We start from the raw sequence: 115,787 nt of genomic DNA on the forward strand, positions 1-115,787 counted from the left end.
TCACAATGAGGGCAGAACTTTCTGCTCCGTGGATTTTCACTCTGTCCCCCTTATGTGGTGAAAAACATGTAAATACACTTTTAATCATGTGGTGCAGGTATGGCTCGTCTGTTAAATAAAGTGGACACTTCATTTGCAGCTCTTCAGTTAGTGTTTGTGTAAGGGCTAAGAGCCTGGGATTAACCATACAAAGCTATGGCTAGAAAACCTGTTTCTCATGCTAGGTTTGCTATTCCCACTGAATGAGTAGATTCAGTTCTCTAAAGCAGTTTGAGACCTTCACAAACGCTGAATGAGAATATTTTGTTCAAATGAAGTCATCCCCGTCTCTTTCCCTAATGGGTTACCCTATTGTTCAGCCTTTCAGGATTTGTCAGACCTCCAGGAGAGAAGCCTGCCAAACAGAGGCTGGAACATTGTTATTCCAGAGGGGGCTTGAAAAACAGCTATTCTGGTTGGGTGTGGTGGCACACAAGCTTGCCTTACCTGCACTCTGGGAGGAGGCAGAGATGTGAGGTCGGCCTGAGCTACCCAGTGAGTTCTGGGCCAGCCAGAGCTACTGGTGAGACTCTATCTCAGAAAGGGTGAAAGGACTGGAAAAAGGAAAGAAGGAAGGAGCCTGCTGTGCTCAGCTATAGCACTCCACTCAGCATCCGCCATCTCTCTGCAGCACAGGATTCGATTACCCTCATTGGAGCAGCCTGGCTATTCCAGCAATCAGATCTTTCTGTCTCCTTCCTGTTTCTTGACCTTGACACTACCTATTCACACGCCTTGACTCCAGGCATACAATCCTTTCGTTTTCTTTAAACTCAAATGTATTAGAATTTTCCAAACCTTGGTCTGTCTCAGGACAACAGTGAAAAAGCACGTCTGCCATTGGGCGTGCCCTGTAAAACGTAGCATAGGTGGTCTCTCTAACATTTGGACACTTGATCTTCGAACAGGAGATAGGGCTCTGGGAGTTTGAACCCCCTTCTCACTGTGCTTTTAGTTTTTGCTTGCAATTAACTTGGGCAGATGGCTGAATATTTGTCCTGCATCAGTTTCCTTTCCCTTTTATTTGAAGAACCAGTGACAAGAATGACAAGAAAAATGAACTAGTTTCCAACTTATTTTGGCTAGAAGACTAGCCAAATACAATTTCTTTTTTTTTTTTTTTTTTTTTGGTTTTTCGAGACAGGGTTTCTCTCCAAATACAATTTCTTAGGTAGAAATACAACCTAAGAATCTTAAGGTTTTGATAGAGCACACTGTGTTTCTATGGCCCTTTACCACAAACTGGGAGAAAGGTTGTGTAAGAGAAAGGACTTGAAGATTTTCCCATTTGAAACTGAAGTCCTTGATTTTCGTTTCTGTGTGGTTTTGTTGTAGTGGTTGTTTTGTTTCATTTTGGCAACGTGGAGATGGAATCCAGGGCCTCATTCATACATGATAGGCAAGTAAGCTTTATGCTCAACTGAATTCTTCCTCTGTGTGTGTGTGTATGTGTGTGTGTGCAGGAGCACATTGGTGCACACCATTGGTGCACACATGAAGGCCAAGGTCAAGCTCATCAGCTGTCTACCTTGTTTTTTTAAACAGGGTCTTTCATTGACCTGGGGCTTGCTAATTAGGCTGACTGATTGGCCAGGGAGCCCTAGGGATCCTGTCTCTGCTTCTCCAGAGCTGGGATTCCAAGAACAAACCACCACACCAGGCTTTATTGGGTGCTGGGGTTAGAATCAGGCCAGCTAACTCCATAGTCCCGAACTTTTTGTTTTTAAAGATCAAAGGTTTTTTTCTTTGTTCTTTTTTTAAAAGACATGTGGAGGCTAGAAGAGCAAGTCAAATCCTGGAGCTGGAGTAACAGGTGGGTTTGAGTTGCCTGATGTTGGTCCTAGGAACTGAACTTAGGTCCTTGGCAAGAGCAGGAAGCCATCTCTCCAGTGTGCCCCACCCCTTGTTCCAATTCCTTTTTTAGGAAAAAGGATGAAACACGTCTGCTTTTACAAGACATAGTTCCAGGACAGGCTCCAAAGCTACAGAGAAACCCTGTCTCGGTGCAGACAGTCATGCTAGCATTTTCTGTCAAACTTTGTTATCTTTCCTGCATCTACTGAGCTTTTGTTACTTTACTCTGTGTGTGTGTGTGTGTGTGTGTGTATGTGTATAAAACCAAACAACAAAAGTACACAGGGTTCAAGAGAGACAACATATTTTGGCATCTCTTGGAACATATACACCAGGTCAGCACACCCAAGAGTTCAGTGTGTTTGCTCATGCAGACTAGATAACATTGTGGCTTCCAATTCTGAGTGAACACAGGTGTGGGGTAATAAGAACACAAATCTCTCCTGAATGGTTTAAATTGTGTCTTTTGTCTTTTGACTGAGGATTTATTTTCTTGACCTGCCCTAATTTCTGATGTCAGGTCCCTATGGCATTTGTGCCATGTCTCTCAGTTCTCAGTAAATGTGTATTTTTATACAGTGTGATCGCACTTTGAACTAAAATAGACCATAGCCAGAACTGGCTTGGGCAGGCTTCTCGGGGCTAATAAGCAGGCTCAGTCGCTTTTTTGTCGCTTTAGTTCCTTCGAGTTGGTTAGGAATACAGAGATGCTGCATTTACATCTTAGATTATATGTATAATTTTTAAAAAGATTCTTAAAAGCTGGCTCCATAGTTGGGTGTGGTTGCACATGCCTTTGATCCCAGCACTCAGGAGGCAGGGGCAAGCAGGTATCTCTGTGAGTTTGAGGCCAGCCTGGTCTATAAGGCAGACAGCTAGGGCTGTTACCCAGAGAAATCCTTTCTTGAAAAAATCTGAACATGGAAGTGCCCCAGATGGTGGCAGATAGTAGTAGCATACACTTTTAATCCCAACACTTGCGAAGCAGAGGCAGATGGATTTCAGTGAGTCTAAGGCCTGGTCTACAAAACGAGTTCAGGACAGCCAGGGCTCTTACACAGAGAAACCCTGTCTCAGAAAAACAAAAACGATCTTTCTTCATTTACCTCTAGTATTGCTTTTTTTTTTTTCCCTTAGGGACAAGACAATGTCCAGTTGAGTCACAAGCCAATTCCCAGCTCTCCCTCCACTTTGTTTTGTTTTGAGACAAGGTCTCATGTAACCTTGATTGTCCCCAAATTTACTGTGTAGCTGAAGATGATCTTGAACTCTGTTTTTTTTTTTTTTGTTTTTGTTTTTGTTTTGTTTTGTTTTTCGAGACAGGGTTTCTCTGTGGCGTGGCTTTGGAGCCTGTCCTGGAACTAGCTCTGTAGACCAGGCTGGTCTCGAATTCACAGAGATCTGCCTGCCTCTGCCTCCCAATGCTGGGATTAAAGGCCTGCACCACCATCGCCCTGCTGACCTTGACCTCTTAATTCTACACTGTCTCTCTAGTGCTGTGATTACAGGCATTCACCACCATACTTGGTCTCTTAGATTTTGAAGCGCCTTGACTCCAACAGTGACTCTATGGCAGGAGAGAACTGTCATCTTCAGTTATTTCCGTGCCTAAGACTCCAAGGCAAATTGCTGTTATAAAGTCACACCCCGTGAGATGAGATTCTCCCAGGTGTTGGCAGACCTTTGTGTCTTGGATCTCTTTTCTTCACCACACCCTTAACCTGGGGTTGGAAAAGGGCTGGGCTATTCTCTCTGCTAGGCGTGGGATCAGATACTGAGGGAGGCCTAATTCTGAAGTCAATTCTTCCCGTCAAGGACTTAAAAGACAGAAAAAAAGCCAAGGGTGGAGAAATTGAGGCCTTATGAGTTATTGTCATGGTGTTGAGGCTTCTAATCCTCTTGGTTACACCAATGCTCTGGTTCAAGTTGAGTCTACAATGATTTTCTTTTTACTTTTTTTCCTGCTCCCCCCGATTTTCTTTTAAAAAGTTATTTGTGTATATGGGTGTTTGGATTGTATGTATGTCTGTGTACCACATGTAGTGAGAACTGGAGTTACAGATGGTTGTTAGGCACCATGTGGTTTCTGGGAACCAGATCTGGGTCCTCTGAAAGACCAACAAGTGCTCTTAACCTTCCAGCCATCTCTCTGGCTCCTATTTATTATTTATGCATGTGTGAGTCTATGTGCATGAATGATGCATGTGTGTGAGTGCAGGTGCCAAGTCAAGCATGTGATCAGAGGAGGGTATCGTGGGTTTGCTCTCTCCCACTTTTACATAGAATACAGGGGTGTGGAACTCAGGTTGCCGGGCCTGAGTGACAAGGGCCTCCACCCACTGAGCCATCTCCTGGCTGGATTTTTTTTTAAGTCAATGCAAATGTGGTTGAAACCCAATGCCAGCATGCCAGCACTAGAACACTGTAACCTTTAAAGACTTGGGATTCCACGAGAATCATTGCAACAGCATTCCAGAAACCCACACTCCAGACACAGACATCTGCTTTCTTGCCTGCAGCTGTTGGCTTCACTCCTTAACACACATTCTGCAAAGTCCTGGTGTCTCACACTTCCCCAGAGAACAGAGGTGAACAGGCCCAACTCTATCTCAAGATTGCCAGTGAATGGGCTGGGTCTGCTGTGTAGCTGCCAGTCATTTGGGACTGACAAACTTTAGTAGCGATTATGAGAAGGGTGATGGGTGTTCAAAAGGAAATAAGGCAGGTGGAAATGTATGACTCAATTTCCTGATGGAAAGATACCAAGAGAAACAGAAATCTTTTCGAGAAAATAGGACTAATCTTTGGCTTCAGCTGGATCTACACAATACCATTGCCATTGTCCAATACATAAATCTGGGCTGGGGTAGAACAGCTCAGTAGTAGAATGCTTATCTACCATGAACAAGTCCTTGGGTTAGAATCTTCAGCACCACAGGACAAAGAAAAAAAGAACCTGGAAAAAAAAATCTCTATCAATCAGGCAGTGGTGGTGGTGTAGACCTTTAATCCCAGCACTCAAGAGGCAGAGGCAGTCAGATTTCTGAGTTTGAGGCCAGCCTGGTCTATAAAGCAAGTTCCAGCACAGCCAGGGCTACACAGAGAAACCCTGTCTCAAGAAAACAAAACACAAAAACAAACAAAAAAACCCCTCTAACATATAACATAATATGATACATACTATACATTATACAATATGCATACATTATATATTATATTATATACAAATATATGATATATATTATGGCCCAGAACTCATTATATAGGCCAGCCAGGCTGGTCTCAAACTCAAAAAGATCTGTTAGCCTCTGCCTCCTGAGTACTGAGATTAAAAGCACAAATAATACACTGTTCTGTACTGTTCTACAATATGCCTTTTTTTCTTTTCTTTTTTTTTTAAATATTTATTTATTATGTATACAATATTCTGTCCGTGTGTATGCCTGCAGGCCAGAAGAGGGCACCAGATCTCATTACAGATGGTTGTGAGCCACCATGTGGTTGCCGGGAATTGAACTCAGGACCTTTGGAAGAGCAGGCAATGCTCTTAACCACTGAGCCATCTCTCCAGCCCCCTTTCTTTTCTTTTTTAGTTTCTCAAGACAGGGTTTCTCTGTGTAACCGCCATGGCTGTCCTGGAACTCACTTTGTAGACCAGTCTGGCCTCAAATTTACAGAGATCCGCTCGCCTCTGCCTCCCAAGAGCTGGGATTAAAGGTGTGCGCCATCACCGCCTGGTAATATGCTTATTAATAGATACTGAATGGCCTACTTCTGTTTCATGAAGAACACAGGAGAGCGGCGACATACTGTTTATTTAAATTCCAACTGTCATTACAACAGCCATTTTAACTTTCAGAAGGGAGCCAAGGCTGGTGTTGGGTCTAGACAGAGTGCTCCCACTCTCTGTGTCCCTGGCTTTCAGAACCCCTCATCATATTCTGCAGGTGAGACTCATGTTAGTAGAAGTAGAGCTATAATTTCTACCCTGGAAATTGGTGTTGAGGCCATAATTTCCAAGTCAGGAATAGCTATGTCTTGTTTTGATCTAACATAGTAGGTTTTATGCTATCCCATATTTTTTACATCTTTCTCTTCTCTTTCCATGTTCCACAGCCAGGGTTTCTTTTCTGACTGGATATTTTCTCTCCCTACTCTAACTCCTTTATATTATCTTTGCTTTCAGTGATCTACATTTTCTCCATGTATCCTTTATGCTATCCTTTACCCATTATATATTACAAAATTGACAAGACTTGTTCACAGAAAACTTCAAGTCACAAGTGAAAAGCACAGCTCTCATTTATGGATGTTGAAACCAAGACAGGGAATGTATATGACTTGTTCTTGGTCAGAGATGACACTGAAATTATCTTTGTGTCCTCAGAGTCTTGCGCTCAGGGAAAGCAAGCACTGCATCACTGACTATGTCCCTAGCCTATTTTCTTAGCCTTTGAAATTTTATGTATGGTTTTATTATTTTGTTTTTGTTTTTTGAGACAGGATTTCTTTCCATAGCCTGGCTATGCTGGAATCCACTAGGTAGACCAGGATGGCCTTGAACTTCCAGAGATACCATTTGCATCTTAAGCTAGGATTAAAGGTATAGGACATTATACCAGTCTATTCTTTTTTTTGTTTTCCTTGAGATAGGGTTTCACGTAGCCCAGGCTGGTCTCAAACTCTCTATGTAAGGAGAAGAACCATGAACTTCCGCTGGTAATGTTTTCACTTCTAATTACAAATTTCTCCATCACATCACACCTGCCTAAGGCAGGCAAGATGGGTTTTTGATTGTTTGTTGTTTTTGTTGTTGTTTTGGAAGATAGCTCAGGCCTTGCCTGGAACTCACTATGTAGCCCAGGTTAGCTTCAAACTTGTGGCAGTCTTAACTCAGCTCTCTAAATATTTTTCTTTCTCATATGCCCTCCCGACCTCCTAGCCCCATGTGTTTGTAGGCTGTGTGTGTGTATGTATGTGTGTGTGTGTGTATGTGTGTGTGTGTGTGTGTGTGTGTATGTGTGTGTCACAGAGCAAATGGAGATCAGAGGACAATTTACAGGAGTTGTTTCTTTTTCCCAGTATGTGAGTTTGGGGGATGGAACTCAGATTGTGAGGTTTGGAGGCAAGTGCCTTTATTCACTGAGCCATCTTGCTTGCCCCCTTTCAAATTGTTATTGAAACTTATGAATTAGAACAGGATTTATCATTTTTTTTCATATTTGTATCTTTTCAAGGGCTTGGTAAAGATGCCTAAAAATCTGTTAAAAGTAAGGCTGACTGATGATCTCATGATAACACTGAGGTTCCTAGTCTGTGAGAAGCACTAAGGAGATTTTCCAAGCACCCTGGAATTCTCCATTTCAGTTCTAGAGAAGCCTTAGAAGGATGGATGTTAGGGGCGTATCCAGTCCCAGGTAGGAAATGACTCGATACACAGAAATCTCCTGTGTTACATAAATCAGGGATGGGGCTGAATAAGGTTGTTTTCTTCCTTCCCAGCAGGCTCAAGTGATTGCTCGTGTGATTGTGGCGGGCTCGGAATTGAACCCAGGATTTTCTGGACATGTCTGGCAAGCACTCTAACACTAAGCCTACACCTCTAGCCCATGCACATTTTCATTTTCAATCCTGTGACTTTAAAAAAAGAAGACTGTCTATAGTCTTAGGTTCAGTTTCTCTGTGGGGCCCAGATCTTGACTGGAAAGACAACACAGACTGAATGGGATATCTCTCCTGGCTAATTGTTAGTCAGCTCAATAACTGAAGTGTAGTGTACTTTGTTCAGGGTCTACTCCTGAAAGCAATAAAAGAATTAGAGAGTGAGCTCTTAAAGGAGTAAATGAAGCAGAAAGAAAATGGAGAGCTCGGTGTGGTGGCTCAAACCTGCAATCCCAGCACCCAGGAGGCCGCGGCAGGTTACTATGTGTTTAAGTCCATGGAGGGCTTCAGTGTGAGACTCTTTCTCAAAAAGAAGAAACAGCATGGCATGGTGGTTACTGTCTTTAATCCTAGTACTTGGAAAGCAGAGGCAGGCAGATGTTTGAGTTAGGAGCCAGCCTGTTCTACATAGTTAATTCCTTTCTAGTCAGGATCACACAGTGGAACCCCATCTTAAGGGGGGCAGGGAAGAGGAAAGAAAGAAGAAAAGAGGAGGAGAAAAGGTAAATAAAATAAGAAAACAAACTGGTAGTGGTGCATGCCTGTAACCACCTGGGGGAGGCTGAGGCAGGAGAATTACCGAAACTTTCATGCCAGCCTTGTCTATACATTGAGTCTGAGGACAGCATGGGCTATAGGGTGAGACCCTGTCTCAGGACAAGACAAAACAAAAAACAAAAACAAAGCAAGCCAACTCTTGCTAGTATTTATCCTACGAACAAAATCAAACCCAAACTCTAAATATCCAATTGCAAAAAACATAAGAACAAGTCCAAAGGAGTCATCAGAGTCAGTACCGGAGCTAAGGGGGGGATGGGTTAGAGCTGGGTGGAGTTAGTCAATGAGGACTGTTCCAGGCAAGGTGAGGAAAGGGGCGGGCAGGAGATTGAAGATGAAGAGGCCTTTCCAGCACTGATTTTTGAGCAATGGTAGAAGGCGAATGAATGAGCAAGCTGTAAGGGCCAAACAGTAAACGGGTTATACTGGAGAATTTATGTTAAAAGATAAGGAAAAAAAAAAAAAACAAGTCAAAAGAGCAGCAGTAGAGCAGGCCTTTAATTCCAGCACTAGGGAGGCAGAGGCAGATCTCGGAGTTCGAGGACAAAGGAGCTCAGAGACAGCCTTAGATGGTTAGAAATCAATTTTGCTTTGACACAAGGAAGCCTTTTGGGTATTTTTAAAGATGAAAATATTTTGAGTCGATGTACAGTTGGATTTAGAATAGAAGAAAATGGCCGAATTATGAAGAAGGGCGCTGTCGTAAAGTTCTCAAGGATTCAGAAGACACGACTGGGTCTCAATTCCAGCTCTGCGCGTTATTAGCTGTAGATAGGTCATGGGCAAGTCACGAACTTTGCTTTTTCTATTTATTTGCCAAAACAGGGTTTCCCTGGTCATCCTAGAACTTGCTCTGTAGACCAGGCTGTCCCTGAACTCACAGAGATCCACCTGCCTCTGCCTTCTGCGATTAAAAGCCCGCATCACCACTGCTCAGCTATTTTCCTTGTTTTAATTCTACCCAGTGGCTCGCAGTGTGATGTTGTGTTGTCTATGGGACAGTGCTTGTCCAGTGTAGCATTCTCCACTGAGTGTTGGAAATGAAGTGTTGGCCCTACCTTAGAAGTTTCTTATATATGCTTTTAGGAATGTCTTTCCCCTTGATCTAACTTAGATATAGGTCTGAATTAGAGAGATAACTACAGAATGGAGAAAGCCATAGTTAGGACAGTTTTATGAAAGTCACAATTGGCAAAGAGTCTTTTCATTTAAAAAAAGCAGAAAAAAAAAAAAGAGGAGCAGCTTGGGTATGGCTCAGTGGCAAAGGGCTTGCCTAGCCTGAGTGGAAGCTATGAGTTGAATGCCTAGCACAAGAAGATAAGATCCTGGAGACATATTTATTTGATTAATTATTATCATCTATGTTTTTTGAGTCAAAATCTTACTCTCTGCCCAGACTATGCAGGAACTTACTCTGGAGACCAGGCTGGCCCATGATGTGATCCCCCTGCCTCGATCTCCATGCCTGCCCAACTCTGAAGCATCTTGTTTTTTTTTTTTTTTTTTTTTTTTTGGTTTTTCGAGACAGGGTTTCTCTGTGGTTTTGGAGCCTGTCCTGGAACTAGCTCTTGTAGACCAGGCTGGCCTCGAACTCACAGAGATCCGCCTGCCTCTGCCTCCCGAGTGCTGGGATTAAAGGCGTGCGCCACCACCGCCCGGCTTGAAGCATCTTGTTTTAAACATTAAATCATGGGATCCAATCTTTCTAATGTTTGAAATTACTCTCCCAAAGGTCCAGATTTCATGTGCTGGAGCGACCTGGAGAACTAAAGGTGTTCTGGTAAAAAATGTTTCCAGGTCATTCCTTCAACCAGCTACTGAAACAGAAAAGAGCCTCAGGTCAGGACTGTTCCGCTGAGGCACAATGGCTGTTTCCACACGTCACCCCGGCTGAACTGACCGCTGCGGAGGCTTCCATTTCCCACAGCACCTCAGGAGCTCCTCCACGCCCTTCACGGCTCGCTCCTGCAACTGGCCGAGCGGCGCCGACAGGTGCAGCGAGCCGAGCCGCCTCGCGCCTTCCCGTCAGTCGGCCGCGCCCTCGCTGCCCCGCCCCGCCCCCGGCGCGCGCCCTCGGCGGGGGCGCGCCCGCCCCGCGGGGCCGCGCACGCCGCCGCCTCCCTCCCTGCCCTCCTCCCCTGCCCTCCCCTCCGCCCCCTTCCCCGTAGGCAGGCAGCCCGCCCGCCCGCCCGCCAGCCCTCCCGCCCGCACCGCCGCCCGCCCGGCCCAGGAGCCCGCTGGGTCTGTCCCCCGCCCCAGCCTTCCCGGCGGCTCTCGGCAGGCGGTCGCCCGCGCCCCGGTGGATGTGGCTGGCAGCCGCCGCCCCCTCCCTCGCTCGCCGCCTGCTCCTCCTCGGCCCTCCGCCTCTTCCCCTCCTTCTCCTCAGCCGCTCCTCTCGCCGCCGCCGCCTCCACAGCCTGGGCCTCGCCGCGATGCCGGAGAAGCGGCCCTTCGAGCGGCTGCCCGCCGAGGTGTCGCCCATCAACTACAGCCTCTGCCTCAAGCCCGACTTGCTTGACTTCACCTTCGAGGGCAAGCTGGAGGCCGCCGCCCAGGTACGGAGACCCCCGGGCGCCGGCGGCGATCAGCGGGCGAGCAGTTAGGCCGCGCCCGCGGGCTGGGCTGGAAGCCGGGGCGGACTGGGCGCGTGGGCCGCGGGACCGGGCGGGAGGCGGCTGCGGCGCGCCCCTCGAGGCCGGCGTGCTGGGCCTGGCCGGGCGGGGACCGCAACGCGGGAGCCTGCGGGCGGAGGGCGCTGCGCCCCTCGGGGGCCCGCACACCTGTGTGCGGCGCCCTGAGTCCCCGCCTTCCGGGCCCCGAGCTCTGCGAGAGGCTGGGTGGGGGGTGGGGAACTGGTAGGGGGCTCAGAGTGCCTGCTCGGTCCCAGCCTGGCGGACTTGGTTCTGGTCCGATTGTCCTTTCGCCCCTTCGGGGTTAGATTGGAAGGGGCGGTCATCAAGCGAGGAGGGGAGCGTGGCGGGGGGGGAGTGGAACGAGAATGTTAATCCCAGGCAGCCTCCCCGAGTTCTCTGGGCCTGACCCTGCCCAGGGGCCGGGTTTCCAGGATGATCCGCCCCCCTCCCCCTTCCCCTCAAATGACAGTGCAGCGGTGACTTTGTTCTCCCCTAACCTCCGGAGAAGCTGCCGGGGGACCCTGGCTCCGCGTTTCCAATCTGTTTTGCTCGCGAAACCTTTGAAGCTGGTGGATTTACGGTTGCAGTGCTGGTGGTTTAGCAGTCCCTTCCTCTCAAAGAAAGCGCTCAGTCTTAGCCTGCCTCTGGTGAAAATATTCCATTACTCTTCTTGGCAGTTTTTGGTGAATCATACTCTCCTCCCTCCTCCCCGAAGCATTATCTGGCAGTATTGTTTGATTTTGGAGACCATTAGTGTACATCGCCCATAAAGGTCCCAGATGGACATTTATGATAGATACCATGGTGCATGATGTGGTCGATGAAATCGGAGCTGAAAATTACTAGCGGTTTAATAACTATCTGCGAAAGCAATGGTGGTAAATAGAGTTGGTTCCGTTTTATTTTCCTACCCCAGCCGGGGGGGGGGGGGGGAGCAGCAGGAGTGCTGGAGGAAGCTAGGCCAGTAGGCCTCAACCTGAAGGATGAGGGTGTGTGTTGCAATGAAGTGAGAGAAATGCAGACTAGTGCTCGTGCATTGAGAGCCAGGAAAGCATGATACTCAGTTTGAAAATTGGTGTAAAAGTGCAGGGCTTACAAGTATACTGTTAGGGGCTGGAGAGATGGCTCTTCCAGAGGACTCGGGTTCAATTCCCAGCACCCACAACTCACAGTTGTTCACAACAGTCGGTAACTCCAGGATCCAACCGCCTCACACAGACAAAACACCAATGCACATAGAATAAAGTAAATAAATAAATAAATTGTAAAAAATATATACTGTTAGATTTGGGGCATTGGTTTGAAAGCTTGAAGGCTGTAGGCAGCATCAAAAGGCAGAACTTTTGCGAAAATGGGATGATTTACAATTTTCCTATCAAGACTATAAATCACGATGAATGCATGTTAGGTCTAAATGACTTGAAAGCGGTGTTTTAGGAAGCTCGGATTTATGCCAAGTGACTTCAGTTTGATGAATACTGGCAGGGGGCAGATAGAAGTAGAGTGTCCTGTGGCTTGGCAAACCTTTGGAAGAAGGACCTAGCTTTGGATGAGTTCGAATTTCGTGAAAAGACTAACATTTAAAAAGTTGACAGGAGGGCTGGAGAGATGGCCCAGCGGTTAAGAGCACTGACTGCTCTTCCAGAGGACCCGGGTTCGATTCCCAGCACCCACATGGCAGCTCACAACTGTCTGAAAATGCAGTTCCATGAGATCTGACACCTTCACACCGACAAACATAATAAAGTTAAATAAATAAATAAAGTTTTTTTTTAAAAAAAAAAGTTGACAGGAACCAAAAGCTACAGAGAAACCCTGTCTCGAAAATCCAAAAAAAAAAAAAAAAAAAGTTGACTTGAGCAGTGATGGCGCACACCTTTAATCCCAGCCCTGGAAGGCAGAGGCAGGTGGATCTCTGAGTTCGAGGTCAGCCTGATCTACCGAGCGAGTTCCAGGACAGGACTGTTATATTGAGAGACTTATCTCAGAGCCCCCCACCCCCGAAAAAGTTACCCTGAGTTCATAGTTCTGGAGGGTGTACGTATTGAGTGAAGAAGTTTGAGAGAGAAAAATAGTACAGGTTTGTGTGCTTGTTATTGTTTTATTGATGTGTTAGAATAGCAAGCAGCGACATGCTGCTCCCCCCCCTTTAAAAATGTGTTTGTGAGTAGGTGGGGATGTGTGGGAGCTGAAATGGCATGTATGGTTGGAGGACAACTTTTGGCGTCTTTATCCTTTCACTGTGGGATCTTGGGCTCTTAACTCAGGTTGTTTTGCTTCCATAGCAATCTCTTTTACCCCATTCTACTTCTCTAAAGAGATGACAATGTGTGGATGATTGATTTTTGCCATTGGGAGACCCAAGGTTGTCTGTTAGCCATCAGTAGGACTTAGTAATTTCTTTGAGTTGGAGATCTAGTTGTCCAGCCTGGCCTTGAACTCAACTATCCCATACCTCAGCCTCCAGAGTAGATTCTAGGTGAACACCATTGTGTCTGCCTTTTGGTGATTTGCTACAAGGAAATAAGTGGATCTTTTTAATAGAAGAGACTTCATAAAGAATTAGCAAAACATTTCCCTCGTTTATTTATCTTGTGTGTTTACCTGTGAATGTGTATGTCTGTGTGCACACTTGGGTGACATGGTGTGCCTGTACAGGTCATCGGACAACTTTTGGGAGTTCTGTCTTTTCACAGTGTGTGCTTTGGGATCAAACTCAAGTAAAAGAGTCTTGGCAGTAAATGCCGTTACCCATTGAGCCATCTTCTTGGCCTTCAGTCCTCTCCCTCCACTCCTGACCCCAGGTAATTCATTTCAGGGTAGGTGGCAACACAAAGATGGGGTGATGGTGAATCTTAGCAAGTTGAATAGGGATGAATGGACTTTTTTTCTTTTTTCTTTTTCTTTTTTCTTTTTGGTTTTTTGAGACAGGGTTTCTCTGTGGCTTTGGAGCCTGTCCTGGAACTAGCTCTTGTAGACCAGGCTGGTCTCGAACTCACAGAGATCCGCCTGCCTCTGCCTCCCAAGTGCTGGGATTAAAGGCTTGAGTGGACTTTTTAATTGTCCTTTTGGAAGTGTAAGTGACATTAATAGTAGTTAAAGCAACTAGATCCACAAAATTGAAGCTGTATGTTTTTTTTTTTAATATTTATTTATTTATTATGTATACAATATTCTGTCTGTATGCCTGAAGGCCAGTTGAGGGCGCCAGACGTCTTTACAGATGGTTGTGAGCCACCATGTGGTTGCTGGGAATTGAACTCAGGACCTTTGGAAGAGCAGGCAATGCTCTTAACCACTGAGCCATCTCTCCAGCCCCGAAGCTGTATGTTTAAGATGTAGCATTAGGTGATCCATTGTGGAAATTTAAAATATTCTAAACTTTAGGTTGATTAATGACATGAGGTCATTTTCTTAACAGTTGATATCATATTGCAGAGTGTGGCAAGTTGCTTGGTTGTCCTAGTTGTTTAGAGTTGCAAAATTTTGTGGCAGAGTATTTGTACAGGTTACATATTAGAAACTTGGTGGATTTTTTTTTTTTATTTTTATTTTTTTTTTTATGTTTATTTATTTATTTATTATATATACAATATTCTGTCTGTGTGTATGCCTGATGTCCAGAAGAGGGCACCAGACCCCATTACAGATGGTTGTGAGCCACCATGTGGTTGCTGGGAATTGAACTCAGGACCTTTGGAAGAGCAGGCAATGCTCTTAACCTCTGAGCCATCTCTCCAGCCCCAACTTGGTGGATTTTTAACCTGACTTCAGGTGTTGAACTCCTGTGAAAGTGAAAAGAATTAGACTGCGTAATGCTGACAATTGTCTTTTACAATTTTTGTTTAGTCCTAGGACTAAGGAGGAAGAGGCAGTCAGATTTCTATGAGTTTAAAGACAGCATGGTCTACAGAGCTAATTTCTAAAACAGGAAATACTGACTTGAAAAACAAAACAATAATAACAACAACAACAAAATTTTCTTTTACATAGATGACTTTTCTTCCCCCTTCCCCATGAGGTTTCTCTGTGTAACTAGCTGTGACCAGGTTGGCTTTGAACTCACAGAGATCCTCCTGCCTCTTTGTTTTTTTCAAGACGGGTTCTCTGTAGCACTGGCTGTCCTGGAACTTGCTATGTAGACTAGGGTGGCCTAGAATTTAAAGATCCACCTGCCTCTGCCCCCCTACTGCTGTGATTAAAAGTGTGCACCACCACTGCCTGGCTCATGACACCTTTGCTGATTGTTGTGTTTTTGGAACGAGGCTTCACTCTGTGTGTGGCTCAGCCTGACTTGGAACTCAACTGTGCATTCCTGGCCCCCCTCAAAAGCTCATGAGTCCTTCTGCCTTTTGGAGCACTAGGATTATAAGCATGAGCCACTGTGCTCAACTTCAGCAGGCTCTGAAAACGTTTTATGGGCTAGAGCAATTTTTAGGTCTTATAAGTTAATTTCATTTTATTTTATTTTATTATTTTTTTTAATTTATTTATTTATTAAGGATTTCTGCCTCCTCCCCGCAACCGCTTCCCATTTCCCTCCCCCTCCCCCGATCAAGTCCCCCTCCCTCATCTGCGTGCGCCCTTGGGCTTCCCACAGGTCAGGGAACCCTAATTTCATTTTATTTTTCACTTTTATAGGTAACTGTTTTTGTTTTTTAAGTATGCATTGGTGTTTTGCTTGTATGTGTGTCTATATGAGGGTAGTTGTGACCTACCATGTGGGTGCTGGGAATTGAACATGGGTCCCCCGGAAGAGCAGCCAGTGCTTCTAACTGCTGAGCCATCTTTCCAGTCCCTCATTTCACTTTTACATTGGATATCTTGGATCAATAGATGTATGCAGAAATTTCAAAATCTAATCTGCCTTTATTGGTGATTAATTAAATTGTATTCTAGGCTTATGTGAGTGTGACTGCAGTCCTTGGTTGAGTGGCTAGAACAAGAGTTGGACACTCTCCTGTGGAAATACTTTATCTGTATCAGCCCAGAAATCGGAATATACTCATAAAGTCTCTGGGCTCTACCAACAAAACGACTACATTGGCAGTAAGAGGAGAGTTACAGATACGGGTTTGGTTTGGCAGGCCTAAAAGCTTGCCATCTAAGTGAATGTTATTGTTAGCCCTGTGTTCTGAAAATTTGTGCCCAAATTTTTCATACTTTTTTCTGTAATCATGGATGACAGTTTTTTAAAATTATTTTTAAAAACCAGCAAAACTAATAATTACTATTATGCTAACTCATTAATTGATCTTAAATTTGTGATAAGAATGTATGCTTCAAGGGCCTGTGTTCAATACCCAGCAAGTAAACAAAGTTTAGAAGATGGTGTTTTAGAGTTCCTATTGCTGTGATGAGACATCATGATCCCAGTGAATTTTTTTTTTTTTTTTTTTTGGTTTTTCGAGACAGGGTTTCTCTGTGTCGCTTTGGAGCCTGTCCTGGAACTCGCTCTGTAGATCAGACTGGGTTCCAACTCACAGGGATCCACCTGCCTCTGCCTCCTGAGTGCTGGGATTAAAGTGCATCACCACCACCCGGCAAAGGAGGTTTAATCCATTGTTATGGCTGGTAGCATGGTGGCATTCTTTAAGCGGCCATGGTGCTGGAGAAGGGGCTGAGAGTTCTTTATCTTGATCCTAAAGCAGCAGGAAGAGAATGCTACTCTAGGCCAGGCTTGAGCTTCTGAGACCTCAAAGCCCTCTACCAGTGACACACCTCCTCCAACAAAACCACACCCTCTCCAACAAGGCCATAGCCCTTAGTAGTGCCTATTCCTTATGGGCCAAGCATTCAAACACAAGTCTAGGGGGCCATTCTTATTCAAACCATCACAGAGGGTAATAAATTTGCTCACATTTTATGTTTAGCTTTTAAAAAATGTATCTATGCCGGGCGGTGGTGGCGCACGCCTTTAATCCCAGCACTCGGGAGGCAGAGGCAGGCGGATCTCTGTGAGTTCGAGACTAGCCTGGTCTACAAGAGCTAGTTCCAGGACAGGCTCCAAAACCACAGAGAAACCCTGTCTCGAAAAACCAAAAAAAAAAAAATGTATCTATAAAATTAGAAATATAAGACTCTAAAGTAGGCCTTACAATTTTAACCCTTAGGGGGCAGGAGGGCTAATTACTACAGGTTCAAGACCAGTTTCAAGTCAGCCAGGAATGCATAGTGACACCCTGTCTAGAAAGACAGAGACAGACAGACTGACTGACACACAAAAGAAAGAAAAAGAAAGAGATAAAGAAAAAAAGCAACCCCCCCCCCCCCAAAACTGGGTGGTGGTGGAGCACGCCTTTAATCCCAGCACTCGGGAGGCAGAAGTAGGTGAATCTCTGTGAGTTCGAGGCCAGCCTGGTCTACAAGAGCTAGTTCCAGGACAGGCTCCAAAGCCACAGAGAAACCCTGTCTCGAAAAACCAAAAAAAAAAAAAAAAAAAGGAAGAAAGCAAAGAAGGGGGCTGGAGAGATGGCTCAGAGATTAAGAGCACTGGCTGCTCTTCCAGATGACCTGAGTTCAATTCCCAGCACCCACATGGTGGCTCACAACCATTTGTAATGAGATCTGGTGCCCTCTTCTGGCATGTAGGTATACATGCCAGCAGCACATTATATGCATAATAAATAAATAAATCTCTTAAAAAAAAAAAGCAAAGAAACCACAGCTGGGTAGTAGAGGAGGATTTAGTCTGTGTAGGAACTTAATGCATAGTCCCCAGCTACATGACTCCTCAAAATACAACTTTTATGTATTAAGCTTTTGTCTGAAGTTGAAGTTAGTATTGAATTCTGTAGTGAATTTTCCATATAAATCAAATTTATATTTGAAACATTTAAACTTTATTCACTGAATTGGATGGAAATGTTCAAGCTTTTTAATTCAAACTATTTTTTTCCCTTTTTGAAATACTGAATCATTCTGAGCATCTTTCATTGTTGCTAGAATACTTACAGAAGTTATCTCTGACTGTGCACTATATAATTCATTAATTTAGTACCTGTCCTTTAAAGTTGCTTTGTGTGTTCCCTGCTCTTGGCATATTGCTCACTGTGGATTGTGTCTTGTTACAATGCTTATTGTGTACTTTGTCCTCTCTTCTGTTTTATTGAACTTGAGCTGGAGACGTCTTATGTAGTGAGTCAGGCCAGCTTGTTTGAGCCTAAACATGAGTTTCTAAGTAAGAGTTTGATGGATTCTCTTGTAAGTAAACGGTATGAGCTTTAGTGTATGGACTTTGTATTATCTGTTCTGGCATTGTGTACACACCTTTTTTGTTTTGTTTTAACTTCCTGGTTCTAGATTATCAATGTCTAATATAGCCTGGGTAAATGTGGTCTTGAGTAGCAAGTTATCTATGAAGCTTCTTTGAACTTTGCTACATAAATGAGCCTGTTTTGTTGTACAGTAAATCTGTTCTAATCTGTGTGAGTCAGTGTCAAAGAACTGAGCCTTCTGATAACTGTTGTTAGAAATTTCTTCGGAACAATGTATGAATCTGTGGTTTTTTTTTATTTTTGTTTTGTTTGTTTATTCCTTTTGGTAATTTGTAATCTCTTGAGTTTTTATTTTAAATTATGAAATGTTTTAGAAATATAGAAATAACATACTTAGATTCAGTATTTTGCCTCATTGCTTCAGACTGTTCATACTACTTTTTGGAAAAGATTAGAGATAGGACTGGGGTTGCAACTCAGTAAATAAGAGTACTTTTCTAGCATACATAGGCTCCCTAGCACCACCAGGAAAGCTTGGTACTTTGAAGGTAAAGACAGGAGGATCAGAAGTTTAAGGCCATCCTCGTCTGCACAGTGAGTTCAAGACTAGTCCGGGCTACATGAGATCCTACCCTCCTGGACACCCCCCCCCCCAAATAAAAATCTGGATAGTGGCACATATCTTTAATCCTGGCATTTGGGGGGCAGGGGCAGGCAGATCTCTGAGCTCAAGGCTAACCTGATCTACATAGAAAGTTCCAGGAGACAGAGCTACGTAGACTGTCTCAAAGGGTGGGGATAGTCATGAATACCCCTACAATTCATTTCCTTGTCTCACCATGCTCAAAGGTAATTTCTGTTGTCTACTTAGAGATACTTAATGTGTCTCTATACAGTTTTAACTTTATCGTTTATAGTCACAAGGGCTGGAGAGATGCTCTGGCTGCTCTTCCACATTACCTGAGTTCGATTACCAGAAACCGCATGGTGCTCACAACTATCAGTGGTGTGATCTGATACCCTCTTCTGGCATAAAGTTGTACATTCAGGTAGAGCACTTGTACACATTAAATAAATAAAGTCTTTAAAAAAGTAGTAATGTAGCCGGGCGGTGGTGGCGCACGCCTTTAATCCCAGCACTCGGGAGGCAGAGGCAGGCGGATCTCTGTGAGTTCGAGACCAGCCTGGTCTACAAGAGCTAGTTCCAGGACAGGCTCCAAAACCACAGAGAAACCCTGTCTCGAAAAACCAAAAAAAAAAAAAAAAAAAAAAAAAAAAAAAAAAGTAGTAATGTTAATATTCTGTGTATTTAAACACATACATATTAATGATGTTTATTGATGACTAGGAGTGGTGGTACATGCTTGTAATCATAAATTTTGGAGGTAGAGACAGTGAGTTGGAGGTCATCCTGAGGTACAAAACAATCATACCAAAAAAAAAAGCAAAAAACTAAAACAACAAACCACACACACACACTGAAAAAGTACTTACTTGATTTCCTTTGACTTGCTCTTTTCAAATTTACTGATAATTTGCTTCTCATTGACTTGAGAAATTATAGTTCTGTTCCACCAAAGCAAAAATTATTGCAAAGTTTTAACAGTGGAGTCACTTATTAGGGAAAGTGTTTCAGACTTCCAAATGATTGTGTTTGTGATTATAGCATTGGACATTTTCCTTTATTAGTTAATCTGGATTTGGCAGCTAGGAAAAAAAAAACTATTGAGTCTTACTATAGTAAATGCAAAATGTATTTACTATGCATCTGATGATAGCACAATACAAATCTATCTTCCCAACCAACAGCAAGGACCTGGTGGATGTAGCTTATAACTTCATCGCAGAGAAGGCTGTCAGGAAAAATTGTGTACACTTGCTACCTGTGTAGCGCCTGGGAATCTCCCACTGTATGATTGTTACCAAGGACCATGCTGCTTTAGTACAGCCATTTATGTTCGTCTTAAGAACAGTCTGTATTAAAAACAAAGAAATGATATTCTACTCTTTTATGGCATTAAATAGAAGAATTGAAAGTGAGTTTATTAGCACAATTTGTAGGCCAACTTAAGCATTTCCCTTTTTAAAGTTAGAAATTGGTAGTTTTAGTGCTGAAATTCATTTAAATTATACCTGTTGCTCTTTTTTATTTGTGTGCGTGTGTGTGCATCGCATGTGTGCTTCGTGCCCATGGAGGTCAAGAGGGCATCAGGATGGCTGGAGAAGAGATGGCTCATCAGTAAAGAGCACTGGCTGCTCTTCCAGAGGTCCTCAGTTCAATTCCCAGCACCCACATGATGACTTACAGCCATCTGTGATGGGGTCTGGTATCATCTTCTGTCTGATTCTCTCTTCTGTCATGCAGGCACACATGCCAACTAGAACACCATACATAAAATACATAAATAAAATTTTTAAAATCAATCTTTTTTTTTCATAAAACAAATTTATCTAACTGAAGGATCCTTGCTAGGTCTAGTTAATTGCCTTTATAAAAGATAAAGAAAAAAAGGGGGAGAAAGAAAACAAAACAGAAGCCAACCCAAAGAGGACAAAATTACAGCGTTCTAATCAACTTATGAACCTGTCATCACGGACATAAAATTAATCTTAAAAAAAAAAGAGAGAGAGAGGTGGCTGGGTGGTGGTGTTGCATGCTTTGATTCTAGCACTTGGGAGGCAGAGGCAGGTAGATCTTAGTGAGTTTGAGGCCAGCCTGCTGTACAAAGCAAGTTCCAGGACAGTCAGGACTGTTACACAGAGAAACCCAGTCTTGAAACACACACACACAGACAAAAAGAGAGCAAAAAGGGACATCAGACTCCTTGAAACAAGAATTATGAATGGAAGTCAAGAGAGGGTATCAGATCCTCTGGAAGAGTTAGGAATGGTTGTGGGTACTGGGAACCACATTCAGGTCCTCTGCAAGATCAGTAATGCTCTTTACTGCAAAGTCATCTCTCTATTGCTCTTGTTTTTCTGCTTCAGTTTTTAGTCTTTTTCTTTTCTAAATGGGTTTCTCTGTGTCTCCCTAGCTGTCCTGGAACTCACTCTGTAGACCAGGCTGACTCTCAGAGATCCTCCTGCCTTTGCTTCCCAAGTGCTGGGATAAAAAGTGTGTGCCACCATCACCAGGCAGCATTTTTGTTTTTAATAGTAGAACACAGATAATATTTACTAACATGATGGTATCAATATATGAGAAGTAACATGCTATTATTATCATCCGGTTCTTGCTGTTGGAAAGATGACTTTGTATTGTCTTAAAATTAGTACATATGCCTGTGTCTACATGCATATTTTAAATTATCTCTGTTGAGTAGAACATTTGTGCTGGCACCCCTAAAACTATATGATACAGCACAGAGTTCTTAAAGTTTAAATCAGGTACCGACTGGGTACTTTATATACTGTTGGGTGAATGCTGCTTTTTAAATTATATGAGAATACAGTGACTTTGGGGTATGTGTGTGTGTACACAATATCCTTTAAAGTGGTTGTTATTTACAAAGTAGATACAAAGTCACTTTTTGTGGATTATCCTATTTTTGGTTGCCTTTTTAAATGCATCTCTCATAAGGGACAAAAAATGACTTTTTTAAATAATATTTTTATTGATTATTTGGGAATTTCATATAATAAATGCTGAGCACACTCACTTCCCAGTCCTCCTAGATTCACTTCTCTCACTCCCTCTACCTTTGTGATCCCCCCCCCCTCAAAAAAAGGTTCAGTTTGTGTTGCTCATGTACTCACTGGTGCATGGTCAAACTCCTGGTGCCTAGTCCCTTAAAGAAAACAATCCTCCACCCAAACCCCACCACAGTTCAGCATTCTTATCACAGTTTTTTCTAAAGACTTATTTATTTGTCATGCATACAGCATTTTGCCTGCCTGTCTTGTCTGCAGGCCAGAAAAGGGCACCAGATCTCATTACTGATGGTTGAGAGCCACCATATGGTTGCTGGGAATTGAACTCAGTACTTCTGGAAGACAAGGGCTCTTAGAACCACTGGACCAACTCTCCAGCTCCTCTTATCACAGTTTTTAAGAGTTCTCTTTGTTGGCTTCCTGTCTAGGGTATTACTGTTTTGGGGGAGGTGAAGTGATACTGACTAATATTTAAATGGTTTAATGGAGTTCTGTTTTTGTTTTTGTTGTTGTTTCTTTGTTTTTTCGAGGCAGGGTTTCTCTTGTGTTGCTTTGGTGCCTGTCCTGGAACTAGCTTTTGTAGACCAGGCTAGCCTTGAAATGACAGAGATCTGCCTGCTTCTGTCCCTTCCCCCAGTACTGGGATTAAAAGTGTGCATCACCACTGCCTGGCTGTTGAGTTCTATTTTTAAGGCACATGATGTTTTTCCTCTGACTTTAAAAAATGTCAGTAACCTGAAAAGAAAAAGTAGCTGTTAAGTAACAATAGCTTGGTTTATTAGTATAAGCAGGTAGATTTTCCCTAAACACAGGAGGAATGAGAAAATACTGGTAATTTGTTATTGTACACAATGCTTTCTAGAGTAAATGAACATTTTAAGCTAAATGTGATTTGAGAATGTAAAGTAATGCAGTTATGTTGACCTTGTTAGATCAGATGACTGGCTGCTGTGAAAATTCACTGTCTGTGTTGATGCATGACAGTAATGGTTGCCTAGATGAGGATTAAGACCAGCAACCAACTCCGTTTTTTTTAAAAAAATAACAAACTGGGCGGTGGTGGCGCACGCCTTTAATCCCAGCACTCAGGAGGCAGAGGCAGGCGGATCTGTGAGTTCGAGACCAGCCTGGTCTACAGAGCTAGTTCCAGGACAGGTTCCAAAGCCACAGAGAAACCCTGTCTAGAAAAACCATATATATATATATATATATATGATAATATATATAATATATATAATATATATAATATATATTATATATATTATCTTTATTTTATGTAGTTGTTAGCTGCTGTGTGGGTGCTGGCAATTGAACCTGGGTCCTCTGGAAGAGCAGTCAGTGCTCTTAACCACTGAGTGATCTATATCTCCAGCTCCTAAAGCAAGTTATTTTGTTGGCATAGTCTTTAGACTTGGAAAAATATTCTTTCAGTTCTGTCTTTGGAGCAAACTACAGTTAAGGTCTCTTTCCCCCTGCATTTCTTTTTTTTTTTAATATTTATTTATTTATTATTTATACAGTATTCTGTCTGCTTGTATGCCTGCAGGCCAGAAGAGGGCGCCAGACCTCATTACAGATGGTTGTGAGCCCCCATGTGGTTGCTGGGAATTGAACTCAGGACCTTTGGAAGAGCAGGCAGTGCTCTTAACCACTGAGCCATCTCTCCAGCCCCCTGCATTTCTTTTTTCTAAAAAAGTTACATTCATTTATTATTTGTGGGGGATGGTTTGGGGATGCCGTGGTATGTATATAGAAGTCCTGGGATTCAGATTCTGGTTGTTAGGGTTGGCAGCAGGAGTCTTTACCTACTGAGCCATCCTCAGCCACCTTTTTGGTTTTTTTGAGACAAGGTCTTGTTTTGTGACGCTGGTTGGTTACCCTCCTAGCTTTGCTTTCTCAGTACTGTGATTACATGCATGGCTCACACTCCTCTTCTTTAATTTTGCTTATGAATAGGCAGAAGTTTTCTTTTTTCCTATGATGAGTTGGGCATAAAGGTTTTGTTACTGATTGCGTATGTTTTTTTTTTCTTTTTTTTGATTTTCGAGACAGGGTTTCTCTGTAGCTTTTGGTTCCTGTCCTGGAACTAGCTCTTGTAGACCAGGCTAGCCTCGAACTCACAGAGATCCGCCTGCCTCTGCCTCCCGAGTGCTGGGATTAAAGGCGTGCGCCACCACCGCCCGGCTCCTGATTGCGTATGTTCTGATGAAATACAAGGAGAAGGACTATTGGTATTAAAAAAAATTAAAATGATGTGACATTTTTGTTTTGAAACAGGAACTTTTATAAACTCTGTGTGTGTATGTGTGTAGGAACTTGAAATAAGGACTCTATATTCAAGGGATAACAGTTTAAACAAGAAATTTCCAGGGGGAAATGCAAGATGTGTTTAATAACCAGAGTATGTAATTTGGGAGATTATAATTAAAACCATAGGATGCCATTTAATATTTACCAGATTATCAGACATTTTAAGTGGTTTAGAGGGTACTGAATTTCTTTACTCTTTGTACAGTGGAGTGTCAGTTGGAGCTACTCTGAAGGGAATTTGTCGAGTCTTGGTAATGTTATACACACACACACGCATCATGCAGTCCAGAAAAATTATCATTTGTTTTTTTTTTCTCTGAAAAACTTCTGCATGTGCACAAGAAAACTTGAGACCAAGATGTTTATTATAGTACTATTTTGTTTATATGTAACATATAAACAAGTAGCAAAGCAATGTTTTTTTAAAAATAGAAATAAACTTCTTTTGGAAGCATCTGGATAAATAACTGTTTTAATCATAGGAACACTGCAAAGTAATTCAAATTAATTAGATCATTCCAGGTGTGGTGAAGTACCCCTATAATTTCAGGGGAGGCTGAAACAAATAAATACACACTCATTTGGATACCTGAAGTCATAGGAACATATCTTATGGCTTTCCTATATGTTTTAGAGTGTTGCCACATGGTATAAGAACGATTCTGTTTTCCTTTTTTTGTTCTTTTCTTCTTCTTTTTTTTGTTTTTGTTTTTCTACACCGGGTTTACCTGTGTAACAGTCCTAGCTGTCCTGAAACTAGCTCTTGTAGACCAGGCTGGCTTCAGACTCACAGGGATTCACCTGCCTCTGCCTCCTGAGTGCTGGGATTAAAGGAATGTACCACCGGCACCTTTTTTTTTTTTTTAAAGAAAGGCAGTCTGGCTGTGTTGTTCAGGCTAGCCTTGAAGTCTCTGTATATAGAGCCCAAATTGGTCTGTAACTTTTCTACCTTCTGCCTTATTTGCCCAAGTACTGTGATTATAGACATCAGACACTACCTACCTTAAGTGTACCATTTATCTATCTGTCTGTTTTATCTATCTATTATGTACACAGCATTCTGCCTGCATGTATGCCTGCAGGCCAGAAGAAGGCACCAGATTTCATTATTGCTGTGAGCCACCATGTGATTGCTGGGAATTGAACTCAGGACCTCTGGAAGAGCAGCCAGTGCTCTTAACCTCTGAGCTATCTCTTCAGCCCCTTAGGTGTACAATTTAATTGAACTCAGGACCTCTGGAAGAGCAGCCAATGCTCTTAACCTCTGAGCTATCTCTTCAGCCCCTTAGGTGTACAATTTAAGATTTAAGAATTGTTCAGGGGGCTGGAGAGATGGCTCAGAGGTTAAGAGCACTGGCTGCTCTTCCAGAGGTCCTGAGTTCAATTCCCAGCAACCACATGGTGGCTCACAACCATCTGTACTGAGATCTGGCACCCTCCTCTGGCGTGCAAGAATACATTGAGGCAGAATGTTGTATACATAATAAATAAATACATCTTTTTTTTTTTTTTGGTTTTTTTCGAGACAGGGTTTCTCTGTGGTTTTGGAGCCTGTCCTGGAACTTGCTCTTGTAGACCAGGCTGGTCTCGAACTCACAGAGATCCGCCTGCCTCTGCCTCCCGAGTGCTGGGATTAAAGGCGTGCGCCACCACCGCCTGTAAATAAATAAATCTTAAAAAAAAAAAAATTGTTCAGACTCAGGATTTATCTAAATGGTAGAGTGCTTGTCAAATATAAGGCCGTAGTATCACAAAACAAATAGTTTTTGGAACTTTCCATTTAATATTTTTAGGCTGTTGTTCAAGGATAAGGAGTAACCATCCCCCCAATCTGATGACCGAACTCAGGACCCTGTGCTTCTAGGCAAGTGCTCTACAATTGAGCTAATCCCGAACCCTCCCCACCTTTAAATCTAACACAAATAAGATAGATTGATATTAATATTGATGGTAAGTCATAAGCCATAGTGTCTTTTACATTTCAAATGTTTCCTTGAGCAAAGAAAAATCTAAACTAAAAAAAATTTTTTTATTGTATATAGGTGTTTTTCCTGCATGTATGTGTCCCATTTTCATGTATTAGACAGACCAGAAGAGGGTTTGGATCTCTTAGGATTGGAGGAGTTACAGTCAGTTGTGAGTTGCTGTGTGGGTGCTGGGAACTAAACACCATCCTCTGGAAGAACAGCCAGTGGCCTTAACCACTGAGTCTTCTCTCCAGCCCCTATTTTATGAGTTAGTTTTTTTTTTATATATCATAGTTTAGTCTCGAGGAAACCCTCATGGCTTCAGTGTGCTGATATAGTATGTAACTAGTGTAATATATAAGAAAGGTTTTCGTATTAAATTTTTCTTGAGGGGCGGATTGGCTCAGCGATTAAGAGTACTCACTGGCTGCTCTTCCAGAGGACCCCGGTTCAATTCCCAGCACCCACGTGGCAGCTCACAACTGTCTGTAACTTTGGTTCCAGAAGATCTGACACCTTCATACAGATATACATGCAGGCAAAACGCCATCAAAAAAAAAATTAAAAAAAAACATTAATTTTTTTCTTGAAATTAAAATTCAGTTAGTGACTAAGGTTTAGGAGACTGGAGGTTTGGCTCAGTGGTTAAGAATGATCCCTGCTGGGCTGGAGAGACGGCTCAGTGGTTTAGAGCATTGCCTGCTCTTCCAAAGGTCCTGAGTTCAATTCCCAGCAACCACATGGTGGCTCACAACCATCTATAATGAGGCCTGCAGGAAGAATACTGTATATACAATAAATAAATAAATATTTAAAAAAAAAAAGAATGATCCCTGCTCTTCAGAGGACTGGACTTTGGGTCAACCTTTTTTTTTTTTTTTTTTTTAAGATATATTTATTTATTCCAGGCTAGAAGAGGGCACCAGATTTTATTACAGATTGTTGTAATCCACCATGTGGTTGCTGGGAATTGAACTCAGGACCTCTTGAAGAGCAACCAGTGCTCTTAACCACTGAGCCATCTCTCTAGTCCCCTTAGCTCAACTTTTTAAAGATTTATTTTTTTAATATGTGTGTGTGTGTTTGGGGGGACAGATGGATGGGGGTACTTCCTCATGTGGAAGTTGGGAACTAAACTCCGGCCTTCCTCTATTAATGGTGAGCCTCTCTCCAACCCCTAATATTAAAATGAATCTTTATGATTTTTTAAAATCGGGAGGCAGAGGCAGGCGGATCTCTGTGAGTTCGAGGCCAGCCTGGTCTACAAGAGCTAGTGCTAGGACAGGCTCCAAAGCTACGGAGAAACCCTGTCTCGAAAAAATTAAAAATAAGTAAATAAATAAAAATAATAAAATAAAATAAAAATAAAGATGTAGGTATAAAAGATTTTATTTATTGATCAGATGTTTAAATAGAATGAAAAACTTAGCTGGGCAGTGGTGGTACACGCTTTTAATCCCAGCACTTGGGAAACAGAGGCAGGTGGATCTCTGTGAGTTCGAGGCCAGTCTGATCTACAAAGCAAGTTCCAGGATAGTTAGGGCTGTTAAACAGAGAAACCCTGTCTCGAACACTCCCCTCACCAAAAAATATAGTATGAAAAACTTAAACATGTATTATTGCTTTTAATATAATTTAGAATATGTGAGTTGCTTGGAAGTATTAAAACAACTTATTTTACTATTGTATAAGTTTTAAAAAATTGGATGAAACATTAGCCCAGGTTGAAGGTGAACGTATTTTTATGCTATTTCTGATAATAACTTTTTTTTTTCTTGTTAGGTAAGGCAGGCAACCAATCAGATTGTGATGAATTGCGCTGATATTGACATTATTACAGCTTCATATGCACCAGAAGGAGATGAAGGTAAGACCTGACTTCCATTTTAATTTGGTATGTGGAGAGACAGAGACTGAATGACTTATACTTTCAAATTGAGACTTCAGTGCCGATTAGTTTAGCATGAGCCAGGCATGGTAGTGCATATCTGTAATCCCAGGATGAGGGCTGAGGCAAGAGAGCTACATGTTTCTGGCTAACCTGCTCTATGTGATGAGATTCTGTCTCAAAAAACAATAGAACAAAGGAAAGCAAAGCAAGTTTGTTAGTTGTTTATGGGAATATTTAAATATTATTATCTACTATTGTATTGTGTATTATAAGTGAAGGGTCAGAATTTAAATTTTACTTGAAACAACTTGTTGTTATCCTGGGGAATTACATTTTTATAATGTAAAATGAATATAATAACAAGCATAACAAAGCTGATTTTTTTTTTCTTGAGACAGGGTTTCTTTGTGTAGCCCTGGTTGTCCTGGAACTCACTCTGTAGATCAGACTGGTCTCAAACTCAAAGATCTGCCTGCCGCTGAGATTAAAGGCCTGTGCCACCACCTCCAGGCGTGAATAAATAAATACTTTGAACATGAAAGTTTTATCAAAGGATCTTATTTTTTATGTGTATTTTTCTTAAAAGACCCCATCACCTTGAACTGTAGGTTTAGTTGAGATAGTAAATCTTATAACTGAAAAAAATAGTTGCTTCATGAGGCCAAGTGTTAAGGTTAGAAGCTAGATATTGGTGTTGTTCATGAGGATGTTAAAAAACAAGCACGGTGTATTTTTGTGGGTACCCAATTAGCATCTTTAAATGAGAACTATTGTAGATGTTGTGATTTTAGTAAGGTTATAATAGGTTTGGGGTTCAGATCTTATTCCCACATAAGGTGAATGGAGCCAAATTGCTTTTTACTTTAGTGTTTAACATTTCTTGTCAGAGTATTTTTTTAGTTACTTACAGAAAAATCTTATTTGACATAGAATAAATTACTGATATTTTGAAAAATTCCTATTTTTTTATTCTTCTCTTCTGCTTTACTATGTGCTGAAAAAAAATCATACAGGTTTGTTTGTTTATTTATTTATTTATTTATTTATTTTTTGTTTGTTTTTTCGAGACAGGGTTTCTCTGTGGTTTTGGAGCCTGTCCTGGAACTAGCTCTTGTAGACCAGGCTGGTCTCGAACTCACAGAGATCCGCCTGCCTCTGCCTCCCGAGTGCTGGGATTAAAGGCGTGCGCCACCACTGCCCGGTTTAGAACTAGCTCTTGTAGACCAAGCTGCCCTCAAGTCACAGAGATCCACCTGCCTATGCCTCCTGAGTGCTGGGATTAAAGGCGTGCGCCACCACCGCCTGGCCATACAGGTTTATTTTAAGGTCTGGCATTTGTGTCTTGACTTTCCTAAGATGTCAGTAGGAAGATGGGGTAGAAGACATGGCCTGTCCTGTTGCTGCAGTTAGGTTATGCTCAGGAGTTTAGTTTGTGATGTTGAACTGCTACATTTTAAGTTTAGAAAAAGATTCTTCAAATGGACTTGAACAAGAGCCAGTTTTTAAAAAATTGCCTGTCAAATAAGAGAATGATCGATTTCTTCACGTCTTTGGAAAAATGGAAACACTTGAGACAGTTAAATCAAGGCTAGCTTTCAGTTAGATGAAATTTAAGTCACTGTAGGATTTTAATGAGGTATCTAGGCAGGTCTAGTTTTAGCTTACTTAAAAAACAAGGCATATGGGGGAGGGGGCTGGAGAGATGGCTCAGTGGTTAAGAGCATTGCCTATTCTTCCAAAGGTCCTGAGTTCAATTCCCGGCAACCACATGCTGGCTCACAACCATCTGTAAAGAGGTCTGGTGCCCTCTTCTGGCCTGCAGACATGCACACAGACAGAATATTGTATATATAATAAATAAATAAATAAATGTTAAAAAAAGGGCATATGTATATCTGAGTTCCAAGTCAGCCTGTTCTACAGAGCAAGTTCCAGAACAGCTAGGGCTGGCTACACAGAGAGATCCTGTCTCTAAAACCCAAAAACAAACAAATGAACAAACAAAAAAACTAAGAACAGACACTTCCTTACCAAACTGCAGGAAAGGGTTCAGGAATTTAAAAGGTTTTGAGTGTGCACAACTGCATGGTGCTAAATTGGCAATGAGCTGCCTACACTTTGTGCAACCTTAGTTATTGCTCTCACGGAGTCAGGAAAGCAGTACACATTTAAGGAAAGAGAATTTATAGAGAGATTTAGATAAAACATTACCATCTTTTAGATATTTAAAATATTTTCCACTGGTTGGTGGTGGCACATGCCTTTAATCCCAGCACTAGGAACATTTAGGAGGCAGAGGCAGGCAGAGCCAGCTTGGTCTGTAGAGTGAGTTCCAGGACAGCCAGGGCTACACAGAGTAACCCTGTGTCAAAAAACAAAACCAACAACAAAATTTTCCTTCAGAACTAGCTAAGACACATTTCCCAATCCTTTTCTCTTATAATATCAGGGGAAACCCAGGGAAGCTTGTTTGATTTTTTAGAATGTAATTTGCAAAAGGGTAATTTTTATTTATTTATTTTGGTTTTACAAGACAGGGTTTCTCTGTAGCTTTGGAGCCTATCCTGTAAAATGGTAATTTTTGATTCGATATTTTAAGGATTGTATAAGCAGCAGGAATAGATTTGACCTTCACACACACACACATACACACAGTTACATACAATTTAATTTTTGCTCTTGGACCTAGTAGCATTTTATGGTTTTTATATTATAGGTGAGTATGGTATGTTGTCCCTTTAGAAACTGGTGTTTATAAATTCGACCCAGTTCTTTTCAGAGCTATCTACTGGTAACAGGGAACATTTTAACTTAGCTGATCACATCATGTACCCATGAATACTTATTACCTTAAGCAAGATTGATATCCCAGCACTGCAGGCAGAGGCAGGTGGATCTCTGAGTTCCAGGTCAGCCAGGGCTACACAGTGAGACCTTGTCTCAGAAATCAAACAAACAAAAAATTCAACATTTTGTTTCAGATATCAGGAGCCGCTAAATTTTGATGCTTTAGGGTAAAACCAACTAGAAAAGTATTTGAAGCCCTGAAATTGCTGCAGTAGAAAGTTTTAATGGGTGAAGAGGCCATCTTGTGATATATGCATTAATCCTGAGAGACTATTAGACACTAAGGCATTGTCTTTTAGGCATGGTTTATTTTAAGAAACTATTTGAGATCTTACTTTGTAATATATTTTTTTAATGAGAAACTAGTAAGCGAAAACTGCTGAAAACTGTTTTTTTACTGTTCTGCACTTCAAGGGTTGGTGAAATCATTAGCACTTAAGCCAGTGCAAGGAATGCACCTCCCTACACAGTTCAGGGATTAGTATTGTCATCAGCTTCTGCAAGAGAAATACGAAACTCTTGAGTGCCTGAACTCAGGTCCTGACAGGTAAAGAGTCTTTTAATTTATCCTTATTAGACAGCTTGAGTAAAGCCACATAGGAAATGATCATTGGAAAATTTTGTGCCAGGTGTATATCCTATCTGATATCTGCTTTCAGCTTTTAGTGTGTGAGAAAGGATCGCCCCTGCTGAAATGTCTTCATACAAAGCTCTAGTACATAATTCCAGATTTACCAGCTTCATGTTGGCTTATCTACATAAGGACCTAAATTACATTGTTGAAGTATATTTGTGTATTTGAATGTGTGCTTATGGAAGTGTGCATGTGTTTAAGGTAACAAAAGAATATTGCCAAATACATTATCAGAACAAATTGTTAACTTGACAAAAAGTAATGGTTCTTTCCACTTGACTATAAGCTCTTGTCTATCTTTTAGTAATGTATATTCTTTCATATAATTATGTATATATGTATAAATAACACTAGCCACCATCTCTTTGAAGTAGGCTTATTTAATGTCATTATTGTAAAAACTTATGTGGCCCTTAAGATGGGAAGACTGAAAATAAAAGCAATATGACTATCTCTAAAACATATGTATTAATGTGATGGAGAATTTCATAAAGACATTTTCAGTGGAAAGGAACTTGAGTGTAACTTTAGTTCTAGGATAGAGATGTAGGTGTTAGGGCCTTTGGTCAGAGTTACTGTGCAGTCAGACAAATAAGAAAATGACTAGGGCTGGAGAGTTGGCTCAGCGATTAAGAGCATTGCCTGCTCTTCCAAAGGTCCTGAGTTCAGTTCCCAGCAACCACAAAACCATCTGTAATGAGGTCTGGTGCCCTCTTCTGGCCTACAGGCATATACACACAGACAGAATATCGTATACATAATAAATAAAAAAATATTTTAAAAAATGACTAAATTGGGTTGGGATTAGGAAAATATATTGGGACAGAGGCTAAAGTAAGAAGAATGCCTATCTCATAAAAACATGTTCAAGGTTTGTAGATACAGTCAAGTGCTGCAGTGCTTGCCCAGCATTCATGAGGCTCCAGGTAATAGATTCTCAGCCTAAGATAAGTCAAACAGCCGGGTGATGGTGGCGCACGCCTTTAATCCCAGCACTTGGGAGGCAGAGGCAGGCGGTACTCTGTGAGTTCGAGACCAGCCTGGTCTACAGAGCTAGTTCCAGGACAGGCTCCAAAGCCGCAGAGAAACCCTGTCTCGAAAAAACAAAACAACAACAACAAAAAACAAACAAACAGAAAAAAAAAAGATAAGTCAAACAATTAAAAATACATGTATTCAAATAAAACAAGAACAACAACAACAACAACAAAGCACTTCTGAAAGCCACACCTCTACTCTCAGCACTCAGGCTAGTGAGGCATAAGGTCACAAATTTGAGGCCCACCCAGACTACATGGTTGAGACCTAGTTCAAGCAAACAAAAAGTCAAAAGAGACCTGCTCAAACAAAACATTTCTTCAAATGTTTTTTTAAAGTATTTATTTATTAATGAATAAATCTAGTTAAAGCTGGATTTTAGGGCTTTGTGAATGTTAGGCAGGTGCTCTAGAACCAAGATGCATTCCCATCTCCAAATAAAACATTTCTGAAGGCCTCATTGAACTTGGTTAAAACTTGGAACTTCTGAAAGAGTCCTGGGAACTGATTCCAAGGAACTGGAATATTCTGCATCTTCTTCATCATTTGGACCTCAGTACAAGATGTGAGCATAAGCCATCCGATTAAAAGGGAGTTAAAAAGAGGTTTGTTTATTTAATTTATGATGCAGGTCCTCCATAGCTCAGGCTTGCTGTCAACTCATTGTGTGTAGTTCAGACTGGCCTTGAAGTTGAGATCCTTCTGCTTCAACTTGCCAAGTGCTACAAATACAAGTGTGTTCTGCCATTCCTGGTACAACCTTAAGGGCATGTAGACTTTCGGTGAAAATTAGCATAAACTGTATTATATTACAATGAAACATATTAACTAAGTTGTTTGAATTTATTTGCCATTGTTGTCTCTGTGATACTATAGATACCAAGATTTCAAGGCTGGCAAGACGGCTCAGTGGATAAAGGCCACACCCCCAACCTCATGACTTGAGTTAGCTCTCCTGAGCTCACAAGGTAGAAGGTGACGTTTGTATTAGCATGCTGCCACCTGAAAATAATGTTAAAAAAATAAAATATTTAGCTGCGTGGTGGTGGCGCACACCTTTAATCCCAACACTCAGGAGGTAGAGGCAGGCGGATCTCTGAGTTCGAGGACAGTGGTCTACAAGAGCTAGTTCCAGGACAGACTCTCAAACTACAGAGTTCTTAGACCTTTTGTATAATAAATACCAAGGAGTATAATTGCTAGATCATATGGTACAAAGTATTAAGTCTCATCCAGATTCTTTCTGAGGCAGATTCTAATGTAACTCAGACTGGCCTTGAATATGTAGCCAAGGATGATCTTGAATTCCTGATCCTCCTGCTTGTTTGTACCTCACTAGTGCTAGAATTGGAGGTATGTGATAACCATGCCCAGGCTATTCAGTTTGTAAGCAACTTCTACCTCCAAAGTGGCTGTTTTGTCAGCAGGGAAGGATTCAAATAAATTCTATTGCTCTATTGCCTTACTAGAATTTGGTGTTCTGGAGTTTGGACATTATAATGAGTGTGTTGGTTTTCATTTGAATTTCTGTGATGATGGACGGTGTGCATATTCTTTTCATAGGCTTATTTGCTATCTCTTCTTTGGTTTAGCTCTCTGTCTTGCTGGGGATCTGACCCAGTATCTTGCACATATTTAATTGGAACCCCACCACCGAGCTACAGTGCCAGTGTCTACTTTGACCCCTTAAGTAGCTGGAACTACAGGCTTGAATCATCCTTTCTTTCTTTCTTTGATAGTAATGATAAGGAATAGGATCTCACTTAGATTGGTCTCACATTGGTCTCAAGTACTAGGATTACAGGAGTGTACTATATATTTTTTTTTGGCTTTTTGCAGTTTGCTGGTCCCCTTCCGTTTTTGTTTTTTTTTTTTTTTTTGACTTTTTTTTTCCTTCAGATATTCTCACTACATAGTTAAGGCTGGCCTTAAATTCAGAATCTTTTGCCTCAGACTCTCAGTGCAGGGATCACAGGTGTACTCTCTCAAGCTCTGTTATTGTTGAGTTTTTAGAGTTCCTTGTATATTTTAGATAATACTCTTGTCAGATAGGTCTTCTGCTAACGTTTCTCCCATTTTGTGACTTATTGTTCCATTTTTACTGTCTTTTGCAAAGCAGTTGCTTAATTTTAGTTAAGTTTAGCTTATCAGTCATTTATTTCATGGATTCATGCCTTTGTTGTTATAGATAAAAAGTCATCACCATACTTAAGTCATCTTGGTTTTTGTCTGTTTCATTCTGGGAGTTTCATAATTTTAACTTTTCTTTCTATGTATGATCCAATTTAAGTTGTTACGGAGGATATAAACGTTTGCTTTATTGTATGTGGACGTTTAGTTCAGTGATCTGTTGAGGAGACTGCCCTTTCTCTATACATTGCTGTCCCCTTGTCAGAAGATTGGTTGAATTTATTTGTGTTTGTCTCTTTTTGGGTTCTTGTCTATTTTTTTATTCTCTCACCAGAATTGCACTGCCTTCATTGCCATAGCTTTGTAGTAAGTCTTATAGATGGTTGATGTAGTCCTCACTTGATTCTTCTTCAGTACTGTGTTCACGCTGGTGGATCTATAATGTGATCTGGCGCTCTCTTCTAGCATCCAAACATACATGCAGGCAGACCACTGTATACATAATAAATAAATAAAGATATATTTTTAAAAATTGTTCTAGGCCGGGCGGTGGTGGCGCACGCCTTTAATCCCAGCACTCGGGAGGCAGAGGTAGGTGAATCTCTGTGAGTTCGAGGCCAGCGTGGTCTACAGAGCTAGTTCCAGGACAGGAACCAAAAAGCTACGGAGAAACCCTGTCTCGAAAAATCCAAAAAAAAAAAAAAATTGTTCTAAAACTTACCACAGGCAGTGATGGCACATGCCCATAGTCCCAGCACTCAGGAGGCAGAGGCAGGTGGATCTCTGTGAGTTTGAGGCCAGCCTGGTCTACAGAGCAGCTAGTTAAAGGACAGTCAAGGTTACACAAAGAAATCCTATCTCAAAAGAAAAAAGTTCAGAAATTAGAATGCATTACATAGTTAATAACATGCTGTAGTGAAATTGATTCTACTTTTTAGTGATATGTAAAAGATTGATAGGCATTATGTGTGCTGGTGTTGTATTTATTTATCATGTGTACAGTGTTCTGCCTGGTTGCACACCAGAAAGAGGCATCAGATCTCATTATTGATGTTTGTGAGCCACCATGTGGTTGCTGGGAATTGAACTCAAGACCTCTGGAAGAGCAGCCAGTACCCTTAACCTCTGAGCCATTTCTCCAGTCCATTGGTGTTGTATTTATTAAATTTATTTTTTGAGATAGAATCTTGTTATGTATTCTAGGTTGGTCTAGAGCTTGCTCTGTAGCCCTGGCTGATCTCAGGTGTGATCCCTTCCACATCAACTGCTCAAGCTGAGGTTATAAGTTTGCACTGCACCCCTGGTAAATTGCTGATATTTAGGTTAAATAAAATTTGGTAAGCTTGCATACATATGCTTTTCTTTGACTTTAAGAGGAAGTTAATAAAGTCAGGAAAAAATTTCAAAGACTTAGCCTTTAAAACATTAAAAACATTTCTTCAAAAAAAAAAGAAATGTTTCTTCAAATAGTGTTTATAACTTATTTTCATCTATTTCTTAAACTAGATCTCTTGAGAATGTTATTAGTGGGCTGATAAGATGGCTCAGTACATAGTGCATTTGTCATGCAAGCCTGGTGACCTGAGTTCTGTCCCCAGAATCCATATAAAGGTGAAAGAGATAATTTTACACATTTGTCTTATGACCTCCACATGTATTCCTGAGCATATGTGCCCTCCTATCATGCAAACATACATTAATGAAATTTTTTTTCTATAACAGTCATGGCTGTCCTGGACCTCATTTTATTGACTAGGGTGGCTGTGAACTCAGAGATCCTCTTGCCTTTGCCTTTCAAGTGCTGGGATTAAAGGTGTGTGACACCACTGCCCAGCAATAATAACTTTATTTTTTTAAAAAAATATTTATTTATTATGTATACAATATATGCCTGCAGGCCAGAAGAGGGCACCAGACCTCATTACAGATGGTTGTGAGCCACCATGTGTTTGCTGGGAATTGAACTCAGGACCTTTGGAATAGCAAGCAATGCTTTTAACCGCTGAGCCATCTCTCCAGCCCTAACTTTATTATTTTTTTTAAAGATTTATTTATTTCTACAGTATCCTGTCTGTAGGCCAGAAAAGGGCACCAGATTTCATTATAGGTGGTTATGAGCCACCATATGGTTGTTGGGAATTGAACTCAGGACCTCTGGAAGAGCAGTCAGTGCTCTTAACTGCTGAGCCATCTCTCCAGCCCCATAACTTTATTATTTATTATGTATAGTGTTCTGCCTGCATGTATACCTGCAGGCCAAAAGAGGCACCAGATCTCATTATGGATGGTTGTGAGCCATCATTTGGTTGCTGGGAATTGAACTCAGGTCTTCCCGAAGAGCAGTCAGTGCTCTTAACCTCTGAGCCATTTCTCCAGCCCCAATAATATAAAAAATACTATTAGAAACTGGGTGTAGAGAGCTAAAGAAAGCATCAGAGTCCCTGAAACTTGAGTTAAGCCACCACATGGGTGCTGGTAACTGAACCTGGGACCTCTTCTAGAGCAGCAATTACTTTTAACTACTGTGCCATCTTTCCAGCTCCTATTGTGATTCCCTTAATTTTAAAAAAAAAGGAAAAAAATTAATATTTTGGCTCAAAAAGTATTGCCACAAAAGCCTGATGATCTTAGTTTAATCCCTGGAATCTTCTTAAAATTCAAAGAGCCAGCTCCCAAAAGTTGTCTGTTGACCCTCACATGCACCTGTGTGTGGGTGCATACATACACAAAATTTTTGTTATTGTTCACCTGGTGTTGATAATCAAACCCAGAGCCCCATGAATGCTTTGTAATCACCCTACCATTAAGGTATACTCCAGGCCAGAAAGGAATAAGGGATATTTCTCTCTCTCTCTCTCTCTCTCTCTCTCTCTCTCTTTCTTTCTTTTTTTGTGGTACTAAAGTTAAACCAGAGCCGTACACATGTCAGACCAGTGTTCTGCCTATGAGTTATATCTTCAGTTTGAGAATATTTTCTTAATTTTCTTAATTAAATCTCATGTAAGCTACCTAGGTTGGCCTCAGCCTTGTTTTGTAACTGAAGGTTACCTTGAATTCCTGGTCCTTCTTCCTCCACTACCTCCCAAGTACTGGCATTACAGGGATGTTAACAAGTTTGACTCAGAAGTTCTTATTTATTTCTTTATTGCTTTTTTGAGACAGGGTTTCTCCATGTAGCAGCCTTGGCTGTTCTGGTACTTACTTTGTAGACCAGACTGGCCTTGAACTAGAGAGATTTGCCTGCCTCTGCCTCCCAAGTGCTGGGATTAAAGGTGTGTACCACAACACCCAATTATATTACATATTTAATTTTAAACAATGAAACCATGCTCTGCTGGCTGAAAATATCCTCCCCCCTTTTTCCCTTTCTCCCTCTCTCCTTCCCTCCCTCCCTTCCTCCTTTCAGCTCGGTGTGATGGTCCTTGAGGAATTCAGAAGAGGGCATTTGATCCCCTTGAACTAGTGTTAGCGCCAGTTGTGAGCCTCAGTATTGAAGTGGTTACTAACTAATAGCTAAGTCATCTCTCCAGCCCTCAGAATATTTCTTAGTAATTATAACCAATATTATTTTGATCACTTATAGAGTATATTATACATTTAATTATCTTTTTGTTTTGTTTTTTTGAGATACAGTCTCACTATGTAGCTCTGACTGTTCTTGAACTCACTTTGTAAACCAGGCTGACCTCAACTCACAAAGATCCACCTGCCTCTGTCTAGCAAGTCCTGGGGTTAAAGTTGTGTACCACAACACCCAGCTATAATACAATTTAATTTTCAAACAATTAAGAAATACATAGGACTGGAGAGATGTCTTAGCTGTTAAGAGCGCTGGCTGCTCTTTCAGAGGTTCTGAATTCAGTTTCCAGCATCAAACTACCTAGTGGTTCACAATCATTTATTTTATAGTGGGATCTGATGCCCTCTGTCATTCAGGCATGCATGCAATAGAGTACTCCTATACATAAATAAATCTTTTTAAAAAATACATAATGAAATGATTTTATTTTTTGAGGTGAGGAAATAGTGTTGAATAATAATTGTCTGATCATATGCTCCTGTTCCCATGCTTTTTTCTGTGGGGTTTAGGGTTAAACACAGGACCCATCTGTGCTAGGTATGCTCTGTACTACTTAACCTTACCCTTCCACTTTGAAGAGGAGGTTTTTTTTTTTTTAAGATTTATTTATTTATTTATTATGTATACAACTTTCTGCCTCCATGTATACCCACACGGGGCGCCAGATCTCATTACAGATGGTTTGGAGCCACCATGTGGTTGCTGGGAATTGAACTCAGGACCTCTGGAAGAGCAGACTGTGCTCTTAACCAGTGAGCCATCTCTCCAGCCCCTTGAAGATGAGTTTTTTTTTTTTTAAGTGCTTTTAGGCAAGGGTCTTACTATATAGCCTAGGATAGCCTCCAACTCAGCTTCTCTTTCTTTAGCTTCTAGAGTACTGGGTGTGGAGGCATATAGTATGCCTAACCTTTAAAAGATTTTCCAGTAAAGTTTAAAATAAGTTTGTTAGCCAGACATCATGCCCCGTTTCTATAATTAATCCTGACACACACACAGGTTGCGTGAGGTAGGATTAAGAGTTTGAAGCCTGTCTGGGCAACATATAAATAGTATGATCTAAGATTTTTTAATTTTGGGACTGGAGGGTTGGCTCAGCAGTTAAGAGCACTTGTTCTTACAGAGGACCTGAGTTTGATTCCCAGCATCCACATGTTGGTTTACAGGCTTTTATGACTCCAGTTCCAGAGGATTCAAGGCCCTCTTTTTTGAGCTCCATGGGCTCCAGGCACACATTCAGGCAAAATATTCACGTACATAAAACCAGCATCTATGCCTTTGTTTGCCTTTCTCCTTGTGTGTGTGCACGCGTGTGCATGTATGTGTGTATCTGTGTATTTGATGCCCAAAGAGTCCAGAAAAGGGCGTTGTGTTTCCTAGAATAGGCATTTGTGAACTACTACCATGTGAGTGCTGAGGACTGAGCCTGGGTCTTTTTCATGAACAGCATGTGCTTCTAATTACTGAGACATCTCTCAGGACCCCACAAGATTTAATTTAGATGTATACATTTAAAATGTGACTATAAGGTATCTCCTTTAGCACATAAATCTCATAAAATATGAATGTAAACTGTAACTAAATGTAATGCTAGTTGTTATAAGTCTATTAACGTTAGTACTAATGTAAAAATATCTTTGAGTCATTGCTTGTTTTGCTTCAGAACATTTTTCTTTGATGATGCATATTATTTAGTCTTTTGTTTATTTGTTTTTGGAAATAGGCATGCCACACTAGATTTGGCTCTTTCTTTATATTTTTTTATATTCATTTTTAGTATTAATGGTTTTCTACTTTTTGAACAGTCTAATAGTTTCATACCAAATACTATCTAAGTGTTTGAAGCAGAATACAATAGATTACAACTTGAAATTTTATCAAGTTAATTCATAAAACATCAGTGTTACCCAGTTGGTGGTGGCACGGCTTTTAATCCCAGCACTCAGGAGGTAGAGGCAGGTGGATCTCTGAGTTCAAGGCCAGCCTAGTCTACAGATAAAGTTCTAGGACAGCCAGTGCTACACAGAGAAATCCTGTCTCGAAGAAACCAAAAAAGAAAAATTAGCGTTACCAGATTTAGGGGTGTTCCAACAAAGCAGGTTTGGCCACCTAACCTTGATAAACCAATTAAAAGAGCCAAACTAATAAAGCCTGAAAAGATTTACTCAGTGTGGTCACATTCACATTAAGAAGAAGGACAAAGAGAACCAGCAATTTCTCCATTCTTATCTTTGTGATTTTAACTTGCAGGTAAGGTTTAAATAGAAGGGAAGAATGTATATAATATGTATAACTAGCTGGGTGTGGTCTCGAACTCCTTTAATATCAGTACTCAGGAGGATCTCTGTAAGTTCAAGGCCAGCCTGGTCTACAGAGCAAGTTTCAGGACAGCCAGGGCTAAACCCTGTCGCAATAAAAACCATAAAAAAAATCAAACTAAAAGAGAAAATATGCACAACTGAGCAGTCTGGCTTCACTGTGGTTCCATGCCCAAGTCTCTCCTTCAAGTTTCTATTTCCACAATCATCTTTTAGTTGTAAATCTTTCTCCTTGAGACTAGTTCCTCCTAATGTCTTCAGACTTTTCTCCACAGGGTTTTGCTGAGGAAATTCTGATTTATTGGCGTTCATTCTTCCAATGTCTAGTAGCCATGTTTTCCTGCCAGGCAGCCAGTTGAATTAGTAAAGGTAGTTTTCATTAGTACAACTTAAAGGATGAACTCCATGGCATAATCACTTACTGCTTTATGAATTCATTCATTCCTTCTGCAAATATTTGCTACTGTATCTAGAAACTTTATCTAGCTGTTATGTGAGAAAGAAAGCCAAAGCTCTCCTAGCATCCATTAGTCCCTAGGCTTAAGCCCCAACACTGAAGGGGAAAAAAAAAGGTAACAATAAAATGATAAAAAAAAAATCAAAACAACACAACCCCAAGGAAATCTCAACACTCGTTCTTTTTCCTTTTTTTTTTTTCTTGGTTTTTTGAAACACATTGTTTTCTGGGTAGCCCTGGCTGTCCTGTAATTCACTCTGTAGACCAGGTTGGACTCAAACACAGGTGTGTCTGCTGCTGCCTCCTGAATGCTGGGATTAAAGACATGCACCACCACTACCTGGTTCCAAGACTCATTCTTTTGATTTTTTTTTCTTTTGAATCAGAGTCTCACTGTGTAAGTGTAGTATTGGCTATGTAGATCAGGTTGGTATTAAATGCAAAGATCTGTCTATCTGTTTCCTGAATTTTGGGATCAAATTTGTGAGCCAAGTGCTGGATGCGGTACTTTTAATCAAGCACCCAGGTAGCAGAGGCTGGCACATCTCCGAGTTAAGTTCCTGCCTAGTCTACATAGTGAGTTCCAGGACCATCAGACCTATGTGAAGAGACCCCATCTAACCCCCTGCCACCAAAAAAGCATTGATCCCCCACACCCAGCTAATTTCAACATTCTTGGTAGCCATATTTTATTTGGAAAGATAAATAAGCTACATCATACCACAAAACAGAAAATGGTGACCTTAAGACTTGTGGGCTTTTTCCTCCCAGAAAACAAGCAATTCTGTAAAAGGGGTACCAGCTGAGTATCACCTAATCCGATTCTGTTCTATGCCATTTACCTATAGTTCTTATCAGGTCCTAGAGATTGAGAGTTCAGTTCCCAAGATATTTACTGCCCCCTCTCTTCAGATACAATTTGCAAACCTGGGTGGTTTTACCTTGTGCTTCTAATCTTCCAACTATTTCAGGTATCCCAACAACCTCTTTATTTTTGTTTGTTTGTTTCGTTTTTAAATTTGTTTTTTGTTTTTTTGTTTTGTTTTTTGAGACAGGGTTTCTCTGTAGCTTTGGAGCCTGTCCTGGAACTAGCTCTATAGACCAGGCTGGCCTCCAACTCACAGTGATCTGCCTGCCTCTGCCTCTGCCTCCTGAGTGCTGGGATTAAAGGCTTGCGCCACCACTGCCCAGCTAAATTTTTTTTAAAGATTTATTTATTTATTTATTATATACACAGTATTCAGCCTCCATGTATGACTGCAGGCCAGATGAGGGCACCAGATCTCATTACAGATGGTTGTGAGCCACCATGTGGTTGATGGGAATCGAACTCAGGACCTCTAGAAGAACAATCAGTGCTCTTAACCTCTAAGCCATCTCTCTGGCCCCTAAATTTTTTTTTTTAAACAGACATATTTCTGTTGCTTCTTTTGTTTTTTTTTAAGGTTTATTTATTTATTATGTATACAACATTCCTTCTGTGTATGCTTGCATGCCAGAAAAGGGCACCAGATCTCATTATAGATGGCTGTGAGCCACCATGTGGTTGCTGGGAATTGAACTCAGGACCTCTGTAAGAGCAGTCAGTGCTCCTAACCTCTGAGCCATATCTCCAGCCCCAGTTTTAAAAATTTTTGAGACAGACTTTTCCCGTGTAGTGTTCACTGTCTTGAAGCTAGAGCTCTGTAGATCAGACTGGCCTTGAACTCAGATTCCTCCTTCCTCTGCCAAGTGCCAGGATCAAAGGCGTGCACCACCACCACTGGCTACCTCTTTAGTTTTGATTAATCTGCTTCAGCAACTCACAGCTCTTAGGGATATACTGGTTTATTACAAAGAATACAGATGGTACGATATATAGGATCAGCATGATGGTACAAGCCTATATAATGCCAGTAGTTGGGAGGCAGAGGCAGACAGATCTCTGTGCGTTCAAAGCCAGTCTGGCTTACATAGCGAAACTCTTCAAAACACAAGACAAAACAAAGGAGGAAGGTTCATGTAGCACGACTAATAAAAACATAGAGACAGATGTTGGGGTTCAATCCAAAAAACCAGAAAAGGAAAGCAGCCAAACCACTAGAAAAGTCTCTACTAAGGCAGGTTGACCACAGACTAAGCAGCTTGAGCCTTTCTCTCCTCCCAGTTTACATTCCTTCTAGTGATTAAAGGCAAGACTCCCTAGGACTGGGATTAAAGGTGTGAGGCACCACCACCTGGATTTGTTTCTGCATTGATCTTGTGTAGCCCAGAGATCCATCCGCCTCTGTTTCTCAAATCCTGGGCTTAAAGACGTATACCACCACTGCCTGACCTCTAGTGACTTAGCTTTGCCCTTCTGATCTTTAGGCAAGCTTTACATAATTATTAAAATGTAAATAAAATATCACTACAGGTTCATCATTGTCTAGTAATTACTCTTGTCTGGAAGCTCTCTGAACTCTGTCCTTTTGGGTTTTTGTTTTTTTCTTTTTCGAGACATGGTTTTTTTGTGTAACTGCCCTGCAGGTCCTGGACCTCTCTTCTGTGGAACAGGCTGACCTTGAACTCACAGAGATCCACCTGCCTCTGCTTCCCAAGTGCTGGGATTAATGATGTGTACTACTACTTCCTGGCTTCCTTTTGGGTTTTTGTGGTGACTGTTTCATATTTAATGCTGAAAAAAAAAGAAAGAAAATCCAGAAAGGCCCGTCCTGATTCCTCTTGGCATCTTCATGTAGCATTCTTTTCTGAAATGGAGGTGACAAAGAAAGGCAGGGAGGATTAAATTATGCTTAACTAATAACCTACTTTAGGAATGGAGTTATGAGGTAGTGCCGTTGGGAAAAATCCAAATACCTGTGTATAGTGATCAGTCATGGTAAATTTAGTCTATATTTCCTTGATGGCTAATAATGTTGAGCACTCTTTCATTTTTGCTTTGACTGTTTATTTTGAGCTTAAGAGCATCACAGACTTTGATTTTGGGTTACAGAATGCTCCACTTACATCCATTCAGCATAAAATGAATGCATGGTTCTGATAATACAAGATACTTTTAAAAAAATTCATCTGGGCAGTGGTAGTGCACGACTTTAATCCCAGCACTCAGTAAGCAGAGACAGGCCTGGTCTACAAAGCGAGTTCCAGGATAGCCAGGACTGTTACACAGAGAAACCCAGTCTCAATAAATAAATAAATAAATAAATAAATAAATAAATAAATAAATAAGGGGCTGAGAGATGGCTCAGAGGTTAAGAGCACTGCCTGTTCTTCCAAAGGTCCTGAGTTCAATTTCCAGCAACCACATGGTGGCTCACAAACATCTGTAATAAGATCTGGTGCCCTCTTCTGGCCTGCAGGAATACACGCAGACAGAATACTGTATACTTAATTAATAAATAAATAAATATTTAAAAAATTAATAAATTCAAATATGTGGCTGCTCCTTTCTGAAGAAACTTTAGGGGGAGTTTGATTCCTTGGTAGTTATTTAGCTAGTTGTACTTAGTTGGAACCATTTATTGTGGAGTGGAGTGTAGCAATACAGCACTGGCATGTTCTGTTCTCAGACATTTCATTAACATCTTGCCAGTTTGAAATATTTCTGTAAATTTATAAGAACAAATTGGTTTTTAGTAGCAACACCTCAAAGCTACCATCATACCGTTTTCTCTTAGAAGAGATCTTTATCTGGGGAGGTAGCTTAGTTAGATGGTAAAGTACTTGCTGCACAGTTGTGAGGACTTGATCTCAGATCCATAGCACTCACATCAAAATGGACTTGAAGGTCATGACCTGCCAGCATAGCCACGTTATGAGCTGCAGGTTCAGGAAGAGACTGTCACAAACATGAAGTGGAGAGTGAAGCAGGAAGACACCCAATGTTGCCCTCTGGTCTTCATGTGCACACGTACATGCCACACACAACAGAAAAGAATATTGTTTTCTTGTTTGTTTGATCATTTGAGACAGTGTCTCACTATCATTCCAAGCTGACCTCAGGTTCATCATGACCCTCTTGCCTTCGCCTCCCAAGTGCTGAGGTGGCTAGTGTGTATGACCACACATCGCAGAAGTAAACATTTTTAGGTGTTGAGGTGATAATTGCCTTTCCTTCAGGTTATTGTAATTGTATTCTATGGAATCACTTTAAAGCATGTTTTTAGTTTTTGTTCTAATAGATAACAATTTTCTGTAGACCAAAATTTTAGGTATCTGTTTAAATTTAGATGCAATTTTAGGACTATATAAAGAATTTTAGAAATAATTAAAAGGCGGCATCTAAAATTTAGTCTAGCCATGCATTCTTCATCATATGCTTAACTTCATTTTCTATTTTTTTTTAATCTGTAAAATGAAGGTTTATTTAGGGGATCAATGAAAGGTCTTTCAGAGTCTGAATTTAAAAGACTACTTTGTAAAGATTTTACTTTTAGTCAGGCAGTGATAGCGCATGCCTTTAATCCCAGTACTCAAGTTTTTTCTCCAGCTGGCAGTTCTCAAATAACCACTCAGAGGCTTATTATTACTTATAAATGCTTAGCTGATGGTTCAGGCTTATTATTAACTAGCTCTTACAATTTAAATTAACTCATTTCTATTAATCAATATATTGCCATGTGACTTGTGGCTTTTACTGATCTGCTGACATGTTGTTCCTTGGGTGGCTGGATGGTGTCTCCTGACCCCGTCTAAGAACACTTGTATCTCTGCTTGAATTTCCCGCCTGGCTCTATCAACCAATGAGAGCAACACATAATCACAGTATGCAGGATTCCACAGCATTTCTCCTGTTCTGTCTAATCAAAAAGAAAGGTTTTTACTTTAACATAGTAAAATTACTTATAACAAAGTAGTTATCAAGTAAGAATTACAGATTCAATATCTAGTCCATTTGTATTTGGCAAAATTAAATATTCTATCATCTATCGTATCTTTATGAGCCTAAAGTTTTATAGCTAATTCATCTTTTATCATAACTAAGGAAAACTGTAATTATAACTATCTAGTCTTATGTTCCCTCAGAGACCCGAGAAGGCAATAATATTACCTAAATAAGCAGGAAGTGTAAACAGTTGACTTGCAAAAAATATGAGAAATGACAGAAACAGCTGGCTGCCTGGACAGTCAGTCATTCAGGGTTCCTCTGTAACATCGGGGCATCCATCTTCAGCCTACAGGCCTAGAATAGCTGACAGACTTTTCTGTGAAGCAGGATATTCTCTTTTAAAAAACAAAACAAAAACCCTGGAGGGATAGTTGTGGGTGCTGGGAACCAAACTCTTAAATTTTTGGTTGTGAGCCTAATCTTTAACAGCTGAGCCATCCCTTCAGGCCAGCAGGGTATTCTGAAGGCTTGTCTTGCCGTGTCTTGGCAAAGTTTGACAGTCATTTTCTTTGTGCCTGCTTGTCCAGTTTGGACAACATACTGTCAGCAGTTGAGGCAAGGGCACTTTCATGCCCAGTGGCTAACTTTTGCCACAGAGAAAGTAAACTCCATATGGAGTTTCTTTGATGCCCATCATCTTCTCCAAAGCATATTGGTGCTGCCAGGAACAGGCATGTGTCATTGTCATAAAAAAAAAAAAGGAAATAACCTATGTTTTTAAAACATCTTAAATGCCATATTCAGTAGATCTCTGAAGTATTTGAAGTCTATCTAAAACATATCTCTGACCTTCAAAACATAACTAACATGACAAGTTTGATTGTAATAGGCAACTAAGTACTAAACTGTATTTCTATATTATCCTAAGTAGTTTGTAATAATAACTTGGGAGGGGCTGGAGAGATGGCTCAGAGGCTAAGAGCATTGCCTGCTCTTCCAAAGGTCCTGAGTTCAATTCCCAGCAACCACATGGTGACTCACAACCATCTGTAATGGGGTCTGGTGCGCTCTTCTGGCCTTCAGGCATATACACAGACAGAATATTGTACATATAATAAATATTTTTAAAAAACAGTAATAACTTGGGAGGCAGAAGCAGGCAGCCTGGTCTACAAAGCAAGTTCTAGGACAGCCAGAGCTGTTACATAGAGAAATTCTGTCTCGAACCCCTCTTTCCCTGAAATTTTAGTTTTACAGACACATGTATGAACCTTAGTGATAATATAAAACTTTGAAATTCTGATAGTCAGTTTAAAGCATCTACACAGCTGTGAATATGGTAGTCCATTCCTGTAATTCCAGCAATTGGGGTGAAGAGCTGAATCACTGCAAGTTACAGACTAACCTGATCTGTAGTGTGAGATGCTGCCTCATAAAGCCAAACATTTTATTTTATTATTTTTTAAAAATTTATTTAATTTTATGTGCATTGGTGTGAGGGTGTCAGATCCCCTGGAACTTGAGTTTATAGATGGTTGTGAGCCTCCATGTGAGTGCTGGGAATTGATCCTGGGTAGTCTGGAAGAACAGTCTGTTGTAATTTAGAAAAAGTGGTACAAGAGAGAAAGGTATCATGCGACAGCTCAGGTGGAGGGGTTTTTATTGAAGGAAAGTGAATGGGAAAAGTGAGGAAAGGAGATCAGCCTCTGGGGACTGAAGAGAATAGAGGAGAGGGAGAGAGAGAGAAACACATGCCTGGATGGGTGGACGGACAGACAGAGAAAGGGAGGGATGGGAGGTGGGCAGGGTTCCTTTAAAAGGGAACATATTGAATGTGACACTTGTGGTGCTCTCAGTGGCTACAGATGAGGATGTATACCCCAAGGTCAGGCCATACAGATGCCTGAATACTAACACAGTCTGTTCTTAACCACTGAGCCATCTCTCCGGCGCCAGAGTCAAACATTTTAAAAATGAATAAAGTGCATAGATTTCAACAGCTTTTAGTTGTTCACAGACACTGTATGGCCATCAGCAGACACAGTTAATATTTCACAGCTCCAAGAAGTGAGTAGTTATTGCCCATTTCCCCTTATTCTGCCACTCATTTAATTTTTAAAATTATTATTATTATTATTTTAAGACAGTTATCTCAAACTTGCAATGTACCAAAGGGTGGCCTTGAACTTCTGATTCTTCTGCACCTACCTCCTAAGGGCAAGAATTCTAAGTATGTACCATCATCTTCAGCTGTGTCTAGACTTTGTGTATGTGTGTGGGGGTACTTGGAATTAAACACAGGGCCTTGCATATATAAGGCAAACATTCTGCTACTGAGCACCCTTAGCCTCCTATCTTCCTAACCCTATTCTAGACATTTCATATGAATTTCTTTTATATATATCTTGTTTAACTTGGTATATATTCAGTTTCAAGTTCATAGGGACTGGGGATTTTGCTCAGTAGTAGGATGCTTTAAAAAGACAAACAAAATGGGCTGGAGAGATGGCTCAGTGGTTAAGAGCACTACCTGCTCTTCCAAAGGTCCTGAGTTCAATTCCCAGCAACCACATGGTGATTCACAACCATCTGTAATGAGATCTGGTGCATGCATGAGGACCACTGTATATTTAATAAATAAATAAGACAAGCAATAGGATGGACTCATTACAATAGGGTGGATTTACTGAGTAAACTGCCATGTGAGGGCTTGAGTTTGGATCCCAGCACCCATGTAATAAGCTAGGCAGGGCACTCACACTTCAGTAACCTAAGAACTGGGTGGGCAGAGACAGATGAATCTTTGAAAGCCAACCTAACCCAGTCAGTAAGCTCCAAGGTTAGTGAGAGACCCTCTCTCAAACACACCTTTAATCCCACCCAGCACTGAGGAGTCTCAGAGTTTGAGGCCAGCCTGCCTGTTCTATATAGTGAGTTCCAGGACAGCCAGCACTATATAGTATAACCCTGTCTAGAAAGAACATAAACCAAACCAAACCACCCAAAAAAGTCAGGTGGAATTATTCAGAAAGACACTTGATACTGACGTAGCCTCTACACACACACACGCATCCGCACATGCACACACATGCAAGTCCTAACAGAATGACAAGACAAAAATCCTAGAGGAGCATTAGTTGAGCTTGCTCTCATGCTTTTGACTCTTTGTTTTGAAATATTGAGGCAGGAGGATTAGGTTACACAAAGCAAGGTCAAGTCCAGTTTGAGCTGCATGAGACCCTCTTTCAACGTTGATCCACATTAAGGCGCTCCTTTCTTTGCCTCTCTTCCTCCCTGTTCTATGTTTTCAATATTCAGTTATTTGGCTGGAAAGGTGGCCTAAAACCCAAGAACGTATGTGTCAGACAACTCTCAGTCATTGGTTTTCTCCTTTACCCACTGAGCCATCTTGTGTCACAGCACCTCATTTCTTTTTATTGTTAAATAGCAGTTTATTGTTACTCACATTTTATCTATTCATTTGTTGGTGGACATTTGGTAACAGAAACCCCACTTTGGAAGTATTCATAATAACATTATGAACATTTGTATACATATACACACATACATATACAAGTCTTTGTGTCGAAATAGTTCTTTAGAGTGAGATATAGAGAGACAGAGAAAAGAGAGAGAAAACACATAGGGGAATGGGATTGCTCCATCATCAGGTAGCTGTATATTTAACCTTTTTGATGAAGTACCAAACTGTTTACTAGATATCTACCATTTTATATTCTACCAGAAATATATGTGGGCTTCAGTTTCTCTACAGCCTCCCTAGATACGTCTATAATTTTAATTATAGTCATCATAGTGGGTTTGAATTGTTTTTTTTTTTTTTTTTGGTCTGTTTGTTTGTTTAATACAGAACATCTTTTCACGTGCTTATTAAAGCCCTAACTTTAACCGTTATTTTTATTTGGAGTATTCTTGGGATGTGTTGGTTGGAACTGGTTTATGGATTCTTAGTGTATCAAGTAAGCATCCTTAAGTAGCATTAAATTAAGCAGTTTCTTCTCCTGGTCGATGGAAGCTTAATAACTGGAGTCTTAATGTATCTGTTCATGTTATTATTTTATTTATTTCTGTAAAATCTAAGAGCAAAGAATCCAGAAGAGGGTGTGATTTCTATCAGAGTTTACGTTGTTACTTATCTTGCAGGGATGGGTTTGCAAGACTCTCATGCTATATTTTTTTTTAAATATTTTTATTTATTATGTGTACAGTGCCTGCATGTATGCCTATTCACCTGAAGAGGGCACCAGATCTCATTAAGATGGTTGTGAGCCACCATGTGGTTGCTGGGAATTGAACTCAGGACCTCTGAAAGAGCAGTCAGTGCTCTTAACCTCAGAGCCATCTCTCCAACCCTTTTATGATATCTTAAACAGTGAATTCTTGGCACTGTACTAGATCTTCTAAAAATTCATGAGTAGGTGCAGCATAGAAAGTAATACCACAGTCTCTTAAGAATTAGAAGTCTCACAAGACTATCACAACTCTGAAAGCTGAGGCAACAGAATTGTTAGCTGAAGAATAGGTTGGGCTTTAGAGCAAGACCCTGATGATGCATTTATATAATTATTCTTTATCAATAAAATCACAGGAGTTGGGGGCTGGAGAGATGGCTCAGAGGTTAAGAGCACTAGTTGCTCTTCCAGAGGTCCTGAGTTCAATTCCCAGCAACCACATGGTGGTGCACAACCATCTGTAATGAGATCTGGTGCCCTCTACTGGCCTGCAGACATACATGTAGGCAGAACACTGTATACACAATAAGTAAATAAATATTAAAAAAAAAAAAACAACTTGGGAGTCAGTTATGGGGTAAGAACCTGAATGATCAGAGATGCAATGGAGAAGCTGCCAGTGATGTCCTGTGTCTTTTGTTTGTCCATCCAAAAAGGCTGAGACTCTCAGTGCCACCCTACTACTTCCTGTGTCTATCTGTCCTCGGCCCTTCAAAGCCTCCTTGGCTAATTTTGGTCAGCAGTAATTAGCTCCACTCTCTGATTCAAAACAAACTTTATTGTCAATCTCAGGTGTGTTGGAGTGCAATCAAAATGTCCTATAACACCCTATCTCACAAAATGAGCACAATGTAAATGCATAAATAGAAAAGAAAACTGTATCATTTGTAGTAATCCTATTTTCTGTATCACCAAAGATGGCAGAAATATAATTATTTTGTAAAGAAATGTAATTATTTTTTAGAATTAAATTTAAAATATAATTTGTAAATATAATTATTTGTAAAGAAATATAATTTTTTAAAATTTCACACGTGTGTGTATACATGTGCATGCTCGTGTGTATTTATGTATATGTGTAGGTCAGAGGACAGTTTTGCAGAGTTGGTACTCTCCTACTTTTGCATTATAAATTCTGAGAATTTTGAACTATTATTACCAGTCACTTGTACAGCAACTGCCTTTACCCATTGAACCATCTCAGCCCACGAGTATTTCTTTTTAAGGAGAATATTTTACTCATTATTGAAACTTCATTTACTAAATTGTGAATGTTGCATTTTGCCCAGTAGGGTAGCACACACCTTTAATCCCAGCACAGGATCTCTGAATTCCAGGCCAGCCAGAGCCACATAGTAAAACTTCATCTACAAAACACAAACAAGAAAAACAGAAGGCTAAGGCAGGATTGCTATGAGATCAGATCAGCCTGGGCTACATAGTAACAGGGCGTCTAGCCAGACCTTACTATCTCACAAAACAAGCATATTTCATTTGTTTCAGAAGAAATTGTATTAAAGGTGTTGACTGCGAAGTCTACATTTGTTCTTTTCAGCATACTCAGATTTGTCAAGTCATTTCTGTCCTTTTTCTTTCCAGAAATCCATGCTACAGGATTTAACTATCAGAATGAAGATGAGAAAGTCACCCTGTCTTTTCCTAGTACTCTCCAGACAGGTGAGAGACTCTCTGAAATCCATAGAAACTATGTGTGTTAACTCCCCAGGGAACCTGTACCATCTTTGTCCTGAGTGTTGCTCACAGATTAAAGTGTTGACTTCTCTCTCCCTAAAAGTTCTGGGATCTGAAAATTAAAGTTTCAAATTTCTGTTTGTGTTTTACTTAAACAGAAAACTGGATGAAAGGCTAAGTATCACTTCCTATAGAATAAGGTGTTTAATTTTTAATTGTTTCATTTTGTTTGTTTTTCAACATAGGATTCCTAGAACTCATTCTGTAGATCAGACTGGCCTCCAACTCACAGAAATCTGCCTGCCTCGGCCTCCTTACTTCTCGATTTAAAGGCGTTCACCACCATGTCCAGCTTGGTTTCTATTTCTTAAAAATATATTTACTTAGCTCCATCTGCTGCTGGTTGAAATCTCTGCGGAAAGTGCTCCACTTATGATTCTGGTGTACAACCAGAAAGAGAGATTTTGCTAGTGAGGGGACAGAAGGGAAGATTTGTTGGTATGTTACTCTTTGGCATATGTTGGTGAAAGAATTAAAATTAATATTTGTTCAACCCTGAGTTAATATTCATTGTGATGTATCATAAGTGAAATATATTTAGCAGTAAAAGTTTGTTAATTCTTATTAATATAATAAAGTGCTTATTATAATACAAATTTTAAAACTCTAAAGTATATATCAGGTTGATGAATCCTGTCTCTAAAATAGTACAAATAGCATGATGCTCAGCTGGATATAGTGGCTCACACCTGTAATCCTAGCACTTGAGAGATAGGAGCAGGAGGATCAGAAGGTCACCTGGGATAGTACCTCCTCCCTGTTTACTCTGTAGATGTGTGGATTATGTCTGAATATTTACACAGCTGTTGTTTTTATTTCTGCTTTCCAGAAATTTTTAAATTTTTAACAAATTGGTGTGTGTGTTTGTGTCTGAGGGAAATGTGTGTATCTGTGCATACACATAGTGTAACTTTTGGAAGTCATACTATGATGAAATAAATGTGTTTTTTTTTTTGGTGTTTTTTTTTTTTTTTTTTGGTTTTTCGAGATAGGGTTTCTCTGTGGTTTTGGAGCCTGTCCTGGAACTAGCTCTTGTAGACCAGGCTGGTCTCGAACTCACAGAGATCCGCCTGCCTCTGCCTCCCGAGTGCTGGGATTAAAGGCGTGCGTGCGCCACCACTGCCCGGCTCAATAAATGTTTTAAAATATATTTATTTTTATGTGTATGGGTGTTTTGCTTGAACATATGTATGCACGTGTACATGTTTGTATGTGTACCACGTGCATGCAGTACCCACAGGGGCCAGAGGAGGATGTTGGATCCCCTAGGACTGGAGTCACAGTCACAGAATTTTGTCAGCCAACATGTGGGTGCTGGGAATTGAATCCTGATCCTCTGGTAGAGCAGCCAGTCATCTTAAGTCTGAGTCATCTTTACACCTCTGCCTTCTCCTTTTAAGTAAAAGTTTCAGAAAATGAAATTGAATATGTCTCAAACTACAGGAAAAAACAAAGAAATGCAAAACAGAAAAATAGGAAAACTGAGAACCAGTCTATCAGATCCAAAAGCCAAATAGTTTATAAAAGAAAAATTAAAGAACAGAAAAAATGGGAAGATTTTTTTAAAGGAATAAATTCAGCCAGCAAGATGGTACTTGTCACCAAGCCTGCTTACTGTAATTGATTTGACCCTGGGACCCAATCAGAGAGAAGAACACTGATTTCTGCAAGTTGTCCCCTAGCCTTCAAGCCATGGCACTCTTCTCCCTTCCCTCCTGACTTACGGAATACATAAATGTTATTTTTAAAATTAAAAAAGGAATAAATTAAGAAATCTCTTTGAATTAAACACAGGAGTTTTCAGTCTACAAAAATACACCTTTGGAGACTGGGTGGGGGCTCACACCTCCCAACACTCAGGAGGCAGAAGTAGGAGCTCTTTGAGTTTGAGACCAATTTGGTCTACAGAGTGTGTTCCAGGACAGCCAGGGCTACAAGGAGAAATCCTGTCTTGAGGGAAAGAAAAAAAAAAGAAAAGAAAAAACATCAGAGTTGAATCGTTGGTTTCTGGGTACTTATAGAGGGCACACTAGCTAGGACTTTTAGCCTGGGGCTGCTGTATCAGTTTAAAATGTGAGCTATTACTTCACAAAAATAAAACATTTTGGTCTGGCAAATGCCTTTACTCCCTGCACTCTAGGGTAGAGATAGGAGGGTCTCTGTGATTGGAGGCAATCATGATCCACATAGTGAGCTCCAGGGCAGCCAGGACCACATAGAGCGATTCTGTCTCAAAAAAAACGAAGCAAAACAAAAAGTAATTTTATGTATAAGAGTGTTTTGCCTGCACATACGGCTTTGCACTAAGTGTGTGCTTGATGCCAGTGGAAGCCAGAAGAGATGGTCAGATCTCCTAGAACTGGATTTACAGGTGATTGTATGACATGTGAGTGCTGGAAATCAAACCTGGGTCATCTGGAGGAGCAGCCAGTGCTCTTAACTGCTGACCCATCTCATTCCAGCCTTCCCACTCAAAAGAAATATGTACCATTAAGGGACTATATTTTTAAAAAATAAAAAAAAAAAGACTATATTTTGCATTCGTTTGTTTATTTATTTATTTATTTGTAGGCAGGGTTTCTCTGAATACCAGCTCTGACTGTCTGGAACATCATCGCATATTCCATGTATACTGTGACAGTATTAGAAATCAATAGCAAAGTGGGTATGGTGACGCATGCCTTAAATCCCTACACCTGGGAGGCAGAGGCAGGTGGATCTCTTAAGTTTCAGGCCATGGTCTACAAAGTGAGCCCCAGGACAACCAGAACTACATAGAGAAATTCTGTTCCAAAGAAAAGAAAAAAAAAATAGAAATATTTTTCCTTTTCACATATTAAATAATTGAATCAAAACTTGTTTGGAAAGCTAAAATAGCAGAGCATTTGGTTAGGTTGTGCAAGGCCAAGTGCAGTCCCCAGTACTGCAAAAATATATAAAAGGGAAGAAAATTAGAAAACCTAGACATGATGGCCTGTATTTGTAGTCCTGGCTACTTAAGAAGCTAGAATGAGAACCAGGGAGTTTGAGACCATTGTGAGAATACTAGTAAGACTCCATCTAAAATAATAATAGAAAATAGTTTGAACTGAAAAAGAAATGTGCAGCATATCAAAACATATGGATATTTACTTAAAAGAAAGATCAAAAAAAAGAAAGATCGAAAATTAATCAGCTAATATCAAGCTCAAGTAATCAAAAAAAACTCTTACAAGAAAAGGGGAGAAGTGGAACTTAACTATCATGCTCAATGACTCGGATTTAATCTCTGTTGCCAATAAAATGAAAGAAAAGAAATGTGAGAAAATATGGGTTTGCTACATATGAGAAGCCTGACAACCTCAGTTTGATCTTCAGGACCCACATAAATAGCCAGATGAAGCTAGATGGGAGGTGGAGACAGGAGGATAACTTTCCAGCCAGCTCTCCTTTAGTGCCAGCCCTGCCTGGGCATCATACTCCAGTTCAAAAATAAATAGAGCAAGCAAAAGTCTGTTTCTGCTACATCATGCTTTGTAGTTTGTAGTTTGCGTCTTTGTTCACAATACTAGGGACTGAACCCAGGGCCTCTTACCCAGTCATTTCACCTCCATCTGTGTTGCCTCAGCCCCCCCCCCCCCCAGTCTTTCTAGTTCTCTCTTGTTTGTTTTGCTTTTGGGTTCCATTTTTTTGTTTTGTTTGTTTGTTTTCTAGATAGTCTTGCCGTCCTAGTACTCTTTAGACCAGTTAGACCAGGCTGGCCTTGAATTCACAGAGACCCACCTGCCTTCTGAGTGCTGGAGATCTGGCACTTTCTGTTTTTGTGGTAGGTCCAGGCCGTGTTTCTCTGGCTGAATTGGATCTTCCTATGTGAGCCAGACTGACTTTAAACTTGCCTCTGCCTCACAAATGCTGGTGTTATGGTGTATGCTGCTATATTCTGCGTATGTTTTTGTTTTGTTTTTGTTTGTGCACGTGCGTATGTGTGTGTGTGTTACTGTTTTTGTTTGTTTGAAGCAGTCTGTGTAGTTCTGCCTGGGCTATGGTATGGTAGGTAAACCATATTGGCCTCAAACACAGAAATGCCTCTGCCTCCTAAGTACTGGGATAAAGGTATGGGCCATCATGCTCAACTTGAGCTGAGAATTCAATCCCTACACTCAATTGTGACCCGAACCTAAAGCTTATACATGCCAGACAAATGCCCTTACCACTGAGTTATGTTCTTACATCCCTACTCCTGTTTTATCTCATTTTTTATTTATTTTGACAGAGAGTTATTGCTATGCTACATTGCTTGAAAATTTATCTGCTACCTAAATGAAATTTTGCTTTGCTCTCCTCTCACTTCATCCCTTAAATAAAAGCAGTTTTCTCTGTATCCTTAGAAACCATATCATAAAAAAAAAGAAACCATATCATAGTCTTGTAGCCATTTTTATATGTTGAAATTGTTTTTAAAAAACAATTTTATGTGTATAGGTGTTTTGTGCACCATGTGTGGGCCTGGTGCTGGAGGAGGCCAGAAGAAGACTGCATCAAATCCCCTATAACTGGAGTTACAAATGGTTCTGAGCTGCCAGTACTGTGGGTACTGGGAATCAAACTTGAGTCTTCTGGAAGAGCAGCCAGTGCTCTTAACTACTGAGCCATCTCTCCAACCGTAGACTACATCATTCATATACATAATTCATAACACACATGCTAAATGTCAAAGCCACTTCAAATAATAACAGAAAGTTACTTGTGTAGTAAATTATATTTCAGCATAGTGTTTTTTTATCTGTTCCGTATTGTATTAGAAATTGAGTTTATATATAAAATATTTTGTATAGTGTTTGAGTTTAAGTTAACAGAACTTTTTTGTGCTTGTTTTCTGTTGTTTTGTTTTGTTGTTTTTTGTTCTTTGAGATAGGGTTTCTCTGTGTAGCTTGAGCGTGTCCTGAAACTCACTATTTAGACCAGGCTGGCCTCGAACTCAGAGATCCTTCTTCTGCCTCTGCCTTCCAAGTGCTGGAATTAAAGGCAAGTGCCTCTATCGCCTAACAGAATAATTCTTTTAAGAAATATATCTACTTTATGTATATGAGCGTGTTCCTGTATATGTATGTGCAGAGATTACAGAAGTCAGAAGGGTGGATCTCCTGGTACTGGAGTACCAGACAGTTGAGAGCCACCAGGTGGTTGCTGGGAATCCAGCTCGGGTCCTCTGGAAGAGCAGCCAGTGCTCTTACTGCTGAACCATCTCTCCAGCCCCAGTAAATTTCTTAAGCTAATGTAACAACCAATAAAAATGCTAGAAAATCCTTTATTAAATTATTGAATATTGTACCAGCAAGATGACTCGGTGGGTAAAGGCATTTGCCATACAAGCCCAAATTCAGTCCCAAGACCCTATGTAAAGGCAGAAGGAGAAAGCGACTCCAGAAAGTTATCCTCTGACCACAAATAATAACATAATTTTACATTTTAAATTATTGAATATCTTTGATAATGTCTGTTGGGGAAAAAAAAAATCACTGACTTCCAAATTATAACAAAGTTCTTAGGATCAGATACCCAGTCCTTCTTTGCTTTAAATAATGGTCTTACTTCACAAATATCTGTGAATTAGGATGAAATAAAACATCTAAGTCTTAAGAAAAAGTTCTTTATCTTTTCAGATTTTTATCATATTATAGAACTGGTCTTGGGTATAACTAGTAAATATAATCTTAAGGTTTTTAGCCTTCTTTTTTTTCTTTTTTTCCTTTCTCGAGACAGGGTTTCCCTGTGTAACAGGCCTAGCTGTCCTGGAACTAGCTCTTGTAGACGAGGCTGGCCTCGAACTCACAGAGATTCACCTGCTTTTGCCTCCTGGGTGCTGGGATTAAAGGCGTGCGCCACCACCACCCGGCCTTACTTTTTTTCTTTAATTTTTTTTTTTTTTAAGATTTATTTATTATGTGTATAGCATTCCTTCCCTGTGTGCCCGCATGCCAGAAGGGGGCGCCAGGTCTCATTACAGATGGTTGTGAGCCACCATGTGGTTGCTGGGAATTGAACTCAGGACCTCTGGAAGAGCAGTCACTGAGCCATCTCTCTAACCCTCTACTTTTTGTTTTTTGAGACAGGGTCTCACTATGTAGTTTTGGCTGACTTGGAGCTCTCAACTTTAGATCAGGCTGGCCTCAAACTCACAGAGAGATCTGCCCAAGTGCTGGGATTATGTATTGGCATGGGCCACTAAGCTGGCTTTATATTAGTTGAAATTAAGTATCTAATTTGAGAAAATGTATTTATGTGTTAATAGGTATAAAATTAAAGACCAGTTGGCAATTGATTCATCATGGTATTGATAATCAGATTTGCCAAAAGTCCTTTTTTTGCTATATTCACATTAAACTCATGTTAATAGTAATACTTGTGATTAGTATTGTATAATGTGAAACTAATTTATTCATGATTTAAAAAACATTTAACTTGTGTTTTGTTTGAATTTCAGGTAATTATCCTTTCCCAATACTTTGTATTTTGTTTAGTAAGCCACTCTTTGGAAGTGGTCACTGTCAGTATCTTGTTAATGGTTTGATGGCCTTGGAGATTTAAAACCAAGTAAAAGTGTAAGCCGCCTTTCTTATTTAGTTATGAGTTTTAAACCCACTTTTGTTCCAAATAGGAAAGACTGAGAGTACATTTACTGTGAATGAGAGTTGTATTAGAAAACATCTTGACAGTGCAAGCAGACTGCCAATTTCATCTGTGGAACTGTAACATAAAATTCCATCAGTCAGTTCCCAATGAGAGTAATAGAATTTAAAAAATAATCTGTTATATTTTCTTTCTAAAACTTCAGTAACGTTAATACATATTAAGTTCCTGTAAAGAATAGAGGATAAACTACTTACTTATTTTCTTACATTAGGTATTCTTTTTTTAAGATTTTTATTTTATGTATATGAGTGCTCTGTCTATACGTATGCCTTTATGCCAGAAGGAAGCATTTGATTCCATGGTAGATGGTTGTGAGCCACCATATTGTTGCTGGGAATTGAACTCAGGACCTCTGTAAAAGTAGCCAGTTCTTATCTGTTGAGCCGTCTCTCCAGCCCTACTTATTAATTCTTATTATCCATTATTAACCCATCAATAATAAGACTCTTCTAGAGTCTTAATAGTTGTAATAATATTTATTGTCCTAGTAATCTGCCATTCGTGTTAAAGAATTGATTGGAGTTTGGGATATAGCTTGGTGACAGAGAACCTTCATATCTATACAATTGAGCTTCAGTTAAGCTGTTAGTGCTGTTTTCCAGCATGGTTATTTTAAGAATGTGATAATATTTTAGTGCTTACTTTGCTATTGTACTCTGAAATTCTATCTTAAATAACTGTCAGAATTACTTATTAACACATAAGAAAATGAGTTTAGCCACATGGTAGATGCACTTATTCTTAAGTAGAGTCAGTGCTTTTTGTCCTTTGTGTATTGTATAAACTTTTACTTATGTGACTTTGAACCTTTCCAAAGAGCAAATTCTGTTTTAGGCATGAAATTTGATTTCAAGATCATACAAAAAGATATTTGAAAGGAGAAAAAGTCAATGACATTTAATCAATGTCAGACATCTTTACTTTATAGCATTTCAAAATGACAATTTGAAATATTTGGATATCAAAGTCTGGTATGACTGACTAATAATTTTCCTTATGTATTTAATTTGTTAGACTCACATTCTCTTGATCTTATTATAAGTAGGCATGGGGAAAGAGCAGGTCCAAAGTCAACATTTTTTCAAAATCCTGTGTGTGTGTGTGTGTGTGTGAGAGAGAGAGAGAGAGAGAGAGAGAGACTTGATTTGTGTGTGAGGTGTAGAATGGGATTGTTGTTTATCCATGCATCTGAACATAAAAGCGGAAGTCAAACATAAAGGCAAAAACCCGTTTTGCTCTTGAAACGATATAGATGTCTTTAGGTTGCATTTTTGCTTCGATTTAGTAATTTCTTTCTTTAGTATTAGTGCTGAGATGATTGAAGTGATCCTGAGAGTTTATTTTATGCCCTTTAGTTGATCAAATAATTGTTCTTTTAATTCCTTACAAGAATATGCAATCAGTGTTCTATCTGGATCAAATATACTGCCTTTAATGGTAGAACAATTGGCTGTATTTCTCTCTTTGTGTATGAAGTTATCTGAAAAGACTAATCACTTGGTATAATTGGCAGAGAGCATATTCTGAGTAAAAACATCCTTGCTGCTTACTGATGACCTTTGGAAAGCCACTTTAAATTCTCAGCCCTCGTTCTAGGACAGGCACCAAAGCTACAGAGAAACCCTGTCTCGAAAAACCAAAAACAAAAAAATAAATAAATTCTCAGCCCTCATTTGTCTTCTAAAAAGGGGACACTACTTCCAACCTTAAAGTTGGAAGTCTCATACGCAGAAGCATGTTTTAGACATTTAATAATGTTTTCTTTCTTGTTTTCATATATCCTGGTAATTTGAGACTTATTGAAATTATTTTCTTTTCTTATTTATTTATTTATTTATTTATTTATTTATTTATTATGTATACAATATTCTTTCTGCGTGTATGCCTGAAGGCCAGAAGAGGGCACCAGACCTCATTTCAGATGGTTGTGAGCCACCATGTGGTTGCTGGGAATTGAACTCAGGACCTTTGGAAGAGCAGGCAATGCTCTTAGCCGCTGAGCCATCTCTCCAGCCCCCTTGAAATTATTTTCTAATCAGTCACCCTAAACAAGATTTGAAGGATTAGTTTACCATTTATGTCAATCAGTAGAGTATTCTCTTCAGTGCCAAAAGTAGTATTTGAGAAAGGAAATGCTTTGAACATAGTAATAGCCGATTGAATATAGTATCTTGATATATTTCTGATACCTGTATTTATTAACATCTCCATAAAAAAACTTGTGTTCATCTTCAATTACAGGTACAGGAACCTTAAAGATAGATTTTGTTGGAGAACTGAACGACAAAATGAAAGGTTTCTACAGAAGTAAATACACCACCCCTACTGGAGAGGTGCGCTATGCTGCTGTCACACAGTTTGAGGTATGTCTTACTCTTTGTTAATGTAATCCTTTTTGTTTTTGATTTTTATTCATTTATTTTGTTTTTCGAGGCAGTTTCTCACTGTGTAGCTCTGCTGTCCTGGAACTCACTTTGTAAACCAGGTTGGCCTTGAACTCACAGAGATTATTTTATTATTATTTTTATTTCCTTTTTAAGAGTCTCAATTAGAGCTGAGCATGGTGGTGGACATCTTTAATCTCGGCACTTGGGAGGTGGAAGAGGCAGGTAAATTTCTGAGTTCAAGGCTAATTTGGTCTACAGAGCAGTTCCATGACAACTAGACCTACACGGAGAAACCCTATCTTGAAAAACAAGCAACGGGTACCCCCCCCCCCAAGAAAACACGATTGGGAATTTATTTATTTATTTCAATACCTGACATGTTCTTATTTCTGTATTGATGATTTTTACTTGAAAAGCCAGAGGCACCTTTTCTCGTGTTTTTCCTAATCTGAATTCTTATAGCATGGTATTAATTTTTTGTGCTTTGTGTTATATCTAAACTATTGGTAAAGTTATTTATTCATATTAAATCTGAAATGTTAAAATATTTTAATAAAAAGTATAATTACAAATTATTCTCATTTTGTTATGATTTATAGCAGAATAGTCCCCAAATAGTTTCTAGTGTGATGGTGGTTGTAGCATTGTATTTTCTTTGTAGTCAGCACCTGGCTCATTTCCTAGCAGAGTAGAGATTAAATATTTGAAGACTGGACATAAAGATCAACAGAGGAGGGCTGAGTTTGGTTCTCTATACTAAAAAGAAATGAAAGAAATGAAGGAGCTGGAGAGTTAGCTCAGAGCATAGTCTGGTCTTGAAGAGGACCCAGGTTCAATTCCCAGCACCCATATAGCTACACAAAACCATCTGAAACTCTAACTCCAGGATCTGACATCCTTTTCTGCTGACTGAAGGTACTAGGTAGAAATGTGCACAAACATACATGCAATGAAAGCTCTGTATATATTAAATACAACTTTTATGAAACAGAACGAAAGGAAAAAATTGACTAAATATGAATGAGTGATAGTAAAATGGTGTTGTTTCATGAAAAAGCCTCTGAAGTTAATTTAATGGTATTTATATGAGCTTATATTTTTTTTTTCCTTAAGGCTACTGATGCCCGGAGAGCTTTTCCTTGTTGGGATGAGCCTGCTATCAAAGCAACTTTTGATATCTCGCTTGTTGTTCCTAAAGACAGAGTTGCTTTATCAAACATGGTATGTATGTGCTAATAGATATTTCATAGTCTTTGTATATTTACTTTGTTTATTAAACAGGATAATGTGAAATCACCTAGCATAGTGGTTACTGCATAATAGAAATGTTAGTGTTAGTTTCTTTTTTATTTTGTTTTCCTTTGTTGCTTTTTGATTGTTTTTCTCCTCAAGGAAGAACTTTTCTGTTAGAGCCACTTACAAAATTCTTGCTTTTTGTTCTTTTTTTTTTTTTTTTTTTTTTTTTTTAAGTCAGGGGACATTGTATCCAAGGCTATCCTGGAATTCACTTTGTAGTCCAAACTGGCCTTGAACTCATAACTATCTTCCTGCTCATTTTCCTGGGTGCTAGCATTATATCCATGTGACACCATATCCAGATTATCTGCTTTTGAAAATTGAAGGACATAAGTAAGGGGCAACCTTATATATTACCTGAAATAAGAGTAATGGCTTTCTTATTAAATCCTAGAAGTGATAGCTATATTTAGATTTTTGGTTGACTATATTTTTTAATATGCTCTCTTTACTATTATTGGTCTTTTTCATAAATAAGAGAAGCCCTCATTACTTAAATGGTATTGTCTAAGACCACCTTGTTTAAGATGTATATTTACTCTGACTGTGGAGAACTAAGAGCTACTCGTGTGGTGATTCATACTTTTAATCCCAGCATTTGGGAGACTGAGCAGAAAGACCGCTGCAAATTTGAGGCCAACCTGAACAACATAGTGAGTTTGAGGGCAGCTGGACTACAGAGAAAGAAGCCAAAAAAGCCAATTGTAAACAAGTAAAATCATCCAGTTTTTGCCCACCTATTAGTGGAGAGAATTCCATAGAAAATGCTATTTTCTTCTTAGGCATTTCTAGAGAGGAGACTAATACACTAAAAAGAGCATTTTAGTATGAATAAATCTAAGGTCTGTTTCTTTTCTTTTGGTTTTTCACGATGACTTCTCTATGTATCCCTGACTGTCCTGGAACTTGCTCTGTAAACCAGGCTAGGCTAGAACTCACAGAGATTCACCTGCCTCTGCCTCCTGATTGTTGTGATTAAAGGCCTCTGCCATCAGCACTGGGCAAGACCTGTTTCTTGAATACAGCTTCCATGGAATAAAGGATAGAGAGTTTAAGAGACTGAGAGCCTGAGTAAGGGGAAAACACCAAAAGAAAGGTAGGGACTCCATAAGTAAAGTGGAAGTTTCATGTCTTCCCAGAGAGAGCTAGTTTTGGTACAGAGGGTATTTGAAATTTACAAGTCCGTACCTTTTAAGATACAAGATTCCGGCCAGGTGGTGGTGGCACACGCTTTTAATCCCAGCACTCAGGAGGCAGAGGCAGGTGGATCTCTGAGTTTGAGGCCAGCCCGGTGTACAAGAACAGGACAGGCTCCAAAAGATATGAGATTCCATAATCATTTTTATTATTAATTTACTTTCTTCTGTTATTTTTACTTGAAAAGTATTGAGGGTTTTATTTTGTTTGTTTGTTTGTTTTTTAAAAAGCTGCTGGACGGTAGTGGTGCACTCCTTTAATCCCAGCAAGTTCAAGGTCAGCCTGGTCCACGAGAGCTAGTTCCAGGACAGTCTCCAAAACTACGGAGAAGCCCTATCTCAAAAAAATGCAAAAAGGGGGAAAATCCCAAGACAGAATTGGGTTTAAAGTTACATGCCTTTAATCCCAGCATCTTGGAGGCCTAGACAGGCTGGCCTCTGAATTCAAGGAAAAGCTTGGTCTACATACTGAGCTCCAGGTCACCCAGAGGTACATAGTAAGACCCTATCTCAAAAAAACAAACAACTGAAACAAAACATCCCAGTGCTTGCCATGTAAAACTATCCAAGAAAGTTGATTCCTCTTAAGTAAGTCCTTGGGTGTTCTAACAGTTTGCTTCCAACTTCTTATCCAAACCCAGTCAAGGTGGTACATGCCTTTGAGCTAGCATGGTGGATCTCTCTAAGTTGGAGGCCAGCCTGGTCTGCACAGCATGATTCAAGCCTTCTAAGGGCACATACTGAGACCTTGTTTCAAAAACAAAAGAAGAAGAAAAAGATATATATTTATACATATATATAGATATATATATATATATATTTGTTTGTTTTTGTTTTATTTTGTTTTATTTTATTTTATTTTATTTTATTGGTTTTTCGAGACAGAGTTTCTCTGGTTTTGGAGTCTGTCCTGGAACTAGCTCTTGTAGACCAGGCTGGTCTCGAACTCACAGAGATCCGCCTGCCTCTGCCTCCCGAGTGCTGGGATTAAAGGCGTGCACCACCACCGCCCAGCGTTGTTTAATTTTTTGAAACAGGGATTCTATATGTAGCTCTGACTGTCCCGAAACTCACTTGGAAGACCAGGCTGGTCTTTAACTCAGATACCCTCCTGCGTCTGACTTATGAGTGCTGGTACTAAAGATATGTGCCACCACTGCCCTGCTGAGGAAAAAGAACTTTATCAGATCATTTTCCTGAGAAGAAGAAAGACCTTCATGATATAAAGCACTGATGGGTCAGCCAGTGGTAGTGGCTCCTTTAAGCCCCTTGCTAGAGAAGCAGAGGCAGGTGGATCTCTGTGAATTCGAGGTCAGCATTGTTTACAAAGTGAGTTCCAGCAGTAACTGTAGCCACTGAGAAACTGTCTCAAAAAGCAAACAGAAAACCACTGGTGAACTAGGATTAAAATAAGCCTAAAAAAAGGAAAGGGAGCCAGGCGGTGGTGGCGCATGCCTTTAATCCCAGCATTCAAGAGGCAGAGGCAGGCAGATCTCTGTGAGTTCGAGGCCAGCCTGGTCTAGAAGAGCTAGTTCCAGGACAGGAACCAAAAGCTACAGAGAAACCCTTTCTCGAAAATCAAAAAAAAAAAAAAAAAAAAAAAGGAAAGGGAAAATATTCAACCCTATAGCTTTTGTTGCCTACTGTTCATTCCAAAATACTAATATAAATCTCCTTAAAATTTCTTTGTTCTTTTTTCTGTTTTTATTTTTCTCTTAAGAATGTAATTGACCGGAAACCATATCCTGATGATGAAAATTTAGTAGAAGTGAAGTTTGCCCGCACACCTGTTATGTCTACGTATCTGGTGGCTTTTGTTGTGGGTGAATATGACTTTGTAGAAACAAGGTCAAAAGATGGTGTGTGTGTCCGTGTTTACACCCCTGTTGGCAAAGCAGAGCAAGGAAAGTTTGCGCTAGAGGTAAATGTCCTTGAAGAGGATTGTTCCAACATTCCATAACTCCAGGTTGGGGAATTTACATTTCTGATCAATTATTAGTACAGTTATTTGTTATTTAATTGGAAAGTTGTTTTGATACTTTCATTTCACTTTTATTAGAATTTTGGATATGCCAAACTTGATGTTGCCTTAACATTTTATAAGATAATGATCTAGAAAATAGGAAAAGTGAGGGTTGGAGGTTGTGGTAGAGTGTGTATTTATTAGTACATGAAGTCATGGGTTAAAACCTTTGGCTGTGGATAAAAGAGAGTGTATAAAAGCAGAGTTTTGTTTTTCTGTGGAATTACCATGAAAATATATAGTTATATTGTTCATACCAAGTTATAAATGGATTACAGTTTGAACAGTGAGACAAAGTTTGTGGCCAACATGGTTTTCAAAGAAAGTAGGGTTCCCTTGAGTTAGTTTCTAAAAGCTTATGATAGTTTGGCTTAAAACAGGTTTCCTTTGTGAATTTCTGTGTGACTCATAATAAAGAATTCATAGGATATTTTTTTGTTTGTGCTTTATAGGTTGCTGCTAAAACCTTGCCTTTTTATAAAGACTACTTCAATGTTCCTTATCCTCTACCTAAAATTGATCTCATTGCTATTGCTGACTTTGCAGCTGGTAAAGTAAATTTCGTTTTATTGCTGAATTGTATAACTTTATTTGAATTTTGTGATATTTGAGGAAAAGTATGCTTATATATCAATAAATGTTTATATTTATTTTATGAAGGTGCCATGGAGAACTGGGGCCTTGTTACTTATAGGTATGTTAATGAAACATTACCCTGCCCTCTTTCAAATCATGGATTGCATCCTGTTCACAGTTGAGTGCTTTTGCTTTATGTTCTAGGGTACATTTTTCTTCCTCTAATGAATATTTCAAGCATGCAGATGGACTTCCCTCTCTGGTGCTATTGTCTGAGGGTGCAATATTATTATAAAGGGAACACTTGGCACTTATACCATTTTTAACTGTGTTCTTTACTGAATCTCACTCGGTATGGCTCCTTCCCAGCAGTTACTCAACTTGAAGAGCCTCCCTGAGTCTGTGTTTTCTAAGCAGATTTTTACATGTCTGTCAGCACAACACAAACATGTGGGTTACATAATTTCTGAGGTTGAGTCTATAAACACTTTCCTTCCACTTTTTTTTTTTTTTTTGGTTTTTTGAGACACGGTTTCTCTGTAGCTTTGGAGCCTATCCTGGAACTTGCTCTTGTTGACCAGGTTGGCCTTGAACTCACAGAGACCTGCCTCTGCCTCGCCTCCCAAGTGCTGAGTTTAAAGGCGCACTCCACCACTGCCCTGCCTTTCCTTCCACTTTCAGTCTTTTTAGAGGAGCTAAGTTTTGCATAGTCTGCTCCTTGTCCTTTTTGGGACTTTAGAATGTCTTCCACTGCTCCTCCCTTGTGTCTTCCCTGATTAGCAAAGTCTTCCTAGTCAGCAGATAGCACACTGATAAACTTGTATGTCTTTGATCTTCTGTTGTACAATGTCTACCAACGTAGTCTTCAGTCTTCCTGGACCCTACTAATATTACAAATGCTAAGACAATGTTTACTTGATATTGCGAAAGCCTAACATAAAGACTTTACTGCCCAAACCTCCTTTACTTCTGCATACCTGCCTTTATTGAAACACTTTTACCATTTTACTTTTTTTTTTTTAAATACAGGGAGACTGCGTTGCTTATTGATCCAAAAAACTCCTGTTCTTCATCACGCCAGTGGGTTGCTCTGGTTGTGGGACATGAACTCGCCCATCAATGGTTTGGAAATCTTGTTACTATGGTATTTAATATTTTTAAGTGCTCAAATATATCCATCTATGTCCTATTGCACATTATTTTGGACTTGCTGTTTTACATTTTGCTATGGTAGCATAGTAGTGGTGGTTCCCGCCTTTTAATCCCAGCACTTGGGAGGCAGAGGCAGGTGTATATCAGTGAGTTAGAGGACAACCTGGTCCACAAAATGAGTTCCAGGACGGCCAGAGTTGCACAGTGAAATCCTGTCTCGAAAAACCAGAAAGAAAGAAAAATTGGCTATGATACTGTGTCAAAGAATTGGATAGAAACATTTTATTTTAAGCCACTGGTGGCTGCGCATGCCTTTAGTCCCAGGGCTGCGAGGTAGAGGCAGGTGGATCTATGAGTTTCAGGCCGGCCTGGTCTACAGTTCCAGGACAGCCTGGGCTACACAGGAAACCCTGTCTCAGAACAAAACAAGAAACATTTTCTTTTAAAGGATTTGTTTTGCAAAAACATTTATCAGGGCTAGGCAAATAGCTCAGTGGTTTGGTACTTGCCCAGCATGCTCAAGGCCAACATAGAGAGGATTGAGAGAAAGGGGAGAGAGAACAGAGATGAGACCATATGTGTTAGCAGAAAATACTTAGTAAACTTACACGATTTGTTTGCAGATAGGGAATGTTTAGATACTAATTTGGGTAAGAGAAAAATTTATCTCAGACAAATAGAAATTATTTGGGTAGTGAGATTCCCAGCTATCTATAATTGTTTGAGTTATCTCTGTTATGTAGTTTGTTAGTTGAAAAGAAATGTATATACAAAATTTATCTTTATTTAATTAAAGTGATTGTTAAGGGGGCTGGAGAGATGGCTTAGTGGTTAAGAGCATTGCCTGCTCTTCCAAAGGTCCTGAGTTCAATTCCCAGCAACCACATGGTGGCTCACAACCATCTGTAATGAGGTCTGGTGCCCTCTTCTGGCCTGCAGACATACACACGGAACAGAATATTGTATACATAATAAATAAATATTTCAAAAAAAAAGTGATTAAGAGTCATTGTAGTTGGCTAAAATAAGATGAAATTTGGGGGAAATAAGTTTTTTTTTTTTTAATCTGTAAAGTTGTGCTTAAATCTAGCTAATTGGAGTTTTCAGTTATCATTTGTATTATGTATCTAATGTTTCCTAATGGTTCACCTTTACTATAAATAAAATTCTGATAGAGCTAATTATGTTAGTGTTTTGAAATACAGAGTTTAGTAAACGACTTAGAGGTACCTGTGTAGTGAAAGAATTCTTTGATAGCCAAAGACCTGAACCTCAACGTGGAAGTTGGTCTAGTCCATATATCTTAGAAGTGAGCAAGAAAGGAAGATCTGTTTCAGCTATGACTTAGCTGAGAGCATTTCTAAAGAAAGTCAGTGTGTTTCTGAAAATAAGCTCTCCCACTTTTCTTTAGATGCTTAAAACTTTTTTATAAGGTTACAAGTTTTTTATTTTTAATATAATTTCATTGGAACTATACAAGCTAATGCTGCATTCAAATTTGTAGGAATTGTATTCTCAAAAAAAAAAAAAGAATTATCCCTTTCTCTGTTTTTTTGTTTTGTTTTGTTGTTTTTGTCTTCTTGAAGCAGAGTCTCCTTATACAGTCCTGGCTGTTCTGAAGCTCATTATGTCCATCTGACAAGGCTGACCTCAAACTCAGAGATTTTCCTGCTTCTACCTCCCAAGTGCTGGGATCACAGGCCTGCACCACCACTCCTGGCCTGTTATTTTCTTTCTTTTTTTTTTTAAAGATTTATTTATTTATTTTTTATACAGTGTGTTCTCTCTGCGTGTATGCCTGCAGGCCAGAAGAGGGCACCAGATTTCATTACTGATGGTTGTGAGCCACCATGTGGTTGCTGGGAATTGAACTCAGGACCTCTGGAAGAACTATCAGTGCTCTTAACCTCTGAGCCACCTCTCCAGCCCCTGTTATTTTCTTTTAATGAAGCAAGTCTGCTATTTCTTATCTTTTTTTTTCTTTGTTTTTATTTTTGGTTTCTCAAGACAGTTTGTCTGTATAGCCCTGGCTGACCTGCAACTCACTTTGTAGACCAAGCTGGCTTTGAACTTACAGAAATCTGGGTGCCTCTGCCTTCTCAATGCTGAGATTACAGGTGTGTGGCACCACAGATGGCTTCCTACCAAATAATTTTGTTCAACTTTGAGAAAATATGATGATTTATGGCCAACAGTAAATTTTAGTGCAGGGAATATGTGCTTATTGTTTTGAAACTACTTTTTACTGTGCTTGTATAACTAATCGTCTTTATTAGGTGCCAGTCGTTCCAAAGGTTTAGTGTTCAATAGCTTTGAACCAGGGGCCTACCTAAATGACACAGTCTTTAGTATTTAGTATTAAAAATGTTTGGTCTTTTTAACTTTGTGAGTCCTCTTTTATTATTCAACAAAAGTTCTCTGGCCTCTGTTTTTGATTCATATATTAATTATTCTCTTGAGATTTACTTCAGTGAAAATTAGATTGTTGTGTTCTAAAAAGATAGTTCCTAAATTTTCTCATTTATTACTCATTTGTTTCATTATACAGAGAATTCTTTATTAGTTTCTGTGATTAAAACCACATAGATAAGATCTTACATTTTTAATGTACAAATATAATAAATGTTTATTTAATATTTCTGGACCTGTATGGGTAAACTGGGACACCCCCACTCCCAATGGTATCTGTTAATGATTTTATTCTTGGTCTGTTCCACTCGCTATGCATATGCATTCTCATGATGTGAATTTTCTTTTTCATAAATACTTAAGTATCATTTGTTTTTTAGCTACTTCCTGCCCTGACATTTCTGTAAAGTTTATATAATCCTTATAAGGTTGTACTAGTTTTTTAATTTATTTAGAAATAGAAACCCAAGTCAGTGTTTTTCCTAGTCATTGTGTGAATTATTTTTGAGTTTTTGGCCATGATAGCTGCGGTTTGTTTTTTTGTTTTTGTAATGAAATTCTTGGCTCCAAACAGTACTCTGGTTTTCTGCCCAGCCTGATACTCTCTTGTAGTGAATTTAATAAATTGTTTTGCTAGTCAGTGAGTGGGGGAGAGTGAGACTCTTATTCTTTACTAAACTTTTTTCTTCTCTGTCTCTCTCTTGAGAAAGGTCTTACTATGTAGCCCTGGCTAATCTAGAACTGGCTATGTAAGCTGGGCGATGGTGGTGCACGCCTTTAATCCCAGCACTCAGGAGGCAGAGGCAGGCAGATCTTGTGAGTTCGAGACCAGCCTGGTCTACAGAGCTAATTCCAGGACAAGCTCCAAAGCCACAGAGAAACCCTGTCTCGAAAAACAAACAAACAAACAAACAAACAAAAAAAAAGGACTGGCTATGTAGACCCAGTGACCCAAAATTTCAAGAGACCACCTGTCTCTGACTCCTAAGTATTGGCATTAAGGTATACGCCAGCATGCCTGGCCAAAACTTTTTTCTTTGTGGCAGGGCTAGGTAACAAGATTTCACTTTGTAACTCAAACATATGATCCTCCTACCTCATCCTCCCAAGTTCTGGGATTATAAGAGCATATACCCCAATAGGGGCTGGAGAGATGGCTCAGCAGTTAAGAGTACTGGCTTGTCTTCCAGAGTTCAATTTCTAGCACCCACATGGCAGCTTATAACTAACTGTAACTTCAATTCCATAAGAACCACACCCTCATATAAACATACATGCAGCCAAAACAACAATGCACATGAAATAAAAATACATAAAAATTGAAAATAATAAACACTTTTTTTTTTTTTTTTGCATGGTGAGGTTTTTATATCTGGTCTCTTTGCTTATGTGTTCTGTTTCCCTTTCTGTACACTTAAGTCTCTTCCTTTCTCCTTTTTACTTCTGGTAGTAAGAAGTTCCTTATTACACCAGTTGGCATTTCTTTTATCCTTTTTTCTCTTCTCAAATATGGGTTCTTTACTAACTTGCTTCTGTTGAATTTTAGTTTATTAAATTATAAATTTTCAAGTATAATAGAAGGGAGACATGCTGTTCAAAAAATGGAATGACTATTAGTTTGTTTCCTTCATTTGTTTTTGCCTTTTTCTTTTTAGGAATGGTGGACTCATCTGTGGTTGAACGAAGGCTTTGCGTCCTGGATTGAGTATCTTTGTGTAGACCACTGTTTTCCCGAGTATGATATCTGGACGCAATTTGTTTCTGCAGACTATACTCGTGCCCAGGAACTTGACGCCTTAGATAACAGCCATCCTATTGAAGTGAGCTATACTTCCCAACCCTTTTAGTGAAATACATAATTTATTATGTCTCAATATGCTTAGGAACTGAAATGAAAAGAAAGCTGCATGGATGATTTATTTGTTTGTTCATTTATTTATTTATAGCTCATATTTCCCTGCTTGAAACTGTTACGAATAAGTAACAAATAAGTTCTAAATAACATTTCTCTTTAAGGTAGGGAATAAATTTTGTTTTTGTAGAGGCAGAAACCGTGGGCAGTTTTGATGAGAAAACCATGTCTATTGAGTAATACTGTAACTGATTTCAACATTCTGGACACAGTTCAGTGTCATCAATGCACAGTGTGTTTCTCTAGTTCTTGGCCTGTCCTCACTTCTTGTAGTTAACTTTGTTAATTATTAATAGGCTGTGGGTTTTTGTTTCTTTTTCTTTTCTTCTTGGGTTTTTTTGAGACAGAGATTTCCAGCCAGGCAGTGGTGGTGCACACTTTTAATCCCAGCACTCGGGAGGCAGAGGCAGGCGTATCCCTGTGAGTTCGAGGCCAGCCTGGTCTAGAAGAGCTAGTTCCAGGCCTGGAACTCACTCTGTAGAGAAGGCTTCTGCCTCTCAAGTACTGGGAGTAAAGGTGTATACCATCTTGCCTGGCTTTGGCTTTGTTTTGGTTTGGTTTGGTTTGGTTTTGGTTTTCGAGAGGGTTTCTTGGTGTAGGTTTGGAGCCTGTCTGTCCTGGTACTCACTCTGTAGACCAGACTGGCCTCAAACTCAATAAAATCTGCTTCTCTCTGCCTCCTAAGTGCTGGAATTTATGCATGCACCACCGCCACCCGACTTGATTATTATTTTTTAAGTTGTAGAACCTGGCATCATCATCATTATTGTTATTATTATTATTTTTACATTGGGAACACATGCCACAGCATGTGTGGGGATATCAGAAGATTTTTGAGAGCTGATTCTCTCCTCTGTAAGTCTTTTTTCAAGACAAGGTTTCTCTATAGCTTTGGAACCTGTCCTGGAATTAGCTCTTGTAGACCAGACCAGGCTGGCCTCTAACTCACAGAGATCCACCTGCCTCTGCCTCCCAAGTGCTGTGATTAAAGGCGTGCGCCACCACTGCCTGGCTCTCCTCTGTAAGTCTTGAGGCTCGAACTTGTCAGGCTTGTGTGGTTTAACTCTTTACCCACCAGGCTATCTTGTAATTACTATTTTTTTAACACATTTTTAAAAATTATTTTTATTTTATGTACGTTGGTGTTTTGCCTGCATTATAGCTGTGTGAGAATATCAGATCTTGGAGTTACACAGACAGTTGTGAGCTGCCATGTGGATACTATGTCCCCTGTAACACAGCCAGTGGTTTCAACTGCTGAGCCCCCTATTTGTTGGGTTTTGAGATAAGATTTTGCTTTGTGGCTGGGCGGTGGTGGCGCACGCCTTTAATCCCAGCACTCAGGAGGCAGAGGCAGGCGGATCTCTGTGAGTTCGAGACCAGCCTGGTCTACAAGAGCTAGTTCCAGGACAGGCTCCAAAACCACAGAGAAACCCTGTCTTGAAAAACCAAAAAAAAAAAAAAAAAAAAAAAATTTTGCTTTTTGATCCTGGCTAGCCTAACTCACTATGTAGCCAAGGCTAGCCTGAACATCATGGTGATTTTCCTGTAATTGCTTTTTTGTTTGTTTGTTTGTTTCAAGACAGGGTTTCTCTGTAGCTTTGAAGCCTGTCCTGGAACTAGCTCTTGTAGTCCAGGCTGGCCTCGAACTCATAGAGATCCACCTGCCTCGGCCTCCCGAGTGCTGGGAATAAAGGCTTGCGCCACCGCCGTCTGACTATATTTAAGAGCTAGGAAGCTCATGTAGTTTATAAATTTTGCATCCAAAGAACTGGAGTTATAATCCTGTTTTGTATTTAATTATCGTTCTAAACCCATGGTTCTCAGCCCTCTTAATACTGTCACCCTCTAATATAGTTCTTCATTTTGTGACGATCCCCAACCATAGGTATTTTTTTTGCTTCTTCATACATGTAATTTTGCTACTGTTATGAATCATAATGTAAATATCTGATGTGCAACCCCCGTGAAAGGGTCATTTGACCCCCAGAAAAGGGTTCTTGACCTATAGATTGAGAACAACTGTTCTAAACCTTTATAATTTGTGGAAAAACATCAAAATTTTTTCATCATGATACTCTTAACAGATATACTCAAGAATAAATGGAGGGCTGGAGAGATGGCTCAGCGGTTAAGAGCGCTGACTGCTCTTCCAGAGGTCCTGAATTCAATTCCCAGCAACCACGTGATGGCTCATAACCACCTATATTGAGATCTGGTACCCTCTTCTGGCCTACAGGCAGGATACTGCATAAATAAATAAATAATCTTTTTTTAAAAAAAAGAATAAATGAAACTTTTATAGCTTGCCTTTCATCAAAGGAGAGTCAGGATTAAAGCCTGGCCTGGGAATTGTAATAGGGATTATGCCATATATTCTGTCTTATTTAAGTCAGTTGCTCTTATTTTTGAGGATTTTCATATATTTTTTGAGTAAATTAAAGGCAGAAGAGTTAGAAGGGTTTTCCTAGAAAGCTTTTTATGTAATTCAGTGTTACAGGCTGTCTGCTCCCTGTCATAACCCTGAATCACACTGTCTGCCAGGTCAGTGTGGGCCATCCATCCGAGGTTGATGAGATATTTGATGCTATATCATATAGCAAAGGTGCATCTGTTATCCGAATGCTGCATGACTACATTGGTGATAAGGTAAGAAAAAAAAAAAACCAAACTATTCTTTCAATACTGAAATCATAGTTTCAAAGCATGCACAAAAGTTTGGCCTTATTGTAAAATTAAAGATCTACATAATTTTTAGTTTATGTAGATAATTTAATTTTAAAAAGTTTTTCTTATCCTGGTTGTTAGAGTTTTCTAGGAGAATGAAACACAAGTTAGAATGTTTGGTAAGAAAGGGAAGCTAGGCTGGGTGGTGGTGGCACAAGCCTTTAATCTCTAGTAATTGAGAGGCAGAGGCAGGCAGATCTCTGTGAATTTGAGGCCAGGCTGGTCTACAAAGTGAGTTTCAGGACAACCAGCGAGGGAAACACAGAGAAACCCTTTCTCGGGGGGAGGGGGGGAGGAGGAGAAGGGAGAGAGAGAGAATAAAGGGTAGTTACTTTTAGATAAAATTTAGTAGGCTTCGAAAGGATATGTGTCAAAAAAAAAAAGGATATGTGTTTCTCAGCATATCTGTTACTTTAGTATTGGAGTACATTGACTTTTGACTAATGTGCATATCTGCTATAAATTCTGAGGTCTGACTCACTTGAATTTAAAAATTATATTTTTTCAGGACTTTAAAAAAGGAATGAACATGTATTTAACCAAGTTTCAGCAAAAGAATGCTGCCACAGGTAATCTTGGCATTTTTATTTATTTTTGTTTCAATTTTTACCACCATCCTTGCTTTCCTCTTTTTGTCATGCATGCAGAGCGCATACCAGACTGAGCTGTACCCTGGTCTCAAAGATAATATTAAATGAATTGAGCTAGAAATACAGATAAAGGCCCTAGGTTTGATTCCCCAACACCAGAGAAGGGGGGTGTTGGAAATAAAATGTTAGCATTCTACACAGGGAGGATCATTTTTTGACAAGTCATTTGCAGATTACAGACTACACTTTGAACAGAAAAAAATGTACTATTTAATGTTTTTATTTCAGCCATTTATGAAAGATCCTTGTTATTCTCTTATACTTGGGCTACCCTGAATGGTTTTCATACTCATGCTAAAATTTCAGTGCTTCCTGTTTTTCCTCCTTGCTACTCCTCAAATATATGGCTTTGTGATCTATTAGAATTTTGTGGTTGCCTACTAGTACTAGTAGCTTTGCTCTATCCATCTCTTAAGCTAAGGCTGAAGCTACTTTCTATTGTATTTACTTAGTGTTGAAGTCCATACCTCTTTTATACATCTTTGTAAGCCATGCTCCCCTGAGTACTTTAGCCCGTGCCTATGTTTTTAGTGTCATGTCCTCATTCTTCTTCTAGAACTCACCGAAATATTGCTGTTACTGATTTCTTTCATTCTTTCTTTTTCTCTCTCTATTTCTTTCTTTAATTTAAATTTATTTATTTTTTGTTTGTTTGTTTTGGATAGTATCCTCTATGTAGTCTTGGCTGTCCTGGAACTAGCTATGAATACTGGGTTCTTCTTGTACTTGCTTCTGCTTTTGCTTCCCAATTACTGAGATTTCAGGCATCTTCCACGCGTGTGTGTGTGTGTTTGTATGCACACCATGAATGTAGAAATCAGATCACTTTTGAGATTTGATTCTCTTCTGTCACTAAAGGTGAGGGTAGAGTTCATGTGTTAGACTTGTGTAACGAGTGTTTTAACTTATGTATATGGGTTCATACCCATACATGTGCACAAGTGCATATGCCCTGAAGACCAGATCCTCATGCCTCTGCCTCCCAATGCTGGGATTGAAGGCATACACCACCACTACCAGGCCCCAATTTTTTATGTGGGTGAGTACTGGGGATCTGAACTCAGAACCTCATGCTGGTATGGCAAGAACTTCACCACGTGAGTCCTCTACAATATTCCTTCAAGTAGAATTTATTTAGTTGTAGTATTGTGGGTGGGGCATTTGTTTGACCTAATGTGTGACAGGCAAAACAGTTGGTAAGCTATGCAATGTTCAGACTTAAAGGGATTTACCGATTTAGGAAATAAACATTTCAGGTTATTGTTTTTATTTACCTTCTAGAGGATCTCTGGGAAAGTTTGGAAAATGCCAGTGGTAAACCCATAGCAGCTGTAATGAATACCTGGACCAAACAAATGGGATTCCCTCTCATTTATGTGGAAGCTGAACAGGTAAACCTGTAAGAAGTCCTTGCATCGCCCGGTGAGGTGTGTCACCCTGTGATCTCCATACTTAGGGGAGACAAAAGGAATCATGAGTTTGAGACCAGCCTAGCCCGTTTGGAAAAAAAACAAAAAACAAAAAACAAACAAACAAACAAACAAAAGAATATTAGCACAGTTCATTCCTCAAAACTGAAGCATATTACTGATTGGACTAAATGCAGACTGCTAGATGATACTTATTTGTTCTCTTGGCTCAGCTCCTTATATAATTCCGTAGCCTGCGGATGCCGTGCCACACGCCTTTAATCCCACCACTTGGGAAGCAGAGGTAGTCAGATTTCTTATGAGTCTTAGGCCACTATACATAGTGAGTTCCTCTGGAAGGAAGACCAACCAGTCAATCGGTGCCTCTAACTCTTGAATCATCTCTTTGGCCTGAATTTTTTAACTTTAGTTTTTAAATTTCTATCCATTCATTTATTTAGTGATATTGTGGATTGAATCTAGGACCTTTTCTTTTTCATTTTTTCCTCTTGTTGATATTTGGAGACAGGCTTTCTCTGTGGAGCCTTAATTCTCCTGGAACAGTCCCAATAGACCAGGCTAGCCTTGAACTCAGAGATGTGCCTGCCTGTGCCTCCCAAGTCCTGGGATAAAAGTATGCCCCAACACCACTCAGCCTGACCTTTTCTTTCTTATTTGTTTGCTTGCTTTGTTTCTTTCTCCTTTGTTTGTTTTGTTTTTGGAAACATTGTCTTCCTATGTAGCCCTGGCTGGCCTAGAACTTCCAGAGATGTACCTGCTTTTTCCTCCCTAGTAATGAGATTAAAGGCTCTGAAACTATGCCTGAACTTCATTACTGTTTCTTGTACTTAGTTTAATTACTAAGGTCATTTTTTGTGTAGGTTTACATTTGATTTAAGTAAGTTCAAATCTTTTATATTGAATACTCTTTGAAATATCCCAGAATGCAATATTGATGAATGATCAGGCAAATGACTGTCTTATTTGTTGAAGCTGTTTCCTCCCTCCCTTTGGTGGAGGCCAAATGTGTGGTGTAGATGTACATGTTTGTGTGTGTGGGTGCAGGTGGTGAAGGATTGAGGTCAGTGGGCTGTCCACCTTGGTATTCTGAACCTGAGATTTGACAGTTTGACCAGGTTTACTGGGCAGCAAGCTCCAGGGAGCCGTTGTTTCTACCTTGCAGACACTAGGATTATAAGTGTTTGTTATCACACCCCAGTTTTACATGGTGCTGAACTGAACTCAGGTCCTGATGCTTGCATGGTAAGCATTATAGTAAATTGTCATCTTGTCCAAAATGTGTGTGTGTGTTTAAAATTTATTTTTATTTTATGTGCATTGGTGTTTGCCTCCATGTGTGTCTGTATGAGGGTGTCAGTTCCCCTGGATGGGAAGTTACAGGTATGAGCTGCCATGTGGGTACTGGGGATCAAACCTGGGTCCTCTGGAAAAGCACTCAGTGCTCTTAATTACTGAGCCATCTCTCCATGCCCCATATTTTTTTAAAAAATATTTATTTATTTATTATGTACATAATATTCTGTCTGCATGTATGCCTGCAGGCCAGAAGAGGGCACCAGATCTCATTACAGATGGTTGTGAACCACCATGTGGTCGCTGGAAATTGAACTCAGGACTTTTGGAAAAGCAGGCAATGCTCTTAACCGCTGAGCCATCTCGCCAGTCCTGCCCCATATTTTTTAAACATACAAATCATTGCTTATTGTTTTCTAGTTATTTGCAGTCACCCTCACCTTCACATTTGTGTTTTATTGTAAAACTTGTACTTTAAAACAAGACATGTTGGCCAGGCAGTGGTGGCGCACACCCTTTATCCTAGCACTCAGGAGACAGAGGCAGGCAGATCTCTGAGTTTGAGGCCAGCCTGGTCTACAAGATCTAGTTCCAGGACAACTAGGGCTGTTACACAGAGAAACCCTGTCTCAAAAAACCAAAACAAACAAACCAGATGTATTGCTTTTACATTTAACAAGTAGCATTCTAGGATTTGAATTCTGAATATTGAAACTACCTGTTAATCTAAGAAAGTGGGAAAAACTATAGATATAATCTTTCTCTATCAAGAATAGTATAATTTGATTTATTTGTTTGTTGTGTATACTTTGGGAGAAGTGGGACAGGCCCAGGCTCACTTTACACTCACTATGTAGCATTTTCAATGCAACCTGAAAGTCCTACTCCTCTCCTTCCTCCCAAGAACTAGGATTACTGGTGGGCATTGGCATTCCTGGCTTTTTGCTGTTTATAATTTTAAAGACAAATAATTTGCTTTTAGGAATTTCTCTCATCTGAGTGTTACACACCTTCAGCAAAATCATATTACATAGGAATTGGTCTTTTATTTTAAAAGTTGTATTTTTTTTTATTGAGAAAAGGAATAAAAAGTATCCGCCTCCTCCCAGCCTCCCATTTCCCTCCCCCTCCTCCCAGCCTCCCATTTCCCTCCCCCTCCTCCCATCCCCCTCCCCCTCCCCCCCCCACTCCTCTCCCCCTCCCTCTCCAGTCCAAAGAGCAGTCAGGGTTCCCTGTCCAGTGGAAAGTCCAAGGTCCACCCCCTTAAAAGTTGTATTTTATTTAAATTAATTTTGTATATGTATTGAGTAGCTGGTCTCTAGGGCATTTAAGCAGGACCTTTTTTCTGAGATCTAAATGAAAAGGATTGATTTTTTTAAATGTATTTTTGTGTTTCATGCATATGTACAGTATATCTTATATTCCCAGAACACATCCCACTCCTACCCTCATGGGTTTTTTTTTTTTAAATTCACTGGATGCATATGGGTATGGGGCCTGGCACTGAAGCATGAACCACCTACAAGGGGCCACACATCTAAAGAAAATTGGCACCCCTCACCCCAAAGCAACTGTTTTATCAGCTAGGGGTGGGCTTATGATCTCCTCCTTCAAGAGTGACTTTTTTTTTTATTCTTTACTTTCCTCATCTGTATTGTGAAAGACATTTGTTTGTCCCAGCTCCCTACCTATGTTGTCACAGAAACACCCTCCACAAAAGTCACAGTTGTTACAGCCTTGACTTTGCTTCTGTAGGTAGAAGATGACAGAGTGCTGAGGCTGTCTCAAAAGAAGTTCTGTGCCAGTGGACCATATGTTGGTGAGCATATGTGCTTATAAGAGGAGACTGATCAATAAATTTGGGTTCCTTATTAGTCATTTTCAATTTAAGAGTAAATAATACTGTATTATTTATTATTTGTTTAGCTGTACTTTGAATTTAATTTGTTTTATTTTATTTATATATGTGTGCTTCTTATCTGTATGTGCACCAACTATGTGCAGGTACCTAAGGAGGCCAGAAGAGGGCATCAGATCCCCTAGAATTGGAGTTACTGGCAATTGTTAGTCATGATGGAAATGCTGGGAATTGAACTCTTGTCCTTTGGGAAAGCAGGTAGTGCTCTTAACTGCTGAGCGATCTCTCTAGCCACAATCTTAAAATTTTGTGTCTTGGATCAGGCGGTGGTGGCATACACCTTTAATCCCAGCACTCTGGAGGTTGAGGTAGGCTGATCTACAAGTAGGTTGAGGCCAGCCTGGTCTACAAGAGCTAGTTCCAGGACAGCTAGGGCTGTTACACAGAGAGACCCTGTCTCGAAACAACCCCCCCCCCCCCGCAAAAAGTGTCTCTCTTAATGAAAATGAGTGAGGGAATTGCTCTTATCTCTGTAATGATATCTATAATGAGATCTGATGCCTAGTGCCCTCTTCTGGCAGGAAGGGATACATGCAGAAAGAACACTGTATACATAATAAATAAATCTTTAAAAAAAGAAAAGAAAATTAGTGAAAAAGGGTTGGAATATGTAAGAAATTATTTCTGCGGTCTTATTCTCTAAGGAATTACTGTGTTATTTATTTTTCATTAAGTTATTGTGTGTAATAAGTATTAAGTCCAGTGATGATTGTCTTTACTTAATATTAAGTCATCATAGTAAGCACTAGAGTTGGTTCATACTTTATTTTCTTAGCATCTTTACAAAGGTAGAGAGTAGTATTTTTGCTTTTATACACACAAAAGCTAAGGAATCTCTAGTTTACTTAAATTGCTCAAAGTCAGCTGGGTATGGTGGCATATGCCTTTAATCCGAGCACTTAGACTCAGAGGCAAGCAGCTATGAGAATTTGAGGCCTACATAACAAATCCCAGTACAGCCAGGGCTATGTAGAAAGACCCTGCATCCCCCACAAAAATTTTTCTTAAAGTCACATGTCTAATAAGTTTAGAAGAGTGAGAATTCACAGAAGATAATTAAAATCCTGAGTTTCCCTCTCAACTACTATATTCTCAGGTAATTCCTCTTGTCATTATGCTCTTTTACAATAAGGTTTTACCCAGGAAATTAAATTTTACTTGAAGAAATTAAGTTTCCTTTCCTTTAAAATAGTAATCTCATTATAGTCCCTGTGACCAGACAAATAAAGGCTGGAGTATCTCAGTGGGAGGGGCTTGAGCTGTGATTTAACCTTTTTTGTTTGTTTTGAGCCTGGGTTTCACTGTGTGGCTCTGGCTGTCCTGGAATTCACTCTATAGACTAGTCTATCCTCAAACTCACAGAGATCTGCCTGCCTTTACCCTCCATATGTTGGGGTTAAAGGTGTGTGCCACCACTCTCGGCTATGACTCAACCTTTTTAACCAAGGCATGTAGCTTACTTAAATGTTGATTGTGTGCCTTCTTTAAATAGCTCTGTTAATTCCCTAATACAAAGTTTGATTTGCTTTTTTTTTTTTTTTTTTTTTTTTCGAGACAGGGTTTCTCTGTGGTTTTGGAGCCTGTCCTGGAACTAGCTCTTGTAGACCAGGCTGGTCTCGAACTCACAGAGATCCACCTGACTCTGCCTCCCAAGTGCTGGGATTAAAGGTGTGCGCCACCACCGCCCGGCTTTGATTTGCTTTTTGATATCTAAGACAGTGTTCTATTTTTCAAATGATTTGGTTTTTAGATATGGCTCCTCAGTGAAGAAATACAGTAGTTCCCAGGTTTGTCCTGTCCTAGTGTAGTAAGTGTGAGCCCTTTAAGAAAAACACTTTAGAACATTCACTGCTCAAAATTAACAACACAGTCATTGTTGTCTTTATTGCTCTACTTGAGTTAATTATTCTCTTTGAGACAACTGTGATTCTGATATTACATTCTCTTTTCCTTTGCACTAATATTACTCAGGTCACCTTGAAGCATAGTGTAATGCTAAGAATGTGTCTGGGTTACAACACTGGCAGTCCTCTGTCTACCTTACCACCTGCTTTTTTAAGATTGTCTTTCAATTTTCTTCCTGTTTAGGTGAAGACTGTCCTCAGTGGATGGTTCCTATCACAATCTCTACTAGTGAAGACCCCAACCAAGCTAAACTAAAAATACTAATGGAGAAGCCAGAGATGAATGTAGTTTTGAAAAATGTCAAACCAGACCAGTGGGTAAAGGTGAGTTGAGAATGGCATAGCCGTTTGTACTTTATGTGAAACGATTTATTTCTTTTACTTGCCTTCTGTGGCTATATCTGAATTGTATTCTTTCAGTTTAGACTATAAAGTATAGAAAGGAAAAATAAGTTTACTGCATTTAGTCGTGCACACCTGTAACCCCAATACCCAGTAGGCTGAGGCAGGAGGTTTGTTGTCTTTATTGCTCTACTTGAGTTAATTGTTCTCTTTGAGACAACTGTGATTCTGATATTTGAGGCTAGCCTAGGCTAGTGAGACTTTCAAAAAAGAAAGGAAGGAGTAAATAGCGGAGAACATTTGTAGTCTTGCAGCTGCACACTGCACTACCATTCCAAAAAGTCAAGCATGGTAGTGAAGACTTTTAATCCCAGCCCTTGGGAGGCAGAGGCAGGTAGATCTCTGAGTTTCATCTACATAGTGAGTTCCAGGGCAGCCAGGGCTACACAGAGAAACTCTCTCTCAAAAAAAAAAAAAAAAAAAGACCAAGCAAATGAGCTGCCGTCCCATTCTAATGGTGTGTTAACCTCTGTCCTGTATTGTTTCCTATAACTGTAAAGTGAGGTGAGAAATATAGAAAGTAGGTTTGTCGCTGACACAGGAGTTCTTTTGAGCTACTGCTGTAAAATTATTTTACAAAAATACCAGTTAGGAGGCCGGGCGGTGGAGGCCCAGCACTCCCAGCACTCGGGGGCAAAGGCAGGTGGATCTCTGTGAGTTTGAGGCCAACTTGGTTTAGAAAGCCGAGGGCTTCACAGAGAAACTATGTCCCGAAAAACCAAAAAGAAAAAAAAAAAGATCAGTAGGTATTATTTTTCGTTGTTTATACTGAGTAATAAAGTTTTTTGCTGCAATTTCTTCTTATAGGTTATCTCAATTTTTTAGTTGCTAAAATGTGACCACTTAGCCAGGCGGTGGTGGCACACTTCTTTAATTCCAACACTCAGGAAAGACAGGCGGATCTCTGTGAGTTGGGGGCCAGCCTGGTCTACAGAATGAGTTTCAGGACAGCTAGGGCTGTTACACAGAGAAACCATTTTGAAAAACAAACAAAACAATAACAAGGGCTATTTAACTATTTTAATATTTAAAATATACTCTGGAATATAATATTAACATTTGAAATTATGAAAGTTTCTTATAAATTAGAAGTTGTATACACCATGATCCTAGTAGTAATTGCATTTAGAATTGTTTGGTTATAAGTCTGGTGGTGGTGGCCCATGCCTTTAATCCCAGCACTTGGGAGGCAGAGTCTCTCAAGTCTTTAAAAAAAAAAAAAAAGAATTATTTATACAATATCTTTTTATGTTTCATTTATTTTTTATTTTATGTGTATTGGTATTTTGCCTGCATGTATGTCTATGTGAGGCTGTCAAATCCTGGAGTTTTAGACAGTTATGAGCTGCTATGTGGGTTTTGGGAATTGAACCTGTGTCTTCTGGAAAAACAGTCAGTGCTCTTAACCACTGAGCCATCTCTCCAGTTCCTTTTTTTTTTTTCCTTTTTATTTTTTTTATTTTATTTTTGGTTTTTTGAAACAGGGTTTCTCTGTGGCTTTGGAGCCTGTCCTGGAACTAGCTCTGTAGACCAGGCTGGTCTCGAACTCACAGAGATCCGCCTGCCTCTGCCTCCCGAGTGCTGGGATTAAAGGCACGCGCCACCATCGCCTAGCTCCAGTTCCTATTTTTATATAATATTTCTACATAGTAAACTTAATAATTTCCTTTTAAATTTGTTTTTCAAGGTAAGACTTAGCTCAGTGAGAAAGTACTTGCTTCCTATTTAGGAATCCACGAGTTTGATCCTTGTAACTACCACACCCCCCAAAATAAACAAACCTTTTTGGTTTGGTTTTGTTATTGTTGATTTTTTTTTTCTTTTTCTTTTTTAAATATTTATTTATTATGTATACAATATTCTGTCTGTGTATATCTGCAGGCCAGAAGAGGGCACCAGACCTCATTACAGATGGTTGTGAGCCACCATGTGGTTGCTGGGAATTGAACTCAGGACCTTTGAAAGAGCAGGCAGTGCTCTTAACCACTGAGCCATCTCTCCAGCCCCCTTTTTTTTCTTTTTTTAAGGCAGGGTCTCACTATGTAGCTCTGACTGTCCTGGAACTCATCTAGACCAGGATGGCCACTATCTTCACCAAAAAAAACAAAACTTTTTAAACATGGAGGGCTGACTGAGTGGTAGCACTCATCTTTAATCCTGGCCCTCTGGAGGCAGAAGCAGGCAGATCTCTGAGTTTGAAGCCAGCCTTGTCTAAAGAGTGTATATATTAGCCAGAGCTACACAGAGAGACCCTGTCTCGAAAGAGAAGTCAGGGAAAGAAGTGGTTAATACTGTTTGTTGGCTCTTTTCAGTTAAACCTGGGAACAGTTGGGTTTTATCGGACCCAGTACAGCTCTGCCATGCTGGAAAGTTTATTACCAGGCATCCGTGACCTTTCTCTGCCTCCAGTGGATCGACTTGGATTACAGAATGACCTCTTTTCTCTGGTGAGCATCCCACACTTAGGTCATATGATGCGTTTGTTTGTTCAAGGGTCCTGTTTCTCCTGGAATGTATAAAGCATAATTAGAAAGATACAGTTCTTTCTGAAGATGGCACATTTGGGATGACAACAAATGGTTAATTATTAATTAACATAACAAAATGTACCCATATTATTTGCCAGAAGCAAATTCTATTTCATGGTTTCTAAGTCAGTTTTATTTAAACTTTTGTAATATTAAATCTTTTGTAAGGCAAAAAGTCCATTCTTTTCTAAACAAATGGATATGAGTCATGAAGAAATTTCCCTGCTGATTTTTTAAAAACTAATTCAGAGTGATTTCATGTTTTTCTTAAGTAGTACTTATATTTTAGTAGGAAAGACAGAATGTTTTAACAGTAAGTTATAACTCAACTTATAGCATATCAGCCCCAGAATTATATACGTATTTGACTTTGTTCCAGGAAGGCTTTAAAGCAGCAAAATTCATATTTTGTCTTTATGACTCCAGCAGATTAGGTAATTTCAGGATGTCTTTGCCTGTGGTAAAATTGTCATTCTTTCTAGTGTTCCTTTAAATTGGACCTGAAATCTCCTTGCCCTCTGTGGTTGCTGATTGGATTCCTACTTTGCATAAATGCAGATTAGAATTGATGGACAAATCCTCCCATCTGCTGATCTCACTGCTACGGGAGACCTGTCCCAGGAGAGCAGGCTGTTTGTGCAGTTGGCTGATAGAACAGAAGTTCTTTTTCTAAACTCTTGTTAGTCAGTGCTGAAAGCAAGCACTCTGAATTCCTAGCCTTCCCATTTGTGTTCTTTAGAAGTGAGTAAAGGAGAGGCTCAAGTTGACACAGTTTGCAGGTTCAGCCCTGAAAGAGTCTTTGTAAGAACTGGAGCCCTAGCTCTTCTTGAGCTTTTCTGAAAGTATAAAAAATGTGAAAACATTAAAGTGATGCCCCAGGAAGTGAATAGAAATAAGAAGTTAGCTGAGTTTTGTTGTTCCCAAATTATGATGTATAATGTAATTTTTTAAAAGAGTTCTTTTACAAATAGCAAAGGAATAAATAAAAGATTTTGTCATAGTAGGATTTTTATTCTGTTAGTATTCTAAACTTATTTAGCCTCATTTCCTTAAACAAACAAACAAAATGACTAGCAGTAGATAATGCCAAAGTACATGGTTTTTTTTTTTTGTTTGTTTGTTTGTTTGGTTTTGTTTTTGTCTTGTTTGAAGGCTGGGCTAATTTGTGTTTTTTCCTATCCCAGGCTCGAGCTGGAATCATTAGCACTGTAGAGGTTCTAAAAGTCATGGAGGCTTTTGTGAATGAGCCCAATTATACTGTATGGAGCGACCTGAGCTGTAACCTGGGGATTCTTTCAACTCTCTTGTCCCACACAGACTTCTATGAGGAAATCCAGGAGTTTGTGAAAGATGTCTTTTCACCTATAGGAGAGAGACTGGGCTGGGACCCCAAGCCTGGAGAAGGTAGTGAATGAGTATTGTATGAGGACAGAATCTGTTCCCTTGTCACAGTTAGCACCAGTGTATCTGTATTCAGTTGTCACTGTATATTCAGTTAGCCAGAAACTACATCTTCTGAACCTGCTGGTGAAATTGTCACACCCGCAGCAAACAATAACTCAAGTAGCATGGAACCCATAGAGACTCTCCTGCCTCAGCATGAATCATCCCCTGGCATCGCTCAGCTTTCCGAAATAAGGATTGCTTGCCAGGCAGTGGTGGCGGACACCTTTAATCCCAGCACCCGAGGCAGAGGCAGGCAGATCTCTGTGAGTTAGAGACCAGCCTGATCTGCAGAGTGAGTTCCAGGATGGCCAGGGCTACCCAGAGAAACCCTGTCTCGCCAAGATAAAAAAAAAAAGAAACTATGTTTGTGTTGTCCATGATTATGTCTATAATCATGCACCTTTTGTAACTGTTATTTAAATGTTGTGTTGAGACTGGTGATTTACAAGCTTTAAATGCAATTATTTGTTGTCATCATTTGTTGCTCACTAAATAAGATGTTTTCTTCTGACTAACCTTAATCTAGGAGGTTTTTTTTTTTTTTAGGAGTTTTTTCTTTTTGTTTTGTTTTTTTTTTTTTTTGTTTGTTTTTCGAGACAGAGTTTCTCTGTCTAACAGTCCCAACTTTCCTGGAACTAACCTTATAGACCAGGCTGGCCTCGAACTCACGAATATCTGCCTGCCTCTGCCTCCTAAGTGTTGGGATTAAAGGCATGCACCACTACCACCTGGCTGTTATTTCTTTTTCTAGTGCTGACTTTAAACCCAGGACCTAGCCTGTTCTAAACTCTGTCATTGAGTTATTCCCAGGTCACTAATCTGAGAATCTTTTAATAAGAGCAATAATAGTAGCAATACTTGGAACTATCTTTTCTTTCTTGGTTCAACTAATAATTATTTTTTTTAAATATTTATTTATTTATCATGTATACAATATTCTGTCTGTATGCCTGAAGGCCAGAAGAGGGCGCCAGACCTCTTTACAGATGGTTGTGAGCCACCATGTCGTTGCTGGGAATTGAACTCAGGACCTTTGGAAGAGCAGGCAGTGCTCTTAACCACTGAGCCATCTCTCCAGCCCCTCAACTAATATTTATATAGCTAGTAAAAGTCGGGTGCTATTTTAGAAGCTGGTGGTAGAAATGACCAAAGCATTGCCCTGTATAACTTACATTCTAGTGTAAGACATTGCAAATTGTATCATGCTGGTGGAAATTATCATAAAGAAAAATAAAACTAGCAATGTAAATAAAAAGTACTAATCTAGCATTTTATAAATAGTTGAGGAAAATGATCACTAATAGTTGATCTTTGAGCATAAATGGAGACTTGAAAGGTTCAAGAATAGAGCAAGCATGGTTCAGACCAGAGGAACCAGCAAGTGGCAAGAATCTGAAGTAAGAGCATGCCTGGAGTGTTTAAAGAATAACCAGAAGTAGCTGGCGTGGTGGCACTCAACTTTAATCCCAGCACTCTGGGAGGCAGAAGCAGGTAGATTTCTGTGAGTTTGAAGCCAACCTGGTCTACAAAGTGAGTTCTAGGGCAGCCAGAGCTGTTATACAGAAAAACCCTGTCCCAGGCTGAAGAAATGGCTCAGAGATTAAAAGTATTGCCTATTCTTCCAGAGGTTCTGAGTTCAGTTCCCAGCTTGGCCTTCTTCTGGCATGCAGGCTTGCATGCAGATAGAATACTATATATACCATAAATAGGGTAAATCTTTTTTAAAAAAAGAAAGCAAGAACCAGGTAGTGGTGGTGCACGCCTTTAATCTCAGTACTCTGGAGGCAGAGGTAGGTGGATCTTTGTGAGTTCGAGTCCAGCCTGGTCTACAAGAGGCCCATGGCAAATTAACAGTATCCTACAGGGGGTGTGAACTGTAGTAAGTTCTTTTTTTTTTTTTTCACATTTTGTGTTATTAGATGTTAAAATTTTTGAACATGATTTGATTTGTATGACTGTGAAAAACAATCTGAAGGAGAACCATACAGAAGGCTATTTGAGTGTTGGGTGCAGCTAGCCCTTTCAAGTGGCATATTCTCAGTGTGTTTTGAAGCTAGTACTAAAACTGTGTGGGGAAAACTGAGTGTGATAGAAAGGAAATTCATCAGATTACTTGTAGAGGACCAGGCTTGGTGACCTTTAATCCCAGTGTTTAGGAGGTCTTGAGTTTAAGGCTAGCCTAATGTCCACAGAGAGTTTCAGGCCAGCCAGGTTTTCATAGTGAAACCCCTCTCGTTAATATATATATATATATATATATATATATATATATATATATATATATATATTTGTAAACATGCATACTTACCTATATACATACTGCTGTAGTACCTTTGGGTGCAAAAAAGAGGAGTTTGATTTGGGGTCTTTCAGATTGAGGTCCTTTTGGACATCAGCATAGAGAATGCCTAGAGATCCAGGCTAGGTAAATACATTTTGGAGTTAATAGCATGCAGGTAGTATTTATAGCTGTGAAACTAGAAGAAATCACCTAAAGACTAAGAATAAGAGAGGTTTGAGTATCATAGTTCAGGATTTAGAAATTGGTAGAAGAAAACTCAAAGCCGGACATACTGATGGAACATTCCTGTAATCAGGAAATAGAAATACACAAGGCAGCCTACTCTGCCTAGAGTTCTTTGTTCTTTGTCTCAAAAAATAAAAACAAAGAAGACTTGGCATGGTGGTCCACACCACTAATTCTTGGGAGGAGATGATCAAGAATTATCCTCAGCTTCATAGAAAAGCCAAGGTCACCCTGGACCATGTTAAACTCAGGGAGAAGAGGATGAAGAACCACAAAAGAAACAGTGAGAAGGAGATACAGGAGAAAGAGTGGTCCAGAACTTATCTAGACAACTCTTTAAAATGTAATTTCCGGTTTCAGGGAACCCATAGGGTTAAACCAAAGGCCTCTGGCTTACTCTACCTCAAAGCTCTATCCCCAGACCTTGCATGGAGACTTGTACCTGTAATGACAATGATACTGAATTGGGTGTGGGTATTTAGTGATAATTTTGCATGTCATTGGAGGATGAATCCATTTGATTTTCATTTTGAAATCTAAGGTTTCAGTTTATTGTCCAAAAACAAGGTGCACGTGGTGGCGCACGCCTTTAATCCCAGCACTAGGGAGGCAGAGGCAGGCGGATCTCTGTGAGTTCAGACCAGCCTGGTCTACAAGAGCTAGTTCCAGGACAGGCTCCAAAACCACAGAGAAACCCTGTCTCGGGAAAAAAAAAAAAATTTACACATGGGTCCTTTTAAGCAAAACTTGGGTCAAACCTGCATGATGTAAGCCTTTCCCTTTCATGTTACTTTTGTGGGGTTTTTTTTTCCAAGACAGGATTTCTCTGTGTAGCGCTGACTGGCCTTAAACATAGATCCATCTGCCTCTGCCTCCTGAGTGCTGAGTTTCAAGGCCTGCACACATCACCACCACTCAGCTCATGTATTGTCTTTAACAGTATAATTAACTACATCGAGAGTACATTAGTAGGCTCTCATAGCTGGCACTTAAGTCAAGACAAAGGCAGCAAATTCGTTTGCTTGTCTAGTATGTTTAATCCATCCCTCGTACAGTTTGATAAATTAAGTCATGTGTTCTCTCAAGTTTTAGAGTAATTGTGTTTGTTCAAGACTATAGACTTGGTATAACAAAGTTAAAAAATATTTAGGTAGTGAATTTATAAAAGCAGACTTTTGAAGTAGTCCTGTGTCTTCACTTCTCAACCAGGTCACCTAGATGCACTCCTGAGGGGCTTGGTGCTGGGCAAACTGGGAAAAGCAGGGCATAAGGCAACTTTGGAAGAAGCCCGTCGTCGTTTTAAGGAGCATGTGGAAGGAAAACAGATTCTCTCTGCTGATCTAAGAAGTCCTGTGAGTTATCTTAATAAATTCCCTTGAAAGCTGGACATGGTGGGACAAGCCTTTAATCCCAGCACTCAGGAGACAGAGGCAGATGGATCTCTGAGTTTGAGGCTAGCCTGGTCTACAGAGCAAATTACAGGACAGCCAGGGCTGTTGCACAGAGAAACCCTTTCTGGAGGGAAAAACAATAATAGTCATAATAAATCCCATTGACTTTCAGGTATTAGTGTCAGTCGGTGAAGCTAAAAATTGACCTAAGAACTGACCCACAGACCCGTTTTAACTGTGCCACTTAGGTAGCACTTAAGTGCTGCAAGGTGATGAGCATTGTGCATTTCTCTGCGGGAACTGATAGAAGCTGTTGTCAGGACAAGTCAGCCTTCTGTGATCATTCACCAGTAGTCTATTAGTGATTTATAAACAAAGTCTGTTTGTGCAGATGCTTAACTATAATTTTTTTTTTTACTTCATCTTGTAGCTTTCCTTGGTTTTGTTTTTCCAGATAGGGTCGTACTGTGTAGTTCACAGAGGCCTTAGACTTATAGTTTTTCTCCTGCCTTACTGTCTACAGAGTTAGAACAACAGGCCTCTGACGACATGCTTGGCTACTGTTCGAATATTTATAACAAAGTGCATGTAACTCAAATGACTTCTTTTTCTCCCTGGTGTTCTTTTGTAGGTCTATCTTACTGTTTTAAAGCATGGTGATGGCACCACCTTAGATGTTATGCTAAAGGTAAGTGTGCCTGCAAAAGGCTCTAGGTTCCTGCTTTTGAATTTGAATATACCCAGTACTACTTTAAATGGTTTGGGGAGTTGGGAAAGCCCTGGTAAAGAAATATATGTGCTGGGTCTGACTTTTAATTCCAGGTATTAAGAAAGTTGAAGCAGGGCAGAGTTTAAGGCCTATCTGGTGACAGACTGAGTTCAAAGTCAGACTGGACAACTTTTTGAGAACAAAAAAGTAAAAGGGCTGTGGGAGTGTAGCTTAACAGGAGAGCTGGCCTGGCATGCTGGAGGCCCCAAGGCCCAGACTCCACTGCCATTATCCTGGGAAGAGAGGGGAGAGAACTGAGAAGTTGGTTTGGGTGTTTTCCAAATGATGCTGAACTCATTTTTCAGGTTTATTTGTATATTTTTCCTTCACAACTTAATCTTAACCCTGAAATAGTGAGGTTCGACCCAGGACTTTGTGCACTTTAGGCAAGGGTTCTGCCACCAAACTATAGCCCTGTTTGTTTTGTTCTGTTTTGAGACAAAGTCTCAGGTAGCCCAGGCCAACTTTGAAGACTATTGTTGATTTTCTGAGCCTTGTGCCTCTGCACCTCCCCAGTGCTGGGTCACAGATGTGCCGCTTTGACAGTGTTTCTTTTGTTTTTGTTTGTGTGTTTTGTTTTTTGAGATAGCGGCTCATTTAACCCAGTAATACTCTACCTCCCTTTGTAACTGAGGCTGGCCTTGAACTCTTAATCTTCTACCTTCCCAAGTTGCTCAGATTATGGAGATCACATCTGCTCCCACCTTTTTTTAAAAATCAGGGTCTTGTTGAGCAGTAGGGGAACATGACTTTAATCCCAGCACTTGGGAGGCGGAGACAGGTGGATCTTTGTGAATTCGAGGGCAGCCTGTTCTACAAGAGCTAGTTCCAGGACAGCCAGAGAAACCCTGCTTTGGGCCCGGGGAGAAGGCGGTGTCTTAGTAGGTTATTTAGGTTGCCCTTGAGCTTACTATAGCCCAGTGAGGCTTGAACTAATTCTTTTGTAACCTCCCAAATGGCTGGGCTCACAGCTTGAAGAACCTCCTATGTCCCTGTCCCTGTCAGTGGTTCTCAACCTTTCTAGTGCTGTGACATTTTAAATTCAGTTTCTCATGTTGTGCTGACCCCCCCACCATTAAATTGTTTTATTGCTACTTCATAACTATAATTTTGCTACTCTTATGAATCGTAATGTATCTGATATGCCAGGATATCTGACATTTGACCCCAGTGGGGGTCACGACCCACAAGTTGAGAACAGTTGGTCTAGATGATTAAGCCAGGTTCTTTAAAACTTATCCTATGAAAAGACAGGCAAACTGGCACTTACCTTTAATCCCAGCACCTGGGAGGCAGAAGCAGGCAGATCTCTGAGTTCAAGGCCTGCCTGGTCTACCTAGTGAGTTTCCAGGGCAGGAATGCACAGAGAAACAGAAAAATTTTGTCTCTGAAAAAAAATCCCAAGCTTGTCCTATGTAAGTGGTAGTTATCTCCTGACCTCCACAATCATGTGCATCCCTACACACAAACTGTTTAAAAAATGCACAACACTTTTCCTTGTTATATACAGGGATCTGGATTCCATCCCAGTATGCAAAGGAAGAGACAGGAATAAAATGGAGTTAGGGAGTATCAGGTATCATAAGCATTATGAGTGACCAGGAAATCATCTCACCTGTCTTCATACGTTTATTAACATTGGGAACATACAATTAACTCTTGTTCCATAATGGTAGTGACCTTATAAGAGTTTGAATTAATAATAATACTTGGGACAAATGCTATATCTAGTCCCTGTGCATTAATTTCTAGTCTTTTAAAAAAGAGCCATGTTATGTTAGAGGTGAGAGGACCAAAATATGTTTATTATCGTCATCAAGTAATTATTCAAAATGTGCCTAAATAACCCATATCACCCACCAGAACTATGTGCTCATTAAAAGATTTACGTGTAAGCTGGGCATGTTGGCACAGACCAGCTGGGAAGATTAGGAGCTCAAGATCATCTGCAGCTGCACAGAGAATTCACGCTGGGATATAATATCCTGTCTCAGCAAAGATGCTTCAGTGGCTAAAGGCACTTGCTGCTCTTACAGAAAACCCAGGTTTGCCTCCAGCATCCACATAGTGGCTCTCCATAGCTCTAGTTCCAAGGGATTTGGCACCTTCTTCTGGCATCTGAGGGCACCAGACACATCCACAGTGAACTTACATATATGCAGGCAAGCCTCATATGTATAAAATAAAAATAAACATGTCTTTAAAATACATTCATGCTGGGTGGGGTTTTTTGTTGTTGTTCATGTTCCTTTATTTATTTTTAAACAGTTTTTCTCATTTATGTACCTATTCCAGTTCCCACTCCCATCCACTTCTCAGAGAGTATAGGCTTCTCATGTGGAGTCAACAAAGTCTGGCACATAAGTTTGAGGCAGGACCAAGGCCCCTCTCCCCATTATATCTAGGCTGAGTAAGGTATTTCTCCAAAGAGAATAAACTCCAGAAAGCCAGTTCAAGCAGTAGGAATAAATCATGATCCCAGTGCCAGTGGCCCCGCAGATTGCCCCTGCCACACAATTGTCATCCACATTCAGAGGGCCTAGTTTGGTCCTATATAGGTTCCCCACTGTCAGTTTGGAGTCAGTGAGCTCCCACTATCTCATTCAGCTGTTTCTGTTGTTATCCTCTTCATGGTCTTGACCCCTTTGCTCATATTATCTTTCCTCCCATTCTTCAACTGGACTCTGGGAGCTTGGCCCAGTACTTAGCTGTGGATCTCTGCCTATGCTTCCATCAGTTCCTGCCTGAAGGTTCTATGATGTCAATTAAAGTACTCATCAATCTAATTACAGGGGAAGGTCAGTTCAGGCACCCTCTCCACTATTGCTTAGGGTCATAGCTGGTGTCATCCTTGTGGATTCCTGGAAATTTCCCTAGTGCCAGGTTTCTTGCTAGCCCCATAATGGCTCCCTTAATCAAGATATCTCTTTCCTTGCTCTCCCTCTCTGTCCTCCCCCATCTCAATCATCCTATTCCATCATCCTGTCCCCCTTCCATTCTGCCCTCCCTTCTTTCCGCCCCCCATGAACCCAATTCTCTCAGGAAATCTTGTCTATTTCCCCTTCCCAGGGGGATCATTTTTTAATGCCAGCACTTGGGAGGGAGAGGCAGGCAAATCTTTGAGTTCAAGGCCAGCCTAGTCTACAGAGGACTTTCAGGACAGCCAAGACTATACAGGAGAAATCATGTCTTGAATCATGTCTTGAAAAACTAATTCAATATATAAAATAAAATGAAAACAGATCCACATTTAAAGATTCATAGATTAAGAATACTTCTGTTGAGCCGGGCAGTGGTGGCGCACGCCTTTAATCCCAGCACTCGGAAGGCAGAGGCAGGCGGATCTCTGTGAGTTCGAGACCAGCCTGGTCTACAAGAGCTAGTTCCAGGACAGGCTCCAAAGCCACAGAGAAACCCTGTCTCGAAAAACCAAAAAAAAAAAAAAAAAAAAGAATACTTCTGTTGGACTGGAGAGATGGCTCAGAGGTTAAGAGTACTGGCTATTCTTCCAGAGGTCCTGAGTTTAGTTCCCAGCAACCACATGGTGGCGTACAGCCATCTGTAATGAGATCTGGTGCCCTCTTCTAGCCTGCAAGCATACATGCAGATAGAACACTGTATACATAATAAATAAATAAAATCTTTTTAAAAAAATACTAAGGCTAGGTGGTGGTGGCCCATGCCTTTAATCCCAGCTCTTGGGAGGTAGAGGCAGGTATATCTCTGTGAGTTCAAGGCCAGCCTGGGCTACAGAGTGAGTTCGGTTTCCAGCAACCATATGGTGGCTCACAACCACGTAAAATATATCTGGTGCTCTCTTCTGGCACACAGACAAAACACTGTACATATAACTGTAGGTAGGTGGGTAGCCCTGAGGCTGTTCTTGATTTAAAAAAAAAAAGGGGGGGGGCTGGAGAGATGGCTCAGTGGTTAAGAGCATTGCCTGCTCTTCCAAAGGTCCTGAGTTCAATTCCCGGCAACCACATGGTGGCTCACAACCATCTGTAATAAGGTGCCCTCTTCTGGCCTGCAGACATACACACACGCAGACAGAATATTGTATACATAATAAATAAATATTAAAAAAAAAAGAAGAAATAAAAAAAAATAAAGAAAAAGGAGAAAGAGGCAAAAGAAAAACTACACTTGAAGGTTTATTGCTTAATCATGTTATACACAGGCTTCCTTTCCACTAATGAAAATTGTTTTGGATTAAGCTTTCAACTAAACATTGAGTGCCCTTCTTGGTCTTCATAGTCCTGTGAAACTGTATTATAAGTCAGATGAATGAAATATGTGTGAAATGTCTGTTCCGAGGTAGAGCATATGGCACACATCTTTAATCCCGGCAATTGGAGGCAGATCTCTTGAGTTCAAAGCCAGTCTGTTCTTCATAGCAAGTTCCAGACCAGCCAAGTCTGCACAGTGAGACACTGTCCTAAAACCAACCATCAAACAAAAATGTTCCATGAATAAAACTAAGGAGTCTGAAAGCTTTATGCCAGATATTTCATGTCATGGCAATATTTTAACAGTTTCCATTAGTGTGTGGTTTAATAGTTCACATTTACTTAGCATGGGAAAATTTTTAAAAATCACCTTTTTTCTGGGAGGTGGGGAGAACCAAAAACCTTAGTGATGAGACATGAGGGTTGTTTTCTCCTGGTAATTTAGAAATGATGAGTTTAATTTAAAAATGATCATGCTGTCTTGACCTGTGATTAGAGTACCATCTAGTGGATTTGTCTTACATGTTACATGTTTTCTGGAAGAGAAATGCTTCCTGAAAGCTAAAATTCTGTTCTTGACTATATCAGACTTTTCTTTCCTTTCCTTTTCCTTTTCCTTTTCCTTCTCCCTCCCTCCCTCCCTCCCTCCCTCCCTTCCTTTTTTGGGGGGAATTTTTCGAGACATGGTTTCTCTGTGAAGTCTTGGCTGTCCTGGACTCGCTTTGTATTTGTTTATCAGGCTGACCTTGAATTTATAGAGATCCACCTGTCTCTGCCTCCTGAGTGCTGGGATTAATGGCTTGTGCCACTACTTCCTGGCTATATATCAGACTTTTAAAAAACTCTGGAGGCAAGAGGCAGGGGTAGTGTCACAAAATTGAGGCCAGTCTGATCTACACAACGAGCTTCAGACTATTCAGGGCTGCATAGTGAGACCTTGTCTCAAAATGAACAAAAGAACATTGGGTTATAATATTCTGGGTTTTCATTTTTTTTTTAATGACTTTTTCTTTTTTTATATATTTATTTATTTATTATGTATACAATATTCTGTCTGTGTGTGTCTTCTGCAGGCCAGAAGAGGGCACCAGACCTCATTACAGATGGTTGTGAGCCACCATGTGGTTGCTGGGAATTGAACTCAGGACCTTTGGAAGAGCAGGCAATGCTCTTAACCACTGAGCCATCTCGCCAGCCCTTTCATTTTCTTCTTTCTTTTTTTAAATACAAGTAGAGGTGTTTTACCTTCATGTATGTCATTATACCACATGTGTGCCTGGTAACCTGCGAAGCGCAGAAAAGGACTGATCCTTTTAGAGCTAGAGATAACAGGTAGTTCTGAGTCACCATGCTTCAAACCCAGATCTTCTGCATTGCATAGCCATGTCTCCAGCGCCAAATATTCTCGTGTGACTTTGAGGGGCTGAGGAGAGGGTTCAGTAGGTAAGAAGCTTGCTAAGTACAGCAAGAGGACCTGAGTTTGGATTCCCCATGTAAGAGGTGCAGTGAGTGAGTGGGCAGATAGGCAGAAGCTTATAGTACTAGCTTAGGTGAAATGAATGGCAAGCTGCAGGCTTATTGACAGATCCTGACTCAAGGAAACAAGGTAGACAGCAATACAGGAGGACTGCTGACATTGACCTCTACCCTTCACTGTGTACTCACGAGTGAGGAAAGCTACAGGCATGAGCACATATACGCATATATACAAAATTTTTTCAGTAATATTCCATAATGTATCTTCTTACTTTGTTTTTTTTGGGGGGGACAGGGTCTTTTGTAGTCAAGGTTATTTCCAACTATTTAACTGAGGGTATCCTTAAATTTCTGACCTTTTTGCTTCTATTTTCCCAATGTTAACTCATCTTTTTTTTTTTTTTAGGTTTTTTGAAACAGGGTTTCTGTCTCTGTAGCTTTAGAGCCTGTCCTGGAACTAGCTCTTGTAGACCAGGCTGGCCTCAAACTCACAGAGATCCGGGTGCTGGGATTAAAGGCGTGCTCCACTACCGCCTGGCTAATTCATCTTTTCTTAAATGAGTAAATAATTACAGCCAGATACTGGGTGTCTAGATTACTTTCAACTTCTACTGTTACAGGCTAAATTGATGCTATTCAGTGATAGTTTTCCCATCTAATGCAAAGCGTTAGTCAGGTGCCAGTGGATCTGTAAAACTGAGGCAGACTATTTAGCTAGTGTGTACCTACCTCTAGTGGCTTACTGCTATGGCAAATGTGGGTGTTAAGTGCTCAGCCATGGGTGACAAAGTATTCTCCATGATGTAGTGTCCCACTAGCCTTATCCAGTGAGAAAGAAAAACAGAAATTCGACCTCACTGGAAGAGAAGCTGGTGTGAAAATGCATAGAATCGGGGCTGGAGAGATGGCTTAGAGGTTAAGAGCATTGCCTGCTCTTCCAGAGGTCCTGAGTTCGATTCCCAGAAACCACATGGTGGCTCACAACCATCTGAAATGAGATCTGGTGCCCTCTTCTGGCCTGCAAGCAGACACACAGGCAGAATATTGTATACATAATAAAGAAATAAATATTTTAAAAAAAAAAGAAAATGCATAGAGTCCAGGGATGAGCTAACTATTCCTCATTATTTTTCCCTGTAGCTTCACAAACAAGCTGATATGCAAGAAGAAAAAAACCGAATTGAAAGAGTTCTTGGGGCTACTCTTTCACCTGAACTGATTCAGAAAGTCCTCACTTTTGCACTTTCAGTAAGTTACAGTCACATTCAGGAGAACTGCAGTTCACTGACCTGTGGCCATTTCTTTGATTCAGCATACTCATAACCTTTTGGGGGCACTGATAGGAGCTTTTTCCTTTGTTTTCAAAATTTTTAATTTGCTTTTTATTTTGTATGTGGTAGGATAGGGGTGAGGGTGAGAGTGGAGGTGAATGGTTCTCCCTTCTGTTGTGAGGTTTCCAGAGAGTAAAATCAGGTTATGAGGCTTGGCTGCTCTGCTGACCTTGCCTCTTCTACTAGCAGTGAGGATTAGAATAGGTTGAAGACAAAGTGGTACCTTTCAAATGCTTTTTCCTACTGAGTCACCTCCCTGGAAGGGAGTAGTGTCTTCCCTGCTATTACTTGAGTTTTCCAATAGTTTGTTGTATTCTCTGGTACCAGAAGATATTCCTGACAGCCAGATTTCTGTGTGTGTGTGTTTTTTTTTTTTTTTAAAGGAAGAGGTACGTCCACAGGACACTGTGTCAGTAATTGGTGGAGTAGCTGGAGGCAGCAAACATGGGAGGAAAGCTGCTTGGAAATTCATAAAGGACAACTGGGAAGAGCTTTACAATCGATACCAGGGAGGGTTCTTAATTTCCAGACTAATAAAGGTATGTCGGAGTCTTGAATGTTACCGAATGATTATCCGTGACTTATTACGAGTCTAGTAGGTTAGACCCAAAAGTCAGGGTCTTTAAAGGGGTCTTCAGCCAGGTATAGCGGACCATGCTTATAATCTCAGCACTCTAGAAGCTGAGGCAGAAGAATTGCTATAAATTTGAAACCAGCCAGTGGGGGACCCAAACCCCCACTCCTACCCTCAAAGGGTTCCTTAAGGGCTGGGTTGCATCTCACTCATAGGATTGTCCTGTACTAGGCCCTGGGTTCAAGCCCCAGGTATCAAAAATATTTTTACTCAGGTAGTTTCTGTGGTTTGTTAAGATTGTGCATGTCCCCATCTTATGATCTCTGCAAAAAACCAGAGTGCAAGAGAACAGAATGGTCTGGCTGGGGTGAATGGAAGTTTGTTCCTGGTGTTTAAAGCTTCTGGTTTGTTTTCAGCTGTCAGTTGAGGGATTTGCAGTTGATAAAATGGCTGGAGAAGTTAAGGTAAGGAAAGTACTCTTTACTTTTTACTTTTCAATCCAGAAAATAAAAGCATGAACCTAGCCTTCTTTTTTACCCTTAAAATTAACTTTATGTACAAGTGTTTTGTGTGCATGTGTCTGTGTGCCATGTGGCTTGCGTGGTTCCATGGTTATCAGAGGGCATTGGGTCCACTGGAACGAAAACTATGGGAAATAGATGCTAGGATCCTGGGTCCTCTGCAAGAGTAACAAGTGCCCTTACCCTGAGTCATCTCTCCAGCTCCGTGAACTTCATTTTAATGAGTATTGGGAATGGTGTGTTTTTGTGTCTCCTCGTTTCTTTAGAAAAAGAAAGATTTCAGTTTGCCTTCATTATCTGAAAGGGTTTTGAGTGGAGAGGTAACCAGTTTTGTTTGTGTAGACCCTGAACCTAAACTCCCACCACATTTTAAACTTCATCAGAATGCCAGTTTTACCTTTGTCTTCTTGGATGCAATATTCAAAGTTATGATCTGGCTCACTGTTGGAGCCATTGTTAAGAATAAGTTTTACAGCTAGACATGGTAGCTCACACATTTGATCCCAGCACTCGGAGGCAGAGACAAGTGGATCCCTGAATTTGAGACCAGCCTTGTCTACAGAGCAAGTTCCAGGACAGCCAGGGGTACACAGAGAAACACTGTCTGGGGAAAAAGCAAAAAAAAGTGGGGTTGGGGGAGGAATAAGTTTTACTATTTTTAGGTCTTGAGAAAACAGTAAAATGCTTGGTTTCTGCCGTCCATTAGGTTCCATTGTGTATTGTACTGTATGAGCAGTTTCACTGTAAAGGTTACGGGACTATGAATGTGAAACATGTAATAGGTTTGCGAATTAGGGTAGTGGCAACCTGAAGCTGGTAAGGCAGACTTCCCTTAAGATTGAAGATAGACATGGTGGCTCATGCTGGTCAGGCTAAGGCAGGAGGTTCCCTGTGATTTGAGGCCACTCAAGTTATGGTGTAGAAGATGATTTGGAATGAGAAAGAAGAGATTAAGATACTAATTTTCCAAGCAAGAAAGACACGTAGCTTCGAGGAGAAGAAGAATGGTATTATGGGATGATAGAGATTCAGGGTGGATTTTCTCAGTAAGCACTGGAGGGTATGGAGTGAGATAGGGCTTTACTCTGTAGTTTGCCTGGTACAAAATTCACTGTGAAACCCTAAGCTGGCCTTGAATTTATGATGATCCTCCTATCTCAGCCTCCTGAGTACAGAGACTATTTGTGAACCACCACCCTGGCTTTTGTTTAATCTTTAATTCAACAGTATTTCTCTGTGTTGTGACCATCTAAGGTTCTCAACCCCCCTAATGCTAGAGCCCTCTGATACAGTTGCTCATGTTGTGGTGACCCCCCTCCCAACCATAAAATTATTTCATTGCTACTTCATAACTATAACTTTGCTACTGTTATGAATTATAAAGTAGGGGGCTGGAGAGATGGCTCACGGTTAAGAGCATTGCCTGCACTTCCAAAGGTCCTGAGTTCAATTCCCGGCAACCACATGGTGGCTCACAACCATCTGTAATGAGGTCTGGTGCCCTCTTCTGGCCTGCAGACATACACACAGACAGAATATTGTATACATGATAAATAAATATTTAAAAAAATGAATTATAAAGTAAATATCTGATAGGCAAGATATCTAATATTCGACCCCTGTTAGAGTCTCCTCAAGTTGAGAACCGCTGATATAAGTGTGTGGGGGGGGGGGGGAGCCAAGGATAATTTTCTTGTGGGGCATGCCTTTCAGCCCAGCTCTCGGAGGGCTGGGGAAGGCAGGTCTCTATGAGGCCAGCCTGGTGTATATAGTGAGTTCCAAAACAGCCAACACTATCTAGAGAAACTGTGTCTCCAAAGAGTCAAGGGTGATTTCCAGGTGTAGGGGATGATACAGTGCTGGTGCTATTTGTTTAGATGGAGCTGAAGCATTCCAGCCCTGAGAAGCCGACAGAGCCATTGCCTTCTCTATGACTCAGGCTGTTGATTGCTGATATTTACCCTTCACTTGATGAGTGGTCGTTTCTCTTTCACAGTCTGGTGACAGGTTCAGGACAGGCCTGGTGGGTGGCTGTTGCTGTTTGGTGTTTCCAGATGCTTTGTTTGCTGTGAAATCGGATGGACTTGTTAGGAAATAGCTTACAAACGTTTGAAAATAAATCTTCATGAACAAATTCAGGGGCTGGAGAGATGGATTGTGTTTAAGAGCACTGACTGCTTTTCCAGAAGTTTTGAGTTTAATTCCTAACCCACATGGTGGCTCACAGCTGACTATAACTGTCCCATGGGATCCCATGCCCGCTTCTGATGTATAGACATATGTGCAAACAAAATATCCATATACATAAACAAGTCTTTTCTCTTACAAAAAAACTAGATGCTGGGCATGGTGGCGCATGCCTTAATTACATCACTCAGGAGGCAGAGGCAGGTGGATCTCAGAGTTAGAGGCCAATCTGGTCTACAAAGTTCCAGGACAGCTTGGACTGTTACACAGAGAAACCCTGTCTTGAACAAACAAAAAATAAATAAAATAGTTTAGATTCTGAATAATATGAGAGAAAAGTTAGTTAAATAGGCTTGAGAGGGGGTAGAGGGAATCTGACCATGCCATACTCTGGAGGGCCCTCCTTTGCCTTCCCGAGACCATACTGCTCAGTGCAGACAAAAGCCTATAGGATGACAGACATGACAGTGGAGATCCGGAAATGTAGCTGGTCTATAAGTATAGAATAGCCCAGATTTTGGAGACTATTCAAGAAAAAAAAATCCCTAAGTTTTTAAATATCTCTGTTACATTTGGAGTAATATTATTTTGATCTGCCTAGTTAAATGCAATTGAGAAAAAAATTGCACCATCAAGTTATTAAAAATATAATGCTTTCAGTAGGTTTACGGTTATATACTGAACCCTGTTTATAGCTGACTTTGGCTGTTCGTACCTTGTGCATGGGCTATAAGTTGGACACGTCGGTAGACAATTAACATTTTAAAAAACAGCAGATTCCATCTCTTTTTTTATCGGCTTTTGAATAGCTTTTCTGTATTCACTTGTTATGGAAGGGTTCCTATGTGTATGCTCAAGGAGTTGCTTATTCGAGCCTATGGTAGTAACAGGTAATTCTCAGGCCAGTTGTTGCTGTTACTTAGTCCTAACAGTAACTTCTTACTGTTGCTAACAATGGTTTTGCATTCTGGATTGTTTTATACCAGGCTTTCTTCGAGAGTCACCCCGCTCCTTCAGCTGAGCGTACCATCCAGCAGTGTTGTGAAAATATCTTGCTGAATGCTGCTTGGCTAAAGCGAGATGCTGAGAGCATTCACCAGTACCTCCTTCAGCGGAAAGCCTCCCCACCCTCAGTGTGAAGCCTCCGCACCAAGGTCTTACTGCCTCTCTGCAGGGATGAGGTGGAGCTACCAAACAGCTGATTCACATGCCAAGAATTTGGAGTCTTAGACCAGTGGGGGTTGGACAATGAATGTAGTTAACTGGTTCCTGCTCACACTCCAGAATTAAATTCTATTGAAAAAGGAAAATCAACAATTCAGCAAAAACAAAATAAAAAATAAAATACAAATGTAAATATAATAGTAATAAACTAGAGCATAACGAAACTGTGAAACTTCCTGAAGCCTGTCATGGTTCAAAGTATTGAACACTCTCCTGTTAGTGACAGATGTTGTTTTAAAACCTACCAAAAGGAAAGAAAGGCTTTTGGGGAAAGATTTTTGTGAAGTGGGTTCTACATGCAGCCTGACAAGCCGGGTATGTCCACTGCTGGGATCCTGACAGAAGGCTGATCCTGGCTCACATAATGGAGTCTGTGCATAATTCCATGTGGGTTGGGTTTTTTGTTGTTGTTTTTGTCGTTTCTCCTTTCTGGCATGGGGACTGAGCAGGAAGGTATCCTTTCCTGCATAACTCAATCTAAATCAAGGGTTGTAGTTCTTCCTTGCCTCCCTTCTGTGTGATCCCCCCCCTCGTGCAAAAAAAAAAAAAAAAGTAATGAAAAGTTTTTAAAAAGTAAAACAATCCCCCACAACCTCCATCCGGGGTTCTTCTCCCTTAGTTCAGCCCCAGCCCTGACCCTGTCCTTACTAGAGATGATGAGGAACATCTTTGACAGCCACATTAAATAAGAGGAGCTGATAATACTTGTTTTTCTTTTTTAAGATAAGTCTTAAAAGCCCTGAAATGCATAACAGGTCAGAGAGTAGAAATAAAGATTATCAGCCAGGCCTTCCTGCTGGAGTGATTCTGCTCAAAACGGTCCCAGTTACCTGACAGGCCAAATGCCACACCTCTTCCAAACAGTATCAGTGAGCTCTGGCTCGCCAGCCTGTGCATATGAGGAGCCAGTGGGGACTGCTGTGTGGCCCAGATGTCCGCTCACCGCTGCTTCACCAGTGTGCCCACTAACGAGCCTCGCCACCTAACCCAATGTGTTTTTACTAAGTCTCAGCCCTCTTCCTCTTTCCCTTTTTTTTCTCTTTATTTTTTCTGAATCTTCCTTTTTGTGTGTGTGTGTTAACAGAAATTCATATTTGGTGTGGCTTAATGTATTTCAGAAGGTCGTCAGATTGTGAGACTGCTTCCTTGGAACATTTTTGTGCTATTGTTTTAAAAAATAATAATTAAAAAACTGTTGGCGTTAATAAAAATGTCAATGTAAAGTTGATGTCCTGATTCTTTCAGCCTTCTTGGAAAGTACGAGAATCCCTGTGCTTCAGCAAGAATTACAAGAAGTCTGACCACATAGGATTCTTGAGAAACTGTATTACGTTTTATGTGTGTGTGGACATACACATGCCATAGCACATGTGTGGAGATCAGAGGACAACTGTGGGCACCAGTTTCCCCCTCTACCTTGTGGGTTTAGGGATTGAATTTAGATTATCTGACTTTGTAGCAAGAACTCTTACCTCCTGAGCCATTTTGCCTACTCCTGCTCATTTGTGTTTTCTGCAACCCAGCTAGACTAGAACTCTATGTAGCTCAGGCTGGCCTCAAACTCAAAATGATCCTCCTGCTTCAGCCTCTACAGTGTTGGGATTATTGGTATGAGCTACCAGGCACAACTTTCCTGCAGGGTGTTTTTAACTCAAAGCAGACATAATGGTTTGTGCTTATTTTCACATTCTGAAGGTTGAGGCAGGAGATTAAGAGAATTTCAGGATAGCATAGGCTACATAGCAAGACGCTATCTCAAAAAAAAAAATGGTCAAGCATTGGTGGCGCTGGCTTTTGATCCCACCACCTGGGAGGGAGGGAGGGAGGGAGGGAGGGAGGGAGGGGGGGGCAGACAGATCTCTCAAGTTTGAGACCAGCCTTATCTTTGAAGCTGGAACTATTGCACAGAGGAAAAAAATGTTTATGTAGATACACACACACACATACATATATACATACAGGGCTGGGATGTACCTCATCAAGAGAATTTGCCTAGCACTAACAAAGCCTTAGTTTTAGTTCCTAGCTACAGTAAACGATAGGATCTGGCAAGATGGCTCCCTGGGTAAACTGCTCTGAAAGCAAGACTTGGTTTATATCCTTTGCACCAACTTTTGAAAAAGCACATGCTTAATTCCAGCACTTGGGAGGCAGAGGCAGAAAGGTCTCTGCAGAGTTTGAGGCCAGCCTGGTCTACATAATGAGTTCTAGGACAATCGACTGTACTATGAGACCCTGTGTTGGTGAAAGGAAAAAAAAGTCAGCTGGTCCTGTGTACATCCCTGGGGTGATGTGACAGACCACGAGCTTGTGAGAGGAACAGTAGAGTTGCCGTGAGTGCAAGGCCAGCACCAGAAATCTGTAAGGGTGGACAGCCTGAGCTCTTCTGGTCTGTGTCTCACAACAAAAAAGGCCAAAAGTAAAATGTCTCAGCACATAGAAGCGCGTGCCACCAAACCTAAACCTAGTAACCTGATTCTTTCACTGGGGCCACCCCATGGGAAAAGAGAACCAACTCAAAGTTATCCTTTGACCTCCACATTTAAAAAATTTTTTAAAGCTGGGTGGTAGTGGCGCATGCCTTTAATCCCAGCATTTGGAATACAGAGGCAGGATTCTCAGGCTAGCCTGAGCAAAAGACTTTTACTCAGCTGGATGGTGGTGGCACAGGCCTTTAATCCCAGCACTCAGGAGGCAGAGGCAGGCAGATCTCTGTAAATTTGAGGCCAGCCTGGTCTACAAGAGCTAGTTCCAGGACAGGCTCCAAAACTACAGAGAAACCCTGTCTTGGGGGGGAAAAAGACTTTTACTCAAAAAGAGGGGATGAAGCCCTGGCTGTCAGAGATTTGCCTGCCTCTACCTCCCGAGTACTGGAATTAAAGGGGTAAATGGCACGGCCTTGTTTAGCAGGTAAGTTTGGAAGTTATTTTCAGCCCTTTTTACCTCCTCATTCTCCTGCCTCTTCTGAAGTCCTAGGATTACATGCATGCACCACCACACCCATCCTGGCTATGCTTGTCTGATTTTTTTTTTTCTGTTTTGTTTTTTGAGACAGGGTTTCTCTGGTTTTGGGTCTCACTATGTAACTCTGCCCCGGTATAGACCAAACTGGCCTTGAACTCATGGAAATCTGCCTGCTTCTGCCTCCTGAGTGCTAGGATAAAGGCATATTCCACTACTTCTGGCAGTTCTAAATGACCATATCCTTGACCATGCCCTGTGTGTGCTGGACAGTTTCCTGCTGGCATGTGAACATTACAGAAGCAGGAATCTAGTGAGAAGGACACTGGCCTTTCCAAGTTGTTCTGACAGAGTGGCATTGTGCAACCTCACAGCATACCATTTGCTATGGCGGGTGTACATTTTGACCACTAATTATAAGACCTCGATTAATCCTAGCCCTTGGAAGCAGAGGCAAGCAGATCTCTTGCCAGTTTGGTCTATACAGTAAGTTCTGGTCATTGATGAGGAGGCTGGAGAAAGACTTGAGCAGTTAACAACACTTACTGCTCTTGCAGAGGACCTAGTTTCCAGAGCACATCATAGAAATGAGCTGCCAGATACTCCAGTTTGGAGGGATCCAATGCCCTTGCCTGGCCTCTAAGAGCACCTGCGTACATATGGTGCACATAAACACACACAGAGTAAAAATAAAAACGACAATGATCACTGAAATACCGTAAAAGGTGGTGCACGCCTTTAATCCCAGCACTTGGGAGGTAAAGGCAGGCCGATCTTTGTGAGTTCGAGGCCAGCCTCATCTTCAGAGTGAGTTCTAGGAATCAAAATAAAAAAAAAAAAAAGAAAAATTCCCATTGCATTGAACATGAAGGCAGTGTTTTCCAAGCACAGGGTAGAATGTGAGCTCCTGGCCCTGGAGTATAGACAGCAGGTAGCAGTTCCAAGTTCTCAGTCACTAAAATATGTCAGAGCAGACATGGCTTCTGTCTGCATGAAACTGATGAGCTAGCTAGCCTGGACAAGAGGCACTAATGAGTGTTCTTCTCCTGACGCTCTGGAGATGGAAACCAGAGCCTGCCAGTTTAGCGCTCTGCCAGTGACCCACTACACTAACTATCTGAATGGGAAGCACAGGGTGCCAGACAAGAGTATCACTGGGGATTCCAAAGTAGCTTAAATGTTCAGGGAAAGTGCAAAGAAATGATGTTAACCCGAGACCTGAAAGATTTGCCAAGCTGGCTGGAGAGATGCTCAGCAGTTAAGAGCACTGGCTGTTCTGACTGCTCTTCAGAGGACCCAGGTTCTTTTCCCAGCACCCACATGGTGGTTCACAACCATCTGTAACACTAGTTCCAGAGGATCCAATATCTTCTGGTTTCTTTGGACACCAAATATGCACATGGTTCACAGAGATATATACAGGCAAACATTCACTATGTATAAAATAAAATGAATAATGTAATAATATTAATAATAAAGCACTAGCTGCTATTACAGAACACCCAGGTTTGATTCCTAGTACCCAATTGCAGCTCCCAACCACTCAAAACAGTTCAGGAAATCTGATGCCCTCTTCTGGCCTTTAAGGGCACTGCATGTATATTATACACGGTCTACCTGCATGCAAAATCACCATACATATAATTTTTTAATTGAAAAGTGAAACGGGGCTGGAGAGATGGCTCAGCGGTTAAGAGCATTGCCTGCTCTTCCAAAGGTCCTGAGTTCAATTCCCAACAACCACATGGTGGCCCACAACCATCTGTAATGAAGTCCGGTACCCTCTTCTGGCTAATTGTATACATAATAAATAAAAAATATTTAAAAAAAGTAAAACATTCTAGCAACACTACTAATATAATATTCGAGCGACTTTGCCATCTAAAGGAACAGCACCCAAAAGTTCACGTCTCTTTGCAATGGGAGACTCTCCTGACCTGTTCCTCCAAGGATCTGATGGAAAGGTCAGAAACACTTGCAGTGTGAGATCCGGAAGCCCAGGGGGTGAGCTCAGTTGTCTGGAGCAGGAGCTGACCATTTATGGCAATGTGTATTTCTCAACTCCAATTCCTCAACACAACTTCCAGAAAAGATCAGCATTCCTCCTCCTCAACCCAGTGAGGCAGACCCACTAGAGCGTGCTGTCTTCCCCGTTTCTTCCAGCCAAAGCTTGTTCCTAACACCTACTAGCTTAAACACACTGCCATCATTCCAAATTGTTACAGTCCCTGTTTCTTGCCCATGCATTAGCAATTGTGTGACATTTAAAAAAAAGACAATGTTTTGTGAGTTGATACTTAGGATGGCTCAAAAAAGTACATTTAGCCGGGCGGTGGTGGCGCACGCCTTTAATCCCAGCACTCGGGAGGCAAAGGCAGGCGGATCTCTGTGAGTTCGAGACCAGCCTGGTCTACAAGAGCTAGTTCCAGGACAGGCTCCAAAACCACAGAGAAACCCTGTCTCGAAAAACCAAGAAAAAAAAAAGTACATTTAACTAGTCAAGTCTCATAGGATGCATGAGAGATCTAGGACTTAGCTTCCCCTTAAGACTGGAGCCTGTATTCTACTGTGTGAAACTTAGGGATCATCCTGGGCCATTTCAATGCCAAGGTATAGAGGCTGAAATTTGACTGAAGCCAGATCAGAAGACAAAGCAGACCCAGTTCTCTCAGAGGCCACTGACTGTAGAAAAGCCCCACAGTACAATCGGAGAGACTACAAACCGGTGGGCGTTTCCCCCTTTGGCCTGCATGGTACCTTCCTCCTATTTTTTTTTTTTTTTTGGTACTATTGGGGGTGTAACCTACGGCATTGCTATCTTAGGGAAGTATCCTACAGCTGAACCACATAGTCCTTACAAAATGCTATTGGTTTCAAATACCAGCTTTTTTTTTTTAATTATTTATTTATTATGTATACAATATTCTTCCTGCAAGCCAGAAGAGGGCACCAGACCTCATTACAGATGGTTGTGAGCCACCATGTGGTTGCTGGGAATTGAACTCAGGACCCTTGGAAGAGCAGGCAATGCTCTTAACCACTGAGCCATCTCTCCAGCCCCCTCAAATACCAGCTTTTTTAAAAATTGTTTTTATTGAGTTATATATTTTTCTCTGCTTCCCTCCTTTTCCCCACCCCTCCCCTTTTAGCCTCTCCTATGATGCCCATGCTTGCAATTTACTCAGATCTTTTTTTTTTTTTTTTTTTAGTTTTTCGAGACAGGGTTTCTCTGTAGCTTTGGAGCCTGTCCTGGCACTACTCAGGAGATCTTGTCTTTTTCTACTTCCCATGTGTGTCTCTCTTAGGGTCCTCTTTGTTGTCTAGGTTCTCTGGGGTTGTGAATTGTAGGCTGGTTTTCTTTGCTTTATGTCTAAAAGCCACTTATGAGTCTTTATGGGTCTGGGTTACCTCACTCCATATGTTTTCTAGATCCATCCATCAAATGCGAGCTTTTAAATTTTGTTTTATTTTTAATTATGTATGTGGATGCATTAGGGGGACAGAAGACACCTTAGATTTCTTGGAGTTGGAGTTCCAGGTATCTGATATGGGTGCTGGGAACTGAACTCTGGTCATGTACAGTAGCAGTACATCCTCTTACCTGCTGAGCCACCTCTCCAACTCCCTAAAAGTCATCTTGATTACTTGGGCTCCTAAATTCAGGACCAGCCTTGGCAGCATGGCCAGAAGACTCAGGAAATCTGACTCTGAGACCTTGGGCAAGGCACCCGCTGGAACACAAACCCTCCCTACATAGCTTGAGGGTAGAGCAGGGCTGACAGGTCAGACAGTGCTGAGCAAAGGTATGCTGTTCAAATACTAGGTGTGGTCTTCATCTCAAATTGCAGTTTCTTTTTTTAATTAATTAATTTATTAATTAAAGAATTCTGCCTCCTCCCCGCCACTGCCTCCCATTTCCCTCCCCCTCCCCCTATCAAGTCCCCCTCCCTCATCAGCTCGAAGAGCAATCAGGGTTCCCTGACCTGTGGGAAGTCCAAGGACCACCCACCTCCATCCAGGTCTAGTAAGGTGAGCATCCAAACTGCCTAGGCTCCCCCAAAGCCAGTACGTGCAGTAGGATCAAAAACCCATTGCCATTGTTCTTGAGTTCTCAGGATAGTGTTTTCTTTTCTTTTTTTTTTTTTTTTTTGAGACAGGGTTTCTCTGTGGCTTTGGAGCCTGTCCTGGAACTCGTTCTGTAGACCAGGCTGGTCTCGAACTCACAGAGATCCGCCTGCCTCTGCCTCCCGAGTGCTGGGATTAATCAGGATAGTGTTTTCTATTTCCATCCATTTGTATGCAAAATTCAAGAAGTCCTTGTTTTTTACTGCTGAGTAGTACTCTAATATGTATATATTCCATACTTTCTTCATCCATTCTTCCATTGAAGGGCATCTAGGTTGTTTCCAGGTTCTGGCTATTACAAACAATGCTGCTATGAATCAAATTGCAGTTTCTGTAGTGACTCAATATACCTTAGATTAAAAAAGAGCAGGGTGGGCCGAGCGATGATGGTGCATGCCTTTAATCCCAGCACTCGGGAGGCAGAGGCAGGCGGATCTCTGTGAGTTCGAGACCAGCCTGGTCTACAGAGCTAGTTCCAGGACAGGCTCCAAAGCCACAGAGAAACCCTGTCTCAAAAAACAATAAAACAACAAAAATATAGCAGTGTTGCCGGGCAGTGGTGGTGCACGCCTTTAATCCCAGCACTCGGGAGGCAGAGGCAGGCAGGCGGATCTCTGTGAGTTCGAGGCCAGCCTGGTCTATAAGAGCTAGTTCCAGGACAGGAACCAAAAGCTATGGAGAAACCCTGTCTCACACACACACAAAAAACAAACAAACAAAAAAAAAAGCAGTGTGGGGGGAGAGTGGGCAAGTTCTATTTAGTGTCAAAATGCTACAGATGAGTGAACAAGAGTTTACCATCCATGGTCCAGTGGGGAAAATAAACACAGACCTTGAAAGTATATAATGTAAGTTTATTAAGGGCTAGCCTACTATATAGTCTGGTTTCAATACATACACAACCAGCAGGGTGGTAGTGGCGCACACCTTTAATCCCAGCACTCAGGAGACAGAGACAGGTGGATCTCTGAGTTCGAGGCCAGCCTGGTCTACAGAGTGAGTTCCAGGACAGGCTCTAAAGCTACAGAAAAACCCTGTCTTGAAAAGCAAAAACAAAAAACTATATATATTGTATACATAATAAATAAATATTTTTTAAAAAAAGTCTTCCTTAATTTCGTAGCTATCTTATTTTTTTTTTTTGTTTTTTTTGTTTTTTTGTTTTTTTCGAGACAGGGTTTCTCTGTGGCTTTGGTTCCTGTCCTGGAACTAGCTCTTGTAGACCAGGCTGGCCTCGAACTCACAGAGATCCACCTGCCTCCGCCTCCCGAGTGCTGGGATTAAAGGCGTGCGCCACCACCGCCCGGCAGCTATCTTATTTTTTAAAAAATAATATATTAATTATGAATACAATATTCTATCTGTGTGTATGCCTGCAGGCCAGAAGAGGGCACCAGACCCCATTACAGATGGTTGTGAGCTACCATGTGGTTGCTGGGAATTGAACTCAGGACCTTTGGAAGAGCAGGCAATGCTCTTAACCTCTGAGCCATCTCTCCAACCCATAGCTGTCTTATTGTTTGAGACAGATTCTCTTACTGAGCCTGTAGCTTGCTGCTTTAGCTAACCTAGCTGACTGGAAACCCCCTGAGATTGGCCTGTCTTCTGTCTGCAATCCTGGGGCTACAGATGTGCACTGCCTCTGTCTGCAATCCTGGGGTTACAGATGTGCACTGCCATGATCAATTTTCTGTGGGCGCTGGGATGTGAATGCAAGTCCTCAGGTTTGCACAGCAAGTGCACCTGAACCGTCTCCTTAGTCTTCCACCTCGGCATTTAAAATTGGTTATTTGCTTATTATTATTTTTTTTTGATTTGTTTCTGAAGACAGGGCTTCTCTGTGTAGCTCTGGCTATCCTGGAACTCACTTTGTAGACCAGACTGTTCTCAGAGATCCACCTGCCTATGCCTCCCGAGTGCTGGGATCAAAGGTGTGCACCACCACTGCCTGGCTTTATCTACTTTTTAAGACAGGGTCTCTCCATATAAAATTGTTTTTAGTTCCTCAATTTTATCTTTCAATTTTTTGCAGTTGTTCTATTTTTTTTATTGCATATATTTATGGGATGTGTGTGTTATCTTGCTCACTTTATTATATTATTTAATTTTGGGGGGCTTTTTTAAAAAAATATTTATTTATTATGTATACAACATTCCTTCCATGCCTGCCTGCATGCCAGAAGAGGGCACCAGATCTCATTATAGATGGTTGTGAGCCACCATGTGGTTGCTGGGAATTGAACTCAGGACCTTTGGAAGAGCAGGCAATGCTCTTAACCTCTGAGCCATCTCTCCGGCCCTTTGGGGGGCCTTTTGAGATAGAGTTTCTCTGTGTAGTTAGTGTTGGCTGTCCTGGAATTTGCTCTGTAGACCAGGCCGGCCTCAAACTCAGAGATCCACCTGCCTCTGCTTCTTGAGTGCTGGGATTAAAGGTAAGCGCCATCACTGTCCGGCTATTTATTTATGTGTATGAGTCTTTTGTGTGCATGTATGTATATGTATCACATGAATTCCTGGTGTCCAAGGAGGACAGAAGAGGGCCTCAGATCCCCTGGAACTGGAGTTACAGATGATTGTGATGACCATGTGGGTGCTGGGAATGGAACCCAGGTCCTTTGCAAGTACAAGTGCTCGTAACTGCTGAGCCATCTCTTTAGTCCCACCATCACTATATAGGAGCACTCGTGTGTGAATCTGGGTGTGCATGCATAGCGTGCATGTGAAGACAAAGTATGATGTCATGTACCGTTGTCGTCGTCGTTGTGTCCATGTACCCCTGAATCGTCTCCACTTCCCCATAGGAGCCCTGGGAATACAGACACTTGTGCTATGTGCCTGGCTTGTACTGGGTCATGGAGATCTGAACTCAGTTCCTCATGCTTGTGCTGGAAAAGCTTTTGCATACTGAGCCTTCCCATATTACACTTAAAATGCCCCAATACTTGGGGAGTTACCAACTAGTGTAGCTCAATGTATTGATGATGGGAAGGGACGAGGAGAGAATTCTAGGCAAGGAGAGGCTCTGGAGTGTGGGAGGTACCTTGATCCCCATTCCTATGGGCTAAGGTGGATGATGGACAGCACAGCTAAGCTATAAAGCATCTCTGAAAAATCAGCCATTTCTTGTGAGTCACATGAATATGATGCATGCTAATTATGTCTGTTTTAGCCACTGAGCACATTGAGAACCTACTATATGCCAGGCACTACTTTTTTAAACAGTGAGACACATGATCCTGGCCTTGTCGAACTTGTCATTTAGAGGGGGTAGCAGCGGCAATAAATGATCCTTTTAGGTAGCAAGAGGTGTGCTGAAGAATAGGGCCTGTCACCAAATCCACCTGGGTCCTATATAATAACATATGCCTGTCATTCCATGGCTAGGAGAATCACAACTTCTGACTCCTTTGGGATTAGGCATACACATGATATACATACACACACAGGAAACACTCATGCATATAATTCTAAAACAAAACCAAGATCAAATCCCTGAGAACCAGCACTTTTCAGAATGTCTTCCCTTTTCCATGTTGGAACTGGCTTTCTGGATGCTCAGCCAAGTGCTGCCTGCTAAGCTACATCCCCAGCCCTCTTAGCGCCATTTTCCAAGAGGAAAGTACATCTAAGAAGAGGAAGAGCTGGGGACATGAACCCAAGCAGGCATTTCTGATGTCTGTCTGAGCACTCAATGCAGTGGTGAATGCAACAGTGTGGGAATACATGTGATAGGAATGAGACAACACCATTACTGGCTTTAGCTCAACAGAAACACATTCCATGTCGGTTTCTGTAAGAACCTGATGTTGATGGGAATTTTAATGCCAATCTACTATCCTTCCAACATCTCATTCTAGGCACTTTTAAAAACCCATTTCTTCAGCCGGGTGAAAGTGGCGCATGCCTGTAATCCCAGCACTTGGGAAACAGGGGCAGGAGGATCTCTGTGAGTTTGAGGCTAACCTGGTCTACAAAGTGAGTTTCAGGATAGTCAGTACTACACAGAGAAGCCCTGCCTCAAAAAATAAAACAACCCATTTCCTCTGACTGGTCCTATTATGACTGATGCTGAGGCAGAGGTGAGCTCAGCAAACTGCAGGAAAGCAAACTTCCCTGGAAACAAACCATGGGCCATCATCCTGTGTCAGCAAATGAAGGATTCTCAGGGATGTCATCTCACTAAGCATTATTTTTTTTTTTTTGTTTTGTTTTTTCGAGACAGGGTTTCTCTGTGTCTTTGGAGCCTGTCCTGGAACTAGCTCTGTAGACCAGGCTGGTCTCGAACTCACAGAGATCCGCCTGCCTCTGCCTCCCGAGTGCTGGGATTAAAGGCGTGCGCCACCATCGCCCGGCTCACTAAGCATTATTTTTAAATGGCCAGAAGAGCACTGGACCACCTGGATTTGGAGTTAGTTTGAAACTCCCATGCGCTGGGAATTGAACCCGGGTCCTCTGGAAAAGCAGAACCATCTCTGCAGCCCCTATTTATTTATATTCAGGGTCTCATGTAGTCTTGATGATGACCTTGAACTTCTAATCCTTCTGTGCCTCCCTCTCCAAGTGCTGAGATTACAGGCATAGAGTACCACCCCCAGTTTATGCAGAGCTGGGGATCAAAGCCCCCTGGGCTCTGTTCACACTAGTGAAATGGTTAGACTTGATTGTCAGCTTGGTCAATGAAGAGATTCACTCTCCGGATAGGTTTGTCAGGATAATCCTGGACTGACTAACTGATGGTGGGGAACAGTGTCCCCCAGAGTGAAGAGACTTTTCAGTGGTAGCCGAGAGGGGAAAGCAGGTCTGATTGCCTGCCAGCCTTCACGTTCTGCTGGCTAGTATATCTACCAGGTGGCTGTTGCTGCCATCTCCCACTAAAACCAGCTTCTTTGACCTCCCAACATGGATTGAAGATAGCAGTCATCCAGGAATTCTCCAGGTCATCAGCACCACCCTGAGACTGTTGAGGCACCCAGCCCTGTGGACTAAAAACTACTGGGGAATACTAAAGCACTAGACAAACCATCTATGGACTGATTGACCTACATCCCCAGCTTCTCCCTCACTGATTCAAAGCCATACATACAGAGCAAAAGGTGGGGGTTAGGGATCTTATAAGTCAGAGAAAATCAACTAGGTGAAAGAGTACAGTGTGAGGAGTGACGGGCCTACTCTTCTTGTGGCAAAGTTAAATTTCTGAGCATGGCGATGGTGGCGCACGCCTTTAATCCCAGCCCTTGGGTGGCAGAGGTAGGCGGATATCTGTGAGTTCGAAAAAAAAAAACCAAAAACTAAGACTAAATTTCTGTAGCATAAAAAGACCAACTTTTCTCTCAAGAATCCAAGTTATGGAGGCTCAGGACCTGCAAGGAGTATGTGTGTACCTGTGTGTAGGTGTATCCACATATTTGTATGGTGGAAGGAAGGCAGCAGAGGTAGTCCCAGCACTCAGGACTAAGGATGGCCGATTATTATGGAAATACTGAAGGCAGCGAGAGCTACAAAGTGAACTAGTGAATCTTAGGCCAGACACGGAAAGGGACCCCGTCTCAAAGAGGCAAAACAAAAACCAAACAAATCCACCACCACCAAGACAAACAAAAAACTCTTGATAATTCAAATGAAAACATTACCTGGCCAAGCGTGGTGATGCCTTTGATCTTAGCATTTAGAAGGTAAAGGCAGGTGGATCTGAGTTCAAGGCCAGCTTGGTCCAACCTAGTGAGTTCCAGGCCAGCCAGAGCTGCAAGAGGTCAATTTTAGAAAACAAAAAGCCACGCCAAAACCATATTGCATGCTAACCAAATTTTTTCTTAAAATCAGTTAGGGTGGACGTAATCAGAACATATTCATATACATATATGAAGCTGTCAAAACAACAAACTGAAAAATACAACAAAGACATTACAGGTTAGGCTGGCCAAGCCGGTCTGTCCTTTCCAGAAAAACACTAGATCCTCCTGGGTTTCCCAAGTGTGGCTAGTGTAAGGGAATTTCTTCACATGTTAAAACTAGGCGGTAAAATCTACATGCCACTAATCCTGGGCCCATCTGCTCCTGAACCCGACTTGCAGCCCAGGCGCCCAAGTGGGGAAGGGAAGGGACTGTCAATCAACTACGTACACCAGATTTTATTTTTTGATACAAGATTTCAGACTGTAGCCCAGGCAGCCTAGGCCTTCGGGATACTGAGATTGTAGGTGTGTCGCAAAGCCTAACCAGCACACGTGTTCTTTATATCCTTCTGTCCATATCTTTTCGGTCTAAGTTTGAGCACCAATGGTTTAAGGTAGATGTTGCGTAGTCTAAGGTCGCATCTCCGCGAAACTTTGTAACCGCAGAGGTCCGGACAGGGACTCCAAGGGCACTTAGAAGAGCCTGAACCCAGCTCCGACAGAGGCTTCCATCGGCTGTGTGACCTTGGACACGCTCCACGGTCCCTCCCGGCTTCAGCTTCCAAATCTGCACGTTGGAAGGTAAACCACGTGGCCCGCACGGTCCTGCTTAGCCCAGCGCTGGGAGACAGCCGACCTCGCCATTAAAGCAGCTTCCTGTGGGCGCGGCGCAGGACTTTAACGGTCCCCCTCCCCGCCCCCTCCGAGGCCCGCGAAATCCTCACTTGTACCCCAGCCGAGTGACCGCGCTGCGCAGAGCCCACTCCGAGCAGCTCGCGCGCAGCTCCGCCCTCCCCGGAGGCGTCCCGTCGTGCCCCGCGCTGGACTCTTAAGAGCCCGGACGACTCCCGCCTTTATGCCCGGCGACCCCGAACGCCTCTCCCCACTTCGCAGGGCGCCCCGTCCTATCAACGTCCAGAACCTCAGCCAATTGGACGCGCTCCGGACCTTACCTTCCGCCCGCCCTCCTCCCCGCGCACAGCCGGTGTGAGCCCGAAGGCCTTTACCAGGCCTGCCCAATCAGCAGGCGGCTCTTACCTGCCCCACCCCAATGTCCCGCCCC

At 40.9% G+C, this 115,787-nt stretch overlaps 1 protein-coding gene across 1 annotated transcript; it reads left to right on the plus strand.

Moving 5' to 3' along the window:
- The first annotated feature begins 10,301 nt into the window (after positions 1–10,301).
- Positions 10,302–102,975, plus strand: Npepps (aminopeptidase puromycin sensitive). Its single transcript, XM_041664314.1, has 23 exons — positions 10,302–10,667; positions 27,673–27,757; positions 51,445–51,522; positions 60,511–60,632; positions 61,770–61,877; positions 64,869–65,069; positions 65,624–65,720; positions 65,832–65,865; positions 66,777–66,891; positions 70,964–71,128; positions 73,765–73,869; positions 74,456–74,516; positions 75,879–75,988; positions 79,076–79,139; positions 81,327–81,466; positions 83,857–83,991; positions 85,257–85,476; positions 89,255–89,397; positions 90,068–90,124; positions 97,051–97,158; positions 97,625–97,780; positions 98,232–98,279; positions 101,510–102,975. The coding sequence occupies exons 1-23, from the start codon at positions 10,416–10,418 to the stop codon at positions 101,660–101,662; spliced, it is 2,757 nt and encodes a 918-aa protein (XP_041520248.1). The 5' UTR covers positions 10,302–10,415; the 3' UTR covers positions 101,663–102,975.
- Positions 102,976–115,787: the final 12,812 nt, after the last annotated feature.

Source organism: Microtus oregoni, unplaced genomic scaffold, assembly GCF_018167655.1.
Source record: "Microtus oregoni isolate MIOR12 unplaced genomic scaffold, Mior012 000015F_ref0000493, whole genome shotgun sequence".
Lineage (NCBI taxonomy): Eukaryota > Metazoa > Chordata > Mammalia > Rodentia > Cricetidae > Microtus > Microtus oregoni.

Coding starts and splice junctions, on each gene's coding strand:
- Npepps (XM_041664314.1), top strand. CDS start 10,416: ATGTGGCTGGCAGCCGCCGCCCCCTCCCTCGCTCGCCGCCTGCTCCTC. Junction 65,866..66,776: donor TGGGGCCTTGTTACTTATAG/GTATGTTAATGA, acceptor TTTTAAATACAG/GGAGACTGCGTTGCTTATTG. Junction 85,477..89,254: donor GGACCCCAAGCCTGGAGAAG/GTAGTGAATGAG, acceptor CTTCTCAACCAG/GTCACCTAGATGCACTCCTG.